Source organism: Mytilus californianus, unplaced genomic scaffold (assembly GCF_021869535.1).
Source record: "Mytilus californianus isolate M0D057914Y unplaced genomic scaffold, xbMytCali1.0.p SCAF_10, whole genome shotgun sequence".
NCBI lineage: Eukaryota > Metazoa > Mollusca > Bivalvia > Mytilida > Mytilidae > Mytilus > Mytilus californianus.
The window spans coordinates 8,141,813-8,280,488 of record NW_026262582.1 but is presented as its reverse complement, the minus strand read 5'-3'; the positions used below and the strand labels follow the sequence as shown (position 1 = coordinate 8,280,488).

General features: G+C 30.8%; 1 protein-coding gene across 1 annotated transcript; it reads left to right on the top strand.

Annotated features, from left to right (window-relative positions):
* The first annotated feature begins 17,516 nt into the window (after positions 1–17,516).
* On the top strand, positions 17,517–106,589 carry LOC127717552 (uncharacterized). The gene is made up of 22 exons (XM_052223235.1): positions 17,517–17,652; positions 20,993–21,109; positions 48,737–49,063; positions 50,128–50,223; positions 51,835–52,083; positions 55,524–55,646; positions 57,271–57,546; positions 58,179–58,283; positions 60,566–60,688; positions 61,321–61,470; positions 63,819–63,950; positions 65,112–65,207; positions 66,539–66,631; positions 72,092–72,196; positions 77,869–77,973; positions 82,903–83,046; positions 85,320–85,397; positions 94,649–94,732; positions 96,034–96,198; positions 101,557–101,649; positions 104,624–104,692; positions 105,998–106,589. Exons 2-22 carry the CDS (start codon positions 21,045–21,047, stop codon positions 106,122–106,124), a joined length of 2,805 nt encoding a protein of 934 aa, XP_052079195.1. The 5' UTR covers positions 17,517–17,652; positions 20,993–21,044; the 3' UTR covers positions 106,125–106,589.
* Positions 106,590–138,676: the final 32,087 nt, after the last annotated feature.

Genomic DNA, 138,676 nt, shown 5'->3' with positions numbered 1-138,676 from the left:
ATTTAATTAAGGATGAAAATGCAAAGGAATACTGAATTGCACATTACTATTACATCTTATTTACTTTTGTTTTAATGAGTTTGGACATATGGGCATAAATCCTTCATTTGAAACAATTAAACTTGTTATAAAATATTGTAAGAGGAAATCTGTCACTGAAACCAATTAATCACACCTTAAAATTTGATGGTTCACACAATAAAATTCTAACCTTAGAGATTTGGTAAATTGTTTTAAATGGCTTTCTATGGGGGGGGGGGGGGGGGGGGGGGGGGGGGGGGGACACACACTGGAATGAAAAGTGATATTACATGTTTAATATAACATAACAAAATAACAAAACATTTAACATACATAGTTTAAGAAAGGTCGTAATGGAATTGTAGCAAACTTTGCACACTTTTAAATGACTTTGTAAATCAACAAAAAATACTCCGGCGTTATGGTCATTATTTTTCATAACAATTCTTTCAGTGGAATTTTGATAAAGTCGTGTATTTCTTTCTGAAAAGGTTCTGTTTCGTACACATCGCTATGTGTGATTTCTCGAAATTTCTACATTTTTGCTATTTATCCGTAGCAATTTAACTTCTCAAGCTAAAATTTCACCGCTGGTAAATCATTTGTTATTTGTCTCATAATTGTTAAATTCATATAATGGCACTCATACATATAAGCTTTATAACATCAAGAATCAATTTCAAATAGATTTCAAACCTTCGTTCAGTTTAATAAAGGAAATAAAATACGAAACATTCTTACACATTTTTCAAATATTCACAAATTGAACCTTATATACCCGTATATATAATGTTTTGGTGAAACACTTATATTTTCTTTCCTCCTTCATATTCACCAACTGACTTGCCGATTGCAGCCTGCAACCTACAGTCCGTATGGCATGGTATTGGTTGCAAAAATTTGATATTTTTCATTTAAATGCAATATTTCTTATTTAATTGGTATATTTCTTCATTTAAATGCAATATTTTTTTATTTGAATGGTATATTTTTTCATTTAAATGCAATATTTTTTATTCAGATGGTATAATTTTTCATTCAAATGGTATAATTTTTCATTCAAATGGTATAATTTTCGTTCAAATGCAATATTTTTTATTCAATTGGTATAAAATGTCCTTTGAATGCAGTATTTTTTATTCAATGGGTATAGTAGTTTTTTTATTTATATGCAATAATTGCATTATGGGAAATTCTTTGACGTCATAAGGTCAAATTTAATTGCAACAACGTTTGTGATTGGTTTGTAATTGTTTGGATTTCTCCCCTTTCTTTCTAAACTTGAGTGACCAAGAATTAAAAAACGCGTCAGAATATCGCCCCTCTAACTAAATTTGGCGTTCGTGCGAGTTCGTGCACTGGCTGTTAATGCCAATAATGGCCAGGACGAGCAAAAAATGCGAGTGACAAGTAATAATAATTAATTTGACACACAACTTGTTCATGGATAGAAACAGATGCCTGCGTGCATGGCAAAAACACCTCCAATGAAAACCTTTTCTGTAGAAACTCTCCTACAGTCCATACATTGAAATAAAAAAAAAATACAATGCTAGCCCCCCCTCCCCCTTCTAAGTCCAGATACATGTAATCATGACGTTCTTTAGTGCTATATCATTTTTTACTTTTCTTGATCCTCAGAGACGTTGCAGGAAGGCACACATGAAAAAAGAATAAAAAGCATCCGGGACGTTACAATTATTTGGACTAAGCCCCCTCTTTTTTACTACATCTAGAAAAAATCACCTAATTACGACAGCAGAACCAGAAACCCACAAGTAGAGACATAAGCTGCTATACTCCGGAACTAATTCTTTAATAAAGACAATTCAGGATAAATTGGAACCAGTTACTAACCCATGTTACAACAATAGTCCTATGACGTAGGACTTCACTATATGAGGCGTGAACTTCATATTTAATACTATCTATAATATGTGCTCTCATGTCTTATGCTGCAAATCATTTTACATTTAGGATTCGTTGTTGAGCTTTTTTTACTGTTCTCGTCTCCGAATCCCTTAAATAGATTTTTTTCAAGCCCCACAGTAGTTCAATAATTACTATATGTCTTTGCCTAAATAAGTATGCAGGGCATATTTCAAAACATATTTTATCTTCAGGACTTTTAAATGATTTACTTTTCAATACTGCATTGGAAAAGGGGGTATACAAGTTTATTTTGTGACACATTATATAATACAATTAGGTATCCAACAAATTATATGATTGTACGTTTAGCTATTATCTAGACCCGTACAAAATGTATATAATTAGACACATTTAACAGGGGTGGATGCAAAACCTCGGTGTCTAGAGGGAGGGGGGAGTAGGTTCAAATTTAGATATTTGTATAGAGATGTATATATGCGAGTATTGGCTGTATTGGTTATGGTGTGTGTGTGACGGTAGGGGTTTCAGATCAAATATCGTTTCTATAATTCTATATCTTTTAGTTTTTACCATTTCACTCTATTCTCTATCCTTTGATCTCTATTATATTTGTCCTAAACATGCGTGCCATATTTGCCACTGGACATAAGGCAACCAAAAGTCAATCAACGTATTCTGTATATTTCATCATTTCTTTATTATGTTAACTATAGGTTTGGTCCCGCCCCTTATCTATTTTTTTGCACATTAGGGACGACATCAAAAGTTCAATGTATGATAAAAAAAACTTAATTCATATAGTTTTTTTCACTGCCCCCTATCTCCCCCCCCCCCCCCTTTCCTTCTTAACTTAATTTTGCAAAATTGCGAAAAATTGATTGACCAATAAGGATATATATAAAATCGATGTTAATTAAACAAAACTTGCAACAATTTTGACCCCCCCCCCCAAAACTATTTGAATTAAGTTTTTTATCCTTCATTGATTTTCTGATGTCGTCCCTTATCCTCTCTATGTAAACCCAATTCATGTCCTGATAAATGGTAACTCATGCATAGCATCATATGTGGTTATTAAAACAAGAAACATATTCATATTATAATAATTAATGTATGCTAGGACTTATAGATATATGTCATTAGTCATAGGTCATGTAATAAAGTAGGTCTTATAAAGATGCAATAGCATTTTAATTTTGACGATTAAATATATAATAATTTTTTGGAAAAAAGGGTAGGGGCAAGGCGTTTTTAAAACATATCAATGGGGCGCGTTTTTTTTTTTGTTCTTCGGAAGTGAGCCAGAAGAAGTCCATTTCTGTTTTTTTTTTTTGCATTGGGAAAATCTTCTGGCTCTCTTCCACCTCTTCTTTTTTGATAGTTTGACGGCAGAGGCACATAACAAACATGGCGTCGTTTAGTCTTAATGAAATTAATAAATTTATGAATGCAGATATATTAGAATGTGAGCTGTTTTATAAACGTATTTATGGTATGACAGCCTTAGTAGGACATCCCTGTAGGACGATAAGGTGGATAAATATAAGAACTACACGGACAATAACAGTTAAGGGACGATTATTTGATATTCTAGGGAAGGGATTTTGATTGATTGGTGTTTAACGCTACTTTCAACACTATTGGGCTATTCCGTGGTGGTCAGTTTAAATTTATAGATGGAGGATGGGGAAGGAAAGAGAGGGCATAATCAATCTGTCGCTAATCATGCCTATTTTTCAGCTCTTACCAGGCAACCATATTCATATATGAAATCCTTCTGTCCTCCATCCCAACAAATAAATAAATATCAAATGGTTTTCCTCTTATTTAACACAAGTTTAAATTGATTGATTGTTTGTTGCTAATTTTAACGCCCAGTGAAAATTATTTCATGCTTGTTCAGGAAAACCCGAGTTTAGAAGTCACGTATATAATATAAAAATGAAGAGAATGAATATGATTGCTAATAAGGCAACTATCCACCGGATTTCAAATATGAAGTGGCTGTAAGCAATTATAGATAAGATAAGATAAGATAAGAAAAATTTATTTTAAGTCGGGTTACATGAAATACTACAAACATAAGCTCTGTAAAGCTTTTTGCCGTCATGTAGACAAATGCTTTTTGTAGACAATCGTAAGGCCTTCAACAATGACAAAAACCTGATACTATAAAGTCGTCTATCAAAGGCCCGACATGAAAAGTTTGAACAATTCAAACGAAAAAACTAACAGCCTAATTATACATAACAAAACAATTTACAAAAAATCAAATATGAGTCGAGACAGGAACCAACGACAACCACTAAACTACAGGATCCATCCCTGGGACAGGAAACTAAACAATATGGCAGGGTGGATATAAAAACGAAAATGTGGTATGATTGCAAATGAGACAACTCTCCACAAGAGATCAAATGACACAGAAATCAACAGCTATAAGTCATCGTACGGCCTTCGACAATAAGCAAAGCCTACACCGCATAGTCAGCTATAAAAGGCACCGAAATCAAAAATGTAAAACAATTCAATCGAGAAAACTAACGGCCGAATTGATGTACAAAAAAATGAACGAAACACAAATATGTATAACAAAGCAACAAACGGCAACCACTGAATTACAGGCTCCTGACTTAGGACAAGCACATACATACAGAATGTGGCGGGGTTAAACATGTTAGCGGGATCCCAATCCTCCCCTTAATCTGGGACAGCGGTGTAACAGTACAACAAGTTGAACATGATTGTGAGCAACCCATCCCGAAGCTGGGACAGTTGTGTAACAGTACAATAAATCAGCCTGCACAAATCAGCAAATTAACTCAAAAGATCGGTACGAGACACACACACAAAAACTAACATTTAGACAATAGACACAAAGCACCGACATAAGAGTATTTGCAATTACTGGAAGTTTGCTCAAACCTAATTACAACTGGTACTGAAATAAATCTTGTTCTCCCAGACTGAGTTATCAATCAGTACACAACGCGCGGCAAAGGATTTATCAAAAAAAGAAAACAATCTGAGAAACGTCTGGTTTACGTTGTATATAGATATATATATATATATATAAGAAGATGTGGTATGAGTGCCGATGAGACAACTCTCCATCCAAGTCATAATTTGTAAATGTAAACCATTAAAGGTCAACGTACGGTCTTCAACACGGAGCCTTGGCTCAAACCGAACAGCAAGCTATAAAGGGCCCCAAAAAATTAGTAGTGTAAAACCATTCAAACGGGAAAACCAACGGTGTCTAATCTATTAAAAAAAAACGATATACTTGCATATAAATCCATATACAGCGAAACGGTTTTTGAAAAGTGGACCGAACGTTTTGACCATCGAAATTGTGCAACAGAAATACTAGTTATGACCACAAGATTTTAACAGCCAGTGCAGGACTCGCACGAACGTTGGATTTGGTTAGAGGGGCGATATTCTGACGCGTATTTTAATTCTTGGTCACCCATGTTTAGAAAGAAAGGGGAGAAATCCAAACAATTTCCGACCAATCACAAACGTTGTTGCAAATTTGACCTTATGACGTCAAAGAATTTCCCATAATGCAATTATTGCATATAAATAAAAAACTACTATACCAATTGAATAAAAAATATTGCATTCAAATGACATTTTATACCAATTGAATAAAAAATATTGCATTTGAATAAAAATTATACCATTTGAATGAAAAATTATACCATTTGAATAAAACAAAATTGCATTTAAATGAAAAAAATATACCATTCAAATAAAAAAATATTGCATTTAAATGAAGAAATATACCAATTAAATAAGAAATATTGCATTTAAATGAAAAATATCAAATTTTTGCACCCAATACCATGCCATAAGTCCGCTCCGGTATCACTTGGTCCAACTCTTTATTGGAATGATTGAAATCTACATTGTAATCACAAGTCAATTTATCTACAAAACTACTTTTGAAATACCAAATGGGTTTTTTTTTCAATTCTTAATTTTCATCCTTATGATACTTTACTTCAGAACTTGTTCCTGTATTGTTATGAATTTCAGTTAATGGCCAATTTCTTAGTGAAGATTCGTCTAAATTCCATTTAATAGATACATTTAATAACGCTTACCGTTACCTTGATGGCATTTTGCTTCAAATAATAAAGAATTCCCTAATCATACTGCTGAAATTTAAATAAAAGTAATACTTGTATAAACAGCAATACTTTTGCTTTTTGCAGATTTTGACATATGATTACATTTCAGTTTCATACGAAAAAATTCGTAAGGGTTCCGTGGAACCCAGTGTCTCGCCTACTTTTGCTGTTAGTCGCAGGCGTAACAAAAATGGGGAAATAATTATTACAAATTTTCCTCTAGATACTATATTTAGATTGTAAGAAGCTTCTGTTTAAGTTTGGAAGGAATCCAGGATGGTTTATGAATTTAATAAATGTTTTTAAAACTTTAACTGCAGACTGTATGTAATGTTAACTGGAAGAAAAACTAAGTCCATTTATAAGTAATATACGGAAAAACAGGAAATTTTTTTTACAAAATTTTCTTCTAGATACTAGCTTTTGATCATAAACAAGCTTCTGTTCAAGTTTGGTACAAATCCAAGATAGTTTAAGAAAGTTATTAAAAGTATGAAAACTTTAACCACAGAGTGAATGTAATGTTAACTGGAAGAAAAACTAAGTCCATTTATAAGTAAAATACGGACAAACAGGATTATTTTTTTTACAAAATTAACTTTTGAATACTATCTTATGATCACAAACAAGCTTCTGTCCAAGTATGATACAAATCTAGGATAGTTTAAGAAAGTTATTAAAATTTGAAAAACTTTAAACACAGAGTGAATGTAATGTTAACTGGCAGAAAAACTAAGTCCATTTATAAGTAAAATACGGATAAACAGGATTATTTTTTTTAACAAAATTAACTTTTGAAAACTATCTTCTGATTACAAACAAGCTTCTGTCCAAGTATGATACAAATCTAGGATAGTTTAAGAAAGTTATTAAAATTTGAAAAACTTTAACCACAGAGTGAATGTAATGTTAACTGGCAGAAAAACTAAGTCCATTTATAAGTAAAATACGGATAAACAGGATTATGTTTTTAACAAAATTAACTTTTGAATACTATCTTATGATCACAAACAAGCTTCTGTCCAAGTATGATACAAATCAAGGATAGTTTAAGAAAGTTATTAAAATTTCAAAAATTTTAACCACAGAGTGAATAATTGTGGACGCCGCCGACGACGCCGGACGACGACGACGACAACGCCGACGACGGAATGTAGGATCGCTATGTCTCGCTTTTGCGACAAAAGTCGCAGGCTCGACAAAAATCAAAAGAAAACTTCACGACGACAAAATAGACGATTTTGTGCCCTGGATCGTTTTAAAGCGTGAATTGATCGGTCTTTTTCGAGTGTTATCATGTTTTTTTCGTGTGAATATGGTGTAAAATGTGTTAACAAACAGACTTCTTCTCTTTTCGTAAGACGGGAAATAAAAGTTTAAAAAAATATCAAAGGTAAAAACATCAATTGAAGTTATACACGTTAAATATAAAATTATCCTTAGAATGCTCTTTTATAGATTAGACCGTTGGTTTTCCCGTTTGAATGGTTTTACACTAGTAATTTTTGGGGCCCTATATAGCTTGCTGTTCGGTGTGAGCTAAGGCTCCATGTTGAAGACCGTACTTTGACCTATAATTGTTTACTTTTATAAATTTTGACTTGGATGGAGAGTTGTCTCATTGGCACTCATACCACATCTTCTTATATCTATATATTGTGTATAAGTTTTATGACAATTGGCTGAGGCAAACTAAAGTCAGAGAACGGAAACCAATTTTGGGACGTACGGACACAGGGACGTTCAAACGGAGGGTAAAGTTTAATGCCCCTCCGCTACGGCGGGGGCATAATAAGCTAAAAAATATTGATAGGTTATCGAATTCCTTTTTGTGATATATGGTTTTTTTTAATGGGGCGAAATGGATGACTAGGACTTTTACATTATATTTAGCATTGGCATTCTTTGGGACGTACAGAAGGACAAGGGTAAATCTTAATGCCCCTCCGCTACGGCGGGGGAATAACAAGCTAAAAATATTGATAGGTTATAGAATTCCTTTTTTTGATATTTTTTTCACTAGAATTATTTCACACGCGAGTAAATGTAAAAATATTTATTTTCTAAAAAAAATATAAGTTCGATATCGCACAGCTAATTCTTCTAAAATCTAGAAACAACTGATTAACATAAAAGTTGACAAACACTAAAATTGGAACACGTGCAACCTAGTTCACGAGAAAGATAATAAACCGTTATTAGCTACCACAGACGAACATCTATCAAGTCTTGCCATAAACTTGCGTATCGTCCCCATAACATTTATGAATTTGACAGATGCTGAGTTCGGACAGAGAAAACAATAAACATTGATATAAACTTCTATTAAAATTTTTAATTCAAATCAAAGTTGCTTTTTAAATTTCGTTTTTGTATTACTGTTCTCTCATATTTTCCATTATTTTGTAAAAAAAAAAAAATTGAAATTGTCTCAGTCAAATAATTTGACAAAGTTTATCAGAAGTTTATCTATTACCCTATTATACTCAACGAAGCTCGGAGATAAATGTACGTTCACCCGTTAGAACGTTTAACGACCGTTGACTCGTCGAAAAAAGGGAAGGGGTGTGGTTTGGTCATTCAACAAGATAATTTCAAAGCTTTCAGACAAATTACTTCTTTATTTCAGCAATCACTTCTTTTTTATTAGTAAAATAAAATTAATAGGACTGTATTTAATTTCTTTCCAATTTTGGGGACCATTATTATCAATTATGTTGTGTGCAGTATACACATATGTAATAATGTGCACGTTTACAATCATCCATGTTTTATGTGGATGGCGAAGGAGTTGACAGAAAGAGATATGCAAAAAGAATATAAAATGACATTGTCAAAGTTTAAGGACCCTGTTATTTCAATATAAAAAATTACTTACTTCATTGTCGTGTTTGTGGACTACCGACTCAAGAGAAAGTGTTCTGTAAACGGTGTATACATACTGTCGGATAAATTTCGCGGGCAAAAATATTGATGTACTTTTTTATACAAGGATAAAGAGTAACATCATTCCATTATACAAGGTAAACCCCCCCCCCCCCCCCTATTTTTTTTAACCTAACTTCAGATGTCTTCTCTAATGTCTCCTCTACGTTACATATACAGTCTTTGCCCGTCACAATCTCTATAAGTTGGTCTTCAATCATCTTAAGGAGCGCCATCCCACGTTTTTACAATTTCAATTTTTTTAACCGTAACTTCAGATTTTGAACATAAACCACTCTGGGGATTTTCCTAAAAGATGCGCCAATGTCTCCTCTAAAACATCTATATAGTCGTTCCCCGTCACAATCTCTTTAAAATGGTCCAAATTTTTCTTTTAGTGCCCTACCCTTCTTATCTCATTTTGTCAATTTCACAATAAAATTTTCAGTTTTTTAACCGTGACTTCAGATTTTCGAACATAAACCACTCTGGCGATTTTCTTAAACGATGCGCAAATGTCTCCTCTACAACACATATATATTCGTTGCCCGTCACAATCTCTTTAAAATGGTTCAAATTTTTCTTTTAGTGCCCTACCCCCCTAATCTCATTTTGTCAACTTCACAATACAATTTTCAGTTTTTTAACCGTAACTTCAGATTTTCGAACATAAACCACTCTGGAGATTTTCTTAAACGATGCGCAATTGTCTCCTCTACAACACCTTTATAGTCGTTGCCCGTCACAATCTCTTTGAAATGGTCCAATTTTTTCTTTTAGTGCCCAACCCCCCTTATCTCATTTTGTCAACTTCACAATACAATTTTCAGTTTTTTAACCGTAACTTCAGATTTTCGAACATAAACCACTCTGGAGATTTTCTTACACGATGCGCCATTGTCTCCTCTACAACACCTTTATAGTCGTTGCCCGTCACAATCCCTTGAAATTGGTCCAAAATTAACTTAAATTGGCCTACCCCCCTATCTCATTTTGTCAATTTCACGATTTAAGTTTTTTAATCGTAACTTCAGATTTTCGAACATAAACCACTCTAGAAATTTTCCTCAACGATGCCTCAATGTCTCCTCTACAACACCTATATAGTCGTTGCCCGTCACAATCTCTTGAAATTGGTCCAAAATAAACTTAAATTGGCCTACCCCCCAATCTCATTTTGTCAATTTCACATTTTCAGTTTTTTAACCGTAACTTCAGATTTTCGAACATAAACCACTCCGGGGATTTTCTTAAACGATGCGCCATTGTATCCTCTACAACACCTATATAGTCGTTGCCCGTCACAATCTCTTGAAATGGGTCCAAAATTAACTTAAATTGGCCTACCCCCAATCTCATTTTGTCAATTTTCACAATTCCAGTTTTTTAACCGTAACTTCAGATTTTCGAACATAAACCACCCTGGAGATTTTCCTAAACGATGCGCCAATGTCTTCTCTACAACACCTTTATAGTCGTTGCCCGTCACAATCACTTGAAATTGGTCCAAATTAACTTAAATTGGCCTACCCCCCTAATCTCATTTTGTCAATTTCACAATTTCAGTTTTTTAACCGTAACTTCAGATTTTCGAACATAAACCACTCTGCAGATTTTCTTAAACGATGCGCCAATGTCTCTTCTACAACACCTATATAGTCGTTGCCCGTCACAATCTCTTGAAATTGGTCCACAATTAACTTAAATTGGCCTACCCCCTAATCTCATTTTGTCAATTTCACAATAAAAGTTTCAGTTTTTTAACCGTAACTTCAGATTTTCGAACATAAACCACTCTGGAGATTTCCCTAAACGATGCGCCAATATCTCCTCTACAACGCCTATATAATCGTTGCCCGTCAAAATCTCTTGAAATTGGTCCAAAATTAACTAATATTGGCCTAACCCCCAATTTCATTTTGTCAATTTCACAATAAAAGTTTTTTAACCGTAACTTCAGATTTTCGAACATAAACCACTCCGGAGATTTTCTTAAACGATGCGCCATTGTCTCCTCTACAACACCTATATAGTCGTTGCCCGTCACAATCTCTTTAAAATGGTTCAAATTTTTCTTTTAGTGCCCTAACCTCCTAATCTCATTTTGTCAATTTCACAATAAAATTTTCAGTTTTTTTTACCGTAACTTCAGATTTTCGAACATAAACCATTCTGGAGATTTTCCTTAGCGATGCGCCAATGTCTCTTCTACAACACCTACATAGTCGTTGCCCGTCAAAATCTCTTAAAATTGGTCCAAAATTAACTAATATTGGCCTAACCCCCAATTTCATTCTGTCAATTTCACAATAAAAGTTTTTTAACCGTAACTTCAGATTTTCGAACATAAACCACTCCGGAGATTTTCTTAAACGATGCGCCATTGTCTCCTCTACAACACCTATATAGTCGTTGCCCGTCACAATCTCTTAAAATTGGTTCAAATTTTTCTTTTAGTGCCCTACCCTCCTAATCTCATTTTGTCAATTTCACAATAAAATTTTGAGTTTTTTTACCGTAACTTCAGATTTTCGAACATAAACCACTCTTGAGATTTTCCTTAACGATGCGCCAATGTCTTCTCTACAACACCTACATAGTCGTTGCCCGTCACAATCTCTTGAAATAGGTCCAAAATTAACTTAAATTGGCCTACCCCCCTAATCTCATTTTGTCAATTTCACAATTTCAGTTTTTTAACCGTAACTTCAGATTTTCGAACATAAACCACTCTACAGATTTTCTTAAACGATGCGCCAATGTCTCTTCTACAACACCTATATAGTCGTTGCCCGTCACAATCTCTTGAAATTGGTCCACAATTAACTTAAATTGGCCTACCCCGTAATCTCATTTTGTCAATTTCACAATAAAAGTTTCAGTTTTTTAACCGTAACTTCAGATTTTCGAACATAAACCACTCTGGAGATTTTCTTAAACGATGCGCAATTGTCTCTTCTACAACACCTTTATAGTCGTTGCCCGTCACAATCTCTTTAAAATGGTCCAAATTTTTCTTTTAGTGCCCAACCCCCCTAATCTCATTTTGTCAACTTCACAATACAATTTTCAGTTTTTTAACCGTAACTTCAGATTTTCGAACATAAACCACTCTGGAGATTTTCTTAAACGATGCGCCATTGTCTCTTCTACAACACCTTCATAGTCGTTGCCCGTCACAATCCCTTGAAATTGGTCCAAAATTAACTTAAATTGCCCTACCCCCCTATCTCATTTTGTCAATTTCACAATTTCAGTTTTTTAATCGTAACTTCAGATTTTCGAACATAAACCACTCTAGAGATTTTCCTCAACGATGCCTCAATGTCTCCTCTACAACACCTTTATAGTCGTTGCCCGTCACAATCTCTTGAAATTGGTCCAAAATTAACTTAAATTGCCCTACCCCCCTAATCTCATTTTGTCAATTTCACAATTTCAGTTTTTTAACAGTAACTTCAGATTTTCGAAAATAAAGCACTCCGGAGATTTTCCTAAAAGATGCGCCAATTTCTCCTCTACAACACCTATGTAGTCGTTGCCCGTCACAATCTCTTGAAATTGGTCCAAAATTAACTAATATTGGCCTAACCCCCAATCTCATTTTGTCAATTTCACAATTTCAGTTTTTTAACCGTAACTTCAGATTTTCGAACATAAACCACTCTGGAGATTTTCCTTAACGATCCCCCAATGTCTCCTCTACAACACCTACATAGTCTTTGCCCGTCACAATCTCTTGAAATTGGTCCAAAATTAACTTAAATTGGCCTACCTCCCAATCTCATTTTGTCAATTTCACATTTTCAGTTTTTTAACCGTTACTTCAGATTTTCGAACATAAACCACTCTACAGATTTTCTTAAACGATGCGCCAATGTCTCTTCTACAACACCTATATAGTCGTTGCCCGTCACAATCTCTTGAAATTGGTCTAATAGTAATAAATGTATTCGTTATTTTATATCTTCTGTCAATAAAGATTGAGTTCGATGGCATGTGCCAATAATCAAAAGGTAATACAATCAATTAAAAACTTGGCAATTACAATCATGGCTATTTCACAATTACATCATATGTACACCTGTCATGGTATCATAGCTCCGTTCATGTATGTGTAATTTAAGGTTCTAACACATTTTATAATAGCTTCTTTCTAAACACTATGGACGACATTGTTAAAACTGCACGAACATATCAGAAAACCGCAAATTTAGTGGTTAAAAAAAATGTACGATAATGACAAAAAAAATAATTAAAAACTAAAAACAAAACAAAATTATGTAGGCAGTAGCACATATTTACATGTATAAATTGTCTAGTGCTTTAATTACAGCGGTATACTTGTTTTATACACAGACCATATTCTGATCATATTCTATTCTAAGATATTGACAACACAGAAATAAATATGTTTAAAGTCGTTTTAAATCAATTCATTTCACATTTTGAATGTATATTTCTTAGGCATGGAGCTAGGCATTTCTGAAGTATCTTTGATAGCATGTTTTTTTTCTATCAAAAATGTATGCTGGTATATTTGTAACTCTAGGTGTTTACCTAAAATGTTATGTACCCCCGTTCCTACTCGCTTATTAGTCGGAAAATTGGGAGTAAAATTCATAATCCAGAGAGGGGGACCGACTAATAGACGAGATCTAGCGACCAGAGGAAAAATCCAAGCTTGAGAAAAGTGGTCAGGAGTGAATTTCCTGGTCAAAACTACGTTTTTGATTGCCAAACCTACATAAATCAATAAATAAAAAGTTTTTGTTGAAAATAAATGACTACAATACTGTCTTTGTGTTTTATTTGTTCTTTGGTAAACATTTTCTGCAAATTCGTGTTGAAATTCTACTGTTTCCGGTTTGTGTATTGATTTTCATGGTCACATGGTTTTCCTATAAACCCAAAAGAAGAGCCAAGAACCAAAAATGAAAAGGAGATAACAATGTACCAAATATGTGAAAGGATGTTTTCAGCGGAGTTATTGTGTCATTATTGTGATATCATGATATCAATTCAATGCTTATAAATCATATAATAATCAAAAAAGATTCATTCCCAAAATCAAAATATTATTCATTAAAGTGTCTCAGGTAAACAAAAATTACAAAATTGATTGACAAGCCAATATAATCCATTGATAACCCCAATTAAGAGACAAAGAGTTGTATTTACTAAAGGTGTGAAAACTATCAGTGATAGGTAAACAGATGACACTAATGAGTTGGAGTTAGTTATTTTAATATATTGATTAGCTTCACTTAATTTTTTTAATCCTTTAATCATCACAATATAATAAGAATTATGAAGTGTACATGCTCATTTAACACCGAGTTATGTATGCTGTGAAAAATATTTTCATCAAGTGTTGATTGACTTTAAATTTTTCAGATTCATATTGGTTTATATTCGCTTTTCTCAAACAATAGGTTGTTAGTCATACCCTACAAACTCATTGATGCATTACGTAAACAACACATGGCTATTCAAACATTTGAACAGTGAACAAAACAAGAGAAATGAATACATCTTTATTATTAACAGCAATATAAATTATCATGATGAGCATCAACTAAATTCAAACCAAACAAACATTAATGCAGAAATGAATATTATTCCTTGATTTGCATTGGTTTTACCGGCGTTCAGTTACTGTCAGCTGAAAAAAAAAAAAATGCCCAAATTTTGTCCGACTTATACGAGGGTCAAGACTAAATCCTTAGAATTTGGAGCTGAAAAGGGCACCCGACTTATAGTAGGATCGACTATTAGGCGAGTTTCTACGGGTATATGTAAAAGTTTTAGATTTTTTATTATATTTGCCAAAAAAAAAACATTATCCGGAAAACCATATAATGGCGTTTTGTTCTTTGATTCTTTTTTTGTGACTTTCTAACCTACCTTCTAATTGATACGTTAATCCAAACAATGCAAGTGTGTAATGCAAACATACAAAATTCGGCTTTGGTGTATCATGTTAAAAAAATACCCATAAATTATGATAATTTTCAATAATTTTAGATAAGATTATGCAAGGAAATGTGTTTTTGTTTTCTATTTATCTAGCAATATTGTATCTTTTTTTACACAAAGATGTCGGTAAATAAATTGGATACCCTGCATTTATCATGCATTTCAATAGCATATTGTCAAATTGTTAAAAGATCTCCTCCTTAACAAGGAATCCGTTAGTATTGAAAGTCCCTATCCTAAATTATTGAATTCGTCATTCTGCATTGACAATATTCAATTTATCTTGGTGTAAGTAATACGCACTCATTCGGGCTAACGCCCTTAATGTGTATCTAAATCATATTATTTTCTCCCTCGTTTCACCCGTCCGATAATACAGTTTTTTCTTAACTAGATATCGTAGAAAAAACCAAACACAGTATAGGGTTGTGCGTTCGCTACAAGATCGCCTTGAATTTAACATGTTCAACATAAAACTTGAATGATATAACTTACTAGATAGGTTGTTAATTTCGTTTCCGGTACACTTACACTAATAAGCTAATAAGTTTCAAAATTTGTGTCAACTAATTCTGCCTCTTTAAATGTCAAATATCATTGTTAATTCATTTGCCTTGTCTTGATGGAACGTTTCATAGTCTGGTATGCCTTCAACAGTTGAAACCAAGCTTAGGTTGATTTGTGATTGAGTGCTCGAATCGAGCACGGGAGGTCGTAAGCTTGATACCCACCAGCGTTAAACCTTAACTTAAAAAGCAAGACAAAAGCATAATTTTCAGTTATGAGTTACATTTATATGTAATATTGGATGAATCTGCGACAGTATAACATCTGTAATTAGGTAGTGGATTTTTTTTCTTTGACGTTAACCATGTGAGTTAACTTATTCAATATTCAGTTTCGCATGTAGGTCCAGTACAAATTGATGTACTGAATATGTTTGTAATATTTGCCGATATAAGGACCTAAAGTATAGCTTTATCTGGACAAGGAATCGGAGTGGGAGATATATTCCTTAATTTAAAACGATTAGACACATTTTATAACATCAAATTTCAATCAAAATACCGACGTACTGGCTAACGGAACTGATGAAACCCTTGGGGACCAAGTGGTAGTAATAACATTACCGATACCAATTTTACTGCACCAAATGTGCAAAATTCCTCAACCACTATATGGTGACAAAACTTATGAAACACACTCGATTGGTTGAACATTATGGAATCAGCAACATGAAATTTTCGAAGACAAGAAGTGTTCGAATTGTTTAGTTACATTCATTACAATACCAGACATTATATGATGCATGGTTTGTTTTTTCTTTATATGGATTATTGCCAATTAAAACTTCAATACATTTTTAATCATTTCCTATATAACAAAACTTTTGATCTGACACGTTTAACAAAAGACAACACAGAACATCATAGATTAAGCAACACAAATCATCTTCTTCCCCCCCACCCATAGAATTAGTAACTGTACAGTTATTGTATAATAATGAACAATACTGAATTAATAGAAAGTATAACATTATAAGTTTTTAGTCTCTTGCCGAACAGTACTGATATGAAAGAGGGTAGAAATGTACAAAAAAAAAAACGTGGGTAAATTCTTGGTAGTGTAGAGGTATCATGACGACACCCTTTGATACACAGAAATATAAAACGTTTGTTTTAATTTAAAACGAAAAAGGTCCACAAAACATCACCAAACCATTCTACTAGACTTATATTGTCATAAATATAACTGAGAACTGTCTGTCTGTAATAATTGTATCATTTACATGTACATGTAGGTAATCCATACCAAACCATGATTGGTTACAATGTGAAGGGTTTTCTTAGTATCTATGTATTAACCTACGATAGATAAGTATACGTCAAGTTCCTATTTCAGTACGAATGATACTGTTGTTTTAAAAATCAGCCATAAGGAAAGCTTTAGATGAAAAGTTAAATGATTTCAAGCTACAAAACTATACAGCAGCTGTGTATTTTCACCTCAAATTTGCTCTGTAACAAGCTATCAATCTGATGCCTTGCAAATGTTCATGCACTCTTTTGCTACGCGCGGAGAGCTTGGGATGTTCCCTTTAAGCATACGACTCTAATGCTCCTCACACGTACTGTATAATTTTACATTGTGCATAGTTAAACTATAGACCACTACCAAACTCTATAAGATATGTTTTATACATATTCCTTTATATATATGTAAGTAAACTTTGTCAGTCGTAAGACATGCAATCGGACAATATCTCATCTCTGGGGTTGATAAATCATTGTCTCAACCTTACCAAAAGCCAATAATCGTATTATTGTTTTTACTTTTTTTAATTTGAGTTTGCTTGCTATCTCATTTGTCATATTTACGTGAAGTATGCATACACAAATAGCTTTAGGTCAGACTCTTTCGTCACATGTAGCGCCTGTGTTATGCGTTTACAGGTAGAAAATGCCGCAAAATACATTTAAAATTTTACCTTGTACATTTGTTATATGCATTGCTATGTTTAGAAATGTGATCATTAAATTGTACTACTTTAAAAATAATATTGAATGCAGTAAATTATACCTGTTCAGTCAGAAACAAAAGTACTCGACGGTACTAAATTAATCAATTTTCGTTCAAGTTGACGTTTGTTAAAACAATGTTTGGATAACAACCGAGAAAATAATAAGAAACTTAGGTAAGATATATATACTCTATTTGTATTAATGTCAATTGATTTAGTTTCGTTTTCCCCCATTATTGTAGTCGAGTGTGGTGTTTTTTATCAATACACAGAAAGAAAGTAGAGGAGCAATTAGCAATGGCAGTTCAACGTGTTTGTCTTCAATCAATACATTTATCAGCCACCATTGTTAATTTATTTGCCTTGTCTTGATGGAACGTTTCATAGTCTGGTATGTTTTCAGCAGTTGAAACCACGCTTAGGTTGATTTGTGATTGAGTGCTCGAATTTAGTACGGGAGGTCGTAAGCTTGATACCCGCCAGCGTTAAACCTAAACTTAAAAAGCAAGACAAACACATAATTTTCAGTTATGAGTTACATTTACATGTAATATTGGATGAATCTGCGACAGTATAATATCTGCAATTAGGAAGTGGATTTTTTTTCTTTGACTTTAACCTTGTGAGTTATCTTATTTAATATTCAGTTTTGCATGTAGGTCCAGTACAAATTAATGTACTGAATATGTTTGTAATATTTGCCGATGGACATTGAGTATCCATTATTCTTCATAAAATTAACGGTATCAATTTTACTGCATCAAATACGCATTTCGACAATTAATGTTTCATCAGTGATGCCCGGGATCAAAATATTCGAAGATCCAAACCTCATACAAACGCTGCAAAGCTAATCGATAAAAGGACCTAAAATATAGCTTTATCTGGACAAGGAATCAGAGCGGGAAATATATTTCTTAATTCAAAACGATTAGACACTTAGACATATTTTATAACATCACATTTCAATATATAACACAACTTTTGATCTGAAACGTTTAACAAAAGACAATACAGAAAATCATAGATTAAGCAATACAAATCATCTTCTCCCCCCCCCCCTTCCCCCCATAAAAACCCAAACACAACCCAATCATGAATGTTATATTAGTTTATTTCAATTTGTATTATATTTCAACAACAATTTATAAAGAGCATTTATAATTCAGAATAAGTAAGTTCATCTCATTAGAAATATTATAATTTTTTTAGAAAGAATGTGTTAAATTTTCATTTAAATAGTGATATCTCATGCTGTCAACACTGGCTAGCTAATCCTAACAATTTAAGAACTTAACTGTCTGTCTAAATACAATCACGACAATCATGACAGTGTATATGTATTTGAAGACTTATTGAAGAAAGGAAGGTACAATCAAAATTGAGCACAAGTTTAAAGTTGAAATCAGCCATGATCTTAAACTTCAAAACACCAGATGATGTTAACAGTTAGAACACTTGATGAGATTTTGAAACAATCAACTCTAAATACTCTTCGCACAAACTGTACAAGGCACGTTTACTTGATTAAATTTAGTCCTATTTTATAAATAAGACTTTTTTTATTATCAATAAGACATTTGTTCTCTTAACAATCTGTGTAAATATTTGTGTAACCAAAATTGGGTTTACCTCGTATAGGAAGCTCATAAAATAGAAAAAAAGAAAGACAAGAAGGAGCACCAATCTATATTAAATTCGGACCGATGTCAGTTTAAGGAGGAAATAAAGGAATTAAGGTCGCAGTGTAATGAAAAGTCCATAAAACAGCTATGATAACTATTGTAATGATAAGTACATGCTCGTCACAAATGGGTTCTCGTTATTTTACATATTGACAAATAGAGCCAGTTGCCCAATTTCATGATTAAGTAAAGTGAGTTTAAGTTTCTAAAGTGAATTATAGCAAGTTATTAAAAAGATTTTTGATAAAAATTGTAATAGTCTAGAAATGATATTGCAAAAGCAAAGAGTTGATTGAACATTCATGAAGCAGCTTAAGACCCTATTTGGGCAAACTGGTTGCAAAGGTCTAGTAGATGTACGTATTTTGATTGGAAATATAACAAAACATAACTGTTGTTTCTTACAACAAAAACATCCCAACTTTTTCACCAATTCAAAATTTCTGTATTTTTACATGGTTATGATTTAACAATGCATAAGCAACTTTTAAATGGTGTCTGATCCTTTTTTACAATATGTCGGCAGACAAATTGCTTAAGAGACAGTGCATTTTTTATGACTGTCTTGTTGTCTGTAATCTCAAAAGCATCTTTGCACTGACTTGACTTTAAGCAATAAACCATCAAATCAATCATAATCTTATCGGATTAATTTTTGGGGTTCCCTATTAAAGAGCATGGACATTGCCAAATTTTGTCTAATGGTGAGTTTGTAATTGAAAATGTATAGCATTTTACCACGAAATAAAAAAGAATTTCTTGATGACAGGTGTACTTGAACGTCTATCGGTTTGTCTCTCCGACAGAACGACCATGCGTAGATAACTTTCTTCAAAAGAGTTATGGCTTTTGTAGGAAGAGAATTGTTATATACTTGGTCTGCAGCTTACAACACTCATTGCATAAGGAAAATCTCTTGAACGTTTTCATGGCTTTTATGAACGGGAAATAATTTATATTTGTTCTGCAGTTTCATAATGATTAGTTTTTTCGTTTAAACAAATGTTACATCTATCATTCAGTCATTTCCTGTTTGCAGATAGTTTGAGATTGTAAAACACTCATTGTACACGGAAATATTTCGTCAACCATTACTTGACTAAAATGAAAGGAAATGCTCAATTATGCTAAATTTTACATGCAGCCGCAATCAATTGTATACATCGTCTCAGATCCACCCGAATTTGATCTTGTTTCATACTTTGCATTTGGTCAGTTCATATATTTGTATTTTCTATTAAGAAAAACTTCGAAATTGGCATTTTAGTAGTTGTTAAATTTGTCAGTATGAAATTGGTATAAGAATTTGAAAAAAGGATGACTTTGATAGTAAAACATAGGCTTTGCCATTTCTGCTTGAAAAGTGTCCATATTCACTCATGTTATAGCAGCTAACAGTTTGCATCAGACATATATAGGGCATTATGAATTCAGATATGTGCATCCATCCCTCAGTCTGTCCATTTGTCTGTTTATCTGTCCACTCATCCGTCCATATGAAATTAAAGTAAATATGTAGTTGCTAGTAGGAATAATGTTACCTTGAAGTTGTGGCAACACCGTCTTGAAATTTAATACACATGTTCATTAGGATGTAGACTTCTTAAAATATATGCTAAATATAAGGGGTATGCTAGATTATGCAGCTCAATTAACATAAAAATATAGTTGTGTGGGCTTGGCATGGTGTCCTATGTCTCATTCATATCAAGTTTAATATAATATAATATAAGCTGTGAAAAAAGACACTTGTAAAGATTTAAATAGCCAAGTCAATGACAATGTCAGATGCATTCAACCTGTTCAATATACATTTGTCTTTGTCATAGGTAATAATCAGCTAGCTGATTAATAGACAACATATATATATATATATATAATATGGAAGATGAGCAGTTTGTTGATTATAATATGCTGAAAAGAAGCACACCATCTTTACAAGCAAGGTAAGATTTAAAACAATTGATTTAATGATTTTTACCTGATAAGAGGTGGTTATCGTTTATGATACTATATCGAAGTGAAAATCTGAAATGAACATGATTTCCTGACTTGAACAGATGATACACTTCGGGAGAAAAAAAATCTGTTAATCTATGATTAATAATACAAAAATGTTTAGGTCATATCATATTACAATATACAAAAGATAACATGTATGGAATGAATTCAAGCAACACTTCAAGTATATGGAGAAACAAACAAAGAGAAAAGTAAATATCAAATATTGTATAAACCATAAGCTTGTATTTTTTGCTCTTTTTATTCTTTCCCATCAAAACAGGGAGGGTTTACAGTGGTCAGGAATGATAAACACGAATATCATTGAATAACTTACAAGCAACATTTTTTAGCGTTAAAACGGGACCATGGATCATATTTGTTTATACGCTCAATATAAAGGTTAAGAATGTTAAAAAGAAAAGGAAATTTGTATGTAACCGTATGAGATAGATTCGGTTAATAATTATCATACAGATTTGTAATGGACGCAATCATTTTGTTAAATGATTCTTGCCTGGATCAATTTTTTTTCACAAGAGTAGAGAAATACATTCACAAATGTTAATGCATATTTGTTGATCACGGGAATTCTGATCTTCCTTTTGGAAAGCTTGTCCATCAAATTCAATGGATTTGAAGTTAGAAAAAACATCCAATGTTCTTTATTCTACCTCTGAGCTCTTTACGTTAGGTATACGTGCATTCTTTGTCCAAAACAATAATGATATTAAAACACTCTTTTAATTAATGGAATGTATAAATAAACAATCTTGCAGTTTGGGTTTTGTGCATTGTTGAAGGCCCTGTGGTGACAAATAGTGGCTAAATCTACGTTATTTAGTCTCTAGTGGTTATCTGTGTAATTACCAATCATACCATATCTACTAACTTCATAGAAAAGAAAAATAAAAGATCATAAGGTTTTAAATATATAATAAAAGTGAAAGAGTTTTCAAGAATCATCATTTTATTCGCTCTCTTCAGTATGTAATGTCACAGTATGCAAGACATTGTCTTCAGATCGTGGATTAAGAAAACATTGTATTTTCGTTGATATTTGATTTCGCGGTTTTACCAAAGAAAGCATACATGTACATTGTACAAGGCTTCCGGCGATTTTTTACTTCGTTTAACGTTTAAATTCGTGGTTATAACCTTTACCGACGAAATCAAAGAAAATTGGTATCTTACTAATAATATATAATCCAGTAGGTTTCTGGCTCGAACAAAATATTTTTCTGTATGTCTGGTATACTTACCACAACAATGTTTTGTTTTGGTTGTTAATAATTTATTAAATAAAATTCACTGTTGTGTATTAATTAAATATGAAGAAAATGCCAGAAGGGTCTCGATATTTTATTTTAATTTTAAAGACGAAGACTTTTAGCTTCTTCGTTGACATTCTAAAAATGAAAATCTTCAACTTGTATTTAGTATTGAATGTTTGGACAGACAATTATTAACCTCTTTTAACGAGTACAGCACATGTCTGTCTCAACAATGTTTTTGTACTTAATGTTATCCTCTGATACCTCCGTAATGTACTATTTTCTTTTGCAAGTTGCCAGTTTGATGTTCCTTTTCAATTAATGTATTCAGTGATAATATAATTGTACTTTGTGCACCTTCCTTCGAATTTTGCAGCTTATGATTGATTTGAGGTGTCGTAAATGTTGTTACCAAAATGTGGCGATTTCGGGATACTTAATCTCCATGCCATGTTTTCTGGGAAATACAGAGGAACATGTCAACAACTTCCTACACCAATGTGATTTCGAGGGCAACACTCTGATAAACGGCCAACCAACTCGGGAAGATATTCATAAAACATACACCGAGAATAATACCTCAATCAAGGGACACCAAACCTCATTCTGAGTCAGCAGTTTGGCCATGTCCAAAGGGTCTCTGTAATGGCAACAAGCTCACTAGTAACGTTTGAGTTAAGAGATAAAACTCCATACGCAGGTGCTGCTGGCATATTGTAGCACAAAAACGGGAATTTAGTTCAAACCTGTTATCATTCCATTAAGGAAGTTCTCAAAATTAAACGGGTGCAATGAAGAATCGATCTCAACAAAAGTAGCGATTTGATAATGTCTTTTGTCTTTAAAAATCAATAGGCTTCTAATCCTTCCTTTATTGGAAAAAAGTATAACAATAACAAAAATACTGAATTTCAAGGCAAATTAAAAAAAGGGAAAGTCCATAAAAACTGACAAAATCAACGCTATCAATCAACGGAACAAGTGAAAAACAATTGCCATATTCTTGACTTAGTACAGGCATTTTCCGAAAAAAGTGGAGGGTAAAACATGGTTTTATTGCTAGATAAACCTCCCACTTGTATTACAGTTGTGTATAGTTTCGTTATAGTGACAGAATTGGGTAAGCAATCCAAACAGACGTAAAAGGTTTATGTTAATTGAGATCCAGAAGTCCCTGTGTAAACATACCTCAAAGGCATACATAACAACTGACTAAACAATTGGTCGAACAAAGATGCAACAAAAAAGCTGTAGTGTATATTACGTGTATGTGGTAAGAACAATTGAAAAACATGCTTTATAGTGTCAACTGGTGTGTTATCTTAATGATGGTCGCAACATTGTTGAAATACGGTAATAAAATATAAAGACATAAAAAATGCGTTCCACAAACGAGTTAATCGGTATTGACAGATGCACACAATATTCCGTTAGACTCGAATATCTAAATATTCATATTCATATAATTGTCGATAAAAAGAATTCTGAATGTAAATTAATTGCAGGAATATTTTACTGGAAAATTTAAACAATTTAGCATAAAAGGCCGACGTATTCGATGAAAGATAGAGAAGAAAAAAATAAAAAACTATCCACTAATAGTTGGTTATATTTTCCTTCAAAATAGTCTTATACTGTTTTTTCTTTAAACAGAGCCTCCAACTCATCTGTACATTGTAAGTGTCATTACTCGTTGTCAGGATTTATTGAAAAGGTCTAATTGAATATAAAGTTCAAGACATCATTTTTTGTACATCAGATGTATGTGTATGGTTGACTGTTCATAAGCACCTACACACATGACATATTTGTCACTGTTTTTTCTTAATTTGAATAAAGTACTGCATGAGAATCTCTATGCAAATATCTAAAGGAGGTAGAATTATTGATGTTAAGTTCATGTGTTCACAAAAGAACCAAGAAGCAATGTATGACTAAGATATAAAGACATATAGAACATATATAACATACAAATTCTTTTTTGCTTGCTTGGAAAAAAAAAGTCAAAACAATGCCGCTCACCTCATTATAATTCATTCCATTAATCTTGTTTTATAAATATTCAAAACAAATTGTTATTCGCTACAAGAAAATTATACTCCTTTGGAAAATTGAATGTTTAAAAAAAATTTTTTAAATAAAATTTTCGTTCGCCCTCTCCTCTTTGTTGACTAGTCCGAAGAACAAAACGATAATTTGGTGTGGCGTTAGTTGGTAACAAAGTTTCAAAGAAACTTTGCGAAAAATTTAACGAGCAAACTAATGGAATGTTTTTGGTTAAAGAGTTGTTCTGCTCTGGAAACAAATAAATATACCACGGTTTTAGTTCATTTCAAAAAGATGAACAACCCTTCTTTTTTAAGATTATGCTTTCCGTTATTACTGTTCATATTCAAGTAGCATTTGGATCAAAATATTTTGTTACCATATATTCGTATGCATTTTTTACGTTTTTCTTTTTCATTGGTAAATGCCATGATTTGCATGGCTTCAATTCCACGGTTGAATTGTCATCGGATATTTGAAGACTACGCATTTATCTACAAACAGAATGAAAGACGAGTACGTGTATGATAACAATGAACTAGAACTGTTAGAAATAATAAACATACATATACCAACAAAGGCATGTATTTCAAGCCAATATAAATAAAAAAAACCCCACATTTGTCGATCCAGGACATTAATATTTTTTTCTGAAAAAAAGACAATTTGCATTTTTTCTAATTAAAGACTGGTTTTGGGGTTTGTTATTCAAACGGTTTTCGTGAAGGCTGATAAAAATACTCAACTTGACAATTATATTCAAAATTTGTATATGACAAAAATGAAAAATTAGACATGCGAGTATTACACAATATCACACACCTATACCCCCCTCCAAAAAAAAAAAATTTGACCCCCAAAAAATTACCCTCATTTCAAGTAAAAGAGCCCTAAATTTTCATAAAAAAAAAAGCAAAAAAAAACGCAAAAACACCAAAATTTTCTTACTCCCAAAAAAATTTTTTTTTTACTTTGGAAAAAAACGTTATTAAAAACACCCAAAAAACAACAAAAAAATTCCAAAAAAAAAATAAATAAAAAAACCGGGAGAACAGGCGAAGAAAGAATTCTGTGGGATTTAAGAGAAAAAATAATTTCCCCAGTGCGCCCCAACCTTGATTTGTAATTAATTTTATCAATATAGTCTAGTAATAAAACGGATCAATACGACTACAACTTCAATTGCTTTTTACATTTGTGAAGTGTTATAGACTAAATCGATCATTGGAAATATTTACATGGTTGTCAAGAGTGTGTTTACATGTTGCCTGGGTGATGTAAACATATAGCAGACGTTTATTGACAGTGGAGAGATTGGAGTATTTCACAAGAAAATCATCTGTAGGTGTTTATTCATTCTATTATTTTGTGTTGTGAATAGATTCCGTTGTAACATTTTATTGGAATTTCGTCAATTTGATCATATACTCAAAAAATGATTGCTACACAAAATTACACATGGACGGATGAACAAAAAGCAACTATTTTAGAACATCAGGCTTTTCATATGAATATGACTCATTTTTTAAATAATGTTGTGATAGAAGGACCAACCAAGACGTTTCCGAGGAAACCAAAGAGTAATTTAAAGCAAGTAATCATGACAAAGAAAACAAAAGGAGTACAAAAACGAAGTCATGAACAACTTCATGCATATTTAGTTGAAAACTTTATAGAAACAAAGAAGACGATAGACAGAGATGTGTTTCTGTTTAAACTTGAGGACATTACCACTGAAGAACAAGCGCTTGAAAAATTAAAAGACGGGTTTAAGCATCTTAAACGTCAAAATGCTCAGACTCTCTTCTTTTTTATTCAATATGGAATGTTGCTCAATGATGTTTACAAGAAAATTTTCGAACTACGTATTCAAGGGATTATCACTATTACATGGGGTAAGTGGCTTCTTGAAAACATTGGGATTCATCCTTCCTATGCTCGAAGGTTGCGGGAATGTGCAAAATCGTTGGGAGGATACTATAAACTTTATAAAGTTGGACTTTCTTTCACCGAGATCTTCAAGCTTAAGAAAGAACTTGTAGCTTTGTTTAACAGCAGCCCAGAAATGAACACATTTTGGCAAGAAAATCCTGATATATATTCCACACGAGAAATGGAATCATCTCAAGAAGTCATGACTGCCGACGCTGTAAGAGGATACGCCATTTAAATTATGTATAGTACAATATTTGTTCTTGTTTGTCATGTACAATCCCACTTTACTACCGTAATTCATAACATGGTAACGGTGACACTACAGTAGCGCCGTTGCTAAGGATTTTGTGTTGACTATTAACTGATAATGGATTCTGTATTACTTTACTACCGTAATTCATAACATGGTAACGGTGACACTACAGTAGCGCCGTTGCTAAGGATTTTGTGTTGACTATTAACTGATAATGGATTCTGTATTTCTACATACCTGAGTGACTGTTATATGTACATGGATGATAATGTGTAATTTTGCAAATACTTTTACAAATGAATGTTATAATAAAGATTTAAAACTTAGTCATTTGTAATTCTTGTTCATAGAAAGCACCTGTTATTTCTTCGCCTTTTAAATCAATTATTTTATAAGTAAAAGGAATTGTATTTAAAACTTTTTCAATTACAAATATTTCTTTAGTCCAACGAGTAGTATAACCCTTTTCAAATTTACCCTTTATTTTTGTTATTCTTACTCTAGTACCTACTTCGAATTTAGGTTTTTTAAGTTTCTCTTCCTTTTCTGGATATAAATTTTTATACACTGTTAATTCATTTTTTAATTTACTTGCTTGAACAGGTGTCATTTTAATTGAAGAATGTACTGTATTATTATAATTTTTAACTAATTTATCTAATATATCATAATATTTTAAAGTTTCATTAGCAGTAAAGTATTTATACATATGTTGTTTCATTGTTCCTATCCATCGTTCCACTACACTGGATTTTTCTTCATTCTCAGTTGAATATAACTTTATGTTATTATCTTTTAACAATTCTTTTACTTGTCGATTATAAAATTCGGATCCTTTATCTGACCAAATATATATTGGTTTTCTTTCTTTAAATAATGTTTTAAATGCTTCACTCACTGCTACTCCTGTTTTATTTTTCAATGGAATCAACCAACCATATTTACTAAAAACATCTATAACTGCTAATAAATATTTATAGTGTTTATTTTGTTTTGAATATTGTTGTATATCTATCAAATCAACTGCCCATGTTTGATCTATTGAATTAACATAAACACGTCTTTTAGGAAAAGATTTTATAACTCTATGATGTAATTCATCTGCTAATTTATTTGTTAGATTTGTTTTAGACATTTTTAAGTAACTAAAATGTTTTCTTAAAAAATGGAGGCAAAAAAGGATAAAATTTTATCCAAGCGAGGAGATTCATATAAACTTGTTTTGACAAAAGAATATAAACATAAAGCAAGTATTTATGTATTTAATTATAAAATTAGTCTAAAGGATGAAAAACAAGAAACATTTACAAATGCTTTTGACCACATGGTAGACTATTCCATAAAAGATTACCCTAATGGAAGAATTAAAATAGTACCTATTCATGAAATCATAATTACTAAACATAAAAGCTGGCCTATAAGAACATATAATACAGTTAAAAAGTTATTCATGGATCAAATGGAAAGATTATTAAATAGTGCTGAAGAATTAAATTTAGAAGAAGTTATTTTTGAAGTTACTATTATACCCAATATAAGAGGAAAAGGTAAAGCTTTAAAAATATTAGATGTCATAAATAAAAGAAGTATTATCAAAATAAAAAATGATGATACAATATGTTTATCAAGGGCAATTGTAACTTCTTTAGCTTCAAATAAGTTATTAAAAGATTTTACAGATTCTCAATTAAAACATATCAATGAAAGTAGACCATTACAAAAAAGATTAGCTGAAGATTTGCATGAACAATCAGGAGTAGAAATAAAAGAAGAAGGAAATGATTTGGAAGATTTAAAAGCTTTTGAAAATTATCTTAATATTAGGATAATTGTTTTTACATCAAATAGTACAGAATATATTGTATATGATGGTAATGAAGAATATAATGAACAAATATATTTATATTATCATGATGAACACTTTGACACTATAACAAATATAACAGGATTTTTAGCTAAACGTAGGTTTTGTAAAGTATGTTTAATTGGTTATACTGAACAACATACATGCAAAGATAATACAGTAACAACTATCAGAAAACAACATATTTGTGATAAATGTAACAAAACATATACAGGTAAAAATCACAAATGTGGTGAAAAAATATGTTTAATATGTTATGAAAAATACACGGAAAGTAATGAAGAACACTTATGTTATATGAAACCATCAGTACCAAAACAAGTAAAAAATAATAAATATATATATTTTGATTTTGAAGCAAATCAAGAAACAGGAATACATATAATGAATTTTTGTATAGCTTACGATTTAGAAAATATTTATTGTTTTAAAAATAACTATGTAAAAGTATTTAAATGTGATTTCAATATTGATAATTTAAACTTGTTAGAATTAGACATAGATGATTGTTTTAGTGATGTAGAAAAAATTAAATATGAAACAAATTCTGTAATAGACAACTTTTGTAAATATTTCATAAGAGATAAATTTAAAGACTACACTTTTATTTCACATTATGGAAAAGGTTATGATATGCAACCGATTTTAGGATACATTGTAAAAAATAAAATTGAACATAACATAATTTCTTCTGGACTAAAATTAACAGCTATATTTATTAAAGGAATAAATTTAAGATTCATAGATTCTATAAATTTTACATTATGTGGATTAGCTGCTTTCCCAAAAACATTTGGATTTGTGGGTAACAAAGGTTATTTTCCACATTCTTTTAATACAACAGAGAATCAAAAATATGAGGGAATTTATCCTGATAAAGAATATTTTGGTTATAATACTATGACAATTAAAAATAAAGAATTATTTGATGAATGGTATAATAAAGTTAAAGAAAAAGAATTTAAATTCTATAAAGAAATATTTTATTATTGTCTATTGGATGTTTTAATTCTTGCCAAAGGTTGTACCTTATATAGAAAATTATTTTTAAATATAACCAATAATTGTATCGATCCATTTCAATATATTACAATTGCTCAATGTTGTACAAAAATATTTAAAACATTAATGTTGACAAATGAAACAATTGGAATTCACAAAAAGATGACAATTAAAGAAGTACATTCACAAAAATCAATACAATGGTTAGAGTATATTTCTTTAGAATATAATATAATGATTCAACATGCTAAAAGGGGAGGTGAAAAGAAATTATTCATTAATAATAAATGTTATAAAGTCGATGGTTATTATTATGATAGAGAAAATAAAATGCGTAATGTTTATGAATTTTTTGGATGTTATTGGCATGGATGTACAAAATGTTATAGTCCTGAAGAAATATGTAAAAAAGATAGAAATAAAAAAACTATGAAAGAGTTATATAACCAAACTAAAGAAAGACTTAAAACTATTGAAGATTATCTAAAACCAAATGTAAAAATTCATACAATATGGGAATGTGAGTTTGATCAACAAAAATATCCTGAAGTTGATCCACATTTAAAACCTATTGATAAAAGAGATGCATTTTATGGAGGAAGAACAGAAACTATTCAATTATACAATAATCTTTCTGATTTAAAAGGTAGATATGTAGATTTTTGTTCTCTGTATCCATCAGTAAATAAATATTGTAAATATCCTATAGGACATCCTATTACATCTACAGAAATATCTGTAGATGATTATATAAAAAATAATTATTTCGGAATAATGAAATGTAAAATATTACCACCTAAAGGATTGTATCACCCTGTTTTACCTTATAAACAATTAACTAGTGATAATACACATAAATTACTTTTTGGATTATGTAGAACATGTATGAATAAAATATCTTTTAAATGTAAACACATAGATGATCCTACTTTAAATAAACATGATAAAATACATGAAATAAAAAGATGTAAAGAATGTAAAAATATTAAAAATGAAAAATGTATACATTCTGATGAGGAAAGAGTTATAGTGATACATGGTCTACAATAGAAATAGATAAAGCAATAGAAAAAGGTTATGAATTACAAAAAATATATGAACTAGAACATTTTGAAAAAACATCTACAGATATATTTAAACTTTATGTAGATACGTTTATGAAATATAAACAAGAAGCTTCAGGATGTAAATGTGATCCTAAATATTGTAAAAATGATTGTAAAAACGATAAAGAATGTAAAACAAAAATACAATACATTATAGATAATACTGCTTATGATCTAGATATTGACAAAGTTAAGTACAATTCAGGATTAAGATTTATAGCTAAAATATGTTTAAATAATTTATGGGGACATTTTGGTATGAGAGATAATTTTACACAAAAAGAATATTGTTTTACTTTAGAACATATAACTAAAATAGTATTTAATGAAAAATATAAAGATATAAGTACTATGATATTAGATGAAGATATTGTTTTAACAGAATATAAAAATAAAGAAGAATACTCTAAACCTAATCCAAGTGTAAATGTTTATATAGCTTTGTTTACAACAGCACATGCTAGATTAAAATTATACGAACTATTGGATATTCTTCAAGAAAGAGTTTTATACATGGATACAGATTCTTGTATTTATAATGATGATGGTTCTGAAGCTTGTAAAAAAATAGAAAGTATGATGGGAAATAAATTAGGAGATTTAACAGATGAAATTGTTTCAAAACATAACGCTAATCATATAAAACAATTTATATCTGCTGGTCCAAAAGATTATTCTATGAAACTAGATACAGAAAAACTAGTTAGCTGTTGTAAAGGTTTTAGATTAAATGCTGAAGTAGAAAAAAAGATTACATTAGATAAAAAAATAAAAATAGTTACTGATGAAAATGAAAAATATGAAACTGTTCAATATAATAATATAAAAATAGGAAAAGATCATCAACTTAAAACAGTTAAACAAGTTAAAGCTTATGATTATATGTTTGATAAAAGAATGGTATATTGTGAAAATGAAAATTTAATTAGAAGTTTTCCTTATGGATATTAAAAAATATATAATTTAAATTTTTATTTTAAAAAATAAAAGACTAAAAAATGATTGAAGCTTATACTGAGAAAGATGAACCTGACGCTAAAGTTATATTAGGAAGAATAATGTTATCAGATTATCAGATATGTTGTTTAAGAGATGATGGAGAATGTCCTTTGACTCCAAAACAAATGGAAGTAATGGAAAAGTTTGATGGTAAAAAGTTATCTAAGTTTCCTCCTGGTTGGGATGCTTTTATTAGACCAGATAAAGTTTATGAATATGTTTTTGAAAAACCATGTCCTGAAATTTAATTTTTTATTTTATTTTATTTCTCTATACCCCTAAAAACAGAAAAAGTACAGGAATAGTACATACTTTTTTCTGCAATTTTGCTGTTTTTACCAGGAAAAGTACAGAAATTAGGGACTCTAATTTTTATCAATTTTTTCTTATTTTTCCAATTTTTCATACAAACGTAAATTGTATTTATTTTTTATTTTAATTTCCAAACAATAAAACCAGTTAATGTCATACCACCAACAACAAATGCAATCTCTCTATTTTTCTGGTCTTCTGATGGAGTATAAAAATCACTTAATGTAGGTTTAGGTGATAATGAAGTTAATTTTTTATTCGTGACACGATAGTATAGTTTCATTGCCTGGTCAACATCATCAAAAGTCTGAACCGCATGATGTTCCTTTTGTAATTGTTCATTTATAAAATCTAATCTTTGTATTCTTTTTTTATTCCATTCTGATTGTGCTTTTTCTAATTTTTCTATAGCTTTATCATGTCTTATTTTCTCTTCATTTGCATTACTACCCATATGTGAAAATAAATAATTACTCCCTGAAAATGCAAAAGCATTTGTTATTGCCCCACCAAGCATCATTGTTTAAGCACTTGCCATTTTATAAAAACAAAAATTACTTCATAATATCAGCAGGTATAATACCTTGCTTAATCAACATATCTTTTGTTGCTATCGCAAGTAATATATCAATGGATAACATTACAACATCATTCATATTAAAATCCACTTTTGGTGCTGGCCTCCTTAATACCTTTTTACCTATTTCTGCATATCCAACTGTTAACAATGTTTCCACTCCAGCATGATATAACATATTTGCTATTTGTTTTCCGTCTTTTTGAGTTGTCATTTTAATGTACTAAATTTAATTAAATTCAAAAGGATCAATTTCTTTCTTTTGTTTTTCTGGTTTTGTTATTTCTTTAATCATTCTTTCTGGTTTCTTACTTTGGTTGTAAAAAAACAATCCCAATCCAACAATACTTATAGGAAAAAGTACAAATTTGTAATCAACTAGGGAACTGGAGTGTTTTTTGACAGAAGGGATATGTTCGTTTGATTCATAATCTGTTTCTGTATCAGAATCTTTTGTTATTTGTTTGATTTTTGAATTTTCTTTTTTTAATTTTTCCACTTCTTTTTTTCTCAATTCTGCATTTCTTATTCTTACTTCTGCACCTTTCTTACCAGCAGCTACTCTTTTTGGGTCTTTTGGTTTGGGTTTTTTAAATACTTCTTTTTGTTCAGGATTTTCATTCATCATTTTTTATGTCATTATTTTCATCTTTTTTTCGGAAATCGAGCGAAGCGAATGGTTCAATATGTCTTGCTGTTGTTAATATTGCAGTAAAAGGAGCAAGATACATTCCATATCTATAGTACAGTTCACAACATGTATTAGTTAAAGCATTATTGATAAAAGGATCTTCCTCTAAGTCTTGTATTAAAATTGGTGGATTAACAACTTTGAAAAACTTTGATACACCCATGACATATAAATTTATAAAAGAGTTTCCTAATGTCTTGGTCATACTAGCTCCCAATCTTGCTTCATATTTACAGTATAGTTTGTTTATTTGCTCTGTTGTCATTTTATCAATATCTGACAGTTGTAATTCTTTACCCAGATATTGTTTACTACTCCCACCAGCAACAACGGATGATAATCTTTCGCGTTTTTTTTCTTGAAGGGAACCGTTCACTTCGCTCGCTTCATCATCAATATTTATGTTTTCCACAATTTGCTCGCTTAATAATTCTTCAGCATTCATTTTATACGTTTCAAAAAACGGATATAATTTATTTTTAACTTTAAAAAAATTAAATACAACATATCCAACCAATGATAAGACTGCAGTGTTTGTTGCAATTGTTAGTACTTCCAACAGCATTGCTTTTTTTTATTGCTTATTTTGGTTAAATTACTTAAGAATTACTTATTTTGGTTAAATTACTTAAGAATTACTTATTTTGGTTAAATTACTTAAGAATTACTTAAGCATTACTTAAGCATTATTTTGCTTATTTTGGTTAAAAATTTTGGTTAAATTACTTAAGAATTACTTAAGCATTACTTAAGCATTACTTAAGCATTACTTGAGAATTGCTAAAAAAATTAATCAAGTAACCAATAATCAGTAGGTTGATCTGTCTTTAATATTTATTTACGATGTTTCTTTTTTTTAAGTTCTTCCTTTATTCTTTGTCTTTCTTCCAAAGTAGGAATAACATCATTTTCTCTTAGGCAATTATCAAAACTATCTCTATCTTTTGTGTAGAACATGCATAACCATTTTGTTTGTTCTCTTAAATCTTTTAAAACAGAGTTGTATCTCTGTGAAATGACCCACACTGATTGTTCCGCATGTCTTCCTGAAAATGCAAGCTCGGACAGCATATCTTTTTTCTTTGTTAGTTCTTTTGTTGCACTGCAGTCATCAATGATATATAATGTTGGATGACCAGCATATTTTTTAAAGAACATTCTTAGTAGTTCTTGTAGCTTCTCTTCTTCATAAAGGGAACCGTTCGCTTCTCTCACTTCAACAATAGGATTAACAATTATTAGATTTTTTGTTTTTGGTTTTCTAACATCACCAATCCATTCACGATTTTTGTATGCTTTGTTCCATTGGATGGTTGGACAAAGTATGACTATATATTTGAAAACTCCACTATATTCTCCTTCTAATAAATCAAGAACAAACTCTGTTTTTCCACATCCTGTTTGTCCACATATAATAGCACAATGGGGATATTTTGGTAATTCATAAAGGGAATCGGAGTGTATTTCGCTCCGCTCGTTTGTTTCCATTTTTTAAGGGGAACCGCTAGTAATTAACTTCTTTAAATCTTCCATCTTCAAAATTAATTTGTGCATCTTGTATAACAAACAGATAAACATTTATTAATTTATTTGCTCCTGCTGTTTTAGTTATTTGGATAGTAATACCTTCAGAAGCATTTTCAATTCTTCTACCTGAACCGTGTAATGAGTTGTCATCTGTTGAACGTAAATCTAACCATAATGCATAATTAGTTGTAAGATATTTTTCTAATGTTGTATAGGATAAATTTAAATCCTTTAAAACTTCTTCTGTTGTTTTATTTCTTTTTGAATTTAAAGCAAAGAATTTATTTATTTCATCCCATTGTTGATATGCTTTCATTCCTTGACTGTATAGTTGATTTGGAACACCTTCTATTGTCATTTCTACTTTTGTTATGTTAGGATTATAATAAGTTTCGGTACTTGTTCTTTCAGGATCTTCGAACAACATTAGAATTCCTTTCATACTTCTAGCTGGAACATTTAAATTTATATTCCACAATGTATCAGATTTGTTTTTGGTTATTTTTCTATGTCTTAGTATTCTATCGTACAAAATAACCATCTTACCATTAACTTGTTGTCTTATCTGTCTTGCTAATTCTGCATCAGTAACCATATCAAATTCTAAACAAATGTTTTTGATTGTATAACTTGCAGATGTATCTGTTGATTTAATAACATTGCTATAATTATTAAATGTAAGTTCATATTCAAGTCTATCACCAAGACCTGCTTGATAAAAAGGCATATGAGTTTCTAATAGTTCAAAATCAAGTGGGATACAAAATCTTGCACCATATGCAGTTGCAATTGCTTCATCACCTATGTCTGATGCTTTATTATCTGCACCAACTCTGTGTTTTAACATGTTTGTTTCACCAATTCCTTGGTATGCCATATTTAAACGTTCAGATGTAGATTTCCATAAATCAACATAACAATGATAAATATCACTATCATCAATTGACATAATTTCATTTCCACTTATACGAATTGTTGTTTTTTTAACTATTGTTCTTCCTATGTTTTGATATATAGTTGCATTGTCGTCTGTAGATGTGAGTTCTATTTCAAATGCCAATCTGGTTGTTCCAGGAACAATAACATCATTATTGCTTAGATTGGGGAATCTCACTAATAGCTGTTGATTTTGATCAATAGTTGAAGGATTATTTGTTATTGATACACTTTGACGAATACCTTTCACACCACGGGGTTCTCTTATTTTTCTGTAAGGATTTAATTTGTTTCCGTATGCCGACATTTTTAAGGATTAAATTTGTTATAAAAATAATTCAATTATCACTGATACTAGAGTATTGATACATGTATAATTATTAGTCATACTAATAAAACTAATTAAATCTCCAGCCTTAACTTCAAAAGGTGTATAAAAGTTATTAAAACCGTGTGTGACACCATTATCCAAACTCATTTTGTAACTAGTTGACTTATCATTAACAATCATCTTAATGGCTATAATATCTGTGCTTGTTCTTAAACTTACTAAACTAATACCCAATATTTGTCCTGGAAAGTTCATTACATAATAACCACCACCAACACCAAAATTAAACTTTTTATTTCCATGTATTGGACCATCAATTCCAGCATATATACTTATTATTTTTCTGTCTGGTTTATTTTTAATATTACCAACTATATTTTCAACATTTAAAAAACTGATGCTTAGGGCAGCGACACTCCGATGTAAATTTTTATCCTTAGTATCCATTGTTTGAAGCTCACTCTTCATATTTAATATTTCTTTTTCTACGTTTTTTTTTTGACACCAAGTATGCTCATTTTATTAAATAAATTATATAACTTCTAAAACACAATTAATTGGTAAATGATTAATTATCTTGTTATTATTTTCATCTCTTATTTCTAATTTCAATTCTGTTATAACATCATTTACTAAACACTTATATTCCGGATGCTCAAATCTCGCTGTTATAACTTCACCAAACTCTTTATTTTCAACTGGAATAACAGCTAATAATTTACTTGGCTTACCATCAAGATAATTATGAGAAGTGCTAACTTGTTCCAAATGGATATATAATGATTTATGGATAGCAAAATCCACAAATTTGTTTCCATAATGTAATTCATTAGGTTCGAATTTACGTTTATTATTAAACCCTAACATATTTCCCAAACCCTTACTTATCCTTAACTCAGTAGTAGTGTTTAATGAAGCGATACCATTTGCTTCATTTACGGATAATACAATATTTTCTTTTTGAAATTCATCCACTATTTGTTGAAAACTATAATAACCATTCATAATCCTTTGCTGTTCCTCTCCGGTTTTTGTTATAAACCCATGATAAACATTATACCAACCTATGCTGTATCTTATAAATTTCAAACCAATACGTTTATTTCCATTTCTGTTATTTATGTATTGTTCTAAGTTTATTGTATTATCAATATTTGAAATAGTATGAAACATTTTTAATATAAAAAAATGATAACAAAAGAATTTAAATATAATCCTAATGTTTCATATAATCCAGGTATTAAATATTCTGAAAAAGATCATCAATTAAAAACAAATCTTGTAAATCAAACGATATTTGTAAATCAAAAAGAGAACTTTAAAACAGCTTTTCCTGATTTATTTCAAAACTATCAAAACCCATCAATACACACTAACGAACCATGGAATGCCTGGATTCATTCTTCATTTGATTGGTGGCAATGTCAGTTAAATTTTGCAGTTTGGTGTGCAAGTACAGGATGTGGTGTTTCTTATAATGATCATATACAAAATACTTCAAATCTTACAAAGTCTTTTTATATGTTTCATTTATATTATTGTATTGCCAGAATTTTAAAAGAACTTAAATCACCTTTACCAACAGATTCTTCTTTCTGTTATTACAAGAACCCATATGACAAAGCTGCATATCAGAAATTATGTGATGAATTTAATATTTCTCCAAATACAAATTGGAGACAAAAACTAGAATCATCATGTCAAGGATTAGGAAGTTTTGAGCAATATTATAAACCAAGTGGAGAATATAGACAAAGAAATAAAATTAAAGGACCTTTCGTTAGTACTCATGATACTATTAAGCATGAAAAAGATATAAGTATGGCTTGGACAACATTTATTTTAGATAACTCTAATGGGTTTACACAAGCAGGTATTGAACGTATTAATGAAAGTATTAAAATTTATGTATGGGCTTTGTTAGGTGCACAATCTCAAACAAAAACAAAAATTTTAAAAGTAGGAACAGGATTTGATGCACAAAAACAATTCTTAGCAAATGTACAAGATGTAATAAATAGTCCTATCGATTTACCCACCCAGATATCGAATTATGAAAATGTTTTAAAATATGCAAGAAGTAAAGTTGATTATGCTTATGGACTTGGTTTATATATGTCTCCCAGTGATATGGTTTTACAAATTGGAAGTATTGTTGGTTATAATAATAAAATTATAATTGCAACAGAAAATCAAACACTTGGGTTAAATGATGATTTAAATAATAAAAATTTTGATCATGTTGATTTTAAACCAAAAGAACCTGTAAAACCACAAGAACCTATAAAACCTGAAAAGCCTAAAGAACCAAAAATAGATCCAATAAAAAAAATTGAACATGAAGATCATGAAGATAATAAACAAGCAATAATATTTGTAAGTATTGTAATAGGATTTACAGCACTTTATTTTTTCAAATAATCTCTAGCAGCAGTAAACAATAAACTAACAACTAAAATAAGCAATGCCCATAAGTTGTTTGCAAACCAATTCACTACGTCTTTTGTTGCAGACATTAACCAAGAAACAATAGAACCTATAATACCTGGTAATGCAGCTGCTAATTTTCCTGCAAGAAAAGATAATAATTTTCCCAGATTTTTTAATTGTTTTTTTATCCAGTCTTTTGATGGAGGAGAAGGAGAAGGAGAAGTAGTTCCACCAGTAAATGCTTCAACAATAACACCAATAATCATTCCAAAAGCAGTTAAAACACTAACTATTGTTATTCCTTGTTCTCTGAATAATGTTCTTATTCTTTCACCTAATGTTTTGTCTTCGTTTAACATTTTATGTATTGTTTGTTTAAATCTGTTTACTTGACTACGTAGTTTTTCTTTATTAATATTAATTACTTCTAGTCTTGCACTTCTCTCAGATTCCAACTCTCTTATTCGACTACTTATTCTATCTATTTGAAATTCATCATTGTCTTCTTTAGCTTGTTCTAATTTGGCATTTTCTTTTGCTAAGTCTTTATTTGTTTCATTCAGTTTTGCTAAATTATTTGCAATCTCATCTTCCGCTGTTGTAAATGCTTTTATTATACCATCCATCTCTCTTTTTGTCATTTTTGTTTGTGTTTCTTCATTTATTAAAGATGTTCCTTGTTCAATAAATGAAGTTTCTATTTCTTTCACATATGTTTCTGCATTACTTGCTGTTTCTAATAATTCTTGTCCTTCTTCTTGTGTAGATATTTCTTGTAATGGAATTTCTATATTATCGAGTTCATTTAACATTCTCTGAAACCCTGCTCTACCTTCTCTTAAATTATCAGATATTTTATAATCATCTACACCTAAAACATCCCTGACAAAATTAACACCGTATTCTCTTTGAAGAGTGCTAAATTTATAAAACTTTAATACTCCTTTTTGGTAATATGTTAATGCAATATCATTACCTTTTTCATCTTTTACATATAAGATTTGTCTTCCCTTATGATCTTCCCCAACAAAAAAACCTCTTCATTACGTATAGTTTCACCATTTTTTTTATAAAATTGTTTAATCATTTTTTTTGTAGTTTCTTTTTTACGAATTTTAACATCATTTTCTGATAAATCTCTTGATTTTTCAAATTCCTTATTTATATTATTTTGAAACTCTTCATCATCTTGAAAAGACGTTTCTTCTTCTTCATAATCATCATCATAATCATTATTTTTAAACTCAGGATTATCAAACTCATAACCTCCTTCAGCCATTTTATTCATCTAAAATATTAGATAATAAACAATAAAAAGAACCTGTTAAAAACAACTTAAGATAAAAATAATTAAATTTTTTATTTAACATTATTTTTACATTTTTTACTAATTTTTCTTTTGTTTCTTCATCCATTTATTTAATTAAAAATTGATTCATAGTTTGGTGGATTTCCGTTATCAACTAAAATTATTTTATTAAAGAAAATCAAAGATTTTCCATTTTTTTTTTTAATTCGTTTTTTACTCTATTTTCTGTTTCCTCAATTAGTTTTTTTCTTTCATCATCTGGTAAACTTTTTAAAATTACTTTTTTTTTATTTTTTTTCATCTCATTAAATTTTTCTAATTCATCTAAAATAAGTTTAAATTCATCTACACTTATCTGTCCGTCAGTTAAAGATTTTGATATTAAATCTTTTATGCTGTTTAACTTGCATTCTGCCATTGTTTTAATTTCATAATGTTTTTTTGATTTTGTTGTCAACTTTCTTCTAATTAATTTAACTAGACCTCCTAAACTTCCACATACAACAGCTGCAATTTGTATGGGAAGTAAGATAGGAAAAGCTATTCCTATACCAGCTAAAACAACAGATGTCGAAATTAAACTTGTATCAACACCATCAGTAACATTAACTCCGCGTTTATATTTTTTGTATAGTGATTTACGTTTATCTCTCTCATTTATTAATGTTTTTTCTATTTCTGTTATTTTTTGTAGTCTATAATTTTGTCCATCTTCTATAGGTAATTCTGGATATAAATCAGGAGCTGTAGGTTGTTTCATTTTTTAAAGTAAAAATTGATTTTTTTTTTTTTTTCTCTTAAATCCCACAGAATTCTTTCTTCGCCTGTTCTCCCGGTTTTTTTATTTATTTTTTTTTTGGAATTTTTTTGTTGTTTTTTGGGTGTTTTTAATAACGTTTTTTTCCAAAGTAAAAAAAAAATTTTTTTGGGAGTAAGAAAATTTTGGTGTTTTTGCGTTTTTTTTTGCTTTTTTTTTTATGAAAATTTAGGGCTCTTTTACTTGAAATGAGGGTAATTTTTTGGGGGTCAAATTTTTTTTTTTTTGGGGGGTTTAGGTGTGTGATATTGTGTAGTATTTGCCACCTTATTAGAATTCAAATCAAAACAAATGCTAATGTTCCCGACAAAAAAAAGGTCGTGCATGGCCACTAAGCCCATTTTTCACCAGCAAAACCATACAATATTAGCTTTGGCGAGGAATCGAAACCCGGTACACAGCTTTTTTCTGCATCTTTTACATCCTTCCATTACAGTCTTCACACAAAACATTTTTTAGTTTACTGGCTTCTTAATCAATTCTTTACAAAATTTCAATATTGCTTTTTAAGAAATAAAAGTACTGTAGTTGGAGAGTTGCCACCGTCAATTGGCGCTTTGGCGGTTGTAAATATAGTTTTACTTGCGGCGCGTTGGGGAGCCAGTAAAATTGTTTTTTTTTGCGATTATCATATTATAAATTGATGACAGGATATATACACCACTGTTATCTCCATTGTAAAGGCCACTGGAAAACATTTATGATGAAACAATACTTTTTTCTTACAAATGTACGTGATGCCAAACACATGCTTATTATTTTAACAGCATGAATTATGGATTTCATGCAGAACTAGTTTTACCTCATCCAGTAAGAATCCTCATTTGATATATTAATAAACAGTGCTTGTTTGTAAAGTACCACAATATGTTAAGGGAAGAAGACTAAACTATGGACCGGTTTGCCTGCTAGATACATTATTATGTTCATGTAACTGATTACAGACATATCTTACAAATAGCAATTTAATCAGATTTATATAATTCTACAAATTTTGTTAAATTCAATACTTTCAAGTATATCAGATCATCACTGTATAATAACCATACATGTCCATCTTAATCTTCAACACAATTCAATATATATTTGGGACGGAAATCATATATTGTGTCTGCGGCAACATGCATTATTTTGTTTGACTGAAATATTTAGTTTTTCCAACCCTAGGTCTGCATTCTATGTTTTCAAGGCTTAATTGAAGTTGAAATCGAAAGAGTGTGTCACTTTTCACAAAAATCTATATTTTCGACTTATATTGCAATGGGTTGTACTGGTTCAACTTTGTCAAGAAAATTAACAAAACATTGTGCGTTTTCACTTTCCGACACAAATGTGCATTAATTTTTGTAACACTTTAAATCTTAAAAGAATGGACTTATTATTTCCGAACAAAAAGAGCCCTTTATTAACCTTCTTAAAACGACACATTAGTGCAGGCAGAAAACAAATATTTGCAATCATTAAATTAGGAGATAGCCATAACGTATTTAAATATTTGCCAGTAACAATTGTAGATTTGATTGGTGAATATTGATTTAACTGACCATTAGGGAACCAGTAAACAGATATTTGCAGCCATTTAATTGTAAATTGATAACAACAAATATTGAAATACAACAGGATATTTCTTACCGTAAAATCCAAAATTCACTGTGGCAACTCTTGAAAAATTTAATATCACTGTTATTCTTATTCTAATGCAATATTCTTTAAATGTACTAGATTAAACATTTCAAATATCCCTTAAATGTCACAGGGATTGCGCAACATTGATTCCAAAGACTCCGACCATCAACAGTGAAATTGGTGGCATACGTCATCCAATCAAAATTGGTGTAACATGCCTTATTGCATCTATATTAAATTAACAAATCGCATTCTGTATTAACAAATTCGTCAGAATGGTTGATTGAAATAAAGCAAGATGCAAACTTTGAGCAATTTTCACCAGAAAAGCTGGATCAAATCCTTAGAAATTTGTATAAAGAGGTTCGAAACACAGATGGTCAGTTGCACGCTAAGAGTTCATTTGTTGGCATAAGAGCTTCAATTAATATATATTATCGCTATCAAATGAAAATCCTAAATCACTTTGACGTAAGGTGTGTTTTGAATTCATGTAAGGTTTTGGACGCCGCGGACGTGAAAATTAGAGAAGTTTCACTGACAAAAAGTTTGCAATCAAACAAAATGACCGAGGTTTCAAATATATTGAAATGGTGGTAAGTGAAACCACAAAAAATCACAGAAGGGGAACGGGTGATGATAACTTTGAAAAATCAACCGTGTCTATGATACATATAAGCCAGGCTGTCCATTGGAGTCGTTTAAACTTTATACGATCAAGCGTAACCCTGCTCATGTCTTCGAACTTCCACGAACAAAGATTGGAATATCAGACTCAACATGTTACACCACTCTGCCCTACGGAGAACGAATATTAAATTAAATGATGAAGGTTATCTCAAAAGATACCACTTTAAAAAAGCTCTACACTATAAAGGTATTGGGACACTCATGTGTCTCTGATCGGGAATTCATGAAGATAACTGGCCACAAAAGTGAAAGTAGCTTAAACACTTATCACTCACATTCCAGTGATAAGCAGAAAAGGAATTATTCTGCCATTCTTCAGGGAGTGTCACGCACTGATGAAAACCCAATCGCTATCGTCCCAAATTTTCATCGTGTACAAGCTCAACCGTACAGCAATATTTCGCCATTACAAATGAGACAAGGATGCCGTTGACCCAGATTAACACACTATAAATCAGAACGTGATGCAACAAATTAATTACTTATACCGCGCTCCGATGTACTAAAATCAATTTGAGGTTCATAATTCCACTTTTCAGGTATACATCTACCACCTAACTCATCCAGAAAACCAGTAAGTTGTAAATACTGGCATTACATCTTCAGTCAACAATTATCGGCGCCATATTTTTGAAGAATTCCATTTAAAAAAACTTTGGAAAAATAAAATTCGTGAACTGTAACCGTTGTTTTTTTTTAAATTTAATCTTTTTTAATAGAATTAAAAAAAAAAATCTGTGTAGTATTTTTCAATTTTAAAGCCAAAATGATTAAAATGAGAAGGATTAATTCATGCGTATGAAATCTGTTAACGTCCCACATGTAATCGATGTGTATTGACAAGTGTGTATTAAATGTTAGAAAAAATTAATTTTTCCATTATTCTGTATTTTCTGTTATAAATGGCTGCATAATCCATGAAAATAAAATGAAAATGTTTTTAACAAATCACCTATCTTTTATGAAAGTAAATAGATTTAACATTTAAGGGAGTAGAGCCAGTAACCCGAATAAACGGCCCTATAAAGGTGCATTTTTTAGCTCTTCTGGTCCAAAGGGCCAAGTGAGCTTTTCTCATCACTTGGGGTCCGTCGTCTTCGTCGTTAACTTTTACAAAAATCTCCTCTGAAACTACTGGGCCAACTTTAACCAAACTTGGCCACAATCATCATTAGGGTATCTTGTTTAAAATGTGTCCAATGATCACGCCTGCCAACAAACATGGCCGACATGGCTCAAAATAGAGCATAGGGATAAAATGCAAGTTTCGTCTATTATTTTGAAAACAGCTATTAATAGGGAAAAATCTGACAGGGACAAAAATGTTCAAAATGATGAGATCTACCTATTGTCTATTTATATTTAAACTGTCAGACGAGTTATTGCCCTTTATTGACGAATTTTACCAATTATTTTAATTTTTGCTTATTATATTGTAAAATGTAATAGATAGAGAGAGAATTTACATATCAGAAATGATCAGCAAGACAAGATCTACAAATAAGTCACATGGTTGAAATCGTCAGACGACATTTTATTGGGATAATTGCCCTTAAATGATGATTTTTATCCATTTTTCGAGTTTTTGCCTTATATCTGAAAAAACTTTAACAGATAGATCGAAACTTAAGTAGGCAAATTAAAATGATCAGCAAGTCAAGATCTACAAATATGTCTACTGGCCGAAATCTTTACTTCACTCCTTATTTGAATTATTGCTCTATAATGACGATTTTATGAACTTTTTTTATTTTGCCAAATATCTAAATAAATATAATAGATAGATGAAAACTTAAATGAGCAAAAATTATCAATAGCACCAGATCTACAAATAAGTCAACATGGTCAGACGGCTCGTTATTGGGATTATTGCTCTTAAATATTGATTTTTTATCATTTTATTGCGTTTTTGTCTAATGTTTGAAAAACTATATTAGATATTTAGAAACTTAAATAAGCAAAAATGACAAGATCTACAAATACGTCAAATTTGGCGAAATCTTTCATAGACACTATGATGGAGTAATTGCCCTTAAATGACAATATGCATACCCTTTCTTAATATGTGGTTTGAGCAGAAACAATAGAAGATAGAGAGAACTGTAAACAGAAAAAATTATCAGCAAAATAAGATCAAGAGAACAGAGATTTTTGTTATGAATTCTATTTTAGTCCACAATGTTGGAGAGTGTCCATTGTGGAAGATGCACACAGACCTAGATGAACGTCACAGGCTCTTTATGTCCTCTAGTTTTAACTTTGATTGTTTTAGTAAATGTATTGTGTATAGAATTGAGAATGGAAACACGGAATGTGTCAAAAAGAAAAATAGCAAAAAACCGAACTCCAAGGAAAATTCAAAACAGAAAGTTCTTTATCAAATGGCAACATCAAATGCTCAAACACATCAAATGAATGGAAAACAACTGTCATATTCCTAACTTGGTATATGCATTTCCTTATGTAGAAAATGGTGGATTAAACCTGGTTTTATAGATGGCTAAACCTTTCACTTGTATGCTAGTGGCAAAGAATACCATTATATTGACAACGATGTGTAAGCAAAACAAACAGACATAATAGATAAAATTGTCAAAAATTTGGGTACAGCAGTCAACATTGTGTTATAATCTTATTCACAATAAAAACAAATAACTATTTCGAAAAAGAAAAACAAAATGGCATATAGACACTCTATAGACAAAGTTCATAAGCAAAAATAAAAGACAAGAATACAAAAAATGACCATAACACAATAACACAATGGCGGGATGTATAAGTACCTAGTCACGCTAAAAGTATATTTATTTACCAAAAATAGACTAAACAGTAAAGGTTAAAAATATTCAGAGACAAGTAAAAAGAACATTATAACACGTAATTAAGATAATAAACAACGTCAGTACCTAGCATCTATACTTCAAGACCATCATGTATTTGTGAAGTTGATACGGAATATTTATCAACAAGGTCTTGGTATCTTCCGGTGCACTTTTTAAGAAAAAGGACGACACGTTCTTTGACATAACCCTGTTAACATCTGTTCAGAAAATGATGACGATTTATAAAGTCTTAGTAGCAGCTGCATGATCTTGAATACCGAATGAGTTGGGAATTGTATATTCCATATATATATTTTACATGAGTTTCACGTATACGTTCATTTACTGGTGAATGACACATGAAATTTTTGACGTGAATTTCACGTGAGATTCATGTGAAATTCATGTGAGCAAAAGTTACCTGTGTATTGATGCTCATCTGGAGGCATGACTATCATTAAAAGTTTGTTTACTTGTGTGTAGCTTCCTATTTCAGAAGGATATCTAATGATATTTTAAATTTGTAAGAATAACAAAAAATTATTGGTGTGTTATTGTTGACCACGGTCGGTATATCTATAAAAATTGCATGCAACAGAATAACTTTTTACACAATTATAACATTATGCATGATTAGTTTGATATTATTATCTTTAATTGTTTTAGTATTAATTTGCTAGATAATGGTGAACACTATTTGTATCATAACTTTAAAATTGTTATAACTATACATAACCCTGGTTCATCAACTTTCTGCTCAGAAACTGATGAGGTTTTATAAAGTCTTAGTAGCAGCTGCATGATCTTGAATACCGAATGAGTTGGGAACTGTATATCCCATATGCAGGTGAAGTTCGTATATTGCTGCTAAGTCGGGGGAATTTATAATTTCAAAATTCGAATCGTCTCGTTTGTCATAGATTCTGGTACTAAGATGACCGTTTATGTCAATCCGATGTATAAGTCTAAAAATGAGGCAGAGAAGCCGTGTTTGTTGTTTCTTTAATTTCTAGTTCATGAGGATATATTAATAGAACCCAATCAGAAAAGTTTGAATTGTTAATGGAAAGAAAATCATCAATATATCTAAATGTGAAATTAATTAATCTGGCTTCATTGCTCTTCTTGTTTTTGACAAGTGTGTGAAGGAACTCCGTCTCATGTGAAAATAAGAAGAGGTCGGCAAGGAGAGGCGCACAGTTCGTACCTAAAGAAATGCGGACAATTTGTTGAAAAATTCTACCTCCAAATTCAAAAAGAAACTCCAGCATACTGATCACTGGTTCCTCTGTGTAGCATGTTTTACCTTTTTGTTAACTATTAACAAAATATAAATGAACCAAAATTAAAAAAAAAAAAAAAACCACACAGGACTAACAAAGGCTAAAGGTTCCTGACTTGGGACCGCGCAAAAATTCGGCGGGATTAAATATGTTTTTTGAGATATCAACCAAACCCTCTAGCCAATGAGGAATAAACAAACAAACAGCAACACGCACATAAAAAAATCAGTTTTAAAAGAAGTCTGAGTCTGTTGTTGAAATAGGTTCATTATAATTTGCTTAATACAACATTTTTGAATGTATAATGAGATAACTGGGATATCTGCTTCAAATTTATAAATACATAAGCCTGAAATAGCAATAGATTTCATTTTCGTCCATTTTCTAGATATTAATCACCTTATTGTATTTTTTTCGTGGTTTTATATGTGGTGCCACCCCTTACCCATTGAACTATTGGTTGAAAAGTAAAGAGTATAATATTAAAAAAATCATAAATTTTGAAAATTTTACAAAAATTCAGGTTTTAACAAAATTCACCTACATTTATGTTGTCACAAACATCACAAATGACGTAATTGGTGAAAATCTGTTTAAGCTGAAAAATTTTATCATATGTTTTCATCAAATTCTACGGACACTTGTTAAATTATATCAGACTTTTAGGGCCAAAATTATGAAAAAGTAAACCAACTGCTATGCAAATTGCAGTCGTTTTGAAAGATAGTGAATTTGAAAGTGTTTGTTTATGTTTCTAAATAGTGAAGCATTAAGAGTTGGCAGTCAATTTCAAAAATGAAATTAATTCAGATTTTTTATAATTTTTTTTTTATTTGTGTTAGTTAGGGAGATTGGACAGTATTGTGTTTGGGTCAAGTTCTCTAAATATAATTAGTACAAGTACTGTTTGCAATATAACAAAATTCAAAAAAAGTAGTTCAAGGATTCTAGCTTGTGAAAAATAGCGACATATTTGAGTATTGCATTTTAAACTGGGTAAGTATTTCTAAAAAAAATAAAAGTACTAGTACATAACTTGGAAGAGATGATGTTAAGGTTGCCATATTTCTTTATAGATTTTGCTAAAGCTTTATAATTAATTGATTATTTTTGACAAGAATGATCAAGGCTGAATGTAACTGTGATGTGCATAGCAATCAAAGCTTCATGTCTATTGCTTTTGATTTGATCAAGTACACATGTAGGGATTTATGTCATGAATAAGTTTTAACATAACCTATCCAAGAATTCGAAACTTGAAAATTATTCAATGAATGACCGTTTTGTGAACGTTAAGAACCCTTGCAACAACTCTTCGAGTGGTTCATAGGTGGCCTGCTGCAAGGCCAAATTTCTGTCCCTATCCAATGTATCCTCATTTTTCATTGGCAGTCCAAATTTTCCTGACCTTCATCCCGGACGACTACTATTATCTGTCAGACCCTAACTTATGGTTCCTCGATACTTTGAATAACAATTATGGGTATAAACAATAAACATATATTTTGTTTGAGAAATGTATTCAAAATTGCTCTTATCAACAGCATGCAGAAATATTTATCCTTAAACCATGAAAAAACATTAAAGAAAATAGATTTTAGCTCTTATTTCTTTGAATCTGTGTTCAAAATTATCTCTGTGTGTGTGTGTATGAATTGCAACATAAGGTTAGTTTGATTTATGTTAATGTTTACTGTAGTCTAACTCATTTTTTTTTATTAAAATGCAATATCAATTCACAGATTAATACAACTACAGAGTGCACCCTATGAGGCTGAACAAGCTACAGAGGAAACAAAATGTATCTTAAAAAAATGTAGAGAAGAACAAAATATTGTAAAAACCGCTTTATCAGAATATGAACTTGAAAATGACAAACTTCAGTGTGAGAAAGAACAGTTAAACCAATGTTTAGAAATGCAAAGGCATCATGCTGGAGAACAAATTAATAAATTAAAAAAGAAAGTTAAAAAGAAAGAAAAAGACCTTCAGCAGAGTAACCAGATTAATGATGAACTAAACAAAATATTGGAAGAGATTGAAAGTAAAAGAACAGAATTTCCTGTCAGGTAGATAACTTTGCAAAAAAGAAAATAACGATTTACAGTACATTAAAAGAGTGTGATCAAATTAGCATTAGATACTCTTAGCTGCTTTTGAAGATTAAGTAAAGTAAAAAATATATATTTGTCTTCAGCTATGTGGTGATAAGATAGGGGTTTATACTAAAATAGGCTTAAGTTTAGATAATGCAGAGCACATTTCATGTATGTTTCTAATAATATTTTTATAACAAATAATAAAAATGCTAGCTATATAGTATTTAATTTTGTTGTTTCTCTAACTTTGTTTCTTATTGACTTATATTGCATATTATATCACATGTTTCTAATTAGTTTGAATAAATAAGACTATCTTCAACTGCCTAATTGTTCCCTAAATATGAACAAGTTTTTCTCTCACTTTCGATAAAAGACGCAGAATGCAAGACTTACACAAAGAAATTTCACTCACATGAATTTCACGTGAATCTTACTTGAAATTCACAGACATTTTACATCAAACGAGCTTATACGTGAAACTTACCATGTTACGTGAAATCAGTTCACTTGAAAAAAATCACATGATTTTTTTGTCACGTGAATTTAAAAAAAAAAATGATTGAAATTTTTTTTTTGTAAAGTTCACGTGAAATGCACGTGAAAAATGTCATGTGAGAATCTTGAGAATCTCAATTCACATGAACATTTTCACGTGAGTTTCACGTATACGCTCATTTGAGGTGAATGACACATGAAATTTTTGACGTGAATTTCACGTGAGATTCATGTGAAATTCATGCGAGCAAAAGTTACCTGTGTATTGATGCTCATCTGGAGGCATGGATATCATTAAAAGTGTGTATACTTGTGTGTAGCTTCCTATTTCAGAAGGATATCTAATGCTATGTTAAATTTGTATATCTATAAAAATTGCTTGCAACAGAATAAATTTGTACACAATACTAACATTATGCATGATTAGTTTAATATTATTATCTTTATTTGTTTTAGTATTAATTTACTAGATAATGGTGAACACTATTTTTATCATAACTTTAAAATTGTTATAGCTATACAATGCTATATTATAGAGAACGAAATGACGTACTTCAACAGAAGGAAAAAAATAAAATATTGACTAGAGAAAACGAATCATTAAGGACTGCAATATATGAATATGAAAACAAGTAAGAATGCTTAATTATTTTATTTGAGAACATATTTTTAGTTGAAAAAAATATTAAGATTTCGAGTGGGGAATAAAAACCAAAAGAAACATGACAGATAAGATTCTACAAAGTACAAAGCAGAACACCTAAGCAACACTAACCTCAAAAACATCTTGGGGAAACTCAGTTACTCCAATAAGATAAGCAGTGTTTTTGCTCCACTAGTGGCACATTTTGTTTTGATAATATCATTCAAAAATATGATGATAAGTTACATTTGATTATAGTCCAAAGCCTGGAAAGGTGAATAAAGCAAGGTGCCTACCACCATTAAAACAAATGTATATCAATTAACCAAATAATGATAGCAAAATGTATCATCTGTCTCCTGTGATTCCATGTGGTCTAATTCCAGCCTTTCTCTTTCCCTTTCTGTCCTCGGCTACGTCCTTGCTATTCAGCCTTATTTTGTGTCCTGGTCTCCTTCCCTTCCCTTGAGGTCTTCCTCTTTTTCCCTGATGCTCTGGATGGCGATCCTCTATTGTTTCTTTTTTTTGGCATTTTTTGGTTCTCCTGAAATATCCCTGCAGTTGGTTCATTGACAGCAGTTTAACCAGTGCCGATTCAGGAAATTGAATATCAAAATACCACGTGCTAGCGCTACCTTTTGGCAAAACCATGTATGGTTGTGAACCAAACACCTATGCAAACATTTGATGGAATTAAACTAGATTATCGAAAGTATAAAAGTTTGCTAATCTCTATTTTTATGGTTTTAACGAAAATAATATGTAACAAAAGACTCTGACCGTATAAAGTCTTGTTAATGACATTGAAAATATGTTTCCCATATGGTTTTATCTATGAGGTATTAAGAGAATGCAAGTTCAAAGAATTTTTGTGTCATCAACTTCAAATTCATAATTGTTTTTTTTAACCATAATGTTTTATCTAGAACAGTTTAATGAGTTCCAACAAAGATTTTATTTGTATTCGTCTCGAAATAGGATATATAAACTTATAAATCTCAGTAACATTCTACTTGTTTTTAAGCCTTGTACAAATCATCTGATTAGTTACAGCAAATGTTAAAAATATAAATGAAGTGGTTGTTTATTTGGTGTTCATTTTGAATAAATATTTAGACATAGCACTAAATAAACAAGTCTGCAATAAGACAAACACAGTTAGTCTCCATTGTAATACGAAGTACCGTTATAAGTTAATGGGCCATACAAAAACATTTCTATTTTAACAATATGAATATGTTAGGTGGTATCTGGATTTATTTTCTAAATCACTTAAGTATGTGTTGTGGAAGAACAATCATGAACAAATATGATTTTGAAGATTGACCTGTCTTTTTTTAGGCTTTTATACTCTCCGTATTGAGACAAGTTGATTTCTACTGAGAAAAACTTGAAATGGTGACCCCTGAAATATTAAGAATCATTATCATTAAAACGGGACTTTTTACAGCAATAATATGCATTTAAAAACAAAATTTTGTGAAAGATTTTCAAGCAAATGCAATTAAAGTGAAAAATGCATTTTTGCTGCCTTTTACGTACAGTCAGTCTATAAATTTATATGAAAAAAGAAATTGTAATAATATACATCTATTTGAAGACAAGCTGAAAACAAGAAAGAACATATCGAAATTGAGCAAAAGTTTAAAGTTGAAATCAACAATCTTCAGATTAAATACAAAAGAGCATCTGAAAAAGTCAGAAAATTTGAAAAAGATTTAGAAGAGAGAAAATCAAAATCTGAGGAGCAACAAGCTATATTCGATTCAAAACAATGTCAGTTTGAGAAGACAATAAAGGCATTAAGGTCACAGACTGATGAAAAACTAAAGTCAACAGAACTAAGATGGTAACTATTGTATTGTGAAATACCAGCTAGGGTGGGGTGGGAGAGGGTCTCTTCCTACATGATGCTATACAGCAACATGCCGCTGGGTAGTCCATACATCACACTTTGATTTAAAGGTGATTAATAGAAAACTGCGTCATGAAATTGATTGAAATTTTCATTACGTATTTTTGATCATTTAACCTAGGTTAAGTTTGAATTCAGTCAATTAAGTTCCACACAGGTAGGACAATTTAACAATTAAAGCAAAATGATTGAAATCAAACTTTCCAGTAAACTTAAGCTTTATTTACTGGTTCTAAACATACCATGAAACTTTGATTCAATTTTATCAACCAAAGGGCCAAGTTGCTATCACTTGGCGTCTGTCTTCTGTGTGTTCAGTTGTTGTTGTAATCTCTAACAAAAATCTGCTCCTCTGAAACCACTGGACCAATTTCATCAAAATTTTAGCTGAATAATACTGAAAAGACCTACATTTTTTCTACATTTTTTTATCTGAAAACCACATAATTTTGAATAAGCAAACAACCAACGACCATAATTCAGGTTTGTATAATGATAGAATGGTGAAAAGAGGATTTAACCTGTGTTTAGTGATTCAAAATACTCTATTAAGATTTCAATCCTTTTCATGGTGCGGTTCTCTATTTTTGATGCAAAATCCTAAAGCTCTACAATTTTCTCAACATTCCAGGAATGGTAACCGTATATGCAAAAACATAGCATTTTGTGTATGATAAGAAAATCTCCTAAGTGATATTGTTAATGAATTTATGGCACACAATTCCTATAACAGGAGAAAAGACTTAAGAACTTTCAATAGTACAAATTAATTCAGCATTCTAATCCAGTAGTAATCCTTATCTGAAGGTGGAGGTACATTTGATCATTACAGGTAAATCTCCTAATCCTGTAATTAATTTGCTATAAGAATACGCTATTAGATATGAGTAGTGTCGATGGAATTCAGCATACAATTTCTTTGTCATAGGTCAAGATCAGATAATCCTTCTAGAGCACATATTTATGAAATGAAAGAAGAAGGGTTCGTATATATGAATGGTTAGAAAAGAGACACATCCTCTTTACAAGATGTTTATCTATGAAGTTCAAATCCATTAACTTGATGAATTGCACTTGGTCAGGAAGGATTTAACAGTCATGATGCTTTAATGAAGTGAAGATCGGAAATTATCATGATTTCAGACTGTTTTTGGTTTGCTGGCTAAATATTTTGGGCACAACATCTGACATATCAAGACGATAATATCTAAAGGAGATAAATTAAAAGCAAGAACACACATGATTGGACGAACATGCTAAGATAAAACTGAAGCGTTTAGCATTTTATACTCAACAAACAGAGAAACTAAAATTTAATGTTTTATTTGTTTTCCATAAAAGCAAGTTGGCAGTTGGTTAAACTAAATTACCAAAACATCTAAGCCAAACCAATATTAGACTTCCTTCAATTAAGTCTCATTATCAAATCGAAATGCTAAAATAGCTATGCTTCCGAAAAGCACACTTAGATGGCTAAGTACAAAAGTGAAGTGTTTGAAATTTGGTAAGCAAGTTGTCACATTACACATCTAGGTACACCGAAACACAATCTGTTGAAGCAGCTCAAAGAACACGTGATTATCATATAAATGTGAAACCTATTCAGTAAAATATCTTGGGTAAGGACTGATTCTTTAAGTGACAATCCTCTTATAGTTGCATTTACAACGTTCCATCATGACTACATAAGCATGGTAAAATATTACATTGTGTTTTCACAAATAAACACTTAGCTCTTGGTCTTTGGTCCATAAGTTTTATTATCGCTGTTAGGGTTGAGATCTGTTTAAGTATGGGAAACAAGTGGAGAAATATATCTATAATCATATGCGACAGATTAACTTTAATACTATCAAACAAATCTAGATTGCATTTAATGGACACAATCATTTTTCTTGCAAACAATATTGAATAAATTTTTCTGAAGAGCTGAAAAATATCCGCAAATTTCAATATACATTCGTACAATTGGTTGTCAAAGGAACTCCCATCTTCTTTTGGAAAACCTATACAACAAATTAGATTTGAATATGATTATCTCAAAATTCTTTCCACTATCCGCCTTCGAGTGATTTGATTAATATACATTATTTTTGTCCGTTTTTTTGTTTACAATTATGTCTTAAAGTGACATTCTTTTATGTAAGCATTAAGTTTCAAATGTTTTAATATACTAGAATGAAAAAAAAGCCTTAAGGTTTAAAACATTTCCATTTCAATGAATGCTTTTAAGTTATTAAGATTCCACATTTACACAACAAGGTGAGTAGGGCTTGTCACAAATTTTAAGAAGTTTACTTCAGCCACTTTCAGGATAGGTGATATAAAAATGTTCAGAAAAACCTTTGTGAAATGTTTAACAGATTATTGGTAAAAATTATTGGAGTTTCTGGTATAAAATAAATGTATGTCAATAAAAAAAAATGATATGTAGTATATTTGCTTACTATTGAGATAACTATCCATTAAGACCTGATGTGACAAATTCCCGTTCACCCTTCAACAATGAGCAAAAATCCATTCTGTATAATAATATATAAAGGGTCACAGTTTGATTAATCATTTTAGTAAATACGTCAAAAAGATAAAATAAACTTCTGTTATTCAGTAATTTCTCCAAAATTTCTGTGCTTATTTTAGAGTGTTGCCTTTTCATTATACCAATGGGTCAATTTCTACTAAAATTTACTTTCAAACTGATCTTATTTGATGTGTTATCTTCAGCCTATTGCAGAATAAGGTTCCTGCTAGTAGAACGCATGTAGATTTTTATAATAATATTCTTACTATCTAATTCCAATTTGACTTTTCTCTCTCTTTCATAAAAAATCAAACACCTAAAAATAATCACATTTAGTAAAAAGAAAGTTTGTTTCTATGTGAAATATTCTATGAAAATCATATTTGGTAATTGATGTGTTCTAAACATTGTTTCATTGAACCCTATATTATTGTTCTAACATGCAAGTGTATTTTCATTTGTTTTTTTCTAATATTTTTTCTTCCGTTATTATAAAGTAAACTATAAAAGGGAGATCAATTAATGATACAGAAAAATCAATGATATGAAAAAAGATTATCTACCTCTAATATGAATTTCACTCGTCTATCAATTGATTTTTTAATTTACATTTTATAACACCACGAACGCACACCAACAGTTACACACTGGTCAAATAATTTGCCGAAACAAAGAAATTGTTAAATATCATAATAATAGAACTTTTCACAGAGAATTTCAAACTTTTTTTAAACATGCCTGCATAGCAAATCAGGCTCCAGGAAGCGTTATGTTTATTGATCTTATTTTAAAGAAATGTCTGTAAACTAATAAATGAGAATCAACTGTTCTACATTTAATTGATCTATTTCAGTTACACTTCAGTTGGAGGTAAATCAGATACTGAGAAAGACAATATTAGCTTAAAATCTGAACTCACAGTGGCATTGGACAGAATAGAAAAAATAAAACAAGAATATAGTGATCTTTCAGAAAAGTAAGGATTTATAATCATAAGGAATGTACATTAAATCTAAATTTTCTGTTATTTAATGGCTGTATAATCCATAAAATAAATGAAAATATTTTTAATAAAAACTTTTATTAAAGTAAATAGATTTAACATTTAAATTTGCCAGTCGTGATCGCTTTGAAAGATATTGAATTTGACAGTGAATTTTGATGTTTTTAATTAGTGGATGTCAATTTCAAAAATGAAATTGATTCAGATTTTTTAGAATTTGTAAGTGAGGTAGTTGGACATTATTATTTTTATTTTGGGTCATGTTCCATATATTGTACAAGTACAGTTTGAAATATAATGAAACTTGTAAAAACAAAAAACGAGTACAAGAATTATAGCTTTGGAATAATTAAAAAGTTTTTGTTTAATAAATTTTAAAAGTATTGCATTTTAAACTGGGCAATTATTTCTAAAAAAAATTCAAAGTACTAGTACATAACTTGGAAGAGATTATGTTAAAGTTGACATATTTCTTTATAGATTTGCTGAAGCTTTAGTATTAATTGATTATTTTTTACAAGACTGGTGAAGGCTAAACGTGACTTTGATGTGCATAACAATAAAAGCTTCATGTTTATTGCTTTGGATTTTATCGAGTCTACGTGTAGGTGTCTTGAATTAGTTATAGAATAACTTAGAATTCAAAACTTGAAAACTATTCAATGAATGACGAAAACAAAACTTGTATTTCTGAATGCTACTAGCACATGTGTGAATTATAACTCTTATTTGGTCACAAGGTGAATATTTTTTGATATTGGAATTCTTGGATAAGTTATTCTATATATTGCATTGACTTTTGATGTAAGTACAGAAGAAAATGCAAGAAACTATATCTTAAAATTGTTCTGCACATTCTCATATTGTACTAATTCACTGTCGTTGTCAACGTCGTGACACCTATTGTATGACATCAGAGGAGTGAAATTATTTGTTTTTATTTGACTGTAAAATCAAAGCAGTATATTGCTACCAATATAATAATATACAACATTCATTCTTTTCCAACCAGCAAGGGTGACTGGGAAATAGAAATATGGTCACTAAGTGTTCTTACAACCGGAAGTAAAACCTTGCCAAAGTGAGGCATCTGTTTGGGTGTGCAGGATGTACAACCACGTAGCCAAGTCCAGTCAGAATTATGATCTTAAATCTGATGCCTTGTCTAGAGAGAGCGCCACACTCTTTTTGTACGTTCAAACCCTTGCAACAACTCTTTGACGGGTCTGTAGGTGGACTGTTGTAAGGCAAAATTTCTGTCCCTATCCAATGTATCCTCGTTATTCATTGGTAGTCCAAATTTTCCTGACCTTCATCCCGGACGACCTCTACTACAAGACCTACCTATTGTTTTTTTTTTTGTTAATTTGTTCTCGTCCTGAACATGCATTAAATATTTACCACTGGACTTTAAGCAACCAAGAATAAATCATTCATTCTTTTCCATTACATCTGTACTATGATATTAATGCATCATAAGATAACTTGACAACACATATAGATATAGGAACATAATATAAGACTAGTGTATTTGAAAATATCTTGACAAAACACAAATATACTGCAGATGTAAGAAACTTAACATTTTCATCATCAGATACGAAACAGGAAAGATTGCTTCTGAAAGGACAATTAAAAGTCTACAACAGGAAAAGACCTGCTTAGAGCAAGAAAAGGTTAATTTTAGAGCTAAATTGGATCATATCCAGAGTGATTTGAATCGTTTCAAAAATGAGCAAGTTCATCAACAGGATTCCTCACACGGGACAATAGATAATCTTCTTCGGCAAAACAGACAATTAGATAAAGACAGAGAACTGTTGAGAGGAAAAATCTTTTCACTGGAAAATGATAAGATTAAACTTGAAGATATGTAAGTTTGAACTTTTTTCGTCTGTTTTTAAATACTCTCAGGACCTACTATTGGTAACATTTTTATTTTGCAATCTCTTTTGAAATTTTGTTGAATGACTGATACCAGTATATGAGAGTATTGTTAGATTCCGTAACAATTAAACGTTTTGGACATACCTTTTTTGAATAAATAGGATGACCAGTGTTGTAAAGGTTGGTAATCAGAATACTCAATACTACGGGTACAATTATTGCGCCATGATAAAAACTAATGACATGAAAAATGCTATTCAGATACAAAGAGGTCTTTCATAATTGACCTTTTGAATTAAAAAATGTAAGTTTTCATAATACAATATAAGCTGTAACCTATTTCATGGGTAGCTGGTACAATAAAGTTAACTTGAAATTTCAGTCATAATATCTATTTTAAACTAAAAATGTGATTTAACATATATTTTTTTCTACATTTTTCTACATTTGTACAAAATACCAGTGCATACCATTTTTAATTAATCCTTGATTTTTTGTATTCATGCAATACAATTTTACAAGTAAAACAAAATCCATGGAAAAACATTGTTATTAGATAACAATATTTATACTGCATCAACTTTTATTTTAATGAAAGTGGATAGTGTAATATTTCAGGTTGAATAAAAGTAAGGAAGATGATAAGAAATTAAAAAGAGATCACGATAAATTGCAAGACAATTTACGAGAAAAATCAAATGAGCTTAAAGATTCAGAAGTTAGGTATGTACGAATTTAACAGTACTAACACTAGAGGAAAATTCTATTAGGGCATTTAAGCTAGTTGTCTTACTGATTATAATAATCTATCTTTTTACAGTAGTTTTGAGAAAGAATATATTTCATTTTTATTAGAAACACACCAAGACCTTTACTTCTGAAATTAAAGTTTTGATTTAAGATTTTATTTAATGTTTTTTTAACCTAGTTTGATATATTCCTATTTATCTGTTGTCTATATAAAAAAAGAAGATGTGGTATAATTGCTAATGACAAAACTCTACCCTAGAGACCAAATGACATACCAACTATAGGTCACTGTACGGCCTTCAACAATAAGCAAAACCCATACCGCATAGTCAGCTATAAAAGGCTCCAAATGACAAATGTAAAACAATTCAAACGAGAAAACTAACGGCCTCATTTATGTAACAAACAATGAACGAAATACAAACATGATATACAGCGACAAACGACAACCACTGAATTATAACAGGCTACTGACTTGGGACAGGCACATACAGAGTGTGGAGGGGTTAAAAATGTTAGCGGGCGCCCATTTCTCCTCCTTACCTGGGACAGTGGTGTAACAGTACAACATATGAACAAACTATAAAAATCAGTTTAAAAGGGCCTAACTCATCAGACCGATACAAAGCAGAAAAACAAGGCACAAAAACACAGACTGGACGTGGTATGGTATTTATACATCCCCACAACAAAAAAGACAATAAGTACAGATCTGAGAATACTCTTAGTTACTGACAGCTATTTCAAAGCCAATAACAACTAATAAATATCATGTATATCTAAGACTATAGTATCAAACAGCAAACATCCAACATCTAATGGATTTAGTGTAAAGACGTCATTAACAGTCAGAGAAATACATGACTTTGTGCAATGCCAAAACACAGGTATCGACAGATTGTAGAACCGTGAATGTACATATGTATTTGTATATAACAATAGTATTGGTTTTGTTTTAATTTACTGATAACAAAATCAATATCTATACCAATAAAAACAATATTTAAAGATCTAATTACAGTGTGTGTCTGTTTACCTTGACTTGAACTTTAATTTTGAGATAATGATTCTCTTAAATAGTTTTAATTAAAAATTGCTGTCATTATTACTCGAAAATCATCAAACAAACACAAACAAGCCGAAAACTTATTTCTTATAGAAATCCAATAAATATTGAACAGGGTTTTAGAATATAGTTTCATGTTATAACATGTGTTGAGTGAATATACTACATATGAGTTCCTTTGTAGTAGATCTGTTTTTTATCTAATTGTTGCCCTTGGTTTTATTAATTTATAAACAGCAAGAGATTTTTTGCCAGTAAAGTGATACATCTCAACTATTTTCAACCATCTTTTCAGATGTTGTTCTGATACACGTATTTGGCATATAATTTTGTAATTCACTGAGAAAAAAGAAAAGAGCCACCTAAATGAGCTGATGTCTTTGTCGTCTCCCGCGCAACGCTTTGCGGTTGACATAGAAATAACGGGCGTCCGTGCATCCGTCCGTCCAGTCTTGTTAGCACTTTCACGTGTACAATTCTTGCCAGATTTTTATGAAACTTATATCATAGGTTTATATCAGCAATGTCTTGGACAAGTTTGAAAATCAGTGCTGATCAATTATTTTTAAAAGACTTATACTTTGACCTATAATTGGTTACTTTTTACACATTGTGACTTGGATGGAGAGTTGTCTCATTGGCACTCATACCAAATCTTCTTATTTTTATTTATACCCCTTGGAAATATTAATTATATGGAAATTTGCGTCGTTAGCGCTCTCATGTGTTCAATTCTTGTCAGATCTTTATGAAACTTATTTTATAGTATTATATCACCAATGTCTTGGACGAGTTCGTAAATCAGTGCCGATCAATTTTTTTTAAAAGAGTTATGCCCCTTGGAAATATTAATTATATGGAAAATTGCCTTTTGAGCACTCTCATGTGCACACAATTCTTGCCAGATTTTTATGAAATTTATATTATAGGTTTATATCACCAATGTCTTTGACGAGTTCAAAAATCAGTGCTGATTAATTATTTTTAAAAGACTTATACCCCTGGTAAATATTGATTATATTGAAAATTGCATTGTTAGCGCTCTTTTTTTTAGGTATTGCCCTTGCACCTTGGTTAGATAAAATATGTGCAACGCGAGGTACATTGGAACTCTGTTCTTTTATTTAGAATAGTTTCATGCAGGTTGATGAAGGAAACATTAACTGTCTGGTTTTTTTTATTATTACAGATTAAGAAAACTGGAAGCCAGTATCCTATTTCTTCAAAACACAAAAACTGAAAATGAGCAATTAAAAGAATCATTACATGAATTAGAAGGAGTAAAGAGGGAGTTTGATAACCTAGACAAAAGGTAAGTATTTGTCTTTGCTTTTGTTGCAACCGAACTTTTGCAGGGTAAACGTAGTAAGTAAATATTAATGAACAATATTACTGTTCTGTTTTTTTTTTCAGAATGTCTATGGATGTCTATGTATGTTTTTCAATGTAACTAAATGGGGCCAGGTATAATGTCACATATTTTGTCATCATACATGACTTATAACCCACCATGTCTACTACATGAGGTAATTAGCAATTGGGTGGTTGCTGGTCCATTGTTTATTATTGTTTAATGACCTCTAGATGTCTATTGTGGTTCATGTATGTTGTGATGTTAACCACACATCCCCTTTTATTCATTCCTTATTTTTGTTTACCCGTGATGATAGGCATTATATCTTATTTTATAGGTACAAAAATAAAACATCAGATAGAACGAGCTCTGATAATATTTTCACCAAATATAAGGATGATAATGATAAACTGAAGAAAGAAATTACTATTTTGTATAAGAAATAATGCATTGTTCCTTAAAACAGAGGTTGAAATTGAGTCCAAAACATGGATTATTGATTAATATGTATTAATAAATTATGTGAAATTGTACCAATGGAATTTCATTTTAGTGCACAGATGTGTCTTATTTTTTTAATTATTTATTAGGTTAACAGGAGAAAAGCCTAATCAGTATAGTACTTATGAAGCTATGCAAAATAAGAAAGATCTTGAAACATGCAAACATCAAAAGAAGGCACTGGAAGATGAGCGTAATGAACTTCAAGAAGAAAATATTGAACTGGACAATGAGTTACAGTAAGTATCAATAAATTAAGCTACTGTTGGGATGTTTTATTATTGCAAAAATTGCAACGTGATATAATCGCAAAAATAAAAACTTGCAATTTGAATATTAATAGCATAATTTGTAAGCAGAATTTCTTATCAATAATAGCAATATATAATCTCACATGTTTGTCCATCATGTCCATTATTGAATAATTGCGATAATAACATGAATAATGCGTGTAAACATTTCTGAACAGTAGATGTCAATAAAATAATAAAATAGCAAAATTACATACATTGTATGATGTAATAAACTACTAAACAAATGATCTCAAATGTTAATCCATTTCAATATGAGTAAACAAATGCATTGCTATTCAGATACTTTAATTTTATTATGAGAAGTACCTGGTAACATTGAAAAAAGAAAAGTATGATTTTCACTGAAGAAAGCTACTCCCCAACAAACCACCATTTGTTCTGTGTTAGGTACTATTTATTCGATCCCCATGAAACAGGTATTCAAATTCTTATTATTTTTCTTGAAAATTTGAATGTGTTTATAACACTACCCCTCACCCTATAAATGGTAATGGTGACAAAATGTTAATATTGATCATGTTAGTAGCATCAAATTATAATGAAAAGTGTAATGGCAGTTGTGAAATTTATTTCTGTATGAAGAAGCCTAAATTCAAAACTGAAACAGTTTGATGACTCTGCAAGGAACATTTCTAATTTGAAGAAACAAATTAAAGATCTTGAAAAAGGGTAATGTTTACTATATTTGGAATTATCATAGTGAAAAGAAATGTGATTTAAAGATAAAGAAATTAAGTACCAGTCTGCCAAAACAAATTAAGACTTAAGATTGAATTAACATACACATGAAGAATGAACTGGTTCTGTTAAAAATCAAGACATACAACTTTATTCTAATAATACCAATGAAAGGACAAACTGCATAACCCAACAACACTAAAATCTAAAGACATCAAGTGGTAGAAAAAAGGTCGTCAACCATAGTTAAGTGTCTGTATAGTATGTTAGGGTCAAAATCACCTCAAGTCTAGATAGGTTTCAAAGATATTTATATTTAATGTAATGAACAGTATATAGTAAGAAGCATGTACAATTCCCATGTCGAGATGTACTTTATCTCTCAAAACCTAAAGCTATGTAACATTGACCAAGTCTTTGTGATATCTGTAATCACAATCCCGTCCACTTTTTCTCGAATGGAACTTTAACTCAATGGATAGCGACACTCATCCGAAAAACATTAAACATATGGAAATCGGTTTAAAATAGAACTAGTTTTTCCCAAATGGTCACGTAGTTTTACCTCATCAAGTAATGTGATAACCACATCAAAGAATGACAGAACCACATCAATTAATTGAACGAACACATCAGGTAGTGTGAAATCGTCAAATTTTGAAACACCATTATGTAATGTTAAAGCCATATAAAGAATTAGCAAATCATCATTACGAAATCAAAACCACATCATATAATTAAACAACTACATTACGTTTAGCCACATACACATCAAGAAAGGTCAAAACCATATTGCCTAATGACACAACCACATTAAATAATTGTGAAACCACATCGAGTATTGACAAAACCATATTAAGTAATGACAAAACTATATCAAGTCAATACGAAACCATATCATGTAATATCGAAATATCATTAAGTAATGACTATTCCATATTGAGTTATATTATAAAATCATTACGTAATATCAAAACCATATTATGTAAAGACAAAATATCATTAAGTAATAATAAAATAACATAACGTAATATCAGAGTACCACATAAGACAGCTGTGGCGTTCCATACTATCACCATGATCACAAATTAATCATGCAAATGTCAACATACAAATAGAAAAGAAAGGATATGGGGTATCCATCTATGACGCAAAATCTGTACATGCACAGCAAAAACCACTAAAAGAAACGGAACAGTGCTTTTATTGCTGTTCTTCATATCAAGGTCACAATGAAGCCTTCAACATGGAGCAAAAACTCTCACCTTACTGCATCTTAGAGTTCACTATAAAGTTCTTTTTACAAACTTATAGTTATCCTGACGAAGCAACCTTCATAAAGTTATACTGTTGAAGTCCCATGTGTTTTGTTTTTTATTCTCATCAAAATGATCCAGACAATATCGTATTGACATATTTTGAGAAATCGGGATCTGACGTAATCACAGAGGTGTGGGAAAAGCCACATTTTTAGCCTCAAGTTTCAACATAAATCTTGCACTGTATGAGCTTTCTTAACAAATACATGTACTGTTACATACTTAAGGTAAGCTGTTACATATTCAACTGTTTTACATAATGTTCTAATTTCATAGGTGTAGAATTGCCATTTCTAAATTGCACGAAGCTGAGAGACAGATGCGAAAGCAAAATGAAACAATTGAAGATCAGAAACAAGAAAAAAGAGAGATATATAAGGAAAAGAACGATTTAGAAAACAAGCTGAGGTAATTTTTATATGCCCGTTGTATAAAGGACGTATTATGGTGTACCATTGTATGTCAGTCTCTCTGTCTATTCAAATGCTGTACAAAAGCAAGAGAATGCTATTTTATTTAAACTTGTATCGAATATTTAATGTGTTCAAAGAAAGCTCTTTTTTGAATATTAATACTGAAAATTTTTCGTTTTATCTTTTCAGAGTTATGGGACTTAAACCATCAGATTTGAGTTCATTTTCACATATGCACTAGCTTTAGTATACTTGGATTAAATTGCACTGTTGATTGGATTGTAGAATAAAAGCTGGAATTTGTTTTAGCTCAACTGGCCTAAAAGGTCATGGGAGCTTTGGTCATCACTCGGGGTATGTGGTGGGTGTCCATTGTTGGTTTCCATTATCCTTTGTTGTAAACTTTTAAAATAATCTTCTCCTCTGAAACTATTGGGCCAATTGTTATCAAACTTCGCCGAAATGCGCCTTAGGGAATATAGTTTAAAATTGTGTCAAGGATTTTGATCCATCAACACTCATGGCCACTTTTGGTATCAATAAAATATAGGAGTACATTAAAGTTTTTTGTTTATATTTAAATATAGAAGCAGTTAGAGCAAATCTGAAACAAGTAAAATGATCATTAGGTCAATCTATCTGCTATGAAATTTTCAGAAAAATTGGGCAACCCAATTATTCGAATTATTGTCCCAGAAATGTCCTTTTTTCAGCAAATTTGAAAGAATAATGCCAACATGACAAAATCCATTCAATACCTGTACGAGACTTTGACTAATTTTCAAGTGTTTACCTCTTATTTCATTTTTTGATAGGAGCCTTGCGTTTTATTATTTTGCCAATTATATTAAAATATATAAAATAGATTGCTTTAAACTGTAAACAGATCATCAATACAAGATTAACAAAAAATGTCACCAAATAAAATTAGATTTTCAAATAACATGAATAAACAAACATAACTGATTGCAATGAATGTCAAAATAAATATTAAAATGACATATTTGTACCATATGAGGGATTTAGTCTTTTGGGCGCCTTTTGTTTGGATGCTTCAAACAGAGATGAAAATAGATTGTATTTTGTGATATAATTTAAATTGTTTTAGAAGTTCATCATGTGTTTTTATCTTTTTTTTATATATTTTTCCCTCTAGGTTAGCTTCAAACAATGAAGAACAGGCTTCTTTAGGCAAAGAATGTGAAAAACTTCTGCACGACAAACTAAAAGAACTAAACAAATTGAAATCAAGGTAATTGCATGCCTGTTGAACTTGAATTTAACATGAATTTTATCAGCTTTAAAAGAGAACCAGAAAATACCAAAAGGATATTCAAATTCAAAGGTTGAAGACAGACTGACAAAGCCATGGCAAAAAAAATCGAAATAAACACAACAGTCTAAAAAACACAAAATAGAAAACTATGGAATGAGCAACATAAATCCCCCCAAAAATACTAGGGTTGATCTCAGGTGCTCAAGAGGGGTTGGCAGATCTTGCGACATATGTGACATCTATCATGTTCCTCATGTTAGTACAAATTGGGGGCTAAATTTTTTTTCTGTGATGTCACATTTGAGGAAAACAGAACGGGATTGTGGTTACAATTTGAACATATCCATTGTCATCTGTGAAACTTATATACCATAATCGTCAACAACTTGCAATAGCATCTGCAAAAATTTTCAAGGAATGACTTTAACTTTACCGTTGGGGACTCCTTGTAAGCAGAAACCCTCAATCAAGGAAATCACGATTGAAAACACAAGCTATCATCTATCGTATCAACTGGGAGATTTATATTCCATGTTTAATAGTGGGTTTAAATTACAAAGGACTTTACAAGTTTTTCAAATTTCTTTTGACTGTTGAAAATGTTTGTCCCTATTACATTGGAAGAGTTTTAGATATAAATAATAAGATGTGGTATGAGTGCCAATGAGACAACTATCCATCCAAGTCACAATGTGTAATAAGTAAACAATTATAGGTCAAAGTACGGCCTTTAACACGGAGCCTTGGCTCACACCGAACAGCAAGCTATAAAGGGCCAAAGACTAGTGTAAACAATTCAAAAAGAAAAACCAACGGTCTAATCTATATAAAAAACGAGAAACGAGAAACACTTATGAACCACACCAACAAAAGACAACCATTGAACAACAGGCTCCTGGCTTAGGACAGGTGCATAAAAATGCAGCGGGTTTAAACGTTTTAACAGGCGCCAACCTTCACCCTAACCTGAAACAGTGGTATTACATTGCAACATAAAAAGACACACAATAAAATATCAATTAAAATGGCTTAATTCGATCAAAAAGACAATACACAAAAACAAGTAAAGACTGTTTACAATAATTTCTGCAGGGGATAATTTTTGTGTTTAAATATTGAAAACTGATTTTAAAGTGATTAATTTTGTGATTTCTAGTATGTGTGAAAAAGTAATGTTTTTTATCGGTTAATTTTGATTTTAATTTTAATTTTTAATGTGAAGGATTTGGAATATTGCAAGAGTTGTATTAATATTCTTTTATATAGGAAAGCATTCATTTTCTTATCATTGTTACTTTTCCTAAAAGGTTTCATGAATTAGTAGATTCAAAGGAAACTTCAGAAGTTCTTATAAAAAAAGTTGAAAATCTGCAGCAGAAAAATTCAGAATTAAATCAGAGGTAATTATAACAACTTTTGATACATTTGATACATAAAATCTGTCACCAGGCTAATTTGGACTTCTACTTTTATTTTATCATTTTATATAGATATTGGATTCTTTTACAAAAATATGGTTTTACAAATTTAGCAATTTACATGTCAAGACAAATTATGTATTTTTATTTCAATTATTGACATTTGATGTTAAAATATTTGTAACAGATACATTTATTTGTGAAGATACTGATTTTAACATGAGATAATTTAATCCTTAATTCACTCTAATGATGAGAAATTAATGTACAAATCTTTAAGCTAGAACTCAATCTATTGTTTACACTTTTTATTGTTTTTATATGCCTTGGCCAAAACTATGTTGCTTAGATGTTTTTATTTTGGGCATGTATCACAGTTCACAAACTTTCTTGACAAATATATGACTTTTAACTTTGACCTAACGATCATATAAGAATTTGGTTTGAAATTAATCTTGTCCAGGTCCTAGAAATTGTTTTTTTTTTTTTTTTTTTTTTATTTTTGTTGTTTTTATCTTTTACACTTGAATATGTACATTTCATTCATTCATTTTTCTCTTTCAAAACATTCTTCATTGATGTTTTGTTTCATTAAAAAGGTCGCAGGAGTTAGAGGTCATAAGAAGACAAGTGCAGAAGCTGGATTTTAAAAACTCAGAATTAAATAAGAAGTAAATTATCAATGTTAACTTCTTTAATTTGATAATTATCTTGTTTTAGATAAATCTTTTTATGTATAAAGATAGGTCTATCAGCTGATTTTGATTGAGATTGGATTTCTGAAAAATCAAGAATCTAGAATTGGAAAATATTAAATGTCTTAGTATTAGCTTTAGAAGCATGAAGAACAGCTATGCTTTTGCAGTTTTTTTTGCCTGTTTTGTCATTTATTAAATAGATTAACACTTGCCCTTAAATGTTCAGTTAATCAACTTGTTGATAATGCCTTTGATTCTCAAAAAAAAAAATAGCATGAGGATAGGGACCTTTAAGATGATGTAAAGGAACCATGACAAAAACCATAATTTGAACATTATCATAAGTTCAAAGTAGAACATTTGTATAGTATGCAAATGATATTGTCTATATGTCTTTGGATATTTTTGTGGTTGGGGATCTATTTCATTGACCCAAATACTTTCATATGCAATTATCTGAAATAAGTTTTTTGTGAAACTGTATTTGTATAGCAAAATGGCTGATTGTACAATCAATTACATGTACTTGGTTAAGGAACATTTTATTCAAGAAGTCGAATATAGATCTCAAGAAGGGAAAAATAGATCTCAAGAAGACAAATATAGATCTCAAAAAGTCAAATTCAGATCTCAAAAAGAGAAATATAGATCTCAAGAAGAGACATATAGGTCTCAAAAAGTCAAATAAAGATCTCAAGAAGAGAAATATAGAACTCATCAAAGGAAATATAGAACTGAAGGAGTCAAAGAGTGATCTCAAGAAGTCAAATAGAGATCTCAAGAAGTTAAAAGAAATCTTAAGATGTCAAACAGAGATCTCAAGATGGGAAATAAATATCTCAAGAAGGGAAATATAGACCTCTAGAAGTCAAATAGAGATCTCAAGAAGAATCAGGAATTTGAAAGTATTTCCTGAAGATACAGCTTTCATTCAATTTGTATTTATATATCAAGAAACATTATTCTAATGTTAATTTGAAATATAAATTCTAGCCTTGAAATCAGCAACAAAGAAAAATAATCAATACACAAAGAAAATAAAGAACTGAAGAATATTCTCCATGAAAAACTATCAGAAGTGAAAAGATTGGAAGCAAGGTAGATTAAAAGTCTTTTTGCTTTCTCAAAGTATAAAAATAATACAGACTTTTGCTTTCAGTATTGTATTATAAAACATAATAAAGGCTATTTTTCAAAACAATACAAGAGCCCTCTCTGAAGACAAGTTTACCTGGATCACACTGATTTTCTGTGAAAAAAAAAATTCCGGTACAACTAAACATTTCTTAAATTTTTTGAAAATTTGAGAAATAAGGTAGTGGGTTTAAAATCAGTGAAAGTATGCTTCAAGTTGTAATTTTTCAAAAGCCTCTACCCATATTGTCGTCGACACAAACGATCCTTTGAAACTTAAATTTTGGTATCCTAAATAGGCAATACTTTTACCAAACGTTCATGCTTTATTTACTATCAGTTATTGTCATAGTTGAGCTCTCAAGTATTAAGTATCATACACCTTATGGAAAAAATAAACTGACATGCATATAGGTACAAAAAAGAGACATCGGATAGAATGATCTCTGATAATAATTCCACCAAATATAAGGATGCTATTGAAAGACTGAGAAAAGAAAAAAAAATCATCAAGAATAGAATTGCAAATGGTACTGAGGAAGACGAAAGAATCTTATCATTACCTAAATACCGAACAAGTTCTTGTGAAAGAAGAACTGCATAGCAAAGAGAGGGAACAGTCTGAGTTAGTTGTTTTGTTCAAGGATAAGGAGAACAAAGATTTACAAAACATAAAACAATATAAAAGGGATATTGAAACTTTAAAATCAAGGTGTAGGGATGACGATGACAAAATGAGGCAATCGGAACATGAAATTGAAACTATAAAATCAAGGTGTAGGGATGATATTGACAAAATGAGGTAAATGGAACGTGAAATTGACACTTTAAGATTGAGGTGGAAGGATGATAATGACAAAATGAGGTAAATGGAACGTGAATTTGACACTTTAAAATTAAGGTGGAAGGATGATAATGACAAAGTACAGCGATTGGAACATGAGATTGAAACTTTAAAATCAAGGTATAGGGACGACAATAACAAAAAGAGGGCAAATGGAACGTGATATTGAATCTTTAAAATCAAGGTACTTTTATTTGATCACTTTTCCCTGAAACATGTTTTATGCAAGTAAGCAACAATTTAAATCTCCTAAATGTCCAGTAAAAACAAACTACAAAATGAAATCTATTGCAACTTATTGTGATTGAACCTTTAAAGTATCAGCAACAGATGAGTTATAATTACTGTGGATTGATAATCAGTAATGGGATATCATTTCTCGTAAAATGTGTGGTTACATGAGACCACAAATTTGAATGCTTGACAAAATACATTTTTTTATTGACGGCTGTCCCATTTCAGCACGTATGGTAACCATGGATGTCGTTTTTAGAAATACGGTAACCACCTATAGAGGCAAATTGAATAACATTTTATTCCCCAAACCACTCTAAGGTTTACCCTTGTCCATTTGTACTTCCGTCAGTCATTGCGTACGTCCCAAAATTGTGTCCGTTCTCTGACTATAGTTTGACTCAACCAAATGGTCTGAAACTTATACATAATGCTTAATACCACCAAGCACAGATCATGTTTGAATGTATGCTCATATAAAATGATCGACACAGTAAAAGAGAAAAATGAATATGATACTAATTTGTTATATTAAATAGACCATTCGATGAAAAGAAGTTCCCTTTTGTTTAAAAAAATCAAATATCATATTTTTTTCAGAGTAATGTGACTTTAAGCATCATATTTCAGGCTATTTTTCTGATTTCGTGCACCAATTGTATGCTTAGATTGATTTCCTCAAAACTTGACACTATTATCATGCTTTATGGGATGTAGTGACATTTAAAATACTAAGTAATCAAATGCATCCGCTTTTAATTCTAAACTTTTAGAAAAGTAAAGACTGAGAAACACAAACCGCAAGAAAATACTAGGGTTGATCTCAGGTGCTCCAGAGAGGTAGGCAGATCCTGCTCAACATTTGACATCTATCATGTTCCTCGTGTAAGTATAAATTGGGTGATAAATCTTATTTTTGTGATGTCACATTTGAGGAAAACAGGACGGGATTGTGTTTACAACAATTTGATCATCATATCCTTTGGCCTCTGTGAAACTTATTTGCCATAATCGTCAACAACAGGCAATGCCATATGTAAAAAATTCAAGGAATGACTTCTATTTTACCGTTTTGGACTCTTTGTATGCAATTTAATCTATCAAGCAAATCATGAAATCACAAGCTCTTGACTATCGTGCAATCGGAAGATTCATACTCCATGTTTGATAGTGGGTTTAGATTACAAAGGACTTTACATGTTCTTCAAAACTTCTTTTAACTGTTGAAAATGTTAATCACATTACATTGGAAGGGTCTTAAAGACTATTTACTGAAATTTCTGCGAGGGATAATTTTTGTGTTTACATATTGAAAACTGATTTTATAGCAATCAAGTTTGTGATTTCCAGTATACGTCAAATGGAAATATTCTTTATCGGTTAACTTTGATTATGATTTTAATTTTAATGTGAAGAATTTGGAATATTGCAAGAGCAGTATTAATATTGCTTTATATAGGAAAGCATTCATTTTCTTATCATTGTTACTTTTCATAAAAGGTTTCATGAACTAGTATTTATAAACCTGTATTTGTGAAGAAAAATGACTAAATTCAGGATAAATAAAATGTACTTAGTTGACAAATGTAGGTCTCAAGAAGTCAAATATAGGTCTTAAGAAGTCAAGTATAGACCTCAAGAAGTCAAATATAGATCTCATGAGGTCAAATATAGATCACAAAAAGTCAAATATAGGTCTCAAGAAGTCAAATATAGATCAAATGTAGATCTCAAGAAGTCCAGTATAGATCTCAAAAAGCCAAATATAAATCTGAATATGTCAAGTATAGATATCAAGAAGTCAAATATAGGTCTCAAGAAGTCAAATATAGATGAAATATAGATCTCAAGAAGTTATGTAAATATTGAAAGAAGTCAAATATAGATTTCAAGAAGGCATATATAAGTCTCAAGAGAGCAAACATAGAAGACAAATATAGGTCTCAAGAAGTCAAATATAGATTTCAAAAAGACAAATATAGGTCTTAAGAGGTCAAATACAGAAGTCAAATATAGAAGTCAAATAGAGGTCACAAGAAATCAAATAGAGATCTCAAGAAGTCAACTATAGGTCGCAAGCAGTCAAAAAGAGATCTAAAACATTCAAAAAGACATCACCAGAAGTCAAATAGAGATTTCAAGAAGGGAAATATAGATCTCAAGAAGTCAAACAGAGATCTCAGGAAGCTAAATATAGATCTCAAGAAGTCAAATAGAGATCTCAAGAAGGAAAATATAGATCTCAAGCAGGGAGATATACATCTCAAGAAGTCAAACAGAGATCTCAAGAAGTCAAATAGAGATCTTAAGAAGAAGTCAAATAGAGATCTCAAGAAGAGGTCAAATAGAGATCTCAAGAAGTCAAATATACATCTCAAAAAGCCAATACAGATCTAAAAAAGTGAAATAGAGATCTCAAGAAAACACAGGAATTTGAAAGTGTTTGTAAAAGGTACATGCACGGCTTCATTTAATTTGTATTTAGATATATAGAAAATTATTTTAATGTTAATTTGATTTTATTAATTCTAGGCTTGTAATCAACAACAAAGAAAAATCATCGTTACACAAAGAAAATAAAGAACTGAAGAACATTCTCCAGGACAAACTATCAAAAGTGAAAAGATTGGAAGCAAGGTAGAATCAAAGTCTTTTTGGTTTCTCCGTGTATAAAAATAATACTGTCCTTTGCCTTGACTATTGTATTATAAAACATAGCGAAGGCTCTTTCAAATCAATAGAAAAGCCCTCTCTGAAGACAAGATTACCTAAATCATACTGATTTCCTATGAAAAAAAAAACAACTTTTTGTTGTACAACTAGAAATTTCAAAATTGTTTTGAAAATTTGAAAAATAAAATAGTGCGTTTGAAATCAGTAAAAGTTTGCTATAATTTGTATTTTTTCAAAAGCCTCTACCCATAATGTCATCGACACACAAATGCTATGAAACCTAAATTGTGGTGTCATATTTAGGCCATACTTTTACCAAACTTTCATGGTTTTATTTGCTGTCAGTTTTTGTCATAGTTGGGCTCTCAAATATTAAGTATCCTTATGGAAAAAAATAAACTGCCATGCATATAGGTACCAAAAGAGACATCGGATAGAATGGGCTCTGATAATATTTCCACCAAATATAAGGATGATAATGATAAACTAGAGACTGAGGAAAGAAAGAATTTCAGCAAGAATAGAATGCAAAGGAAACGGAGGGAGAAGAACGAATCTTAGCGAAACCTAAATACTAAACAAGTTCTTTTGAGAGAAGAACTTCAGAGCAAAGAGAGGGAAAAGTCTGAGTTGTTTGCTTTGTTCAAGGGTAAGGGGGACAAAGATTAACCAAACATAAAGCGATATGAAAAGGATAGTGATACTTTAAAATCAAGGTGTAGGGAGGACAATGAAAAAATGAGGCAATCAGAGCATGAATCCGAAACTTTAAAATCAAGGTGGAGGGATGATAAGGACAAAATACAACGATCGGAACAGGAGATTGACACTTTAAAATCAAGGTATATGGATGACATGGACAAAATCAGGCAAATGAAACGTGATATTGAAACTTAAAAATTAACGTACTTTTATTTGATCACTTTTCCCCAAAAAGTGTTTTATGAAAGTCAGCAAAAATTTAAATCTTCTAAATGTCCAGTAAAAAACAAACTACAAAATCAAATCTATTGCAAATTACTGTGATTGAACCTTCAAAGTATCAGCAACAGATGAGTTATAAATACTGTGGATTGATAATCAGTAATGGGATACCACTTCTCGCGAAATTTGTGGTTACTTGAGTCCACAAATTTAAATACTTGACAAAATACATTTCAGCATGTGTGGTAACCAGGGAAGTCATTTTTAGAATAGGATAACCACCTATAGAGGCAAATTGAAAATAATTTGATTCCCCACAACACTCTTAGGTTTACCCTTGTCCATCTGTACGTTCGTCCGTCATTACGTACGTCCCAAAATTTGTTTCCGTTCTCTGACTTCAGTTTGCCTTAACCGAATGGTCTGAAACATATACATAATGCTTATTACCACCAAACACAGATCAAGTTTGAATGTATACTCATATAAAATGATCGACACAGTAGAAAAGAAAAATGAATATGATACTAATTTTGTTCTATTAAGTAGACCATTTGATGAAAAGAAGTTCCCTTTTGTTTTAAAAAACAAATATCATATTTGTCCAGAGTAATGTGACTTTAAGCATCAGATTTTGTGCACCAATTGTATGCTTAGGTTGATTTCCACAAAACTTGACTCTATTGTCATGCTTTATGGGATGTAGTGATATTTAAAATGCTCTACATGTGACATCCATCATGTTCTTCATGTACGTACAAATTGGGTGATAAATCTTATTCTGTAATGTCACATTTGAGGAAAACAGGACGGGATTGTGGTTACAACAATTTGAACATATGCATTGTCAACTGTGAAACGTATATGCCATAATCGTCAACAACTTGCAATGGCATCTGTAAAAATTGTCAAGTAATGACTTCAACCTCACCGTTTGGGACCCTTGTAAGCAAACATTCTCTATCTAGGAAATCATGATTGAAAACGCAAGCTCTCAACTATGGTATCAACCGGGAGATTTATATTTGATTCCATGTTTGAAGTGGGTTTAAATTACAAAGGACTTTACTTGTTCTTCCAAATTTCTTTTAACTGTTGGAAATATTTGTCCCTATTACATTGGAAGAGTCTTAAAGACTATTTTATGTAATTTCTACGAGGGATAATTTTGTGTTAAAATATTGAAAACTGATTTTAAAGTGATTAATTTGGTGATTTCTAGTATGGGTGAAAAAGTAATGTTCTTTATCGGTTAACTTTGATTAGGATTTAAATTTTTTATGTGAAAAATTTGGAATATTGCAAGAGCAGTATTAATATTGCTTTATATAGGAAAGCATTCATTTTCTTATCATTGTTACTTTTCATAAAAGGTTCCAGGTATAAGTAGATTTAAAAAATAACTTCAGAAGTTCTTAAACAAAGAATTTAAAATCTGCAGCAAAAGAAATTCAGATTTTAATCAGAGGTAAATGATAACGGACTTTTGATACATTTAATACATGAAATTTGTTACCAGGCTAATTTGGACTACTACATTTATTTTATCATTTTATTTAAAAATTATCTTTTTTTTTACAAAAAGATGGTTTTTCAAATCAAGCGATTTACAGGTCTAGAAAAATTATATGTTTTTAATCTTTATAAGTGACATTTGATGTTTAAAGATTTTTGACATATTTATTTATTTGTGAAGTAACTAAAATTACTATGAGAGATTTCAATCTTTAATTCTTACTAAAAGTGTGAAAATATTGTAAACAGAATAATGTAATGATCATGATAATGAGATTAAATGAGTAATTATAATTATCTGTTCTGTTAATAAATGTGAACGCTGTAACTTATTGCAACAGGTTATGAAAGGTTTTTTTTTATTAGAGTGTTGCTACAAACATTTCATAGTAATTAATTATTGATGGTTATCTTTGTTGAACACGGAGATACAGAAAGAGATCAAACCAAGATAGAGTCATAATGTAATGCTGGCATTTTCCATTTGTTTTAAATGATAAAATGTGAATGTGTTTGATTTCGTTTACTACATCCAACTAGTTCCTCTCATTCTGTCATTGGTGTCCTTAAGACTTTGATAATTTTTCAATGATTTTACAAACGCAATCAAAACTCTGTAACATTTAGGAACCAGATCAGTCCATTTTCTACAAATATTTAAGCTAGAGATCAATCTGTTGTTAAATCTTATCATTGTGCATATGTATGAATGAATCTTGACTTTTGACATTTAGTTAGGATTATTAGTTTAAATATAGATCTCAAGAAGTCAAGCATAGATCTCCAGAAGTCAAGTATAGGTCTCAAGAAGTCAAGTATAGATCTCAATAAGAAAAATACAGATTTCAAGAAGACAAAAATAGGTCTCAAGAGAGCAAATATAGAAGTCATATATAGGTCTCAAGAAGTCAAATATAGATTTCAAGAAGTAAAATATAGGTCTCAAGAGGTCAAATATAGAAGTCAAATATAGGTCTCAAGAAGTCAAATATAGGTCTTTAGAAGTCAAGTACAGATCTCAAGAAATTAAATAAAGATCTCAAGAAGTCAAATATAGGTCTCAAGAAGTCAAAAAAGGAAATCTAAAACATTCAAAAGAGATTGCAAGAAGTCAAAAAAGATCTAAAAGAGTAAAAAAGAGATCGTAAGAATTAAATAGAGATCTCTACAAGTCAAACAAAGATTGCAAGAAGTCAAATATATATTTCAAAAAGACAAATATAAGTCTCAAAAAGTCAAATATATATTTCAAAAAGACAAATATATAAAGTCTGAAAAAGTCAAATAAAGAAATCAAATATTGGTCTGAAGAAGTCAAATATATAAATCAAGTAGATCTCAAGAAGTCAACTATAGGTCTAAAAAGTCAAAAAATGATCTAAAACAGTCAAAAAGAGATTGCAAGAAGTCAAATATATATCTCAAGATGTCAAATAGAGATCTCAAAAAGTCAAATAGAGATGACTAAAAGTCAAATATAGGTCTCAAAGTCAATTAGAGATTTCAAAGTCAAATTTAGGTCTCAAAGTCAAATATAGGTTACATGAAGTCAAATATAGGTCTCAAGAGGTCAAATAGAGATTTCAAAGTCAAATTTTTGTCCCAAAGTCAAATGTAGATCTCAAAAAGTCAAAAGTAGGTCTCAAAGTCAAATATAGGTCTGATGAAGTCAAATATAGGTCTCAATATCAAAATATATAGATCTTAGGAAATTAAATATAAGTCTCAAAGATAAATAAAGATTTTAAGAAGTCAAATATAGGTCTCAAAGTCAAATATAGATCTCAAGCAGCCAAATATATGTCTCAAAGTCAAATATATATCAAATATATATCTCAAGAAGTCAAATATAGGTCTGAAGTAAAAACCAGAAAGTATTCACAGTTATTATTACATTTTTATTTAGATTTTAGAAACTATTTGAATGTTTATTTGAGTTTTTATTTCTAAGCTTGAAATCGACTATATAGCAAAATCATCAAAACACAGAGAGAATAAAGAACTGAAGAACATTCTCCATGAAAACCTATAAGAAATGAAAACATTGGCAAACATGATTATAGATATCTCAAGAAGTCAAACAGAGATCTCAAGAGGTCAAATAGTGATTTCTAGAATTCAAATAGGTTTCAAAGTCAAATAGAGATATAAAGTCAATTCTACATGTAGGTCTCAAAGTCAAATATAGATGTCAAAAAGTCAACTGTAGGTCTAAAAGTCAAATAGTGGTCTCAAAATCAAAATATATAGACCTTAGGAAATCAAATATAGGTCTCAAAGTCAAATATAGGTCTGAAGTAGAAACGAGAAAGTATTAACAGTTTTCATTACATTTTTATTTAGATTTTAGAAATTATTTGAATGTTTATTAGAGTTTTTAATTCAAAGCTTAAAATCATATATAAAGAAAAAATCATCAATACATAGAGAAAATAAAAGACTGAAGAACATTCTCCATGAAAAACTATAAGAAGTGAATACATTGGCAAACATGATTATATCAAGTGTATAACAATATTTATGTACAAAGTGGGCACCAACGATGGTAAAACAACACAAATTAGCATGGACATATATATTAGCATCTTGTGTCCCTTTTTTCAGGTTTTTCTGTAATGTATTGTATAGAACTAGTTGAAATAATATGTAAATAAGAAAAAAAACAGAAAAATTACTCAGCTGAAAAAGTGTGATACAATCTGGACACGTCATAACAGAAAAGTTAGTTGTAATGTCATTTTCAGTTGATGTAAAACATGTTGAATGTTGAAATGAACATACCTGACCAAAAAGTCCTTTTCATACACAGTTGTCAGCAGAATTAGACATAATCAAAGGCCTTTGCCAAAACATAATATACTTGCCAAATTAACATACTTGTATAAACAACTTGAAACAAAATATCTTTTTATGACAGGTATCTCAAAATGAAGTTATTTAAGAAGTTTTTGCAGATATCAATTATATGCAAGAAATTTAAAGCCATAGAGCAAATATACAAGGCACAGGTCACTTACGTATATCTGATTGACTTCAAGTATGGTGATACTTATATTTGATAGAAATATTTCATGTAAACATCTTCCGAATGCTTTCGGATCCAATTTTTATTCTTTTTGATAGCCTTGCCTTAAAAACTAATTGATTAAGCATTAAGCATTTTAAAATCAGTACAATTTATATTTGTAATTTGACAGGGTTATGTTAAGTAAAGAAGAAAAAGTTAAATTGAAAAAAGACAATGCTGATTTGAAGCACAAACTGCAGAGCTTAAAGAAGAAACTGAAGGAATTTGAAAACAGGTTTGTTTGAGTATAGCATATTTACGGTATTAAAGAAATAGATTTGTAGTCTGCATGACCGTGGTTTGGGTTTAAAGGAGGTGTCACCGCCACTCCCTCGTATCATGAATTATTTAATATATTGTAATCAGTTAAGTTTCTTCGCCATTAACCATGTATAAAGTAAAATAACAAAAAAAAAACTTCAAGAAAAATTCAAAACGGAAAGTCCCTTATCAAATGGCAAAATCAAATCCTCAAACACATCAAACGAATGAAAAACCACTTTCATCTTTTATATTTGTCATGACAATACGTTTCAGTACTAGACGGGATCTTAAGTGTAGTGACTAGAGATTAAGGGGTGCAGCCCCGATATTAAGACACCCCATTAGTCCGACAACCCATTATTCCGACGCCCGATGGGTCCGACACCCCAATAGTCCGACGCCCCAATAGTCTGACACCGAATAATTGAAAAATAGATAATATCGTTTTATATTAGAAAGCCTGATGACGTGTTTATTTTATATTTAAAATGTGTTTAGGATCGAACGGGAAATATTCACCAATACAACATATAAAATGATCGAGACGCGGAACTTGATGTCTTGCGTGACTAAAAAACGAGCACTATCAATATCTTAACTACAGTACACATTTTGTCAAACTAGAATATAATTTGTAAAATTTTGTTGAATTTCTTGCATGCAGATTCGTAACTGTGTATCTCTCCCAAAGTAGAGAAGTAAGAAAACCAAGGCTTGCTCTAATGTCTTCCAAATAGAACTCTTTAAAATTTGACTCGTTCTCATTAAGGAATCTGTTTTGACTGTACCGTCGGAGTTCACAACAACAATATACAAGCTGGTAAATAGTAATAATGAAAACAACAATTAAACTAGGTAATCAAATTAATAATTTCATCATTTTTAGACATCTAACAAACGGGGAGATTAGATGGTTATGGAGTTTTATATGAGTCCATATGTTGCTGTGCAATAAACCACTTTTGATAGCGAACCAACCTCTATGTATTTTTCTAGTGACTGTATTTGTCATAGGAACATGTCAGTATGCCATATTTACGAAGCTAGAGAAGACAAGTTTAGCAAAAAACAACTAATAGAAAAATTAAACGATATGAAGCAAAGGCTAACTCTTTCATAATTAGGGCACTAAAAAAGGCAAATTCAAAGATAATTAATTTTCGTATGTACACTGCAAATAAATCAAGGAATTTGAGACTGGACAATCTTCTCACAAAAAATATGATGTAATGTCATAGTAAAAGGCTATACATCCATAGGCAATTCTCTGAATAAAAATTACCTATATGTATATAGATAAAAAAAAATCGGATATACATCAGTTATTGTGACATGCTATACATCCACGTGCCAAATATTAAATCTTTGTTAAAATATGACAATATTCGGCATGAGAAAAAGACAAAAGAGAACAACAAAATGCTTTAAAATTGGTATTTGCTGCTATTTTGACAACAAAGTCCGAGATACAATGTAAAATGCACCTTAATATTTGATATTATATTTACTTTTATAGTATATAAATAGTTTACGAAGAAATGTTTATTTAACCGAAGTATTATATTGTACTTCCATGATTTAGCGACCCCGATGAAGAGAAGACATTATATTCTTTTAGTCCACTATTAATTTCAACACATTTATACACTCAGGTGAAAAATAAGCAATGATAGTACATGTTTATTTATCAAGCCAAGCATACTAGTATTTTTGAATCCTTGAAATAAAAATATTTTCTCTCAAAATGTGCAGTTTTGGGAGCATTAGGTGGCACCAGCTTTTACTTGTTTTTGGAAGCTTTATCAATAGATTGAAAAAGACAGTATTTGTGATATAATCTAAATTGATTTAATAGTCAAACATTTAGGTTGATCCTTTTTTTATATCTTTGTCGTCTATGTTAGCTTTAAACTAGGACCACAGTCCTCATTAAACAAAAGATATGAGGAACTTAAGTGTATTCTTCGAGACAAACAAAGATAATTAAAAGAAATGAAAACAAGGTTAGAGATTGATGCAATTGCTTATGGATGTCATCATGTTTTATTGTATGTTTAAATTACAAAGGGCCTAAAATGTTCTTCAATTTCCTTTAACATTGAAATTTATCCAATATTGATAATAGTGAACTGACATCGACCATACAATTTTTTTTAATGCACCTAACAGACGGCTACATCATATAGTGTTCGAAAGTTTATCATCGGTACTTTTTTGTTTTACACGGTCGTAAAAATATTTCCGTGAAATCATGATCAAAGGTCAAGGACAGACACTTTTATATTTTGTAAGATATCAGCATTATCACAGATTCTGTCTTTTCTATATTAAGATGATATATGAAAATCAGGAAAAAGATTTAGGAAAGAAATGAATGTTCATTTATCAAGCGCACTTTGAAAAATTTAAAATGTGTTTATAATATACAGCACCTTTTTCCAGAAATTCCAGTACAAATAATAAAACTGAATGAAAACCAAAACATTTCTTTCTGAATCAACTGTTAATCTCTAAAACCAGATAAGAACCATTACTTAGTGCTTACAAAGTTGTTGGCATCATCAGTTTGCTGCAATCACGGTTAATGCTAACAAAAACAGCCAATCATAACAACTCATATACAGATGCCCATTATACTTCCATCTGCAAATACACAGCTTTGTGTCTCTCTTACGCTGAAACGTTGTTTGTATTTTATATTAAGTTGATGAAACACCATTCTGATAAATGTTAAAACATTTAAAGGTAATAATACAAACGGGAATAATGCTTTTTGGTGTGAATTTAAGGAGCGAAACTTATAGTTTAATATTTGTATTATAACTGCGGGTCTATCTGACTTTTCCTATTTATTTGATTTGTTATTTAGATATACACAATGATATAATTAAAAGACTTTATTTACATAAACTCAATGATGAAAAGAAATTAGAAATATTTATACACAAATAAATAAAAATTCACTTAATGAAAAGTGAAAATATAAAGAATTATCATATACAATTAGAAATTGAAGCTTCAACTGCATTATGCAGTGTTCGTTGTTTAAATGCATAAATTTATCGACGACAGAAAAAAAGATTTTACATGTAAAACTATCATATACTAGTCGTTGTAATGAACTTAGGGCCTGTTCGAAGTAAGAAACCGTATAAGAATATTTAATTTTCAAGAACCTAATAATTGACATGTTACCGCTACATTGATGTTCATTTTTTACCTCACCTCCTTAAAACAAAGTTGACATCAATATATTTGTAATCTTTTTGGACATAAAACTCCTTACGTATTCAAGTAGTTAAACCTCATTCGCTTTTTTAATTTCAGTTTCAAGTATTCACCGCACGCCTGGTGTCCAAAATTATAAGTCTGGTATCTTCGATGAGTTTTTAAAAAAAAATTTTTGCTGATATTTGTTGTTCTCTGCGTTAAGTCCATTAGCTGACTTTGCAGCGATTTTTCATATTAAAGAAGATTTACGATTTGTTGTATTTATTCTGCTTTATTTTTCTACTACAAAAGTCGCGTACTTAAATCGAATGCCAAACTGGTTTTAATTACTGTAAACAAACAAAGTTGTGTTTATTTTCACAAATTTAGCGAGAATGAAAATAACACGAATATCAATCGACGCGAAGGTGTTAAAATTTGTATCTTCCATTATAGGAAAACAGCAAGGAAATTAGAAATTCGCCACGATGTCGACTAGAACGAGCTCAACGCGAAATAAAGTATCCGCGAAAATAAATTGGTTTACAGTATTATCGTTAATAAAATATCAGGATGTGCATATGTATATAATAAATAATATTTACTTTGATTTTAATTTACTGATAACAAAACCAATATAAACATGATAAATACCAATAAAAACAATATTTAAAAAGACCTAATTACAGTGTTGAAATGGTTTCCTTTTAGAATAGGTTTATTAAAGGATCGATAAGTTTTCCCGGAGTGTATCTTAATTTCCGAGCTCGGTAAACAACATCTCTATAAAAATAAGAATGTACTATGCCATTTAAAATATGTTTTCTACAGGAACATCCAAACTTCCAAATCAAATCTGTGTATCTATGGAAGAATTTAGAAAAGGTTTTAAGTAATTTGTGGTACCGAAATCCCTGACTTAATAATTTACCAGTAATACATAGATTACGTTCATTGAAATCCAAAACGTCACAACATACATTGGCATAGCGAACAAGTTGTTATACATAAGTGGTGCAAATGGAGCATCACCGTCCACAAAAGGACATCTAACAAAAGGGAACGTCCCTTTTGTCGTAAATTTTAGTGTAGAGTTTTCCGTGTAAATCTGAAATATCTAAATCTAGGAAAGGACAGTTATTACTGTTTATATTTAATTTATTTAAAGTAAGTTCCTTTCGGTAAATGTCGGCAGTATATTTAGAAAATTCTTGATTATTTTACGAAAAAATAAGATGAATAATAACAAAAATATCTATAGATGTTATTTTCATTCAGCTTTCAGAGACAAGTAATTATGACATTGTGGTCCCATTGAAAAGGGATTCAAAGTTTTATTGATATTGTCAACATTACTACATTTCTAAATCATAGCATGGATTCCATATCAAGTGATCATGACTTTCACTACATAATCTATATCATCATATGGATAATGTTTTAAACTGCAAGACTTTTTGAATATCTCACTCTTACAAAGTTGCCGTGCTAATTTCGTCCTTACGAAATTGTTTTGACGATATAGCTAAATTAAATGCAAATTCATACCGTCCTCACATAGCTTGTGTTCGTGAATTTCATATAGTAAAATATGGTAAAACATTCACTGTGTCGTGTTACTAATCAAATTCTGAGGAGAGAATGGTTATTTTCTGTACGTCAAATTTCTGTTTTCTATTTGTAATTTTAGGTGTATCCCAAAAGTTCTGGAAACTGAAAGAAATATAAAAGAGCTTGAAAACACAATTGAGGATCTGAGAGACGAAAACAGGAATCATATGCTAAAACTGGAAAAGTTTAACGAGGAAAAGACAGAATTTGAAAAGCAGCTGAGGTGAATTTTTTCAAATGTTTGGTAAAAAAAGATGGATTTTATTTTCACTTGATTTTTTAGGATCTTTTCAATGCATTAAAGTAAAGTGTATATCTTATTTCATAGCAATCCAACCGTTGGGTCGATGTTACTGCTGATGGACATTGTGTCCTCGATGATATCAGCAAGTCTGTTTTTTTATTGTTATTTCAAACTAGTTCGTTATTTAGTCGTTATACGTCTTTAGCAAATGGCGTTCCAGGTTTTCTCCGACTTATAAGTTTTAAATGTCCTATTGCTATCTTCCGCCTTTATTTTTCCGTGTTGACAGGACAAATTATTGACCTTTGTTAGACATTGATTTTCTGTAAATTTATATTATATAGAATATCAAATTATTCGAAACACTATCGATTTTCTATCCAAGACATTTAAAGTCACTGACGAGTTTCATACAAACGAAACGCGTATAGTGTACTAAATTATAAGCCTAGTTTCCATAATGAGTTTAAATAAAGGCACAGTCGTGTTAACTATTTGGATGCTAATAGTCATAAAAAAATTTCAGACTTTTAATGGTGGTCGCCAGGCGTCAACACTGGTTATTTGAGAGACGCTCAATAAATAGTCAGAAGGCCAAATCGACTGATAAATGCCTTGATGAGCATTACAAATCAAAACTTTCTAAAAATTATGTCAAATCTGAAAAAAGCCATTAAAGATTGGGTAGGAAAAACTAAACTTCTCGATTCATTGATGTTCCGGATAAACACCAGATACCTGCTTTACAGTTTAGTATCGTAGTGTAACTGTTAGGCTGCTGAAACCCTGAGGAACGAAATGTCCACCCGCAATTTTATCGAATCAGCGTGTGTGCATATATGAAGATATAAACTAAGACTATTGTTTTAGAAGTATAACCTAAGCGTGGTGTGGTCTGCTATAAATATATTCAATGAATGTTAATCTTATAATGATGCGCACTGTATATTTGCGGAGAGTTAAAGTAATGCAAAAGAAAGTGCAAGACAGTTTTATCATTTCGAAGTATTAACATGTAGTTAAAACTTGATAATAATAGTGTTCTCCATTTCATTTGCAATAGTACAAATATAGCATACGATTGATTTATATCGGCTGTGTTGAATAATTATTGTTGATAAGGATGCATTAGTAAAAATAAACACGAGAACCAACCAGATATATAATTTTATAAAAACATTGTTCTGTCTTTGCCATAGATATAAAAAAAAATTGGAAATAATTAAAGATTATTTTTTTGTCTATCTAAAAATACCTCATCTCTCATGTATTCCACCCATTCATGCAACCATCCATTTTCTTATACAGTTACGAATACACAGGTCCGACATCCTGTCGATACTTTTAGTTAGTCAGTGCACAAGGTCATGTTTTCCTCATACTGTTTATGACGTTTTTACACTTAATCCGCTATATGTGTACTGATTGAATGATGTCTGAGAAACATGATTTTTTTATTAGTTGTAACAAGCTTTGAACTAACCTTTTGTAATTACAAATACTGTTAGATCGGTACTTTTTTCATTGTGTAGATCTGATGATCGGGTAAAGCCTTTTTCAATCGATTTTTATAATTTCCTCTTATTTCATGCTGTTACACAACTTGTCCGAGTTAAATCAAGGGCTAGGTGCTCGAAAGCATCTTTAACCCCGCCACATTCGGTATGTTCCTGTCACAATTCAGAAGCCTGTAATTCCGAGGGTGTCATTGATCGCTGTCTATTATATATTTTTTTCGTTTGAATTGGTTTACATTAAGTCATTTTGGGGCTTTTTATAGCTTATTATACATTATGGGTTTCCTCATTATTGAATGCAATAGAAAGACACATAGTTGCTTAATCTTCTTCATTTGGTATTTGTCGGATAGTTGTCTCATTTGTAATTGTAGCATTATCTCCTTATTTGTAAATTGACATCAATCATGTCTATTGGTGCATTCGATTTAAACATCTTTTGTTCAGTGATACACTATTACTCAATCTGTACTGAGATTAAGAATTGAAGATATATATATATCTAAATATTTCATAAACGATGAAGCAATTACTAAATACTGAAAACTGAACTGCGTATTGACTTCAATGATAAGCTATGCAAGCTGTTGAAACCGTTTTATTATTGGTACACGCATTTAAAAAAAGGTATGATAAGAACTAGTTCAGGTTCCAATTTTGCAATACATAGTGCATATAATTGGAATTAAGTTTTAAAATTGCAAATGTCTCATTTACTTTTATTAAACAATACAGATTAAAAGACGACAAAGTGGAATTGCTGTACAATTCACTTGAAAAGGAAAGACCTGAACACGAGTCAGCAATGAAACGGTAAGAAATTTGTAAAAAAGAAGATCATATTGTCTTTTGATTTTAATTTCATTTTATATCTTTTTCCCTTTTTATTCCTATATATGAAGAAGGAGATGTAGTATGATTGCCAAAGAACTAACGATCCGCCAAAGTTCAAATGAATATAAGTAATACGGCCTTCAACAATGAAAACTCCATACCGTATAGTCGAGTATAAAGGGTCCCGAATAAAATATATGAAACAATTCAATTAAGGAAACTCTCAGCCTAATTTATAACAAAATAATTTACTAAAAAACAAAAATGGCAGACATGAAGCAACGACATCCACTGAACTACAGCTCCTGACTTGGGACAGGCAAAAAAAAAGCGGCTTGGTTTAACCTGGGACAGTGGTGCTACAGTACAACATAAGAACAAATTATTAATATTATATGGAACGCCAAAGCTGTCTTATCATGCCCATTTTTATTATATGATGTGCATTTACCTTTATATCATGTGCACTTGTCATTATATGATGTGAAAACATACTTATGTGATGTGCAAATATACTTATATGATATGCAAATATACTTATATGATGTGCAAAAATACTTATATGATGTGAAAACATACTTATATGGTGTGCAAATATCTTTAAATGATGTGCAAATATACTTATATGATGTGCAAATGTACTTACATGAAATGCAAAAATCCTTTTTTGCTGTGCAAATATATTTATATGATGTGCAAATATCCTTATTTGATGTGCAATTTCCCTTATACTTTGTGCAAACATCTTTATATGGTGTGGTTGCGTCATTATATAATGTGCTTTTAACATTACACGATGTGGTTCGGTTTACTTCATTATATGATGTCAAAACGTCTTTTAAATTATATGATGTGCTTTCATCGTTGTTATGGTCAATGAACATGATCACGATTAGAACGATTACTGTCTACGTCATAACTGATTCTGATCTGCTTCTCTGGAATTACTATAAACCCGGCTCAAATCTGTAGCTATCGTTTGGAAAATGGTTGTAATTTTAAGAGATAAACCTTGGCACGTTGGTAACTCGTTAAAAGATGAAAAAATCACATCTGATGTTGGAAAATTGTCAAAATATGAATTGCAAAGTTTAGGTTTAATTGATGGGTCTACAATAATGAACATACTATTAAAGTTATTAAATTATGGGTCCTCGACTGTGTACTGAGCACCTGGAGATCAAATGATCGATAAACCAGAGGATATTCTGCATTTTTTTTTAATGCCAGTTTACTGTTTCTGATTTAGCAGCTCTAGCCTCGTATCGGCTTCCAAAGTGCATTTTATAGAAAAAATGAGACAGTGTAATTTATCAAAAATCCACGAGTCAATCATTTCGGAGGAAGCTTTAAATCAATTAAAAAATTATTTGAAGAATTTCCCTGCTGCGGAGATAATATGATAAATCATTTTTTTTTGGCAAAAAGACACCAATTTAATCACAGTCATTTTTAAAAGTGTTTCATAACAATAGCTATACAATTCTACTCATGCATAATTATACTGATATGTATGATTGATTGATTGATTGGTTGATTTGTGTTTAACACCACTTTCAACACTATCGAACTTTTTTGTGGCGGTCAGTTTATATTGATGGAGGAAGCCGTAGTGCCCGGAGAGAACCATCACCCACAAAAGATGAATATTCGGTGCCTAACCAATCTGATTAAGATACAGATCCTGTGTCTAAGCTTTGGTTACAAGGATCTGACACCACTACATTTTACTTTCTGTTCTGGTAATTATTACATCAGCCAATGAAATTTTAGCCTATAAATGTTTGAAGGTGTGTATCAATCCGACAAAACCAGAGAATCACAAACGGTGTTTAAACAGAAAATAGATTTGATTGATTTTTGGTGTTTTTACGCCACTTTTAAGCACCGCTTTTTGGCTATTTCGTGGCGGCCAGTTTTTATTGGTGGAGGAAGCCGGAGTGCCCGGAGAAAACCACCGACCTTCGACCTCCAGGACAACTGATAATCCTAGTCAATCAAGATTTACGTCGAGTGCACCCGCACGAGCGGGGTTCGCACTCACAACCTCAGTGTTTACTGGCTAGTGATTACAGTAGTAAGTACTTAGACCATTCGGCCACCGAGGCCCCCAACAAAAAATAAAATGGAGCGTTTTCGGATCCTTGTAAGCAAAGCTTGGACGATTGGTGTCTAAATGAACATAACAAACAAAAAAACATTGTTTACAGAGGCCTGTTGGTCTCATACAAATAGAGAGTTGTGTTTTTTTTTTAAAGTGAGCGCTGCATAAGTAAAATCATTCGCTATAGATTTAAAGCCAAGCGCTGTAGATATAATGTCCAGCACAGTAGATATAAATTCCCTTTACATCTCCAGCGCTGGACTGTACATCTCAAGACCAACAGGCCTCCTTAATCATTAAAGCTTGAGGATTTAGGATGTTAAAATATCTTTTTTTAAATAAAGTCCAGTTTTCCAGCAGAAACTGTTATTAGCTCACCTGGCCAACAGGGCCAAGTGAGCTTTTCACATTACTCGGTGGCCGGCGTCCGGCGTCCGGGGTCCGGCGTCCGGCTTCCGTCGTCGTCGTCCGTTGTCCGTCGTAGTGGTCGTCGTCGTCTGTTAACTTTTATAAAAATCTTCTCCTCTGAAACTACTGGACCAAATTTAACTAAATTTGGCCACAATTATCATTGGGTATCTTGTTTAAAATGTGTCCAATGACCCCGTCTGCCGACTAAGAAGGCCGACATAGCTAAAAAAGGATATAGGGGTAAAATACAAGTTTTGTCTACTATTTTGAAAACCGTCATATGACCTACCGAATTAGACTTATTACTGGGTTTGTACTAGCATGAGCAACACGACGGGTGCCACATGTGGAGCAGGATCTTCTCTCCCTTCTAGAGCACCTAAGATCACCCCCAATTTTGGGTGAGATTCGTGTTGCTCAGTCTTTAGTTTTCTATGTTTTGTTTTGTGTACTATTGTTTGTCTGTTTGTCTTTTTCTTTTTTAGCCATGGCGTTGTCAGTGTATTTTCAACTTATGAGTTTGAATCTTTTCGCCTCTCTTTTATAAATAGAGAATATGTGACAGAGCAGAAATGTTTGGAATGTTGAGCTCTACCAATTGTTAATGGCGTCAAAGCTGTCAGGCGACTTCTTATAGGAGTTATTACCCTTAATTGACAAATTTTATGATTTGTGTTTTAATTTTTTCCTGTTATCTTGAAAACTATAATAGATAAAAAGGAACATTAAGTTGCAAAAATGATCAGATAGACAAGATCTACGAATAAGTTTTGTATGGTTGAAATCATCAGTTGACACCTTATTAGATTTATTGCCCTTTGATGACGATTTTTACCGATTTTTTGCCTAATATCTTCAAAATTATATAGATAGATAGAAACTTAAATCAGCAAAAATGATCAACTAGAAAGGATCTACATTTAAGATAATATGGAGGAAATTTCCGACGACTCTTTATTGGAGTTATTAACCTTTAATGACGATGTTTACCAATTTTGTTTTGCATTTTGCCTTATATGATAAAAATTATAATAGACAATGATAGATGAATAATAGATGGATAGAAACTTAAATAAGCAAAAATAACAAAAATGATCATCTAGGCAAGATCAACAAACAAGTCAAATTTTGCCGATAAAGTTAGAAGACTGTCACGCTTCATACATTCATAGGAGTGATTGTCCTTTTCTGATTATTATTATTTTAATTAAGTCTCTATGTACATAGCACACAAGTTCCGGGAAGTTTTACATTCCTACCTAGGAGTCCACTCCCGTATTCGGAAGAAGAAGCCCTTAAATGAGATTTATTCTTATAACCCTCTTTATTTTTTTGTGTTTTGAGCAAAAACTAAAGAGGATAGAGAGAAACTAAACAGATAAAATTATCAGCAATACAAGATCAATAAAAAAAGCGATTTTTGTCATGAATGCTATTTTTGTCTTAATTGTTGGATAAAGTCCATGCAGTTTTGAATATGTACATATACCTAGGTGAGCGACACAGGCTCTGTAGGGTCTCTAGTTGTCATACAGGCATGTAAGGCCATGTGAGCTATTCTCGTCATTATAAAGCATACGTCGTTCGTAAAATTTGACATTTTCACCTTCTTCTCTGAAACCACTCAGCTGATTTTAATAAATCTTTGTAAGAATAATGTATTGAAAGTCCTATACAAAATACCTTCATTTAGTTCCGATTGGTAAAAAAATAATACCACCAGAGTCAATCTTTGAATTTGACAGGTCATTTTTAAAAATCCTCTTCACTGAAACTGCAAAGCTATATGTTTGGAAACTCTATATGATTAATGATGAATAGATCCGTTTCAACGATTATCATTTACTATTGATAGGTTGCCGATACTGGTCACAGTGGCACATAGTTTCCATTGAAAAACAACGAGAAATGTAATATAAAAACACTTTTTTATTAAAATAATGCGCACATGAACTTTCTATAACCAACAAATTTATTCCGGCGATGAATCCTTGTAGGAGTCATTGGCTTTAAATAACAATTTTTGGGTAGAAACTGTAAACCGTTGGAATGGTGAGCAATACACGATCTAGGGCAATGTCCAAATAGTCAGCCCTACCTCTTTCATATTGCTTTTGGATAAACACTCGAGTATCTTATTCTAAATTTTAACACATTTGTTCAAGTAAAAAATAATGTTTTGTAAATATTTGTCCCTCCAAGCATTCTAAAATTGTGAACCCTTGAAATATTTTTTTTCGATAAAGGTTAAGTTCGGGGAGATTCAGTTTGCGACGGCGGCTTTTATTATTTTGCGTTTATCTTGAAAACTACAATAGATAAAAAAAAAACAAGGTGCAAGGAAAACAGTCTGAATTGGGCAATTTGGGCTCTTATGAGTGTTGTTGTTTCATTGCCTGATAACTTATTTATAGAGAAACATGTCCTTGCAAAATGGTTGGCAAGAACAGATTTACAAATAAGTATTCAAACATGAATGACTTTTTCATTTGGAGGGGATGGACGTGGGAGGAAAAATGAAATTTCTCAATTATGTTTTCAAGTCCCCACCTTAAAGAAGGGAAATAAATTCAAGACCCCCTTTCCATAGACATAAACATATACCCCTCTCCCACACACACATTTATAATAACCAAAAAATGCATTAAATTTCTATTGCTACTATAGGTATCAAATATTGCGACAGTAGTGGATCTAGAACTTCAAGTGTGGAAGTTGTTTGCGACTTCAAGGAACTTAATTTGGATATGACGGTTATGGTCTCATTGTTATTTACCATACCTTCGTTCAATTTTAGCTTCAGATGAAAAATATTCTGCTGGAAGAACATGTTGAAACTTAGGATTTAGTTCTGAACAATTGAAGCGAGCGGAGCGAGGCGAACAAAAAATCTATGTCTTTCGAGTGAAAACTTTTTCTTTAACTGTAGGGGGGTGTAGAGTCTGGGTCGAACCATGAACAGTTGGGGCAAGTATGGACACACCATTTAAGCTTGAAACAGCTCTGAATTTGGATTATGATTAAATAGTTGACAAACCATAGGTTTCTGACACAGAATGAATGTTGTTTAAGACCTTAAAAAATTGAAATAAGACAATTACCTATTATATGGTCCAATATCCAAATCTATATGGTTAGATTCAGCATATCAAAGAACCCCAAGAATTCATTTTTTGTTGAAATCAAACAAAGTTTAATTTAGACCCTTTGGACCTCAATTTTTGGAACAATTTGAAAACAGGGCCCAAAATCAAAAATTTAATAACACGGTTAGATTAAGCATATTTAAGAACCCCAATAATTCAACTAGCTCCTGTTTTAATGGATCTAAATCTTCCTCGGAAATGTTTGAAACGTTGATTTTTTTATTAAATGGCTCTGTCTCATTTTTTCTATAAAATGCACTTTCGGAAGCTGATACGAGGCCGGAGCTGCTAAATCAGAAACTGTGGACTGGCATTAAAAAAAAAGAAAAGAAAGACAGAATATCCTCTGGTTTATCAAATATCTCCAGGTGCTCAATTCACAGTCGAGGACCCATAATTTAATAACTTTAACCGTATTTTCATTATTGTACACCCATCGATTAAACCTAAACTTTGCTATTAATTTTTTGACAATTTTCCAACAATATTAGATGTGATTTTTGCATCTTTAAAAATAGTTACCAACGTGCCAAGGTTTATCTCTTTTAAAATCTCAACCATTTTCCAAACGATAGCTACAGATTTGAGCCGGGTTTATAGTAATTCCGGAGAAGCAGATCGGAATCAGTTATGACGTAGACAGTAATCCTTCTCATCGTAATCTCGTTCATTGACCATAACAACGACGAAAGCACATCACATAAGGACGTTTTGACATCATATAATGAAGCAAACCGAACCACATCATATAATGTTACAAGCACATTATATAATGATACAACCACATTATATAATGATACAACCACATCATATAAAGATGTTTGCACATAATATTTGGGAAAATGCACATCATATAAGAATATGTGCACATCATATAAGTATATTTGCACATCATATAAGGATTTATGCACATCATATAAGGATCTATGCACATCATATAAGTACATTTGCACATCATATAAGTACATTTGCACATCATATTTAGTATATTTGCACATCATATAAGTATATTTGTATATCATATAAGTATGTTTGCACATCATATAAGTATGTTTGCACATTATAAAAGTATATTTGCACATCATATACGTATGTTTGCACATCATATAAGCATATTTGTATATCATATAAGTATGTTTGCACATCATATAAAGCTGTTTGCACATCATATAATGAAAAGTGCACATCACATAAAGGTGAATGCACATCATATAATGAAAATTAGCATAATAAATCTGTTTTGGAGTTCCATAATATTAGTTGAAAGGGCTGAACTCATTAGATCGATTCAAAGCCGAAAAATAACTAACAAAAACACTAATCAGACGAGGCAGGAAATTTATACATCCCCTACAATAAAAAGACACAAAGTACAGATCTGAGAGTAATCGAAATTACTGACAGCTATTTCAAAGCCAATTTACAATAAAACAAAAAAAATGTCATGTCTCTAAACTAAAATATCAATCAGTAAATATCCAACATCCAATGGATTTAGTATAAAGACGTCATTAACAGTCAAGAAAAAAAAACATGACTTCGTGCAATGCCAACGTATATATGTATCGACAGATTGTAAAACCGTGAATGTGCATATGTGTATAAGAATACTCTTTAGTATGGTTTTAATTAACTGATAACAAAATCAATATTTATACAAATAAAACCACTAATCAAAGATGTGTTGAATTGGTAACTTTTTAGAATAAGTTTATTTAAAGGATCGATAAGTTTACCCGGGTCGTATATAAATTTCCGATCTCGGTAAACAACGTCATCGTAAAAAGTAGGATGTGCTATTCCGTTTGAAATAAGTTTTCTACATGAACAGCCAAAAAATCCAAACCAAATCTTTGTATCTATGGAAGAACTTAGTAGAGGTTTTAAGTAATTTGAAGTAACGAAATCCCTGCCTTAAAATTTTACCACTAGTACATAGATTACCCTCGTTAAAATCCAAAATTATATCAAATTATTATTCGCATATGGTCAAGATTATACTTCAATATTTCAATTTGTAACCAAACGTGTATAAGATAATCTCAAAAGATCCATGATTTGAAAAATAGTCTCAGCTGAATTGAAATTGGTAAATTCCTCAAAATTTGCATACGACAGTTCAATTACATGCAAATAAAGTGGCAATATATTTACTCTGGATTTTATTGCAAATATTACTTAATAAAGCGCTACAACATATATGCTAAACTTCACCTAATCGCTTAGAACATAATTAATTGAAATGTCAAACGCATGCATTATACAACTTTACTGACTACCAGAAAATGAAATAACTTTCAAGATATATATAGATTCTTAGATTTGTACCAGTGGATTATCAGACTTATCCAATCGACGAGGACTTAAAAATTCGATAATCAAACTATCGAAATTGGAAAAAATCCAATACTCCACACGTTACTAAGTATGAATCTGTCTCTCTAACGATTATCAAATACATTTTCATAATTGATAAACATAAAACCCCCATCGATTGACTTCACATTTTTACGTCATATACCTAATTGATGCACAAACCCTTCATTTATGAACAGGCAAACATTAATAAAAGATAACAACTTTTATTCAAGAACATTGAATTTAATGAAAGATATATTCATATGTAGAAGTAAACAACTCGAACAATAATTTATGGAGGTAGAACTATTTCCCCGCAATTAAAGTTTTTATAAAATTGTCAATTTCTCTAATAGGTGTAAGCACATTTGATTTATCCTTAGAGCTGCCAAAGGTTATGACCTTTAAACTTTACCAATCTTCACTGAGATCATCGGGTACCACACGTCGATTTAATCAATGGACTCAGAAAAGGTTAAATTGCCAAATAATTAGAGAAATCATATTTCAACACTTTGTCAAGATGAAATACAAAAATCGTTTCAGACAGAAAGTAAAATTATTTAATATATACAAGTTAATAATAATCAATTTTTTTTTAATTCGACATAACTAATCTGTTCTTTGACCTTTTGAAACTTCATACAAGAATAAGGACATTTGATATGGTTGTCAAGGAGACATATTTACAGCAGAGTCAAAATGGCGAGGATGTTATCAACTATAGATCACCGTACGGCCTTCGACAAAGAGAAAAAATCATACTTTAGAGTCAGCCTTAAAGGTGACAATAAGACAAAATATGAAATCATTCAAACGAAAAAAACTAATGCCCAAGTTTACAGCAAAACAAATAAAAGAAAAAAAAAACCAAACAAATATGACAGACACCAATCACTTAACTATAGGCTAAAGACTTGGACGGTCGCAAAAAGAATGTGACAGGGTTAAGCAAGGTTACAAACATTAAACATTCCCACTAAACTTACCGAGTTGTGTAATAGCACAACATGAGAATACATTGTAAAAATTAGTTGGAAATGACCTGATTTAACAGATTATTACAAAAAAAATACAACTGACATAACGACAAATGAAAGTCAGAATGTGCCGATCTAACAGTATTCGCAGCGACTGGAAGTTGTTTACAATAACTATTAAATAAATCAAACTTTCTCCCAGACTAAAGGATTACATTTATTTCAAACTAGGTTAGAAATGCAGTATACGGCAGTGCAGAATGAGTGTTTTGAACTCTGCTTGATACTCCAAAATATACACAATAGCTCTGAAATGTGAGTTCCATTCATTAATCCATATTGTGTTATGTTTATTAAAGTGTCATTATATTATATTATTATATTTATTTGGTCTTATTTATCGAATATCTATTTCCTGCCAATCATGACGATCAAAATCTGTGGTCTTTATACTGGTAACATAAGCTTCACAAAATTCCTTTTAAAGAGAGATGCATAGGCGGGTCGTCTATATGTTTGGCTTAACATCTTTTCAACTGTTCTTTTCACAATTCCTTTTGAAGTAAAAGATGGCCTCCAAAAATATTGATATTGCGATGAGATGTATTCAGCTAGTGGTGTCGATCAGATGGGGAATCTTGAAAATTCGAAAGATCTACTCAAAAAAGTAAAATCACAATCTTAACAGTTTTCATTATTATCAAAACTTTTGAATTTCCTTTACACAAATATTCTCCATGCTCAATTGTAAGATAAATTACATTGTATCATTAATCAATGAAAATCGTAGACACAAATTCCTTACTTTGGTTATAATAAATACTACTTTGTGAAGAACAGCACTGATTACAACAACAAATACACTTAGGATTATATCATTCAAATGCTTGACCTTTTGACTGACTCCTGATATTTTTCTATTGATATTTCAACGTTCAACAGACATTCGGTTTTCTGAAAGAAAATTAGTATGCACATCTATTGGTCGACTTGTTTTTGTATTCATGTAAAGCATATGTCACATAGAACATGTTCAAAGAAAAAAGCAAAAGCCTGATCTTTAACATGTTAAGTTTACCTTTCTGATTTATTGATATATATATATATATATATATATAAATAAACTCATCATAGATATCAGGAATGTTCAGATTTTCAGATTTCCAATTTTATACCTTATTGTCGACTTCAGTTACTGAAAATTTTTCAATTTAACTCCAACATTCACTCAGAATGAAATCGTTCATATGAAGTGACTTATAAACTTTCACTACAAACAGGGATTTGGAAAAACCAAAAAACTGACTGATGGTTTACTGTGTTTTTTCAACCCCGTACGGACACAAATCAATATTTTGATCGCTGCAAGTTTGTTTTTTTTATAAATGAAGCGAATACTTAACAGATTGGCTTCAATTTTATGTACTCCTTAAAACATTCGCCTGATCTCATTAGAACACTAAAAGAAAATCTTTAGCAACCTTAATTAGAGCTATATTTGTATGGCACTATCCCTGGTTATTCAGTTGAAACTATGACCTATAACTCCTCAAAATTTGAATTTGTAGTATGATGTGATATGTTAATGTTTTATTAATACGTTTTCTTTGTTGTAGATCTTTTGAAAAGTTAGGCTCTGTAATCGACAAAAACATTTTCAGGCAGAAATTAGAAGAAACAGCAGCTAAGGAAAACACGTTAGCAAAAGAAACGAATAAAATAATGAAAAACTTCGCATCTGCTAAAGATAAAAAAGGGTGCATCAAGGTTTTAACGAAAAGGTAAAGAAGTAACAAAATACTTTTGTTTTATGAATTTTAGATTTACACACATGATTTATTAGTATAATAAATCGTTAAAAAATTCTATGAAAGACAGCAGGCTTAAAATTGAGAATTATAGACGACCGTTCCGTTTAGTGGCAATACAATCGTAGGAATATAATCAGAACAAAGCAGATGTAATGATACTTTTCAATACAGAAGGGGTTCTATATTACGAGGTCAGACAGTGTAGTGGAATTCTTAAAGAAAGGGGTGACTAATATTTCTTTAAACAAGGAAAAGACATACTAAGAACAACGTCGGAGAATTGGTCAAGGTGAAACAGTTTGCTTACCAGGAAGTCATAGGAGCAAATTTTTCATTCAAACTTAACGATCTTTTCACCAAGATAACTATTTTAGTACTAGTATTAAAGATTTTAGCTCCACCAAGAGATTGCGAAAAAGAATAATAAATCATATATTGTCCGTAATTTATTTCCTCGATGATGGCAAACAGGTTCTTGTGTGTTTATTGTAGTTGTGTGAGTGTTTTTTTTTTCTTTTATTTGGTGTTGCTGATCTATTTTGCAATTTTAAGTTCCTCTCCATCTATTAAGGTTTCTAAATAATCATCAGTCAGCATTCGCACATACAGTTGGTAGACATCGTCATTTAGAATTGAGGCGAAAGATACCAAAGGGACATTCAAACTCATAAGCCGAAATTAAACTGACAAAGCCATGGCTAAAAAAGAAAAAGACAAACAGACAAACAATAGTACACAAAACACAACATAGAAAACTAAAGACTCAGCAACACGAACCCCACCAAAAAATGGGGGGGTGATCACAGGTGCTCCGGAAGGGTAAGCAGATCCTGCTCCACATGTGGCACCCGTCGTGTTGCTCATGTTAGTAAAAACCCGATAATAAGTCTTATTCGGTAGGTCACATTCGGAAAAAGGGGACAGGATTGTAGTTACGACATAAGGAACATATCCGCTATCATCTGTGAAACGGATATTCCGTAACGGTTAACCATCTCGTGATGGAGTCGGTGACATGTTCGAAGGGATGATTTCAACTTCACCACTTGGAACTCTTGGTTTAATAGCTTCCTTGTGAGCAACAACCCTCTATCAAGGAAATCATGATAGGAAATACAAGCCCTGGAGTATCGTATCAACTGGGAGATATATACTCCGTATGCAGGCGCTGCTGGAATGTTGCTACATAAAAATGGAAAGTTCACCATAAGGAATCTGATTTCATCTCTTTTGTCATCAAGTTTTGTTTTCAACCGACCGTCATTGTCAATTTCTAGATGCAAGACAAAATATGAGGCAGAGTTAACTGTGTCTGTTGTATCCTTTATCTCAAGTTCGATCGGATAGATGCGTTCAACATAGTCACCAAATTTTGAATTATTTAGTAAGAGAACATCATCTATGTAGCGGAAAGTAAAGTTAAAAGATATTGCTAACTTATTTTCTTTCTTCCTAAGAAGTTCCTGTATGAAGTCAGCCTCATATGAATAAAGAAACAGGTCGGCAAGAAGAGGGGCACAGTGGGTTCCCATAGAAATGCCGATTGTTTGTTGAAAAACACGTCCTCCAAACGTATCAAATATGTTTTCAATAAAGAAATCAAGCATTTTTATAATGTCAGTTTCAGAGAATTTTTTGTTAGAATCAGAGTGAATTTTTACAAAGTAGGATTTATCCCTCCCTAAAACAAGATATTTGTATGTACATTGGTCATTCTTTTTAATGAAACAAACTCTTTCAATTTGTCTATTAGTTTGGAATGGGGAATACTTGTGTAAAGTGTAAAGTGTAGAAAAGTCAAATGTTTTAATACTATTGCAAGATGAAAGAGTCTTAGATTGCATGTACTCTAAAAGATCTTTGGAATTATTTGTATCCACATCTGATTCACGCCACCTCTAGAATATGTAGTTTCACAATAACTTTTAAGCCCGGCTTTTATTGCTGATAAAATTGATGTTAATAATTTAGAAAGAGGTTTCGTGGTACACTTTAAGGTTATTAATGTCTATAAAGAGTCCACTAACGCCTTTTGTGATTCAACTTATTTGTAGTTCTTTTCTTGCTGTTCACCTTTGCTTTTTAAATTTCTATTTTTCAATAATCATTTTTAGAATAATTAGCAAACACGACAAAAGGGTGAATTCGTCATTAAAAGGCATTTACTGTAATTTTGACCAGGTTAGTTTAAGATTGATTGATTGATTGATAGGTGTTTAACGCCACTTAAAACGATATTGACCTATTTCGTGGACCTCAGTTTTTATTGATGGAGGGAGCCAGAGTGCCAGTAAAGAATTACCGACTTTCGGTAGGAAAACTGACAATCTTAGTCAATTCATATTGGAGTTGAGCGCACCTGTCACGTGCGGGATTCGAACTCACAACCTCGATGTTGACAAGCTTGTGATACAGAAGTTCGACTACTTAGAATACTGAGGCCCCGTTAGCTAGACAATCCTGGCAGTACCAATGCATTGACCACTGGTCCAAAACCGCATAATGAAGTTTGAACTTAATTTTATTGAATTCTAAATTCATAAACGTAGATTTTAAAAACAAAAGTACTTGAGCACTTAAAGAACTATTTGAAGGAAAGTTAACTTAAAAAGATAGCCAATTAAAACCACCTTGGTCAACTTAACTGAGGCAACGATATTAGGCTACAGCTGCTAAAGGTTTGTCTGCATTAGCCGTGTATGCCAATAGTTTTACTTTATATTGAAAAAAAGATCAGTTGGAGAACCTCAATATGATTTTGTTTTCATTAATTCATAATGAATATTGCTGTTATAAATAATCAGATATATGTACATATGTCAGAAATAAGCAGTGTTGCTTCGTCTGAATAGATTAGATACACAATATTTGGGCAAAATAAGAACATAATATATTAAAGTGTTTTACTAAGAACACAATTTAACATACAGTTTTGTTGTATTTGAAAAAAAAATTGTTTTCAATGATTTATTTTAAAATATGCGAACGGTAGTTGAAACTTTTAAAAATCGTTTTATGATATGGTAACTGAATGATAAGGTGAATGTCAAGTAACTGTAAATACTTTATAATTCACACACAACGTTTATGCGGACAACAATACGCGCGTTTGGCGTTTGGTGTGTGTTATGCTTGGTCTATCAAAATATCGGTATAGGCTAACATGTAGAAGTGAAGGAAATACCAAACAGAGACCTTCATAAATGTTTTTTTTTCGTACAAATAACCTATTGCTCCTTCATGTACCTCCTTCTAAAGCTGGTCACATATTATATTAACCATAGTCAAAATTTACAATAACTCTACATTTATTTGAAACAAAATATTATTGAATTTTTCCAATTTCGCTTCCCTAATTGCTCCATTTTTGAACTTGCAAATCAAAAATGTAATAGTTAGAAGTTTTGTATTTGTTGAGTGCAACCATGTGTGATGACCTTGATAATGGGTGTGTCTTATGCTTAGTCTATGACAATATCGGTACATGCTAACATAACTTTGAGCATTGAACATGATTAGGCTTACTAGTCCTTGCCTTTAATACTTTATATTTTTTTTAACAAATCGTTCACGGAAAACAAAATAAAGATTGAGTTCGAAAATGACGATTTTTATACCATTCAAGAGTAATGGTCCTTAATAGTTTTCAGAATTGTCGGTTATGTTGATTTCGTTCGATAACTGGAGAAAACTTGATGCAACCCTTTCAAGATTTGATATCAAAAACAGCAATATAAGAGGTACCGGTTTTTATTTTGTTTTTATAAGTGAATGTAGGATTGTGGATTTTTAAATGCACAATTATATCATCATTTAGTGTAAAACTCTGCACTGATTTGTCGTATTGCCGGCACAAAAATGATATATTTAACAGGATAGAATATATGTAAATGTGCCAAAGAGTCTTACCCTACTGAAGATTAAGAAATCACGAATATAGTTTCTACAATATATAATATTTTTTCGTTAAAAGTAGATGCTTAAATCTCAGAAAAAATTAACAGATAATTCAAATGTATAATTTAGGGTTATTATAATAATCATATACAAATTCCTTGATTTTACAATGAAAATTGGTACAAAAATCGGTACTTATCTGTATCGTAGACAGATCCAGATCTGTTGTAGAATATGCCGTTATACCACGGCTAAGGGTTGAAAGTCAAAATTATATTCTCAGGTGACGTGTTTACTTGTATGTATAAAATAAACTTATCATAAATACCATTTAAATTGTGTACGCCAGACGCGCGTATTGTCTATACAAGACTCATCAGAGACGCTCAAATAAAATAGATTTAAAAGTACGAAGTTGCAGAGCATTGAGGACGAACAATTCCGAAAGGTTTTGAAAAATACAGCTAATTCAAAGTAATGTATTCATGTTGTAGAAAATCCTTAGTATTTCAAAGAAATTAAACTTTTGTTGGTAGTTAATTTATAATTACGATAATATCTGACTTAATAATAATTTAGATCAACACATATGTGTTATTTACTGGACGGGTGATACCTGCGGGAAGGAAACATCCACCAGCAGTGTCATCGACCCAGTGGTTGTAAATAAACTTATCATAAATACCAGGTTTGAAGTTTTTTAAGTCAAATCGCGTTTTGCTTCTTACGACTCATCAGTGTCGGTCAAATAAATAAAATAAATAGGCCAAATAAAGAACGAAGTTAAAAAGCATTCAATTTGAGATTCCAAAATTCCGAAAGGTAATGCAAAATAAAGCTAAGATAATATATTCCTTGTATAAAACAATCCTTAGTATTTCGAACAATTCAAAGTTTAGTTGACAGTTGACGTTTAATTTATGATTATGATCTTATCAATGATAATGTATGTCAACACAGAAGTGTTGTGTACGAGGCTGGTGCTACCATCGGGGAGAGATCATCCATCAGCAGTGGCATTGACCCAGTGGTTGTAAATAAACACATCAAAGATACCAGGATAAAATGCAATTCGCGCGTTTCATCTATAAAATGCTCATCAATGGGGCTCGAATCAACTGATACACACATTTTTAGAACTGTTTTTATTACCCAAGCTCAATATTCATTTTTCATAACAAAAGTTAATAATAATATAAAGATAATAAGTTGTGATACAATTTTATTTACTCATTTATTTCCATCAATGATATAATTGACTTAAAAATATTCTTCATCTGAACTTTGAAGAGCTTTTGATTGAAAAGATTTTGAGCCCGAAATATATTAGAAAAATATATATATAAATATGAGCCGTATTTATCAACTGATAATAATCTGACATACAAATCTATACTGTAAACTACAATAACCATAACTATACTTTAATAGATTCGAGAAAACATATTCTACATGTGACAATGGTATCCCATCAGATGAAAATACAGACATGGAAGATAATACAACCAACAGTTCTTGCCAGAAGTAAGTATTGTATTAAATAGCAGCAAACAACTATCGATACGAAATAATTCATACTAAAAAGCTCATAATTCCATGTATGTTCTTCCCTTCTACAAACTCTTAGTCATATCCAATACAGTACATTATTTTACACCTATGCACAATATTTTCTGCGAAACTATGTAATTGTTAGAAAAGAAATTAACAGCTACATGCTGACTTCAAATGAAATATTTGGTAAAAATTACAAGATTAGTTTCCAGGAAACACACTCAGTAACTGAAGAGACGCACCAACTCCAATAACTTCTTTTAAGTCAAAATTTGTATTGCAAATAACTTTTTGAAAAGTATTTGAAATGATTCTATAAAGAAACGTCACTGGCGTCATCTAAACTAAATCATGTGCAAATGTTCATTAGACTAAAGTGTAATTTTCGACATTTCCAAAAAAGAAATGTTTAACACAAACGAAAAAAGTATGTCGCCTGTTTTTTTTTTTTTTTTTTTATATTTTGAGAACTAAAGTCGGTTGTATCTTGTCGCATGAAACCATGAACATGACATTGCAGTTTGTTTCTTAATCAAGTTCTTATATAATGATCAATTTTAAATTGACGTTGTCGCCACTAAATGATAATTTATCTGTAAAATCTGCAGTAATGTCAAGGTTGTGTTTTGAATATAACAGATATCTACAAATTTGTAGCAAAAACAAGAAATTGCAAAATTACTATATATGGTATGATGTAGTGCGTTATTTTCATTGTTAAGTGTATCTAATTAGAAAACGTAGACTTAACATTAAATTTCTTACTTTTTGTAAATTGTACAGTTATTTTTTTGAAGGTAAAGAAATTTTATGGAACTATATAGATGATCCGGTTGATTTTACTTCTATGTGTGCAATAATATGACTTTTAATTTCGAAACAATTACAATAACTGTGCATATGGACGATTTTCTTTCGATAGCTGGAAATGCTGCATGAAACCGTAGACATTGAAACGAAAGTCTTGAATTTTAACCACGAAGGCTGCTTCATTTTAACCTATGATTTTAATTCACTGGTTGAATTTGTATTTGTTAGAATTATTTAATTAATATTTTTATATCATGTTGCCTCAATATCAAATCAATAAGCAGTGATAAAAGTATGATTATAAGAACATAAAAAAGATAGACAATAAGGTGAAAGACATATAAAAAAATAGTTTTACAACAATTCTAAATTAGCTAACCTCGCAAGAAAACAAATTTAGAAAAAAGTAAATCAAGACGCCATCACGAGTTGGTTTATGGAATATGTAATGTCACAGATGACGACGTATATGTTCCAATTGTCGCGTACCACAACCCCGTTCTTTTGTCCTCAAATGTGATCTACCAATATTAGACTTATCAACAGGTTTGTACTAACTTGCATGAGTAATACTACTGATGCAACATGTTGACAGAATACGCTCACCATAACTGAGCACCTGAGATTACATCCTGTTTTGGTAGGATTTGCATTGTTCAGTTTTAGTTTTGATGTTGTGTTTTGTTGACTGCTATTTGCCTGTTTCGTTTTTCGTTTCTTTCCGTTGCATTGCAAGCTGGTTTTCGACTTTTAAATTTAACTTTCCCTTTGATATCTTCCTCCTCTTTCCTGAGACAGATAAACACGAAACAAATAGAATTGTAACTTAAAAATATGATGGTTAGGTCGGGGTTTGTTTTCAGCCATGTTTTGATTTTTTTTCAAAATTGCCGGATTCTTACAGAGACTGGTACTTTAAACAAAAAAAAAGTGTTTTATTTGTCATAGATATAAGAAGATGTAGTATGAGTGCCAATGAGACAACTCTCCATCCAAGTCACAAGTTGTAAAAGTAACCATTATAGGTCAAAGTACGGCCTTCAACACGGAGTCTAGGCTCACACCAAGCAGCAAGCTATAAAGGGCCCCAAAAATGACAAGTGTAAAACCATTCAAACAGGAATATCAACGATTTAATCTATATAAAAAACGAGAAACTTCTTTCCAAACGACAGAATTACGAACCGTTGATTGTAAAAATGACAAGACCGTGACCAAAACAAACAAATAAATTAACTGTTATCATAACATTTTATAAGGAACTAAGGCTTTGAGACCATGAACCCCACAACGGAGCAAACATTGGATCTGCGAAAAGTTTGCAGATCCTTCAGAACATGTGGCCTTATTTTAATGTCCGATTACATTTGATGACAAAACAATCCATAATTACTGAAGAATATCATTTTAAGAGAAATGGGAGAGAAAATCGTTTTTAAACATGTTAAAATCATTTATTCACCAAAATTTGATTTTTTGACAGAGATGATATTAATAAGATGATGTTACGGTGTTTCATCACTTGATATGTCCTCAATTAGAATATTCTTATACTTTGCCAAAATGTAGATATTACTTTTTTTCAAATATGAATTAAAATAAAAGTCCTCGTGCTATTTTTCAAGCGACATGTTTTTCAAAATTGCCAAATTTGGCATTGATTATTAATGAAAATACACTTTTTTGTAAATGGAAAGAAATCTATGAGATAGAATTTTGAAGTAAAAATTGGAAGGTCCGTTTTGCAATGTGCTTTATTATGTTTAGAAATTAAAAAAGAAAAATGGCGTTACCGAGCTTGTATTATTGCTACAAGCAGAAAATCAAAATTTCATTATAATTCCTTTATACAATTTCTGTTGTTAGAGTTATCAACCCTTATGTGACTAAGTTGAAATTTTAAATCGAAAAAAAAACAAATATTTGGTAATCATGGTAATTGTTAACACAGTCTAAATAATGCAATGAAACACCTAATTTTTTTATTTATTTTAATTTTATTAAACAGTTTAACATATACATTTTCATTCTGTCTCAAAATTTGAAGATTTATGAAAAGAACTAGACGGATTGTGTTTTGTTTTTAGTACAATTCAAGATGGCGGTATACTGTTAGGGTAACTTAATATTTCAGATACTATGATGACGCATTAACGGAGAGCCGATCAACGACAACTTGTCATAACAGAATGAATAAAACCACGTGAGACTTTGTTATAAAATATTATAAATCTACATTAGACTAATAAGATTATATATCTTAGGCTTATTTGTGTAGCTGCATTTCTGGCTGAACCCCGCATCTCATTTTATTCTTGTTTATATTTTAAACTATTTAGGACATTTTATGATTGCCTTTGTATTGTAGATAAAAAGGTTGTATAATGAACTTCTGATGTTAAAACAACTTGTAATCGGTATAGCATATGTCAGTTGGACAACATTCATTTGTAAATAAATTTTGTTCGGAAAACTATCTAGTGTGTAGTTTATCATGAAAGTTATCTTATGTCCCTCTACAGCATCAACAATAAGACACAAAAGGCTTCAGCAAAAAAAATGTTGAAAAAAACCCAGAAAATCAAACTCCAGTTATAAGCTGAAACAATACATGCAATAATCAAACAAATAATTAAGAAGGCAGATACCTACAAACATAACTAGTGACATGCAAAGACAGACACAAGATGAATGACGTGAGTGTGTAGGGTGGACGAACAAGTTTGCACACTATTTACCTTTCCACAAATCTGGACATACAATGATTGAACAGAGATGTAACAGTACAACATAAGACCAATCATTTAAAACCAATTATAAAAGGCTGATTCATCATATCGGCATGAAGCACAACTACAATTTACACAAAGACCTTGCTTGAATTCGTTTGCTCCTATATGTTGTAATCAGATACAACCCATATTTGATGGGTTTATTATACCCAAAAAAAAAACAAAAAAACAACTATAAGCATTTTTCTAATGTAATGAATATTTCGCCCTCTACAATCTGTGATCTAGAAAGGCATTGGTAACCATGGCGACGAACCCGGTTCCTTTCCATTTGCATTTCAACATTTACATCAGCTTTTGTTTGTTACCTTGATCAGTCTTCCTAATCTATATAGATGCTAATGATACACTAAAAGCGTAGGGAAAGAATCATCATTTCATTTGTTTAACTGCTTATATAAAGAAGTATAACATGTAGAGTTCATGTTCAATTTATCCAGCAGTTACTCTGTCATTGGTACCAAGCTAAGTCGTGTTATTCAATTGCTTGAAAAGCTAAGTAACTGTAAGGTTTACCACTTGTTCATATATTTCTAAGATTGTTGTATGTTTAAAAGAACTTTTATGATAGTGTGTGCACAATAGCACAAAACTAACCTCGTTTTTGTTTAAATTATTAATAACCATTGATTGCTCACAAAAAACATACAAAGCGTTCGATCACGAAATAAAAACTTTCCGACTTTAACATTAACGCAACAACCATTTCTTTTCAGAAATGTGTTTAATGTGAATATAGTGAGCAGCAAGGTATCATTTAATGAAAACACAGAAGAACAATTATCAAGCTTGAATGGTAGTAATGGTCAGTACCCAGCAATTGACGAGGGACCATTACTTTGAATAAGTCATCCACAAGTATATTGCATTTTAGACTTTTAACATTTCTTCTAAATAGACAATATATTTGTTTATAGTTGTTCTGGTTTGTTTGTTTGTTTGTTTTGTTGTTTGTTTTTTTATTGGGAAAAGGGGGGATTAAATCAAAATTTGTTTGTATTGTCTTATCACATTGTTTTTTGTTTTTAAAATACATTTGTAGAACTAACTGAGGTATATTTAAAACAAACAATTAAACCAAAGCTATCACAATTAAAGAAAAGTAGGTACTTACAATGAGACGAGAAACTTTTGTTTACTAATTAGTCAATAAGACATGCAGTCAAGGTTATTGAAGATTGTCACATGGTGATTATCTGCAAAGGATCAACGAAAAAAAACTGACGAATAGTTTTCAATTTTTATTGCAAACCTTAATTTTATTCATTCTAAGTTTAAAGATGCCAACTATAGAACATGTGCATTTGCAGCGATATTGTACATTACAAAATTACATGTGCTATCCTATTTAATAAAACTTTCTTTTGTGTCATCTGCGGCATTGTAGTCATTATCATTTTTAACTTTTATAAAGTAATGCGTCTGTAATAATACTGATGAAAAGTACATTGATTTGCAATCTGATATGCAAAGTGATGTTAATGCCCTTGTCTAAAGCTTTGGAACAATTATTTTCATTTTCTAGAAATATTTTAGTTTACACAAGGAACCTACTGTTAGGACGATATATTTAGAACAATATATTCACTTCAGATTTCTTCAATAAGGCAAGATGACATGTTCAACTTATGATAATTTATTTCTAAACAAGCTGAAAAGTTGATCTTATATTTTATCATTTTTTGTTAGATTTCCGCTATGATTTTGCTTCAAAACTTTATATCGTTGTCAATATAATGGAATTAATGCGACTGTCATACAAGTGAGAGGTTTATCTAGCTATAAAACCAGGTTTAATCCACCCTTTTTCTACATAAGAAAATTAAGGAATATGACAGTTGTTATCCATTCGTTTGATGTGTTTGAGCTTTTGATTTTGCCATTTCATTAGGAACTTTACGTTTAGAATTTTACTCTTTGTATCAAAAAGTTAAATCATAAAAATACTGAACTCCGAGGAAAATTAAAAACGGAAATTCTATAATCAAATGGCAAAATCAAACGCACAAACACATCAAACGAATGGACAACAACTGTCATATTCCTGACTTGGTACAGGCATTTTCTTATGTAGAAAATGGTGGACTGAACCTGGATTTATAGCGCTAAACCTCTCACTTGTATGACAGTCGCATCAAATTCCATTATATTGACAACGATGCGTGAATAAAACAAACAGACATAAAGACATAAAAGGTAAAAATGTCAAAATAGGAGTACAGCAGTCAACACCGTGTCACAATCTTAATCACAACAAAAACAAACAAATATTTAACAAAGAAGCACAAACAAGCATATATCACATTTAACAACCTCGTTCATTGCTTACTTATTTTTGTATTTTATTTATGTTTGCCAAATCAACCTATAAAGGATCGAGGGATTTTAAGCACTGGGACCGAATCAAAATTTTAAGATAAACTCTGGCGTAGAATCGCGTGTTTGACGTCAGAATGTAAACGTCACACAGGTAGAGATATAAAATAATTTTGTCGTTCAAAGTATGCAAAAATTAGAAAAGAACAATAACACAATGGCGGGATGCTTAAAGTACAGAGACACGTCATATGTATCAAAGAAACATATAAAGTCACACGGACAAAGCACATAAGTAAAAATGACCGGATGCATAAGTATAGATTTGATTTTGATTTTTGGTGTTTTAACGCCACTTTTAAGCACCGCTTTTGGGCTATTTCGTGGCGGCCAGTTTTTTTTTGGTGGAGGAAACCACCGACCTTCGATAGGAAAACTGACAATCCTAGTCAATTAAGATTGGAGTCGAGTGCACCCGCACGAGCGGGGTTCGAACTCACAACCTCAGTGTTGACTGGCAAATGATTACAGTAGTAACTACTTAGTCCACTCGGCCAACGAGGCCTCTGCATAAGTATAGAGCCACGTCAAATGTATATCACTAAAAACAGACCAAACAGGAAAAATAATATGAATAAAGACAAATAAAAGAACACTTACCCCATATTCTGATGTATTTCAATAGGGGTATTCGGTTGGGGTCTTAAAATGATGTACATTTTATGGCTGGGTCGACTTGTGCATGTTTGCAGTAACGAATCAGGTAAAAGAATTATTTTCATTACAATGAATTGTGTATTGTTCCTTAAATACCGTTTACTAATTTCAAGACTTTATTTGAAACCAACATAACGTTGTCGTGATGAAGTTTGAAACATGACTAAACTATTCCATGCACTGAAACTTTGGACAAATTCCATTCGGGTTCTGTACAAATTTTAATTGTGCAATTTTGTTAGTGCTGTGTTGGAAGTATAACAACCTATCTAAACATTTAGGTCCTTTGAACTTTGTTATAAATCAGATTTTCATACGACATTATTCTGTAGCATATCAGTGTTTATGTTCTTGAGTTATATCCCTTGTGTCAGCATTTGGTCTTCAAGTTTTCCGTACTTAATTCAAAACTTCAAGAAATGAGAAGATGCCTCAGTTTTGGCTCTGGTCACTTATATTTATATATAAAAAATAATCTTACCAAAAGGCAAATGTTGCTAAAATATTTCCAGTCAAAGATATTGATGTACATGTAGGTATGATATCTTTTAGGGATAAGGCCTTTGTTTGTATCAAAATGATGTGTAAAGTGGTCACTTTCTATCAAATATGTATGTTTCGTCATCTTTAAAACATCATTGTTGTATCACATGTTATGACAATTTAGCACTGCTAATCCTTGACAATACCATCATATTCATTTATCAATGAGATTAACATAATTAACATTATTTATAGTTTTGACGATACCTCCTCTTATTGGGGATCCAATGTACAAATCTCACAATTAAAGAACATATAAGATAAAAGAACGTTTCTATGTATAATTTATTGAGTTTTGCATTTAGCTGACTTCTAATGCTCTTATATATATATTTGTTATTATTCCATCAATAATGAACGTATCTTTAACTTTCCCATAATGAGTGCCTGTCAAGGGACATGAAACAAGGTGACATATATTTTCTGGAACGTGTTACAGATTGGTGAAGTCCTAACCTGTACAACAAGTTAACTTGCTAACCAGACATTTTGACTGTGCAGAGTTAACTTTTATAAGTATACTTCGAAACCAGTCCTGCAATAAGTTTACTTTAATTTTAACAACTCCGATCGAACCAGACCTGATCTCAAGTTAACGTTTGGCTTGTCTGCTCACCACTAAGTTACCGTGTAACCAGGACCGCTCTGCATCGATTTATAAAATATCTTTAAATGTCTTTGTTTCTTGGTATAAATACATGTGTAAATAAAATATGCATCAAACTCTGCTTGTTATACAAATTTCTCCGTGATCTGCCTTTTTTATAAATTAAAAACGATATTGGTTACACTGCTTACGTGCATTGAATATATATTTCAATAAATATCAAATTCTTTACGTCGTATATACATGTATTCTGTATAAAATGTTAACGTTCAGATCTGTTTTAAAATATAGCATTTTTAATCTTAAAATCGATAAAGGAAAGCAATATGTGTGTACAATTACCAATATATATCATGTTTATTCTCAGCTATAATTTAGAGTGTATAGATATAAGAAGATGTGGTATGAGTGCCAATGAGACAACTCTTCATCCAAGTCAAAATTTATAAAAGTAAACCATACACATTACTACTGTTTCTTTTTCTGCTTCAATTAACAATGCCATCATTTTATTCAAATAATTGATTCATCGCAAATATCAGCAGTTTTCACATCTCCGACTGGCTCGTTAAACAATATTATTTGACCGCAGCAACAAAAAATGACCACTTTATTATGTAAATGTATATAGCCGCATGATAAATCAGTAATTTATTTTTTTATGTCAGGATGGGTTGTATGATACAAATGACACTAATATTGGTACACAGTGACTACAAAATTTTGTCAGCATCAATTTAGAGTCCCATCATGTTCTCTTTTACTTGAAGAACTGGATCTTCCATCAATGTATTGGATTCCTAAACTACACAAGTGTCCTTACAAACAACGGTATATTGCTGTATCTTCAGAATGCTCCACGAAACCTCTTTCGTAATTATTAACATCAATGTTATCAACAGTCAAATAGTGGCTTCAAAGTTATTGTAAAACTACATATTCTAGAGGTGGCGTGAATCAGATGTTGATACTAAAAAAATTAAAAGATCTTTTAGAGTACATATAATCTAAGTCTCTTTCATCTTGCAATAGTATTAAGAGCAATTCTCTGTAACCACCAACCGTTTCATATAGGGAGGTCGGCACGCATAGACACTAATTTTCCTGAAACTTAGCCGAAATATGTAATCAAGTAACAAAGTAAGAACAATGCCCACCAAATGTTTCTAGGCAACGGTTGCCACGGCAACCAAGTAAATGAGTTTTCCCGTACATTTTGAGGAATTTAGCATTCGGATTCAAAACCAGATTTTGTTTAATGATATTTGATAATATTTTTTAGAAACAAACATGATACTTAACAAACAAAACAGTCATTTCATATATAAAAACATATTTTTGCTTAATATTGTCACAACCGCAGAAGCCGAAGTCATTTTTCATAATATTTGAGTAGACAAATTATACATATTTTGCATGAACAAAATATACATTTTTGCATCCAACTCCATTTAAGCTGTGGTTATAAATAAAAAGTACCAATGTTTCTTGTCAATTAACTATAACAAAATGTTTAGGATATTGGGTTCTAGGATGGTTGCTATGGAAACAAAAATGTGTCATTTTTGCCTTTTTACCTCTGAAATTTGACCATGTTATTAAGATAATCAACAAAAAGTAATAACTAATGATGTGCAAACTATTGGCAATTAAATTACCATAAATTTGACCCCAGGTCAAAGGTCATTGATGACCTTGACCTTTGACCTTGTGAATAATAATTGAATTTTGAAATGAAAGATAACAGAAAGTAGCATACCATACTTGGGGAAAATGTACAGGACGTTTAAAGCCACTATGTTATTAACATATAAACAGTAGGAAGTCAAGGTTATGTCAAAAGTGCTTAGCAACCATCCTTATTTGATAAAAAAGGAACCTAGTAACACTATATGATTTGATTCAGGACTATATAAACTATTACATAGACTTACCTAAAAGGTCAAGGGGGATGTCATCACATAAGTTTTAAACAATCATTCATTTAAAGTGGAAAAGTACCTAGCAACAATTTATTTATATTGCAAAAGTGCCTAGCAACCATCTATTAATATTTGAAAAGTGCATAGCAACCATTTATTTATTTGGAAAACTGCCTAGCAACACTATTTTTTCGGTTTCATTTGGAAAAATCAGAAAAAAATTAATATTAAGCATGCAGTTTTTTTTAAGAACACATGTATAATCCCGAATAGTAAATTATATGCGAAATTCAATTTCAAGAGACTGATTACACAGTCAAATACAAAAAATAAAAGATGTGGTACGATTGCCAATGAGACAACTCTCCACCAGACACCAAATGTTAATTTTAAGACAGGTTCATTGAATCTACAAGAACAAGAGAAAAGGAACAGAACTAAGAGGAAGACCAGTTTATTTCTCGTCTGAAAAATTATTTTTCATTGTGTACACACCTATTTCCAATTTCAAATCGTATGTGGCTGATATGCATCTGAATGTACAGAAAATTCCTTATCAGGATGTCTTGTGCAATGTTATTTATCTTCAGTTCAAGACACCATCACATTCATTTCATTAAGCATCCCTTATCCAAATCAAAAAATATAAAATGGTCCCCCCTAACTAATAGAACTACCCTGAATCCGCGTAATTGCTATGTTTGTATTTCAACAGTGGAAAATTAGAAACAAAAAACAAAAAACTTTCTTAAAAAAAAAAATACCTTGTGTGTTCTGCAAAATTGTGTTGTTTTTTTTTTTAGCTCACCTGGCCCACAGGGCCAAGTGAGTTTTACTCATAACATTGCGCAGGTTGTCGTTAACTTGTTAAAAAAAACTTCTCCTCTGCAACTAACAAGCGAATAGGCCCAGCAAGCCCCCTTTTTGGCCCCAATATATAGCGTTTACAAAGTTGTTAAAAATGTAAACTTTAAGCTATTTATAAGAAAGTAGAATACTTTTGTTAGATAAATATGGGTCGTTGTTGACAATACAATGGACACGCATCAGGTACTAGCATCAATATCGCATGCAAATATACTGAAATTTTAGACCTTGTGCTAATTTTAAGACGGTTTTTGTGGAATTGTCCGCACTTGTGTGAAGTCTATATAATTATTTAAATATATATTGTATTTTATGAAAATGCATAACATATATAAATATTGAGACTGAACCTGAATTTGGTCTCTTCCATTTTAGACAAAACCACCTAAAAAGTGACGTTTACTTGCATATTTGATAGATTTTTCATATTAAAAACTTGAATTTGAGCGTTTGTAATGACCAAATCAGTTCAAAATGTTTAACTCAAACTAATTGAATCGAGTGAAGTACACACTTTAGTGTTAAAAAATGTAAAACAAATTTCATCAGATGAACTTCGAATTTTCGGCCGAAATTAGCCCTTATCGAACCTCTCCTTAAACCTGACTTAGCCACAATCATCATTAGAGTATGTACTTTAACAAATGTGTCCCATGATAGCTAACATGGCTAAAACAGAAAATAGGGGGTAAAATGCAAGTTTAATTTGTCTATCATCCTGAAAACTGTTATTAATCATGTAAATAGAGAAAAATCTGACAGGAGCTTAAATATTCCAAATGGTGGGATCTACCTTTTGTCTATTTACATCAAAACTGTTCTACAACTTCTTACAGGAATTTCTGCCCTTAAATGCCTTAAAAAAATGGACTTGGTTGAAATTGTTAGCTGATTTTTTTATTGGAGTTATTGCTCTTTAAAGACGAATATTTTTTTTTGCGTTTTTGGCGAATATCAAAAATATCATAAAAGATAGAAGGAAACTTTAAATTACAAAAATTATCAGCAAAACAAGATTACAAATAATTCAACATAGTTAAATTCATTTAACGACCCCGAAGTAGAGTTATAATCCTTTAAAATGACGATTTAGGGTAACAATCGTCATTTAGTATTAACATATATATTAATAAAGAATTAGCTATGTATAGCTACAAGAATAAATAAGTAAGAAATATACAAGTATTTAAATAATTGGGATAAGGAAACAAGAGCAGTGATGTTATTTGAATTCGTTTCCCTTAGAAGTCATTTAAGGGTAAAATTCTTATATGAAGTCAAAACAAAATTTCGGCTATATTGATTAATTAGTCTTGTTGGTAAATTTTGCTATTAAATTGTCCATTTATCCATAATAGTTTTGAATAGAAATAACTTTGATTTGCTATATTACTTTCTATCCATTTATTGAAGTTTCAAGATTAAGATCAAAAAAATTAAAACAAGAGGCCCCAAGGAAACTTTATTATAATTCAACTGGTATTTTTGCGTAAAATTGATACAATAAATTAGAATAATATTTCAAGCAAAAATGCGAAATCAAATTATTATTCTGACGTGCTCCCTTTTCTTTTATATTACAGTGTATTTATGTCCCTTCAAATGTCCTGTATCTACATTTCTAAACGAGTAAAACATGTGTCAGGTAGATTTTAAAAGGATGAAAAAGTAAAGGTCAAATCCGGAACAAAAAATATGTTAATACCAATTAAGATGATTTGCATTATATATGTTTGTATTAAAGTATGTAATTAACTAACAATTATAAAACGTATCTTTAAGACACCCTGTTCTTAAAGATATTAATTTATCAGGATACATTGTTTGTGAAAGCTGTAGCAATAAGGTAATTGTAACAGCTTTAGACCAATAAATAAATTATCATAGAATAATTCTTTGGATATAATTTATTTTTTTTAAATTTTCAAGATAGAGAGAAGGGGAAAGAAAAGGACATGAGAAAAAAAATGATATGTTTTGGTTGCAATTTGCCCAGTAATTTCAAAAGACAATACTTTTGCAAAAGTTTACAAACAACAAAGACGGACGATAAGAGATGGAAAACTTAATTTGCCCTGCAGGCTAGGCTCGCAAAATTAAAAAAACTTTTTGTAACTTTTTATCTAAAAAATTATGAAGTAAAATAACTGCAAAATGTGCTTTAAGCTGACATTTAATGTTGTCCAGTTGTTCTGAAAATTTTACGATAGATCAATACCTACTAACCATGAAATTTCTGTCTTGCTCTAACTATTTTATATATACATGTATATATGCCTGGAAAAAACAGCATTTGTATTTCAAGTCAGAACAGGAGACAAAGTGGCTGGTGATTAACTGAAATTCACATGAGTTAAATCATGTATGTGAATTATTTAAGAAACACAATTTCTGTTCTTAAAAAGTCTAAATAGAAGAAAGAATTACTAGTTTAGTTTCAAAGTTTCGAATTTTTACCAAAGGCTCCAAAACAGTGATGGTTGCTAGGCATTTTCTAACTATATTAGAATGGCTGCTAAAGACTATGTTGACAATATTGACCCATCATCTTTCAATTAGGATCTTTATCATAGTTCATATTAATCTGAACCCAAATATGTATGGTTGCTAGGTACTTTTATATCAAGTAAGGGTCATTGCTAAGAACTTATGACATGACTTTGACCACCACCATTTTAATTTATTGCCAAATAAAAGCAATAATCATTCTGAACACCTTTCTATATACTGTATGGGTTTATTTGTTACAATTTCTTTGCAAAATTTAATAAAACAGACTGCAGGTCAAAGGTCAAGGTCATGAATAACATTTGACCTTTAAGTCAACCTAAAGGTCACTGAATGCACAACATGTCTCAGGTGTTTTTCATCTTTTATCTGTCACTGTTTTTGAGCTATTTTAATAACAAGGTCAAAATTCTTTTACAAAGTAACAAAGATGACACTTTTACGTTCCCATAGCAACCACCCTAGCAACCTATTTCCAAAACCTTTAGTTATAAATTATTCCTATGCAACAGTAATAGTTTACATATATTACCTCAATATAATTGGTTGTGGATGCAAAAGTGTGAAATTATGTAATGCGAAATGCCTATAATTTGCCTTCTTGAATACAATGAAAACTCCGTTTTTTAATTCAGTGCTGCCCCTTTCTTCCCTTTTCATCAGAATTAATTTTTATCTTTCATCTTACTCATTAAGTGTTATATTTTAATGAACAAATATCAAAATATTCATCGAATTTGAAATGTGTGCATGATAACTGCTTTAAATGGGTCATTTGTGTTCGTCAACATATGCATGTTTGAGGCAAAATCCAAAGGACCGTGTTACCATGGCAACGGGGACATAAACAAATTTTTTGTCAACATATTTCTTGTTTGTTTATCGATAGCTACCAACAAACAAAATCTCAACAAAATCTGAGATTATGCGTGCCGCAACTTGGTTGGTGGTTACAGAGAATTGCTATTAAAACATATGACTTTTCTACACTTTACACAAATATTCCCCATTCAAAACTAAAAGACAAATTGAAAGGGTTGGGTTCAAATTTGGGTTTCGCATTTTTTACGGCTCATAAGTTATGCCCCTTGAAAACTTTGAAATTTTCAATTTTTGTGGAGTCCGAGCTCTAACTTTAGTTTGCCTTAGCCGATTATTTGAAACTTATACACAATGCTTATTACCACAATATACAGTTCAAGTTCGAATTTGGGTATTGTATCTGTTACCGTTCAAGAATTATGCCCCTTTGGAACTAATGTGGAAGCGGAGGCATCTGGAGGAATAAATCATTATTGTCCTTGTCAACACTTTCCTACTTTTGTATCATGCTGGTAGGTTTTCATAAATTATAAGATAGGGTGTGTTATCTTTCTCAAATTTTGCAATGAACATTTTTCTTTCATATTCTGAATTCTTAAGCTGCAAGAACTTGTCCTGCCGACCAGATAACATTGTTTTACTGATATAAACGTGATGATAGGTAAACGTAAACTAAAGCAGCAACCTAATATTTCAATTGTGTAATATCAACTCAGGTTTCCCAGACATTAAAAAAAATTTACCTCAATATCTTAATGTACAAACATGAAACCTTTAGAAATTATACAAATGTTGTCGATCTAAAACAAAAAACTGTTTCAATATAAATAAATTTTCATGCTCCTAAAAATGGCTGTTATTTGTGGGTGTCTCTTTTGGGATCAAATGTAAAACATCTCATTATTACATTTAAGAAGATACAAGATAAGTGTACCTTAATGAACATTGTATACATGATAATGCGTAACAAAATACCTATTATAAGCCGTCTATGAAGACAAGTTTATTGAACTGCTTTATTTAAGGTGTTATTTTTTTAGGAAAATATAGGTATCTTTTATTGGATGCACTTGCCTTTAATGGAAGGTCTATCATTTGTTTTAACTTTATATAAAAGTCCGAATTGATGTGTAGACCTGGGTGATTAATTCACAAACTAAATATATTTATGTAGGTTTATGATTTAGCTATCCAGTTTACATCTTAATAACCTCTAGAAAAATATGTGTTTAATCCTTTCATTCTTGAGCCAATCATTTGCAATGTCTAATGTACACTGTTTTGTTTATTGGCTACAATTTACCATCCAATGACAAATTGACATGCCGTGACAATTGAGGTGGCCGCCATATTGAATTTCAGAAATCCGCAATTGTTTAATTAATGCAAAAGAATCTAAAATGAAATAACATCTTCTCAGAATTTTCATTTGAATGAGATTTTAACCGAACTTGAAGTGTACAAATAACGAAATAATGTTCAGTTTCAGATTTTTTTATTTGTATAAAGCATGACGTTAAAGAGCCAAGATCTTTCATGAAATTTCGCGGAATCTTATTTTATTTTAATGATGTTCATTTTCCAAATTTAAATTTCTTTTTGTTGTGCATTTCAATAGGTATAACAGTTACTATTATGTATTGGTTTTCAATCATAATTTGCATGGAACGCCTATATTCAATGCATGTGTATCGTGCATGAATAGAACGTTGGAAAGGTAACAAAAATAGTTTAAGAAATATGGTTGATCGACGTGTAAACTTATCGAAAATAATTGTAACAGATCAATCCGATTCCAATATTTGTACACAGTCAGGGGCATTACTTTAATAAGTCACATTTTTTTACAACTTAATCATGTAATAAATATGAATATGCTGGGTTTATATCTCTTTATCTAGCCATTTTCCAAAACATTACTTTTTGCCGTTTTTTTTAAACTAGAGTTTTTCCGCTTTTGGATAAAAAGTTACCTGTTTTTAAGATTGTACTAAGGTGAAAGGAAAAAAAATCTAAAATGTAAAACAGATACTAGAAGTCAGAAGAGCACCAGTTCAGGAACAAAATAAGCTAAACATATATATAGGTTATACGGCTCTTTTTCGAGATATTTATCTTTTTTTAAACTTTTACTTTATATTTTCATTGGTATTATTTGGGTCTCAAATCAACAGCAATGAAATGTACAATCTGATAACATTTTGGTAAATGGCCTTTTATGATCTATTGAAGTCTTATTTGAAAAACAATGGGTGTTATGGAGCAAAACATTTTACACTGTATCGGAGGAAAAAAAACCAAGGAGGTCGATAATTTCTCAAACCTGACCTAAGTACATCCTTGAGTCATAATTTTGTAAATGAAATAATTGAAACAAGTAATCTTTTCAGCTGAAATAAACAAATGTGTGTGTGCTTTTTGGTAATGTGAATTACTTGGATTATTTCCCTTGTTTTCAAATATTTAGATTTTTGTTGTCTGTATATTCATATTATTCACATGAAAAAGTTGTTTTCAAATATACCAATGGAACTTTCAAACTAATGAATATTTCGAAATGAAAAAAAACATACACAAAAAGTTCTTATAATTTCTATTTTTTAATTGAATGAACATGATGAAACAAGATACAATATATATTATGAGCTTAACATGAAAAATGAATTTGAACGTCTATTACTTTCATTTCAAAAATCTGAAGTAAATAATATTGGTTGTGGTTTATAAATGTTCTTTATGTTTATTTCATATTCATATCTTTTTATATATTTTTTTTTATCAAAATAGAAAAAAAATACTTTTCATACTTTATTTCTGATAAGTTTATTATTATATTTCTGATCAGAAAACCTTTTTTATTATCTTATAAGACAATTTAATAAAAAAAAAAATTAACATGCATGTGATCACAACTTTAGGTTCTTCTGAATTGGTCATACAAACTATCTAATGGTCTTTCTAATGTAAATAAATGCAAGAAATGCTGATGATTCCGTATTTTTGTTATAATACTTATTTCAAACATGTAATTTGTGGAGCTCTGCAATGCATATGTCAACCATGCAAAAATTTCCACTGCTTTAAAAATCAAAATATGACGTACTTCCAATTCTTTATACAATAAATGTTCTTTATGTTTATTTCATATTCATATCTTTTTATATATTTTTTTTTATCAAAATAGAAAAAAAATACTTTTCATACTTTATTTCTGATAAGTTTATTATTATATTTCTGATCAGAAAACCTTTTTTATTATCTTATAAGACAATTTAATAAAAAAAAAAATTAACATGCATGTGATCACAACTTTAGGTTCTTCTGAATTGGTCATACAAACTATCTAATGGTCTTTCTAATGTAAATAAATGCAAGAAATGCTGATGATTCCGTATTTTTGTTATAATACTTATTTCAAACATGTAATTTGTGGAGCTCTGCAATGCATATGTCAACCATGCAAAAATTTCCACTGCTTTAAAAATCAAAATATGACGTACTTCCAATTCTTTATACATTGTTACCAAAGGTACATCATCCTAAAAAAAAAAGGGTGAAAGTCAATCCTATGCAGAACTTGACCATTCATACAACAGCAATATATTTTCATGATTTTACAGCATGAAGAGTAATATAGATTTTTTTCTAAATCTAAGATTTGAAAACTACAAAACAAAGATTGCACATTTACTATTTGATTAAACAGTAAAGAACATTAATAACATAATAAAAAAGAAAAGAAAAATACGTTAACAAGATATATCAAAAATGACAAAATGGCAATATGGAAATAAGTCAGGGCGTTACCTTAACAAATTTTCTTTTCTAATTACCAAAACAGGTATTTTAGGAAAATTACTCAAAGGAGTTATATAAAATATCAATAAAAACAAGGACAACATGGACAATGGCGTGGTTGAAAAAAAACGAAAGTTCTTATTAATAGTTTTTAAAATGTGCGAGAATTGAGTATGGTTTAAAATCAAATCAAAGTTTTTTAATTTCAATATCATTTATAGAATTTATTTTCACAGTTGAACCGTCACAAAAACTAACATACCTTCTGCTCCATTACAAAAATAATCTTGACATTAAACTGTAAAAAATAAAAATATGGGTCAAAATCATAACAAATGACATAAAACACTACATTACATTCATACAGCAAATAAAATAGACCACAGGGATATAAAATCGTGTCAAAACACCTGAGAATGTATAGAGACATATTCAAAACAAAAAACTCTGCACACCCTTTTCTGCAGCCACTGATCATTGAAAAGTGAAATGGTACATATGCAAATCATATAAGAAATAAATAATTATAACCCACATAAAGAATGTAATGCAACTTTTAATGGATACTTTACAAAACTGCAAAACAAAAAGTCTTTGAAAACTGATATGATATTGGAAGGAATACAGTATGTACATATAGTTGTCTTTAATATTTCACATCAGAAGATAAAGCTACATCATTTTCTTTTTTTAATTACAGACAATCATTTAGCATGAACGTTTAGTTATATGTTCAAACATTGTAATATCTGTAATACTTGTTCTGTATGTTTTTTGTGAGGGCCTCAATGTAGATTAGTGAATGCTGATTGAGTCACCCTCTTTAAATAAAGTCGTATTTTATTATTGTTATTATTATTATTATTATCATATACATTTACATGACTATTCCTAGTTATTTATATTTTCATTTGTTGAACTTAGTGGCAAAACTGTTCGAAATGCTTGAAGATCTAGATTTACATGAAAGATGTGAACATAAGCAATTTTTGTTGTTGTTTTTTTTTTTTTTGGATCCTGCTCATGATTTAACCGTAAGAATTGTTGCTCTATTTTTCACATTCATATCATAAACATAAGTTTTTTTGTATTAATTATATGCACTCCTTTTATATATTTGTTTAAGTACTTAACCATCGTTGGATTTACATTTAAACATATCTATAATCAATGATTATACAAACATTGAATTTAAAATAATTAACGTGTTTTTCTCTTATGGTTGTGACCGGTTATCTTTTTCTTGCATGGAGAGATATATTTCGTATCACATTACACGGAGTGTGATACGAAACAAGTGATTCAAAAATTGCGTTAATTTGATTGGCTTATCCAGCATCATTAGACGATGTAACGACTTTCCCATTGGTTATTCGTAAGGTCAATGATAACTTTCAATGGTAAAGACAAATTTAATTCTCGTCCATGGCAACGGCCGTATGTGATTTCTTCTAAAATATACAAAACACTTCCACTTTTCACCGTAAAATCTTCTTTCTGTCAAATTTTATTACATTCTGAAGCATACAAAAAGGTTTAAAATGTTTAAAAGTTTGACGCCGAAAAAAGACATATGACGTCACTCAATGGTATGTGCTACATGTAAAGACTAGATCAGCCATTCGCGGAATTTGTAATTTTACACCAAAAGAGTGTTGATTAGAAGAAAAATAGGTTTAACTTCTCCTGATAATTGGATTTTGCTTAATATCAACTCTCGTTGTTTAATTTAAATAGTAATAATAAACTCGCAGAAGACTCGTTTATTATTATATATCAAGCGATATCCAACTTCTCTCGTTATGACACTTATAACATGTATAATTAATAAAACAAAAATAGAATTGCTTAATTTAAAGAATACTTGTTGAGGTTTAATTCCTGAAATAATATTACATCAATCAAGTTTCGTATAATAAGATTGTCTACATGTAAGTACGTCATACAAAAAAGACAATCTTTCGATACTTAAAAATTCTTAATTAAATGAAATACTATACGAAGCAAAATAAAAATACATGTATATAAAAAAATCAAAAAAAAATATATAGTAAAAGTGAAAACGTGAAATGCTGAACAAAACAACTTGTGTCCTATAATAATACTATCATGGGGAGGTCCTTTTTTTTAGAAAAAAAGAAGATAAGTTACAATAATTGGTATGTTATAGTACTGACAGACTTCATTTCCCTAAGTACTTTTATTGTAGGTATATATATATGCATTTATATTTGCTAGAAATAGTTGCATATGGTATTCCAATATCAAAACGAAACAGTACAGGTTTTAACTAGAAACTATATACCAATTCCCTCATCTATAGTTGCAAACCTTTGATCTGCAAATATCCTCAAACTGAAATATCCTTTTCTTAAGTTTGGTACAATTTTGTCAAATTTGAAAGATATCTGTGTCTCACAAACTTTCTCTCACTTACACTTTGTAATTTTGTTTTGCCATATCTATTTATTCTTAACTTTGTTTATTCACTGCAGCTGTTTATGAAAATTATGGCATTAAACCAGATTTTCATCTGAGGTTGTCCATACTGGTGACTCTAATGTAAAACATTTTTTGGAGAAAGAGGACTACACAATGTCATAGAGTGTCATTATGTTACAATATATCAAATTAATAAAAGTCACACAAAGCTCCAGCATATATAATCAAATAAAATTTTATCACAGCTATTCTATATTTAACTTATTAGTTAAGAAGTGTACAACATGTGCAATGATGTTCTCAAACATGATTATCATTGATGAAGTCAAAAGGATAAACACATATATTATTCAATACATATATTAATTGTAGAACAACTGAAATTGTCAGAGCAATGATTACCATATCAAAATAGGAATATTCTGCAAAGGCTCACAATTCCTCAGCATAATTGTGAAATTGACTGTGTGTTGTGGGGAGACTTAAGTCAGAACTGCTTATTTATTTTTGAGATTACAATGCTGTTTGCTTTAATATAACTGTTGTGTCATTTGTATTCTTGCATTTTGCATTATTCTTTTAGAATCAAATGTATCACTTGTCTCACAGAAACACCATTGTAACACTGTATCACTTTCAACGAATAAAGAAAAGAACAGAAAAGTTATATTCAATTAAAATTGAAAATGATACTGACCTTCATTGCATCTTGTTAAAAATCTACTTCTATTTAATATATTTCAGATGTCTTCAATGACTTCAAGCAATAAATTGAAACTATACATGTGTACTTATATATGAACCTGTAATTGATCAATCATATAATATGCATGTGTAATATTCAAATTAAGGATTATGTACCCTTTTGTTGTTTCAATGCTAAACATATGGACATTTTATAGCAAATCCACAGCATTTTCCCTTGTATTCCAATATTTAACAATAGGGTGATCGAGAAATAGAGAATTATTACATGCAGTGCTAGTCAATGATTTCCTAAACATAAAGTTTATAAATCAAGATATTGGTAAAAACAAATATAAATATAGACCAAATCAAGTACACATTCTAGGGTTTGCTCAACTTTACTGACTTAGCACGAGGTTTTTTGGAATGTAAAGGTTGTTTAGGACATTTTGAAAACAATAAACGCTAGCACATCATGGACAAACAAGTGAGTAATCTATGTTTAAAATTTTATAATGAAAATCTCTGTATTAAAGTCTGTAAATTGTCTGCAAAAACTTGGCTATATTTGCCATAAAATCCCAATTTTCTATTAAATGGAACAAAACAATACATAATATTGCTTTGAACGAAGTTTTCCTTTGGTATATGTACACAAATAGCACATGTCTATTATTCATTATCTTTGCTGTTTTGATATTATTGCACTTTGAGAATTTGGTGATACAAATGGCTACAGACGGGGACCTACACCTTAAACATTGTTAAACACATGAAACCTTTTTTTTTTCTCTTTTGTCAGTCGTATAAGTGATTTTTTTAGATGTCACAGTGGTATGGATGCAATATATTTTGAACCTACGTCTGATGAGTCTTATCATTTTTTTTTTTCATATGACAATTGACCTTGTGTTCAGCTATCATTAACTATTTTACTCGGAAGAGAGCAAGATATCCATACTGGAATAAATGAGACAAAACCATTTATTAAAGACTATTGTACATAAGGAATAATGATTGAATAAATTTATTTTTTTGTTTAAAATGTTTAACATTGATAGAAACTAATGAGTATCCTTGGTTTATGCAATGTTGCTGTAACATTTTTTATTTCTCTTTGTTTGAAACAAAATAAATAAACTGCCTTTTTAAAAGGGAATGGTACTTGATCTGGCCTGTCCTGTTGTTTTTTCTGCCAATTTTATGCATAAACAATCAGACAAAAGAACCACATGCCCTTCTCACACTGTCACATTTCCATGTTCGGCTAACTTTTTAAATATGGGTCCAGAGCATTTCTTTTTTCATTTTCATTAAATTGAAAATATGTTTTCATTTTATTGTGAAATTCTTTTATTCAAAATTTATCTTATAAAGGACGGACGGACAAACAACTCACACGATGAAAAATAATGACAATTTTGTGTTGTATTTGTGCATAACGATGAGGTTTTATATGTTGTCGAGAAATATTTAAAAATGTAAAATTCACTTTCAATATGAATTATGATATGTGGTATGATTGGCAAATGCGACATCTATCCACCCAGACGTAGATGATAGATATTACAGGTTACAGTGCAAGCAGCTCTCAAAATGAGCAACGCAATATATAGTAAGCTATATACATGATATAAGGCTCTAATATCATGAATATGACAAAATGAAAATAATTTCAAACAAATCGACGGCTTGATTTCTAGGTGTATCTGTGTATAACAATTTTTAAAGTTAAATCTGGGATTTAAAATGAGTGTGCATACCTTAAATTGTATTTATCTTTTGTATTATATCCTCTTTTAACCTAAGTATACGGTTTAATTTTTTTCAACTATTAATTTTTTGATTGTGCACCATTCTCTTAATGATAGGCAAATATCATATTAGACTTGTGCTTTAACCACATTTAAAATAAAATTTCATCTCATATCTTATTTCCCCTGTGCCACACCTTTAGCCAACATTGCTCCGGTTTTGTGAAGATATAAAACAGGCCACACTAAATAATCGATTTTGCTGCCACTTTTTGTAAAAACATTCTAGTTATTTTTGTTTAAGTCTTCTCCTGATTTGAAGAGGAGGGTTCGATATCTGCATCATCCAACAAAGTTCAGAACATTTCTTGATATATTTTACTATGTTATTTTCACTAGATAAAGCTCTTTGTGTAACACTCTTCACATGACATATCTGTAAATGGAAATGATATTCATACAACATTTTTGTTTCAATATATAGCAACTTTTTCTATCTGTCACAGCATAAACAAAATTTAAAAACAGTGGTTAAAGGTTATCAACACGCATGTGCTGTGTACTTTATAAAAAAGAAGACTTTTTCTTTTTTATATTTATGTGTGCAACTTATCTTGCAGAGATATGCTGTGGTGTAACTCATGTGACTAACCTATGTTCTGTTTCATTGACTAATAAAGACTTAACTAAAACATATTCATGATATTGAAACAGCGCCATTATCAATAATTCAATTTTGAAAGAAATATTTCTGGTTTACAGGAAGATCTCATTTTGTCATCATTAGGAAATATGAGTAGTATCTATTAATTCAATTTGTATCCAAAAAGAAAGCCACTTTATTTGCATTGCGAAGTAGTTTCTAGTATAATAAATCCTGACATTCACCAGTAAATAGGCTCACACATATTACTACAAGTAGTCATGAAGATTTTGAATTCTGACTTACTTTTATGCTCCAGGCCGTCAACGTTTTGGGATTCAGATAAAAATTATTTTAAATAAAATAACAATATTGGTTTGAAATAATTTAAAATCTGGTATTGATTATCAGGGCCTTACCACACAATAACATTTGCGACAAGATGATCTGTGAAAGCGAGTGAAATAATTTTATTGGTATGGCTTCTGCTGCAATTTAATAGACCAGATTAAATCACTTTTCATATTTTACTACATGAATGACTTGACATGTGAAGTTTTCCGCACTAAACAGATCAAATTAAACCATTTTTGTTTACCTATACAATAAAAATAATTATGAGAGGATTGTACAATTCTACTATTTTGTCAATTTTATCATGTTTAATGTAAAATAATATCAAAGTTACTTCTACATTTAATTATTATGTTACGAGTAAAGTTCTCAATCATATACCATTTGTCTTTGTCTAACAATTCAACTGGTAACATAATTAACTCATTATAAATACATGTTTATACAAGGCTTAAAATCAAGTACACCAGATGTGCGTTTCGTCTCTGAAGACTCATCAGTCCAAATAAAGTACGATGTGAGGATATAAATTCGTCTAGGTTTGTAATCAACTTTCATAAGAAATAAAACTGACAACTACTATTACCCAAAATGTCTTTTTCTTTTTGTTTGGTAAATTTTGATGGGAAAAAGCTTCTTTTAGGGTATATATGATGAACATAAGTGGTATGCATATACTTATCAATATGCAACCGCTTCGTTTTTACCACGAGTCACAGAATTTCAAAAAAGTGCAAAGAGTTGTTTTGGAAAAAAAATATGTTATAAATTACCTTTCCAACAACTACTAATTTAAAAGTCTCTACAGCTATTTTCTTTTGAAACTCCTTAACAAAGAAGAGACATTTGTCTGATAAAACTAAATCCTTTCCCTGTAAAAGAAACGTTGTACGACCATTAGTCAATCCTTGTGAGTTGAACCATTCATAAATGAGAATTAAATGAATCAATATCAAAAGATCATAGCAATTAATAAATGACGAAACATTTCTAGTTATTTTTCAAAGTATTATCATTCTAAAATCAATAGTATACGTACACCATATTCCTGCATGAATCCAATAGATGTTTTTATCAAGGTATCTCTTTGTTCTTTGGCTAATCTTTCACATCAATCATAACAACTCTGTCGTGACAAAATAGCATAATCTCATAAATCAATATAGTATACAAAAGGTTAAATCACAAAAATACTGAACTTCGAGGAAAATTCAAAACGGAAAGTCCCTCAACAAATGGCAAAATTAAAAGCTCAAACACATCAAACGAATGGATAACAACTGTCATATTTCTGACTTGGTACATGCATGTTCTTATGTAAAAAAAATGTGGTTTAAACCTGGTTTTATAGCTAGCTAAACCTTTCACTTGTATGACAGTAGGCGCAAAACTAGGTTATGTAAATAAAACGCACATCTGCGATATCAAACTAGTGCTACGAAGACCGCCTCAGCATGCTCAATGTGCAATAGCATGCATACCACTGGACTAAGGATTTTCACATAAATGAGCAGCTGCACAAGAATGCATGGTATCCTGTTTTGTGTGTTTTGAAATTGTCGCAAGAATTATTAAGTAATTCATCAATTCAAAAGTTATTTAAATTGCTCTGTAGCAAAAAAAAACTGTATCAGGCTATCTTTTGGGGTATGAATATTGTCCTAAATATAAATGTTCAAACTTCAATGAATCTTGAATAACAAGGCAACACATTTTGGAAATTAATAGCAAGCCTGCATTCACTAATCCCAAAACAATATGAGTGTCATGCATCAAAAGCGCTTTACTAGATTAACCGTAATCAGGAATGCCCGATTCTTATCATCTGGGTGCCAAAGGATACATGAAAAAGTTGCAACTTTAGTACCTTTATGACCAAAACATGGTAAAAGGACCTATACAGAATGAAAATTCATGAGGTCATTTTAATTTACCTGAAGAAAATTGCGCATAGTTTTCTTAACAAATTATCTTTTTTTAATGATCGGGTTGATTTAGATATGTATACATTATAAATCATTTGAGTACCCAAGCGCTTGCTACCGAGTAAATAATACTCTCGGGAAGAAACAGTTTACCAGCAGCGATCAACCTAGTGCTACATATTTGATTTCGTGCGTTCGAACCGCTTTATTAGATTAACATTCATCAGGAACACTTGAACCTAAAGATTTGAAAGCATGGCACATAAAGAATTACCCAAACGGTCTGTATAATGATTTGAATGATCCCTAGATGACTATCACAACTTTCAATCCCTTTGCCTAAGGAGTTTGACAGTATTTCTTAATATTTCTTTAATCTACGAACTGGATATTTTAAAGAATATATGTCATAGCAGGTATATAAATCATACTACATCGAGTCAGGGACAGGCTTAATCTTGTCTTCAGTTACACGGAAAAGTGCAATAATTCTTTAATGACAAATAACAAAAAAGAAGTTATGGTACAATATGGTACAATATGTGAACAATTTACTTAAATCTGATAGAGAAAATTCCTTTACTTTGTAATGACATATCATGATTTGTTCAAAACTAACAACAAGCTTTCTTTTACATCTGAAATGTATATTAACAAACGTGTAAAGGTTTGAGGAAATCAATTCACAGATACAAGAGTAATTGAACAATATGCAAAAATACATATGAAATGACAAAAGGGAAAAAAGTGTTAATATTAAAAAGAACCTATTTTGATTGAATACAGCCCTGTTAATAAATTTCAGTAAAATGTATCTTATAAGCTGCCTGTTTTAATTTTGAGCGTGCTGAATTAATAATGTCAGGCGGAAGATACCAAAAAGAAATTCAAACTAATAAGTCGATGCAAAATTTAAAAGTGCAATGCCAAAAAAAAGGACAACCAAAAACTACCACGAAAAATACAACCGTATACAAAGCAAATAAAACAAAACAAAAGACTGAGCAACACGAACCCCACTTAAAGCCTGGGGTATATCAAGATGTACCGAAAGTGTACTCAAATAATTTTGCACCCGTTGTGTTGCTTATGCCATTACACAATCGGAATTAAAATTAGGGATTGTTGTGATTTGAATATCGAAACTCATTATGTAGCACCTGTCTCTTGTTTTGAATTAAAACGGTATTTAAACAAATTTCGAAAATACCTACACTTGATATGGAACTATCACACATAGCGTTCATACCAACAAATATCAACCACGAAAGATGCTTGTGTTATCAACATCGAACAAACTATCACAGCGACATTTGAAAAACAAATGAAAACAATAGCACTAAACATAAAACCGACATTTTCAGAATAAAAGTTCCCCAACCATTCAAAACTATAGTGCTTGCATATATAAATGATTATACGCCAGCACTATAGTTTTCAACGGTTGAGGACCTTTCATTCTGAAAATATTTCAGAAAGAGAAATGAGCATGTGTTTCTTGTCAAAGACTTGATCATAGGAGGGTGGAAATATTTGATATGAGACATTTTATGGCACCAGAAATTGCAATCATATTAAATGTATATTATAATTTAAATTTTAGTAGTAAAAGTAAACAAAAGACAAAGTCTACTAATTACGCTCCTCGGCTCTTCGAGGATGTAACTATAGCATTCATTTCCCGATGTACAACGAAGCATCTCATTTAAAAGAGGTCAAAATCCTTGACCTATGGGTAAGGCGTAGCTATACCTAACTATAAATACTGCGGCTATTACCTGTGCCAATCATATTATTTTTCGAGCAGCGAGGTGTCTAACTCGTTATAATCTGTGACGACGTCCAGAATTTTAAGATTTTGTAAAACTGAGAACGTTGTTCCAGTAAAAAATGTTTTATAAACATTAGTTATCTTGAGAACTTAATATCCAAGTTCGTTAAATACAACGTATTTTATCGTTGTTCTATTTTTCTAAAAATACACGTGTACTGTAGTGTAAATCACACAGGTGCTTATCACGTAATCAATTGTGGACCGAACGTGTTCACGTTTTAATAATTTTGACATTTTTTCGTCTAAAAAATTGATACATTATCGTAGTTATTTTAACACGAATGAATCTCTATACAGAAGTTTATGAGTAGAATATCTTTCTTGATTTTCAAGGTAAGTGCAAAATGTACGAAGGTGTACTCGTATATTCTTGCTATAATGTACCCACGTAGTGACGTACAATTTATAGAAAATATAGCAAATATATTTGAGATTTTATTATCACAAAATGTTGTGATTAAAATACATTTCTTATTCCAATATAAGAAACTGTAATGTAGTGCATTTGAATATGCTAGACTACTTGTCGATATACACCTGTATGTGTGTTACTATAAATAGACAAAGTTAGTGATAATACGGAAGGCATTATGTGCCACTTCGAATCTAAGGTATCTGAAAACCTTTGTCAAAGATATGTTATATAAAATAATGTTCAAATAGCTAATTTTTAAAAGCTTATTTGTCTAAAGCAACTAATGAGCCTAGAGACTTTTATAAGCCCTTGGTGTGTCATAAATGTGACAACAGTTCCGAATGAACTTACAATATTGTTGAAACTATCAAGAATATGTACAGAATATGTATATTTGTAATATACAAAGCCATTTAAGGCTTCAAAATAAGCTCTTAGTGAGATAAAAAAAATCTATGTTACAGTTGAAACATTTACAGAAATAATATTATGTGATTGATATTTAATATCTGAATATTGAGAGGCCAGTGGAATATCACGGCAAACATGACCAGAAATAATTCGAAGGGAGAACATTAGCATTTAATGCATAGTTCCTTGTACAATGTTGTAGAGCATTTAACATGCCACTAACAAACAATTGATTAAGTAGAACCATACTGTAGAAAATAATAGTAAAACAATTATTATTGTTTGAAAAAATCTGCAACTATGCAGTTTTTAAAAATGCAAACTTTTGTTGCATATTTCTGTACATGAAGTTAATATCATGCCTTTACTATGATTAAGATAAACAAACATTATCCTGCAAGATTTTATATCTTTATCTTGGCAAAAAATAAAGCATTGGAGCATTGCTCATTGTTAACTTAAGTTATTTGCTTTTGAAAAAGAATATGTACAATATGATAATAATGTTGTAAATTGTGAGGAGTGTGATGCCCATATATCAAAACATACTAGTTGATATCAAATATTAAAAAAGAAAGATCAAATGATCATCTAAAAAATGTATATGAATGACATGCATTGGTCAGATGTAAATTCCTTTTTTCAAGGATAATTTTTATGATGTTTGACATAACATGCATAGTGTTACCGACCATGCAAGGGCTGTTTATGTCAGTCAAGGTAGTTAAAAACTTCCATATATATGCATAGTGTGGAAGGAAATAAAAATAATTTCCATTGCAAGGTTTTATCATTGCTTTGAAATTCATCAATGTAGATTTCAGATTATGAATAAAATTATTTGACACTTGTAAAATGATACATTCATGTACATTTATTACCATATCTTTATAAAAGATATCCTCATATAGTTGAAATAAGACAATAGAGTGTTTCAGTCTTATAACTTGGCATTGTTATAACATTAATTATGAATATAACAAACAAAGCCTTAGAATAGATAAAAAGTTACTCTTTTCTGAAGAAATAGTTCAAAGTTATTGTTCTCATTAATCAGAACACAATTGTAGATCCTGATCTTGCTGTCTACAAGGAATCAGTAATAGTAAACAACTTTTTACTGTAAAATATAGTTTGAGATACAACTATAAAAATTATTTAGATTCTGCCAAGAAAGGAAGATTCTTTCCAAAAGTCCCTATTTTGACTTGCAGAAAATATTGTATAAAAGTGCTTATTTTGATAAGACAAATTGTGCTTTACAATCTCAGTAATGATACTAGATATGATAAGCTATAATATATTTATTAAATTGCAAATGGTAGCAGCAATGAATGTTAAAGAACTATACAAACAGGAAGATTTTTCTCTCAACATGCAAATTTTGCTTTGATGTTGGACATGAAATATCTGACATATTTACCTTTTTAAAAAAGGAATACTATAATGTACATTGGATATGTGCATCACTAATCTTATATGTGACTAAGTGTTGCCTTGCTAAAGGCTAAGTCATATCTCTGTAAACAATTGTATTTAGTGTTTAGGGGACTAATCTACACATTTTTCATGTCAGATAGCAAATACTGAAGAAAGTAGTATTGCATGAATTTATGAAGAATTTATAAAGTTTCTATAATGATTATCAAATGATTATATTGCATCTATGCATCTGTATTATTGAAATCCATGGTGGAAATTAAAATAGAAAATGGTGATCTTTCTAGACTCCATGAACTTGAAAAAGAATTGCTATATTGATGCTTTTGTGTCATCAGTTGATAAGAATTGACATATTCATAGTATGATATATATATATAAATATATATTATATATCATTCATATATTTTTATGCTCCATCGAGAAATGCAACTTTGAAAAGTATTCTATAAAGCATCAGAATTTGCAAAACAAATTGCAAACTTATATTTTGCTTACCACCTAAATCTGTACATGTACACTGAATTTTCTTTTCAGTTCAATTAGAAGTTACTCTTCTTAATTACATGTTGTTATATTGCTTTAAATATAACATAGCTATATATAACATTAGATGTATATATATATAGAAAAATAGTACATGTAAGATGTATCATAAGCATATTGTACAAAGGAGCAGTTCAAGTCTTAACTGATATATGTTAATATAAAGTAATAGTTATATTCCTTCAATACCCAACATGTGTATGGATATCAGGATGGGTGAAGGTCATTTTCAAATGTTACAGTTTACAATTAAGTATAAACTTTGTAACCCTTCTCAAGTTCTTTTTTAAGACAATTATCAGATTATCAGATGAGTGTTCACAGAACAGTATTACTTAAATCTTAGGATTTTTAAAACACGCTGGATCAAGTTTTAGTTCTGGATATATTGATCTATATTAATTCTTATAACATAAGATATTAAATAGCTACACTTGTTTTTTGTATATTTGTTTATACTTAATGAAATATCATAACGATGATACTTTTGAGATGATTTACTTCAGAATGGTACATTAGATGCAGTATGTATATGTAGACCTAGTCTGTATGAAGTGTAGGACTTTAAGATTCAATTTGTTATCAATACTGTTTGATGTATATATATATATATAAATATAGAAGTCTATAAAAAGGACCAACCAGCAAATTTACTATGTACCGGATCGTCTAGAATAGACGATACTGTGCAGATAAGGAAAAAAATTATTTGTCAACACGATTTATTAACAACATCTTCGTATAATACCATCTTATATTAGTATCGTTGTGCAAATCTCTAGACTTATATATATAAATATATATATATATATATATAGATTCTACCACTGCATCGAGTGTGATACGATATTTATCCACTCAAGACAGTTAAATTTTCAAATTTAAAACGCGAGGCTCGCCGAGCGTTTTAAATATTTAAAATTTAACTGTCGAGAGTGGATAAATATCGTATTACACGAGATATGGTGGTGGAATCTGTTTCTCTAATGATTTTCAAACAATATGCAGGAAAACTTCTTCCTTCTTTTTGAATGATCTGCAAAAAGATGTGTTCTTTCTATGTGACGTCATCAGGCATGGTCGCCTTTTTTCATGCCGTCACAATAGGAAATTCAGAGGAAAGCAAGAAAATTCGACGTCATAATCGGATTTTAACCAATGAAGAACTGAGATCAAACGAACCACACGTTGATTAAATTTTGTTTATACAATGGGTGCAGAAAGGGATAAATTGACGAAGAATTAGAGAAATATATATACATGTATATATAAAAATACTCAGTCCATAGTATAAGTTGTTAGCCGCGAAGTTTAGATGAATGAGTTGTAGTCGAAGTTAAAAGAAGAGATTTGTCGGTTTAGGTTCGAATCATGTTTTCTCTTTGTTGTCCCTTCTTTTTAAATTTTTTCATTTTCTTATTTTGGGTGTTATTGTTGATATTTTTGCAAAACGGATTTTCCCCGTTATTTTTTGGTTAATTATTAGCTATTCCACGTATTTCAAAAGAAAATGATAGTATCAATTTTTCCATTTTTTTTTATAAATATTGGGTGATTTCATCTGTTTTAATACATATCTTAAAATGTGCATATTGACAGTATGTAAGTAAAAGAAATTCGGTAATATAAACGTTTATATTTATATAAATTAGAAATTAGTTCGAATATGTTTTTTTTTTTTTGTTGTAAATTACAGAAAATATTCAGATTCATAATAATTCAATGTAAATTTCAGTACAGTACATACGATTTTGTTATAAATATTAGTTCATGTTTTAAATCCACTACCGGTTTAATTCTGATTATTAGTTGTTTCTTTTAAATCATTCAAGATAATTATGTGCCACTGTTTATTTGGAACTCACTGATAATAGAGCCTTATTAATGAAAGAATTGTAATTTCGAAAAGACGTCTCAACAATAGTTTAAATAATAGACACACTTAATAAGCATGGATAATGGTATCTTTTTAACGAACCAATGCTTATCTATTGTATCTACATTAGGGAGCTACCATTTGATTTTTAAGGGGAGATGGGGGGGGGGGGGGGGGGGGGGGGGGGCTAGGATGAAATTTGAAAAAAAGGCAGGACAGGAGTTTTGAGTAAAAATAAAGCAACTTGGCATAAAACAAGCAGAATGATAATTTATGTAAAACAAGTCAGGATAAATTAATAAAAAAAAAAGGCAGGACTGAATAGAGTGAAAAATAAAAAGGTAGGACAGAGATTACAACTAATAAAAAATGCAGGACAAAAATTTTCATCCTAGTAATTTTGCATTAGTAAGTCGTTCGATGTTTTCATGGCGTTGTCAGTTTGTTTTCGATCTACGAGTTTGACTGTCCCTCTGTTATCTTTCGTTCATCTTTCTTATATTGACCAGCTTGTAACTCTCTCAATTTTAAAATACATAGATCGTTCATGTTTTCTGAAACATAGTTCCGATCATGTGGAATTCATGTGTAGTCTAGATTCTTAGTGATAAATTTAATTTTATTTCTGAAGAGGAGATAATCTGTTCTCCTAAGAGTTATAATTTTCCTGTTAGATTTCAACGACAAATTTAAAGAAAGTGTACTGTTACAAAATTCGTTATTTCATATAAATTCTGTTTATAATTTTGTACAAATATTGTTTTTTTGATTCAACATAGATTTCACCTATTACCAATGTTAATGTTAAAATTTCAGTTTATAACTGTTTGATAAATCATGAAAGTAATTATTTCACAAGGGAGGCTACTCATTGTGCACATTGTGCAAGAAAATGTCATTTTCCGGGAATAATGTTTGTCCAATCAAAAAAATGGAGCAATCCAAATAAAACAAAATAAACGAAAAAAGAGGACAAAAATACTAACATAATTATACAACAAAGCCCATTGAAAACTTTACAACCAGTAAGTAAAAATGAAAATGGTAATGTTTTTTTTTTTTTGCATAACAATATTTTACACAAAATTTTTATGCATATACCATTAGATTTTATCACGCTTCATGTCAACCAAGATTTTGATTGGTTAAAACGAGGGAGATAATTCACTTTATCCCAGAGCAAATACTCTTAGACTATTGCCCTTCACGTGCACGGAAGCGCTTGATCAGTTGTGCGCTGCTTTATCAAATACGGATGGTTCTCAGCTATGTGCTATTTATGTAATATGTGTTGAAATATGCCATGCTATTGTCAACATATGCGGCTATGATATTGTACGGACAGGATTGAACCTTTTTGAAAAGCCACAATTCCTAAATGAACCCAGATTAATTTTCCGACCTCTTTATTACTTTTCGGTTTTCAAAATAAAGGACAATGTTGCTTCTATTTTTACCACGAGGTACTGCTAAGACCTGTATATCACATTTCAACCCTTACATTTGTGATCAGTGTAACAAGAGGACGACAAAGAACTCATTTCAGTACAGGAGATAATCTCATCTCCACATGATAAAAACTTAGTTTTCTGTTTGGTAGTTGATGTGGTCTGCATTGCTCAACAGCAATGACACCGATTAATAAATATTTATTTATTTAATCGAAAAGGTGACAGAACGTTGATTAATTTAGAATTTCAAATATCCCCATCATATGACAAAATTTGTTTCTAATTTTGAAAAAAACATTTTTGTTTTGTTTGTTACTGCATATGTTTGACATATTATTCAATATATAGTGTAAGTATGATATTCAATTGCCTGATTAACATTATCTTTATTTCACAAGGAAAACTACTCGTTGCTTGCAAGATAGGATGGGGTATGTTAAAAGCCATCATTTAGCCCCTGAAATTAATAAACGGTAAAAAGCGTTTATCCCTTCGCACTTTTGTGAGCTTTGATATATTGTAATTTAATGAATAAGGAGATATAAAAGTTACATATTCGATATTGAATCTGGTGTATTTGGCTAAAAAAGAGTCATTAAGAGTCTTGCAGATGAATGTCATTTTGAGTAAGGTGACTTATCTATATAATAAATCATTGACATGACATCGAAATACTTCTTGGTAGTTTTTGCCAAAAAGCATTTTGCCGTAGAGACAGACTGGTGCCGGCATTTAATCAAATGTTTGTAATCTAATACAACAATTCAGTAACCTCATAATATTCAAACAGCATATATCACAATGATAGTATCTATTCAAAGTCAATTACCCACAACTTTGTAAACATAATAATGAGAAAAAAAATCAGGCGTATCTGGCTGACAAAAAAGGTCATTAAGCGCCTTGCAGCATAACGGAATTTGGATAAAGTGATAACTTATCTAAATCATAAATTATTGACATGATATCGAAATGCTTTTTGGTAGTTTTTGCATCTTAGCATAAAATGCAAGAGGTTTGAAGATTTAAAACAAATTTGTAAAGTACAGTTTTTAAAGATATGAAAATTAATATCCAACAGTCTTGTGATTATGTAAAGAATGTTATTTGATAGATTCACAATACATGTCGATTTCCTTATTCAAAAGGCAAAAATGACAACAATTCTTTCTCTGTGACTTGTGTAAAGACTTGATATGTGTGATGGTTATCTGTTGTGTGGTCAATATGAGTTTCTCGAATGTTATAAAAATACTCAGTTGTTCGTTGTTACTTACAATATTGACCAATATAAAGGTCAATGCAAGGCCGGGTATCGAAAAGGCCCGGTTTAAGATTTGAAATCTACGATTTGATTTTTTATGGGTTTTTTTGTTTAGTTTCTAAAATACTACAAATTTTCATTCTTTGAAAAGATGAAATTGTTTGATTACTGCATATATTTATTGAATACAGTGTTTGAGTTGTCTTTGATTGTCTGCTAAATATGTTTTCTTTATTTTACAAGGGACACTACTCGTTGCATACAACAGAGGATTAGTATGATAAATGCCATTATTTATCCCTTGAAATTGAAAAAATGGTAAAAACTATCTATCAAATATCCCTTCAAACTAATGGTCGTGTCAAATCAAAGACTTTAAAATTGGTATTTGCTGCTTCTCCGCTAAGCACGCGTCATTTAGCAGTAAGAGCAAAGACTGGTCGACTCGGAGTCAGAATAATGTGTCCGTGTAAAGTGCCATGTCTTCCTGCGGACTGTTACCTTGTGCACTAACACGTTAATAATCCGGCTCAGCGTGTCGGTCTAGCACAAAACAGGGTAAAATATTCATATTACATTAACATGTTCTCGTCCTGAATATGCATATTAATGTGCCACTGGACGTTAAGCAGCCATCCATCACCATCCATCATCAAACTAATGTTAATTAATAAATAAAATGAAATCATAATTGACACAGCAGATCAAACATAAACATGTTGATATTGACGTATTTGACTGAAAAATATAAAATCATGGAGATGTTGTATGATTGTCAATGAGACAACTATCCACCAGAGTTCAAATTAAGTAGACGTAAGCAACTATAAGTCATCGTAAGGCCTTCAACAATGAGCAAAGCTAATACCGTAATTAATTCAAACAAGAAAACTAACGGTCTAATTTATAACAAACCACTTCACGAAGACAAATATTACAGACACGAACCAACGTCAACCACTGACAGGTCATTTTACATGTTGAGAGTCTTTAGGCATTATCTCATTTTAACAAGACTTAAGTCTCAAAGCTTCTGTATTTGAGGAATAATTTGTATCTTTGACCTCAAAATATTTGTAATTACAGCGTATATCCAGTTTGAAACAGGTTATCTTTAATAAACGTAATATTGCAAAAAAAGTGTGACTGATGGACCCTATGGCTATACAAATGTGAATGACACCAAGTCCAGTGTTAATGAGCATGCGTGTATAGCAAGATACCTTTGTTCCTATTAATCTTAAGCTAATCGTTGCACAGGAGGTTATCTCACCATCTATCTCTAAAAGTTTCGTATACAGCGAATCGTCGTTAATAGATGGTCAATTGAATATTTTAACGTTTTACTAAAGTTGTTTTAGACAGGGAGACACAGTACATTTTTTACAGAAATTTTAATTCGGAATTTTGATAACATGCACAATGTTTTCTATCTAATTATGTCAGTTAAAGACTAACTTCCTAAGAATGAACAAGAACCAGTTTATTGTATTGTATTGTTTTGATTTGATTATGTTTTAAATTATGTTTTCAAATTACTCAAGGGAGATAAATCTTTAGCCTAATGATTCTTCAATTACTTTTGATATAAAGTATACACAAAACCAGTTCTAATGACTCCATCATGACTTAATTGACTAATTCCAGTAGTAATTCGACAATCAAATGGGCGGAAGTTGCCAAGCAAAGCGAGGCGAAAAACATTATTGATGATTTTATGGAGAATTTTTTTTTTCGATCAAAACGAGGGCGCAGAAAACATGCACTGCACTGACTTATTTTTATGATATAGAGAGATTGATACACGGTAAAATCCGTATCACATGCTGTATCAACCCAAGTAACCAATATCAGCCAATGGGCCGAAGTCACGAGGGCTGATATTGGTCGAGGGTGATACAGCATGTAATACGGATTTTATCATGTAATAATCACTTTATCATTTATTTAAACAGAGCAGTTTAGGTACTGGTCATTTGAAACCTGAAGCGAAAGGAAAATAAGGGAGCCTTGCAAATTTTTGGGAATGGAAAAGGATGTGTCCAATTTTTCAATAGTTTAGAAGGAAGAGCATAGAAAATATTTTACAAAATTCTGTTTTTCAAAGATGCAAACATTATCGTTTATGTTATAAATACACTAAATCAGTATAGTATTATTCAGAAGTGTCTAACACTTGATTCAGATGTTGTATTTATATCGCTTGTGTCATCATTTTTGGCTGCAAAGTTTATTTCAATGTTTGTTTCATGT

Bases quoted from the DNA above. Each gene is read 5' to 3' on its own strand.
- LOC127717552 (XM_052223235.1), top strand. From the start codon at position 21,045: ATGGAAGATGAGCAGTTTGTTGATTATAATATGCTGAAAAGAAGCACA. The intron at 66,632-72,091 runs GTAATTATAACA...TATTAATTCTAG, and splicing joins AATTCAGAATTAAATCAGAG to GCTTGTAATCAACAACAAAG. The intron at 72,197-77,868 runs GTAGAATCAAAG...GTAATTTGACAG, and splicing joins GTGAAAAGATTGGAAGCAAG to GGTTATGTTAAGTAAAGAAG.